General features: G+C 40.9%; 2 protein-coding genes across 5 annotated transcripts in view; both read right to left on the minus strand.

The window, feature by feature from the left end:
• Window positions 1-41190: 41190 nt before the first annotated feature.
• On the minus strand, window positions 41191-99658 carry Cenpi (centromere protein I). 4 transcript variants are annotated; one of them, XM_042269053.2, is made up of 23 exons: window positions 99548-99658; window positions 98920-99029; window positions 97375-97606; window positions 95372-95509; window positions 92879-92997; window positions 92484-92591; window positions 83845-83893; window positions 83510-83556; window positions 80494-80583; window positions 79922-80050; window positions 79411-79572; window positions 79061-79181; window positions 77944-78035; window positions 76423-76540; window positions 75955-76019; window positions 72496-72590; window positions 65442-65577; window positions 63368-63492; window positions 61016-61064; window positions 60668-60886; window positions 43014-43073; window positions 42881-42922; window positions 41445-42241 (listed from the first exon to the last, which is right to left on the minus strand). In XM_042269053.2, the coding sequence occupies exons 3-23, from the start codon at window positions 97601-97603 to the stop codon at window positions 42092-42094; spliced, it is 2343 nt and encodes a 780-aa protein (XP_042124987.1). In that variant the 5' UTR covers window positions 97604-97606; window positions 98920-99029; window positions 99548-99658; the 3' UTR covers window positions 41445-42091. The 4 variants fall into 4 exon arrangements, with proteins under 4 accessions (XP_006986488.1, XP_042124987.1, XP_042124986.1 ...); XM_042269052.2 differs by having other exon boundaries at window positions 99480-99619; XM_006986426.4 differs by lacking the exon at window positions 43014-43073 and having other exon boundaries at window positions 41191-42241.
• A 2861-nt stretch (window positions 99659-102519) lies between these two features.
• Window positions 102520-115218, minus strand: part of Tmem35a (transmembrane protein 35A) — a 12735-nt gene continuing 36 nt past the window's right edge. The window contains exons 1-2 of the mRNA XM_006986424.4: window positions 114890-115218; window positions 102520-104218 (exon numbers count right to left, since the gene is read on the minus strand). The exon at window positions 114890-115218 is cut by the window's right edge and continues 36 nt beyond it. Coding sequence (XP_006986486.1) covers window positions 103835-104218; window positions 114890-115009 — 504 coding nt within the window. The 5' untranslated portion in view covers window positions 115010-115218 and the 3' untranslated portion in view covers window positions 102520-103834. The remainder of the gene's footprint in view (window positions 104219-114889) is intronic.

The raw sequence follows: 115218 nt of genomic DNA on the forward strand, positions 1-115218 counted from the left end.
TAGTAATTGCGCATGTTCAGTGGGGTGTAATTTGATGTCTTAATCTATATTTACGTTGTGGAGCCACTCGAGCTAATTAATATAGCACCTTCTCACCAACTTAGCGTCTTCTCTTGGTGAAAATGCTATAGCCTTTTAGCAATTTGGGAAGAAGCCCATATTATCTGTGGTCACATGGTGCAATATTATCATTATGAACATTCTCAATATAATCATTATTCAAGAGCCTCTGTTAGGAAAAACTGTGTGTGTGTGTGTGTGTGTGTGTGTGTGTGTGTGTGTGTGTGTGTGTGTTTCAGGATGAGATTTAAAAAGCTGAAGTCGTTGGCTTCAGCAAATGGCTAGAAATAAGGCCTGATCTCCTTGAAGCAAACAAAATGGGAACTAACTGCCCTTCCCAGAAGCTTTTTAAAATTTATTATTTATTTATTTATTTATAATTTATGTGTGTGAGTAGTTGGCTTATATATAGTAATGTGCACCATTTGCATGTTTGGTATCCGTCGAGAAGGGTGTCAGACTCCCTGGAATTGGAGTTGTTAGGGACCCTTATAGGCTACCATGTGGGCACTGGGAAACTGAACCTGGGCCCTCTGCAAGAGCAGTAAGTGCTCTTAACCACGGAGACATCAGGCCCCAGCCAGGTGCAAGAAAGGATGACTTGATTGGTAGAATGCTCACAAATGTGAGGACCAGAGTTGGATTCCCAAACACCGTGTAAAAAAGGAGGTAAATGCAGTGCTGGTAAGGTGGGCAGCAGAGACAGTCGGAATCCTAGAGCTTGCCGACCAGCTAACCTGCCCACTTGGTCAAGTTCCAAGACAACGACAGACCCTTAAGGTTGTCCTTTAACTTCCACACCAAGACCCATCCCTACCTCCTGCCCCAAACACAAACATGCATGGGGACGCCACACCAACACTGTGCTGGTTAGTTTTGGTTGTTGGCTGGTTAGTTTGGTTTTTATCAACCTGGCACAAGCTAGATGGATCTGAGAAGGGAGAGCATCAGTCAGTTAAGGAATTGCTTCCATCAGATTGGCCTGTTGGTGAGTCTGTGGGACATTTTCTCAATGAATGGTTGATGTGGGAGAGCACAGCCCATTGTGGGCAATGCCATCTCTAGAAAGGAGAACCCAGATTTTATTTATATATATATATATATATATATATATATATATATATATATATATATATATATGCAAGCTGAGTGAGCTGTGGAGAGTAAGCCAATAAGCATTCGTCTCCAGTCTCTGCTTTAGTTCCTGCCTTAGGTTCCAGCCTTGGCTTCTCTGATGGACTGTAATCTGCAAATCCAATAAACCCTCCTCTTCCCAAGCTGCTTTGGGATGTGATCTTTTACCACAGCAGTAGAAAGCAAACTAAGACAAAAACTACCACCAACAAAAGAAATGAGTGGCTGGTCTCTGGAGGAGCTTTTGAGAACATGTCCACTTTCTCCATGTGTATATCTTCAACAGAACTTTGACTAAGTAACCAGTACCACCCAGGCCTGATGGTGCGCTTGGTCCTAGATTTACCACTACATCCCAACCCGGAGCCTCAGTAGTCCTTTACAACTGACTGGGAATGACTCTGAAGAGGTGATAATTAGAAAGAAGACCAGAGGGAACGTTCTGAGAATGCGTTTGGGCATAGAATAAAAGTGCAGATGCCTTGTAAACCCAGGGAGCCTGACTCACTCCTGACCCTCGGCACCACCTCCCTAGCACACCCCACAACCCACAGCGAAGGTCTAAAAGGAGGAAGATGAGGGAGCCTGATGGGGTACATGCTCTTCACTTTGATGGCACTTGGACTTGCTCAGGTCACAAGAAGCATTCGTAATAATCCTTTCCATTTCTCTTTCCTGTTTCTAGAGCAGGCATTCAGACTGCAGCTACAAGAATACAGTGCTAGTCTCAGTGAAAATAAACCCCTAGAGTTTATCTCGAGGGGTGCAACAAATTGCCTCTCAAAATTTCTTTCTCACAGACTAGGATAGCAAAAAGGATCTTTCTTCCCTGCTCTTTAGATGAAGGCTTCTGAGGGTCCCTATGAGACAGAAACCATTAAGACATCAGCTACTGTCTTGCTTTTCTCACTGCTGTAACAGAATACTTGACAGAAGCAACTAAGGAAAGAAGGGGGCTGGGGAGATGGCTCAGCAGGTAAAGGTGCTTGCAGCCAAGCTTAACAAGTTCAATTCCGTCGGGGGACCCTGTTGTATAACGGTTTCCTCCAAGAGTGACACTTTCCAGCCTGCAGGGAACCTCCTTAAAGGTAAACAACTCAAAATAGCTCCAGGAAGTCCCTGAAACTGAACAGATTGACTAGACCCTTCCCTGCCAGAGTGAGCAGAGCCAAGCTGCAAAGACGAATCGCAGATCAGCTGAGCTGTCAAGAAGACAAGCTGAGCTGCAAAGGAGACTGAGAGCAGACCAGATGCCTGGAAGCAGCAGAAACCAGCTGAGCTGTCTGGAAGAGGTTTAGACCAACTGAGGCGACACTCTTCAACCTGTTGAGCCGCCTGCAGGCCGTGTGGTCTAGTTTTCCCAGCTTTGTGAACCATCACTCGTTCTGGTGTGGGCTTTGCTGATGCAGCTGTCTTTGGATCTTTTCTGCTCCCGAAAGTGACCCTTCACCCATACCCCTGTAAGTAACCCCAGTAAAATGTATTGGTTCAAGTTGGACTTTGGTGCTATCTGTTCTTTGGTCTGTCCCGTACTTCCTGTCTGGGGTGAGTAGATGTGCGTGTTGCATCTCCTCAGGAAAAGTTCTGTCACACAACAGATGCACACGGTAGAAAGGGAGAACTGACTCCCTCAAATTGTCCTCTGACCTCCACACATGTGCTGGAGCTTGTGTGTACCCCTTTACACAAAATAAATACATAAATGTAATAAAGGAAGGGAGAGTTTGTTGTGGCTCACAGTTTACGAATGTAGTCTATCATGGCAGGGAATATGAAGCAGTGGATCCTATTGTATGCACAGTCCATGAAATGGCACCATCTACATGTAAGATTGATCTTCCCACTCAGTTAACCCCATTTAGAAACTCCTTCAAAGACACGTCCAGAGTTTCGTCCCTTAGGTGATTCTCAATTCTGTTGGCAATACTACCATCACAGCTGGGAACACCTAAGATGTAACTATACAACAGTAATTATTATCATAATAAGCATTATTATTACTTTTATTGTTATACATTTACTATGAGCTACGTACAGCTCATAGCATTACTTTGTTGTTAATCTTCACAGCAAATAGCTTTTATTAATACTTCCATTTTACAGTACAAGTATTATGACACAGTGGCATTAAACAATAACCCAGGCAAGCCCAAGGTCACATAACTAAAACATTATGAATCTAAGGCTTAACTTAGACCCCACTGGTCAATGCCTATATGATTAACCATGATGTTTATGTTCTTTTATTTCCCTAGCCAAGGCCTAATCCAGTGTCAGGCCGAGTAAGTCACTGAGACCAATGTGGCAAGGGCAGATAAATTCCCAAGATAGCTTCTCTGTCTTTCATGCTTTCCCTCAAGCTATTTTACCTGCTCAAAATGTCTTTCTTTTGTAAAAGGGACCTTAGGAATCATTCTTAGGAGTTGAGGAGTGCCAAGTTGAGACTACCCGACAAACACTTGGTGTATACTGTGATTGGAGTATGAAAGGGGAAATATTATAAGTGCCTTTTATATGAGGTAGAGCTTCCCAGGTTGCCATGGTCCCCAGCTGACCCACTGTTCTCACCTTCTCCCTGTACTTCATGCTTAGCTCTGGGCTGTGGAGAATATGTTGTCTCCCAGCACACTGAAGGCTCATGTTTTTGCTGCTGTTGTTCTTTTGGGATGTTTGAAGGAGGGTTATTTGGTTTGATTTTTTTCCAGGGGAGAGACACCTTGTTTACTTACCATCACATCGCAATTGGACAGCAAGTTTACTTTGCCATTTGAATGCCAAGAAAACTTGCTTTACTCGATAAAAGTGTGGAGCAAGCAGAACAAGCATACAGGCTGGTGGACTGTATGTCTAAGGCAAACAGACAGCAGAGGACATGTCCGGCCATAAGCTTTGACTTTACCCAACATCAGTAACTACAAGAGAATTGTGATGCCCACTCTAGTATCACCGGGGCACACTTTACAGGGTGGACTAGGACGTGTGTGTGTGTGTGTGTGTGTGTGTGTGTGTGTGTGTGTGTGTGTGGTGGCATTTCAGGTAGAGAGAAAGTAGGTATGGGAACACAAAGGCCAGAGAGCATGATTTGCTAAGGGACGGACTGTAGGTGCTTGCTAAGTGTGTAAGTTTAAGCTAGAGCTGCAGATGGGAAAGGGGAGAAGGTCCCAGCAGGAGCTGAAGCTATGGAGACGCTCAGAGCAGGCTATAGAAGGGATGGGAGCTTCTGCTAAAAAGGAATTACGCATTTTAAGCAGGAAGGTAATATGGTCAGGGTTTGTCTTTAGCAGTATCGCTTCCAGGGGCTTTTGTTCACAGACCCGTGACCGAGGAGCTCCATACCCTGCTTTCTGCGCTGCACCACAGGGCCCCACAAAACAATTCTGAAATGACTTTCGGGTGGTTCACAGGCCAATAACTGAGATAGCTAATGAGACATAAACACCATGGAGCGGTGAGAACACTGAAGGTCGGCCGGACCAAAAGAGAGGAAGGTCAAAAGCTTGGGGTGTGGTTGTAGTGTCCATCTGTTGAGGGCAGGAAGCAAGGCAGCGGGGCTGAGGCTGGGAAAATGGGCACTTAGCACCATCATGGACAATGTGTCTTATTCCCCCAATGGATCGTCCTGTCCTCATATTACTTTTTTCTCTTACCATCTCTTCCTAGCCTGGTTATTTGCTAAGTGTCTGAAGGAGAAATAAACTTTTAGTAGTTTTTTGTTTGTTTGTTTGTTTGTTTGTTTTTGTCCTTTGGCCATGGGAGAGTTGGTGTGGTTAATTTTCATTCCCTTCAGCTCTCCTATGACCTTGTTCATTGGCTCCATGACCAGCTTTACCAAAAGTACTACTTCAAATCACTTCTATTCTTCCTACATAGCCAACAGCAGGCACTTGTACCAGCAAGTAACTGCTTTTCTTTACTGAACAGGTCTACGGTCCCTCGGCAAACTTCTCTTCCTCATAATTTCTTAGTCTTCTGCATCATCTCCAGGTAAACCAAACTTCATTTTTTCCTTGAGATCAATGTCCATGACTTCGCAGCATTTTATTCTCGATGCCTATGACGTCACGCACCCTCTCTGCGTCCCCTCTGAATACTGCTCTCCTGCTCCCTCCTCTGTCTCCATCTCTTTTTATTAGCTTCAATACCTTCATGGCCTCTAACTCTTTCCTTGTTGCCTGAAAAGAAGAGAGGGGAGAAGTCTGCTGACTGCTGAGATCTGGGAAGTGGAAAGCATAACCGCTCACTGGAGAAAGTCCCCTGGCACATCCCACACACTTCACACACACAGCCAGGTTAAGACTGTGTCACTGACAAGCTCGAAAAGGTTTAGAGGGAAGAAACATCATCAGAGAAGAGAACTCCCAGGTTTCAGATAAGCCAGGAGAGTGAAAGGTAGAATAAAACGGTATCAGACAAAAATAATTGTAAATCATCATTTATTATCTGCAAAATGTCTCCTAACATATTTTATTCATACAGAAGGAACTCTTTCCAAGGAATGGAAAGTCCATGCAGTAAAAATCAAATTGGCTAACAGAAAAACAGACCTATGGAATACACCTTGGGCCAGTCTAGATGACTAGGAATTGAAAGGGGACAAGGCGTGAGGCCCACAGGAGAGAGGGCTGTCATCAAGTGTGTACAGCACAGATGAAGAAAGCAACCAGTCAGGAGATAGGTCATCATTTCAGGAAGACAGTGTCACCAGGCTGAGAGGGCTCACTTGTCACTGCAGTCGATAAGGAACAATGCAAAGCCATAATACATGAAAGGGTGGAGAACTAATGTTCCAGCCAGTCGCCCGAGCACTCCGTTGGGGTTTGCTGAACATCTCAAGATGCCGAACTCATTTTACACACTTGGCTACCTCCCACCCGCTTCTCCTGTTCTTCAAGCTTCTGCTAAACCAGACCCAGCAGCTGGGGTGTTACATAACCAAATAGTATGTTCTATTTATGCTCTCAAATATATTCTGTTTAGACCCAAACCACTCAATATGCAGTTAAAATGGTAGAAAGAACATTGAATTAGGAGTCGAAGGAGAAAGGTTCTAACCCCAATTTTATTACAAAATTACTGCTAATCTTTTCGAGCCGTGGGATTTTTTGATCCTTCACCAAAAAGTAGGTAATAGCTGCCCTGTTTATTTCACTTCATTAGGTAGACAACCCAATAGAAGAGTAGGTGTGAATATATCGTGCATATATTGAAATCATAAAGTGCTCTTCAAATGTAAGAGGTTATTATGCCCATTGTTTCAAGGTCCTGGTGTTTTCCCTCTCTAAAGAGGACACCAAGACCCACAGTAGATTATAGCAGCCGAGAAAGCATGCCAGGAATGTATTTAGCTCCCTGTTTCTATCATGGGTCAGATACTACAGTTCTTCAACTACACTGCTAAGCATTCTGCTTCAGACCATCCTTCATAGTATCCACCTCCAGCCCAGACTGTTAGACCTATGCACATCCCCCAACAACCTTTCCCATGTGAGCATCTAGGATAAGGTGTACAATTCAGTAAGAGCTACAAGCTCTCTGGGCTAGACAGAACTGCTATTGATTTGCACTTTCATAGTGCTCAGGTTGATGAGGCAAGGCAGGCACCTGCACTGAGAGGGGAAGGGGATTAATATTTTAGAGGATTACATCTTGTGCCAAGCACAGCATACAGCACTTGATATCTGTTACCTTTCATAATGCTTACAGCACTCCAGTGAGGTAAGGATTGTTATCACCAATTTTACACAGAAGGCAACTGCAATCTAAGAGGTTATATGAAATGCAAGCTTGGATTCCATCCCAAATCCACCTAACTTCAAAGCGGATGTTCTTTCTCACTTCTCTCCCATTTCCAGGCACGCTCATAATGTTAAACGGGGGGGGGGGGGGTGTCCTAAGACTTACCACTTCATCAGTTTTGGCACACTTGATTGCATGCATTGCCATGACATCTGGCAAATAGCTTGGTTACCAACTGGTAAAGGACTCTTTCCAGGATGCCTTTAAAACCTGACATTGGGGGTTGGAGATTTTAGCTCAGTGGTAGAGCACTTGCCTAGCAAGTGCAAGGCCCTGGGTTCGATCCTCAGCTCCGAAAAAGAAAAAAACAACAAAAACAACTGACATTGCCTTGAAATATAAAGCAAGCCTTCTTATATTCTAGAAGACAAGAGTTGTCTTTTACATGTAGTAGTGAACTCTTTTTTACATGTAGTAAAATGTCTTTTACATGTAGTAAAATGTCTTTTACATGTCTTTTACATGTAGTAAAATGTCTTTTACATGTAGTAGTGAGTTTGGTTGGTTACTGGCAAGGATGTGTGGAACATCCTTTTATTACCGACAGTTTTTCAGGTTGAAACTGTCACTTTGTCTACATCTAAACTCAGAGCTACCACATTGACCCCTTCTTAAGTTCAACCTTAGATTCGTGTTATAGGAGTGGGCTGTCAGTACCTTACCTCCTTAGTATAATTTGAGGAAGGCTGACTCATCAGAATTACTTCCACCACTGGCCCCGCAGCTCCCTATTAATCACTGCCTTCCAGTTAAGGCATCTGTCAAAATGTAAGTGCTACCTTCCGTCTACACACACCACACACATTAGTTTCTCACCTTCCTTGTAATCACCAGACTTGAGACCCAGAGCAAATGATTTCAAAAGGGAAGCGTCAATGTGATATGCACTGACATATGGACAGCAGCATTAGGTCAAAATATTTAGACATCCCAAGCACCAGTGAGATAGTGGTGCAAAGCCTACACACCCATGTAGTGTTCAAATGAATCTAATACTAATCTGTAAAAAAAGCCTACGAGAGTTCAACAAAATCTGATTCTTTCCATAATTAACACTGCAATCCTTTCTTGTCGTCATACAGTTCAATGGCTTTCGGTGTGTTTAGGGTTGTGCAATCATCACTACAATCAAACTTTTTGTTTGGAATTTTTAAATGAAACTTTCAATCCAGTGGCCACACAAACCAAACTGTGGATAAAAACAAAACATCTTCATAAATTGATAACTATTAGTAAGTGGGAAAGAGCTCCAGGTTACAGAAAAGGAGATTCACCTTCATCAGTCCTTCCATCTCTCTCTCTCTCTCTCTCTCTCTCTCTCTCTCTCTCTCTCTCTCTCTCTCTCTCTCTCTCTCCCTCTCTCTCTCTCTCTCTCTCCCTCCCCTATCTCCCTCTTCCACCCTCCCTCTTGCCTATCTCGCTCATTCTTTTGAGACAGGGTCTCACCCTGTAGTCCACAGCAGCCTGGAATGTAGAGCAAGCTGACTATAAACTTGCAGCCGTCCCCTGGATGACCCTCCTGAGTGCATCCAGATGGCTGGGCAGTCTTTCCATAAGGGCTCATGTGCCACTTAACACAGCAGAAACCAGGATCAAAATTATAATGAGGTATACTTCATACAAATGAGTAATGGTACTAAGTCTGAGTATAAAATAAGATTTTCTTTAAAAATACATTTGGTACTTTTTTTTAAAAAAGCATGTGTTAGGAAAATTTTATTTTAAGTCAGTACTGTGTTTTTATATATTATACTAAATTCTGCATATCCCACTGAGAAACACTTCTTTTGCTCTAGTTTGCACAATTTTTGAATACTTTATCCATCACCCTCTCCAAAATCTCCAAACCCAGTATCAGTCATTTTCCCATTTCCTCCACAACCCTTGGAGCTCTGGGCAACCACTATTTCAATTTATGTCTCAGTAGAGTATCCCATTCCAGACATTTTACATACATGGAATCATATATATACTGTGATCATTTCTGTCTGGATTCTTTCACTTAACATAATGTTGCTAACATTCTTCCATGTTGTACCAGGGTATTAGTATTTATTCCTTTTATGGCTGAATAATATTCCATTGTATGGGCATGTCACATTTTTTTCTTTATTTTTATTCTTTGACAGTCTCATAAACATATGAAATGAACTTAACTCTTTTCACCCTCTGTTACTTTGTCTTATTTCCCTCCATATCCCACTGAAACCTTTCTTCTTTCCAACAAGTCCTCCCCTTTCATATCTTTTTCTTCTGTGTGACCCACTGTGTTTAAATAGGGTTGCCTGCATGAGTATGTTGGGGAGATCATTGACAGGCGCTTGGGCAACTTACCAGTGGCTACATCACTGAAAAAAGTGACACCCCTTAGCCTTGCCACCATTAACTGCCAGGAATCTAAATGAGCTCTCCCTCCTTCCTTGATGAATGTTGACTAGCCTGATCTTGTTCATTTACCAACAGCCGTAGTACTTTCTTGAGTCCATTGGCCAGGTCATGACCAGCAGACACTGTTTTGTAGGATTCCTCCCCATCTTCTGGTTCTTACATTCTTCCTGCCCCCTCTTTCTTGGGTTTTGGAAGAATGATTTAAATACAAAAACAAGTATGGAGTGGGGGGCTTGGGGGTGCTGGGACGATGACTCATCAGGGAAAGGTAGTTGCTACCAAGCCTGATGACCTGAATTTGAGCCCCAGAATACACATGGATGAAGGAGAGAACTGCCTGCCTCAAGTTGTCCTGTGACCTCTACACACACACCATGGCATGTTTCCTGTCCGCCTCCCGACCAAGTAATAAAAGTAAAAGTTTAAAATTATAAGTAATTAGAAGGCAGTTTGACATCATGTCTAATTATCAGAAAATAGTGTAAGTTCTCACCTAGAGCCTATGACCTTTTCTGCCATGAGTTCTTGGCCAGATTTATAGTATTAATCATAAGTCCTCTACTGTGAATCAAGCCTTAAATACTCAGAAAGCTGTTGGTTGTCCCTACATTTGTGCCACAATTATATCTATGGGTATATCTCGCTAGGCTGGTTGTTATTGTAGTTCACAGGGGATAAGACTTTTGGTTACTTTTCTCCCCCTGCATCCTACAGTACTAGGAAAACTAGCCAGCAGGGAGGAAACCTCCAGGTCAGTACAGCTCGACCTCTCCACGTCCTGTAACCAAACTGAGCACTATTTTCAGCAACAGGGTCTTACTATTAATTTCTGGTGGGCAACCAACACCAATAGCTATGGCCTGAGTAGATGACATTTTATTCATCTGTTCATCAGTTATAGATATTTGGGTTACTTCTAGTTTTCATTACTATGAATATGACAAACATCCATGTACAAGTTTTTGTGTGGACACATGTGATGATATATTATGTCCCCCCAATATATTGTGCATCCTAATAAAATTATTTGGAGTCAGAGGACAGAACAGTCACTAGATAGACATAGAGGCCAGAAGATGGTGGCACACACACCTTTAATCCTAGCATTCTGGAGGCAGAGATCCATCCGGATGGATCTCTGTGAGTTCAAAGCCACACTGCAAACAGCCAGGCATGGTGATGGCTTTAATCCCAGGAAGTGATGGCAGGTAGCAGAAACGTATATAAGGCGTGAGGACCAGGAACTAGAGTCTTTTTAAGCTTTTAGGCTTTTGAGCAGCAGTTCAGCTGAGATACATTTGGATGAGAACTCAGAGGCTTCCAGATTGAGGAAACAAGATCAGCTGAGGAACTGGCGAGGTGAGGTTAGCTGTGGCTGGTTCTGTTTCTCTGATCTTTCAGCGTTCACCCCAATACCAGGCTCTGAGGGTTTTTGTTTTGTTTTGTTTTGTTTTTGTGTGTTTTTTTTTTATTAATAAGACCCTCTAACAATTCATGTTACAGACATGTTTTCACTTTTTTGTTAACAGGGCTGTTCTATGTAAACTAGGTTGGCCTTGAACTCAACCATCTTCCTGCTTCAACCCCCTAAGTGCTGAGAATATTGTTTTCACTTTTTTCAAGTATATACATAAGAAAAGAATTTCAGAATGATCAATTAGCTGATCATGGTGGTGCACACTGTTAACCCCAGCAGAGCAGGCAGACGGATCTCTGTGAGTTTGAGGCCAGCCTGGTTTACACAGCCAGTTCCAAACCCGCCAGAGCTACACAGTGAGACCCTGCCTTATAAAAACAAAAAGATCAGATGAGGGCTAGAGATGTAGCTCAGTGGTAGAGCAACTGTCTATCAGGTGTGAAGCCCTAGGTCCCATCAGTAGCCCTTAAAAAGGAAAAGAAGAAAAAAAGAAAGAAAAGAATTTCTGAGTTATATGGTAACTCTGTGTTCAACATGTTGAGAACTACTAGGCTATTTAGCAAAGTGTTTGTACCATTTTATATTCTCACCAGCAAGTACAAGGATTCTAGTTTTTCTATAATCAATATACACCCTTTTTTGAGATATCAAATAACAATTCTTTTTTTTTTGAGGGGGTAATCTTTAATGACAGTACATAGGTGGATTCCTGGACATGCTGGTGGAGGAGATCCGAAGAGGACATCTGATCCTTTAGAACTGGAGTTACAGACAGTTGTGGTTGCTGGGAATCGAACCTGGGTCCTCTATAAGCTTCACTGATAAGCCATCTGCACAGCCCCACCAAACCAAAATTCAAAGATGGCTAATACAGTCCCTGACTAACAGGGAAAGAAGAACTGTATTGTAGGGCAGACAACTGCAGTGCACAGGAGAATGCAAACAGTACTGTAGGAAGGCCCGGCAGAACCGAGGAGTGTTGGGGTGAAGCTGACACAGCTCAGGAGTACACCGCAAAGCAGCCCCCAAATGTCGGAAAACAGGTTTTCATGAAACCAAGGTCTTCTGGAAAATAGCTAGAAGAGCAGGAAATGAGGCACTTAGAAAAATACTGTCCTGGGCTACAAGGTTTATTTGTCGTTTTCTCATTTCAGTGACTATCTATACTTTCTACTCACTGGCTGGCTCTTTCCAGCCTGGTCTCATTACTTTTAAGTCCATGTCAATTTGTACAGCCGCACTGAAAATTGGCTACAGAGTGCCTTGTAATTTTAAAGTACATTATAACTAATAAACCTGCAATGCGACCTTCTTACCAAAAAACAAGCAAACCTTGCTTTAGCAGATCCTCAATGGCCCCTTTCTAACCTATTTTACCCGAATCAGTCCCATTACACCTCTTTGCATCAATGTACCCTAGCAAATGGAGATAATGCGGACAATCGGGTATGCCTCCAGAGAACCTTTACAATCTTATAACCTCTTTGCTTCAGTATTTTGCTTTGAAAATAAAAAGCAGATCAGGGAGGTTGCTTCTGTGTGAGTCAGCTTCACATTACTGTAACAAATTGCCTGAGATAGTTAACTTATAAAGAGAAAAATGTTATTTGGACTCATAGTTTTTAATGTTTTGATTAGAATACATTAATTACACATAATAACCAGTTTCATCATGCCATTTTCACTTGTGGATAGGATGCATTTCAGTCACATCACACACCTCTGTTACCCTTGTGCCCTCTCCTCCTTTGCCACTCCCTTCCCTCTTCCAACTAACCCCCTTCTACTTTCACATCCGTCTTGTGTGTCTATGAGACCAGTGAGTTTCATTCGGGTTGCTTGCAGTAGCATGAGGGAGGGGATGTTTACAGAAGCAATGGATCCTTACCAGTGGCTACAACACTGAAGAAATACTCTCTCCTCCCCATTAGCCATTGGCAGCATCTAGATCCTTAGAGACGTGGGGCCCCATGAGCCCTACACTCCATGAGAGGATGATGACCAGCTTAATCTTGTGCAGATCTCATGCAAATAATTACAGATGCTGTGAGTTCAATAATACAACAGTCATGCCATGAGCAGAAATCAGTCATCTGCACTTCTCCACACCTGCTTCCTCGGGCTTTTTCTGCTCTTTCTTCCATCATGCTCCCTGAGCCTTGGCAAGGGACAGGAAGTTGATAATAGATGTCGCAGTTGTGCCTGGGTGTTCAACAGTCAGTTATGTGTAGCACTTGGACCAGTTATAAGTTGCTGTAGTTATTACTTACCTATTCAAAAAGAACCCACTCTATCCAAAAATGAGAGCAACCACCATTCTATAGGCATAAATATAGTTATTTAGAAGGCAACTTGATGGGTACAACATTGGACTTGTGGTTTTGGAGGCTTCAGGCCATTATGAATTGGCCCAATTTCTTTGGGATTGTAGTGAGGTAGGACATCCCGGTGGAAGCACATGGTGAAGTTAACCACCTACTGTACAGACAGGAAGCAAAAGATGGGAGAAAGAGACTAGGGTCTCATAGTCACTTTCGAGGGCACACCTCCAATGAATAAGGCCCCCCCCACTAGGACCTGCCTCTCAAGAGTTCCACCACCTCCCAGTACACTACTCTAGATACTTTTAACATGTGAACCTTTAAGGGATAGTCAAGACCCAAAGTATAACAGATCTATAAACAGACACTGGGAAACATACAGATTAATGATTCAATACTTTAAAGGAAACAGCACTGCCAGATTACATTTCTATGTGCTCTTCCTATCTTACTTCTCACAGGAGAAAACGGGAGTTATTAAAGTTATGTTTTTAAGCTGGGTGTGGTGGCACACACCCACAATCCTAGCACTCAAGAGGCTGAGGCAGGAGAATCACAAAGTTGAGGCCAGCCTAGGCTGTACAGTGAGTTTCTATCTCAACAGAACCACAACCAAAAGAGCTAGGGGTGTAGTTGATTGGTTGGGTGCTTGCCTACAATATGCAAGGCCTGCCTAGGTTGGACCTTCAACACTGTAAAAAAAAAAAAAAAAGGAAAGCAACTATGAATAAATAGAAAACTACAGGTTCAGGGTACTTATTCCTCAGTCCTAAGCCATTCTTCAAAGAGTGAACGGCCTAGTAGAGTACAGCTAACTTGTATTCAACAGGCTGGAGCAGGTAACTTCATTTTTGATCTGCTTCCTGAAGTGAGGCTCAATTATTCTTGAAAACTGTCAAGTACAACCTAATGGCCCTCAACCAGCTGTCCAACGTCTCCTCAAAGCAATGGGCCCCAAATGTGTGGCTCTCCTAGACAGAGCCTTGAGGAAGCCTTTGGAAATTAGAGACATCTTGTTCAAATATTTGTTGAGCTCTTCCTAACTTTAATATTGCAGAGTGGTACTAGCTTTGTGATTATCAGCATAAGCTCTGAAGGCTACTGCCTACTCACTGATTTTAGTTCCTTCTTGGGAAAATGAGAAGACTAAAGTTATTCACAGAAGAGTGTAGCTGTGAGGATAAAATGACATCCATGTGTGATTTATCTAGCACATTGACGGGCACATGATAAACATTCAATAAATGTTAGCTACTAATGTAACTCAGGCTGAATTGGAGCAAGTCTGTCATGGATCACTGGGCAATGGACAGCAGTTGGTGGAATAAAATTCAGCAGCTCTTTATGGGGCTCCATGGACCCAATGACTACGCAAAGTGCTTTGGGGAAGAAGCACGTTTAGAGAAAAGGAGTGGCGAAGGTGTCATGACTGGTGACAATTAGGGCGAAATACCACTCAAATGTCAGAGAATGACTTGTTTAGCTACTGAAGTTTCAGAAGAACATCAACACCCCAGAGGACGTTATTGAACACCCACAAATCCTTCTGTAGGCTAAACGATCCTGTCAGCACAGCCTAGGGCTCAGCCTCCCTGCTATCTCAGGACAAAGAGTGCAGTGCATTTTTTCTTTTTTCCTTCTTTTAGTTTTTGAAATGAAAATATAACCATGTCATTTCCCCTCTTCCCTTTCCTCCCTCTAACCACTCTCCTGCCCCTCCTTGCTCCTTCTCCACTTCGTGGTCTCTTTTTTGTTTCAACATTTATTGTTTCACACACACGGGGGTGGGAGCACACAGGCAGACAGACACTCAAGCACAGAAATACATAGATACAACCTGCTCAGTCCGTTTAGTGATAGTTACATGTATATGGTCTCAGGGCAGACCACTTGATACTGGATAACCAATTAGGGGGATTATCTTTGGGGGAGACTATTTTTCCTGCTCCCAGCACTTCCTAGTTCCCTTTGTTTAGGGAGAGGGCCCATGAGATTTCCCCTTCTGTGTTAGCATATCTAATGGTGTTGTTATTGTTCAGGTTCATTTAAGCAACCATTTCGTCATCGAGACTTCATGGGTGAAGTATCCTTGTCGTTTCTAGGAGACGCGGTCTCACAGCAGACTTCCTGGTCCTCTGGCTTTGACAATCCTTCACCTTCTCTTCTGAAATGTTTCCTGGTTGGATTTAAGACTTACTCAACAGGAAACAAAACATGCCTGGTACTGGAAACCGACCCAACATCCTGAGGCTAGTGAGGTCATGGTCTTAGAAAGCCTTCTAGCAAACAAATACACTTGCTAACTGCATTCTAAGTACTTCACCTTATACCCACAGGTAAGTATCGCTCTCACCCTTCATCAAAGAAAATTCTCTTTGCAGTAGACAAAGACCGTTACAGAAAACTGCAACTGTTCAAAATGCAATTGACGATGGGGTAGCCAGCCCCAACAGATACATCCACTGGACAGTGCAGTTTACAGGCAATGGTTCATAGATGCAAAGGCCATAACTTAACACACGGGGTCGATTTTCCCGAGCAACACTTTATGTGGAATTAGACTGACAGCAAGAAAAGTGAAATGAGTGCTAGAGAGAAAGACCACTTAGTGACCAGGCTTGCTGACCAGGGAAGACTGACTTAGGACTACCTCAAGGTTATGCCTCCCTTTTACTGGGATAGGAAGTTCAAAGGAATCCAAGTCTGTTTGGATCCCACTGCTGGCAGTCACGCAGGACTCTTTAACCCCATTTCTGGCTTTTGTGTGTATGAGTGTCTCCTCTGCTCACAGTACTGGCAAGTATTGCAGGGGACACAAAAGAAGCCGCAAATGAGCTCCCCGCCTCCCAACTGCGATTAAATTGAAGTGGGAAACATAGTCTGCGTTTTGTGCCTGTGCCTTAACTCCAGATTGGAGCCGACAATAGCAACAGCTGCACTAATTGCTTTTCTTTTCCATCCAGTGCTTAGAGTCGGGGCCTCTTGAACTCGGTTCACAGGCTGACATAGAAGCATGTGCATGGGCACTTCTGTTTGTTATAGGATTGCAGCCAGAACTGCACAGAATTCTCTGTTTATGCTCCCGGTTGCAGCAGTCCTTCATTGAGCTGGCACTCCAGTGTGTAAACAGTAACCGATGTGGGTCAGCATCACAGAGCCCTGCCCGGACAGCTCTGCTCTTCCTTACAGGTCACTTGCTTGTCATCTGGAGACTCTGTTTCGGTTTTCCACTCCCCACAGGTTACTCCAGAAACAGCAGGCTGAGGAGCCAACCCTTTGTGAGCGATCTGTGCAGGAGCCAGGGCAATGACAGACTTAGCAGAATGAACCTTAAGCACCAGGGAGCTACCAACCCCCTCATCGCTACAATCTTGCTACATTCGTCCAGATTCCTTGGTCAGAGGTCCTTGTATTTCCTATGTAAGGTAAGGAGAGTCATGGTGAGGGGGAGGTAGGCAGAAGCAAACAATGTGCTATGATTATCTTCCCCCTTCGCAACACAAGCTCCCAAAGGTCTCCATCACTCGTCTGGAGTGAGTTAGGTGCAGTTCTGCCTGAAAGGAAGAACCAGCCTCTTCCAGCCATGTGCATCTCTAGTTACATGTACATCCTGATTTTCTCAGAGATGAGCCAGGTTTACACCTACGCTGTCTAGGCTTTATTTAATCTGTTTCAACCCACTAGTGCCCAAGCTTGACAGAAGATCTCTGTAGAACGCTTGGAGCTACCACCATAACTACATTTTAACACCATTCCTTGCTTTGGGGCAGTTCTGCTTGATGGCACATGGATGGAGACATTTATTGTGACCTCAGAGATAGCATCTGTGAGACTTCTCTAAGAGGGGCTGATATTTCAATTGGGCACCTGGTAGAGACAGGCATTTCTGCAGAGCAAGTAGCAAAGATACGTAGGTATTCAAAGGTATTGTTCACACATTCAGAGGTATGACAAGCTCGGGGGTATAGTTGAGGCTGCCAGAGCAAGGAATAAAATAAGGTGTGGCAGATTCTGAAGGGCATTGAATGCCATGTTGAGGTGGTGAAAGTGCGTCTCTAAGGCTCAGGGCCTTCTAAGCAGATGAAACCAAATTCAATGGACATTTACAAAGAGAACTGTAGCAGGAGTATGAAGGCTCGATTCGCAGAAGTAAGGAAACCATTTAGGAGGTTCTAGCAAATGCTTAGATAAGAAGCAACAACAAAATGAAGAGCTGGTCAGTAAGACAGCTTAGCAGGTAAATGTACTTAGACCAGTTTGTGACTGGAGTCTGATCCCCAGGACCTACATGGTGGAATGAGAGAACTGACTCCAGAAAGAAGTTGTTCTCTGCCCTACACACACACACACACACACACACCACAGGGACCTACATGGTGGAATGAGAGAACTGACTCCAGAAAGTTCTTCTCTGCCCTACACACACACACACACACACACACACACACACACACACACACACACACACACACTTTATATATATTAAACCTGAAGGGTTGGGATGTAGCTCAGTATGGAACTGTTTGTATAGCACACATGCAGCCCTAGATTTGATCCCCAGCACCGCATAACAAGCCATGGTGGCACATGTCTCTAATCCCAACACTTGGAAAGTTGAGGCAGGAGGATCAGGATTTCAAGGCCAACCTTGGCCACATAGGGAGTTAGAGACCAGCGCAGGATACAGGAAACATTGCTGGAAGGAAGGGAGGGAGGGAGGGAGGGAGGGAGGGAGGGAGGGAGGGAGGGTGGGTGTGGGGGAGACACACTTAAGGCCATAGTAGCAAGAACTAGAAATACAGCAGATCTGAACAAGAAGAAACAGTGGGATGTTGGTGACCAGCTGGATCTCTAGAGAGAAAAAAGACTAATTTCTATGGTATCGATACTTATGCTCATGGGTGATTTCAAGCTACCAATTGGATATTGCTTGAGGTAGAGTTGGGAAGACACGCTCAACTTTTTCAAGTCAGTCTGAGCAAGCTGCAGCACAGCACCATGAAATGACCAATTAGACGTGGAGAGATGCAGCTAATTTGGAAGAGTGCTTAGATATTAAGTTAGTAGTAAGAGGGAACTCAGGTGGAAGAATAGATGGGGTGAGAGAGGAGTAAGAGGTAAGAAGCCTAGCATACTACCTGGATTCTAGACATGCCAAGTCATTAACGCTAGCCATAGAATTGAACATTCAGTGAGGCTGTGCCTTGTGAAAACTAGTAACATTAATGGAATGCTTATGTTGGGCTGAGTCCATTTCATATATTTAGATCTTGTAGCTTTTCAATCCTGTGGGTTAAGCAAATAAATGCATAAATAGGGTGTTCAATAAATATCTATTAAATTAATGAATGAGTTTAATGGACATAATATAAATAGCAACACTGCTGTTTTCTTTGTTTTATAAATAAGGGAAATGGGGCAAAAACTGGACAAAGAAAAGGACTGTGGCTCTAACTGAAGCCTGTATGATTCCAAAACCACCACATTGTACTATAAATGTGTGCTGTGGAGACAAAACACGGCAGGGGATTGTTCTTTCTCTGCCAGCCTAGCCCTACTGGAGCAGAGTACCTACATACAGTGCTGTGCTGAAGGCCTAACATCCAATGTGACCATATTTGAAGAGAGGGCCTTTATGGAGTGATTCGAGCTAGATGAGGTCATTAGGGGAAGTGCCCTAATCTATTGGGATTAATATCTTTGTGAGAAGAAGCAATCAGAGTACTCTATCTCCACTTAGAAAGAAAAGCAAGTACCCACGAAGTCAGTAAAGCTGTTATGATAAGACAGGAAAAGAGACCTCACCAGGAACCAGGGGCAGGCATCTTGATCTTGGAAGGTCTTCTCAGCCTCCAGAACTCTGAGGTAAATTTTATTTGTTCCTTAAACCACTTAGTCTATGGTATTTTGTTATAGCACCCCAAACACATTAATATATGTAGTATAGTATCATAACACATTTGTTGGACAAATGAGGATAAGTCCTAATGTTTATACTGGAATTACTATTTTTAGGGGTAAGACCTAAAGGATAAATAGGAATAAAAGGGAGACCTCTATTAGAAGACTTTTCTTTGGTGCAGTCTTTTCTCTGTGAGGCTGTTTCCAGCTAGGGGTTATAGTAATATGACTAAGCAAGCTTCCTAAATACTTTTCTTGTGACTAACATTCTGCTTCTCCCATTATTGATTTGCCTATAAAATCAGGAGTGTAATAAGGGAGTTAGAAAACTATTTACTAATGTAATAAATATGTACTAGCTGATCTGCTACATAGCCATTAGCTTATTGTACGGCTACTGTATGCATGTGTGCATGTTTGTGTGTGTAAATGTGTGTGTACATGAATGTGTGTAGTAGGCCAGAGACCTCTTTCTCTAATGCTCTCCACCGATTTTCTGAGGGATCACTCAGTGAACCTGGAGCTTACCAGTCTGCTAGACTGACCGGCCAGAAATTCACAGGCATTCTTATGTCTCCATCTTGGTGATGTGTAGCATGAATCTTAGAAGGTCTTATTAATAAAATCAAACCTGGGCCAGGTATTGGGGTGAATGCTGGAAGATCAGAGAAGCAGAACAAGCCACAGCTACCTCACCTGGCCAACTTCTCAGCTGATCCTGTTTCCTCAGACTAGAAGCCTCTGTGTCCTCATCCAGAATGAATCTCAGCTGAACTGTGCTGCTCAAAACCTAAAAGCTTAACCAGCCAAATGCTTCTAGTTTCTGGTCTTCATGCCTTATCTACCTTTCTGCTTTCTACCACCACTCCCTGGGATTAAAGGCTCGCTCTCTGGAATTAAAGGCGTGAGTCGCCGTGCTTAGCTGTATCCTTGAACAAATGGATTTCTGCCTCTGGAATGCTAGGATTAAAGGCGTGTGCTACCACTGCCTATCCTAAGTATCTAGTGGCTGTTCTGTTCCCTGACCCCAGGTAAGTTTATTAGGGTACACAATATTTTGGGGACCAGAATACCACCACAGTGATGTGAATTCAGGCCCACATGTTTGTAGAGCAAGCACTTCTCTGGAAGAACCATCTCCCCAGCCCCATGTTTTAAAAATTTTACCACAATCCCAGTTTTGTTGTTTATGTTATTTCCATTTTTCACATGAAGTTGAGCATATTCATCTTTTAATTTGTGCGAGAGAAGGTGCCCTATATCCCAGGCTGGCCTCAGACTCACCAGGTAAACAAGGGTAACTTTGAAGTCTTTATCCTACTGCCTGTACCTCCTGAGAGCTGGGGTTAGAGGTATGTGCCAACAAGCCCATGGAGCGTGGTGCTGAGGATTGCACTCAGGGCTTTGTGCTTACTAGGCAAGCAGTCTGCCAACCGAGCTACATCCCTAGCTCCAAGAGGCTATTTATCCTGTAGGTGATATTACAAATTGGATGTCTGTCTTTTAAATAATCCATGTAAAAATAAAATCAAACAAACATCCCCCTTTCACCCCCACCAACCAGCAGGGTGCACCCTTTGCTCAGCAGATCATTTCTGTCTGGCATTGGCTTATTTCCATATGACAGTATCAGGCTGAATAGTTTATACAGATTTCCTTTTTTTATTCTCATCACAGCTAGGAATCTAATGTATTGTCTAGCACATAATATTCACTAACCGTGTTTGAAAAAATGACTATCATTTAGTAGTCAATGGGTTAACACCCATTCTAAACTAATTAAATGCATTAACTCGTTTAATTTGTACAATGCAATGAGAGTGACTCTTAAAAATATTTTTATCTGCCGGGCGGTGGTGGCGCACGCCTTTAATCCCAGCACTCGGGAGGCAGAGCCAGGCGGATCTCGGTGAGTTCAAGGCCAGCCTGGGCTACCAAGTGAGCTCCAGGAAAGGCGCAAAGCTACGCAGAGAAACCCTGTCTCGAAAAAACAAAAAAACAACAAAAAAATTTTTTTATCATACCTTATCTTTGAAATATATTTGAATTTGTAAAATTTCATACATGTATATATATAATGACATATGATCATATCTACTCCTCATTTCCCCCTCCAATTCTCCACATATGCCTCCAGGACACCCACCCTCACTCCATATCTCTTTTTATAACGCACTATGTCCAGTTAGCGCTGCCTTTATATCTGTATGTGCATGGATATAGTGTCATCCACTGGATTGTGGGAAACCTACCAATGACCAGATGCTCAATAAAGAATGATTTCCCCCATTCTAGCAACTATCCACTGTCAAGAGGTCCTCAGTATGAGGTGGGGCCTGGAAATCATCTACCCTGTCTATGCTGGGATTTTGACTGGCTTCATCTTGTGTAGGTATTATTCAGGTAAAGATTCTTCCTAAGGTTAAATCTGGGAGTGTTTCACAGGCATCTCAAACTGAATGTGATTAAAGTTGGGTTCCTGAAATCCTGCACATCTTTCTCCAGGATCTAGTCAGGTGAACCCTTCTGATCCTCCCCTCCACATCCCCTTCTCAACAACCTAGGTATAGCACGGGTCCCACATCCAGTGCCCCAACCTAGTCTGGCCACCTTGCTTGCAATACAATAAACCTCTAGGCTTCCACCAGAACCTGTGCTACCTGCCCCTGAGCCACAGGACCTCCCAAACCACATCCAACCTCTTCACCCAGTCTGCACATCCTTCTCCAGAGCCTAGCAAGGTGAGCCTGTCTTATCTTCCCCTCCACATATCTACCCCCAGACTCTAGGCCTGGCCCACGGCACACATCCTACATACTAGTCCAGTCCTGTGTCTACCTGACTTCATTCCACCTAAGCCATATCCAACCTCTAGGTCCAACTTGACCCACACACTGTCTCTTCTGCCCCAACCTGCTCTGTTCATATTAGCCATAAAGTTGACAAAAGAAGTCCATATGCCCAGATCTCATTGCTTGGTGTTGGTTTGGTTACATGGCCTATGGCTCTTGGGGGAGCAGTGTCAGCCCAGACGGAACATTTCCATTTAAACTGTATATTTACAATTATATATACAGACTTATGTGTATTACAGGTGTCTTAGGTAGTTAATAATTCTTTATGACTTTCTCAGATATCTCATTGCAAAAAATATAAACAATATGAAAGATCAAGGCAGTCTCTTCTCTCCAAATCCCCCCAATCCTTTAGGAGTGTTTGCCAATGAGAATTACTTAGATGAACCCCAGGACACAGAATTTAAAAAGAACAATCATAAATTCATTTAAAAATTCAAAAAGTTAAAAGAAGACATGAAGGAACAGCTCAATGAAATCAGGTGAAAGAACTTAAGGGGAATAAACACCTAAGTGATGCTCAAGAAAACACAACTATAAGGCTGACAGAAATGACTTATTATTATTTCTAGTGAAATTATCGATCACAGTACCTCCAGCTCTCTGCCACAATAGTGGGTATGTGCTCCAAGCAGGTAGGATTCTCTTTCCCAAGGAATCTGAATCTCAAGGGCATATGAAGATAAAGTTTGATTAGGATGTGGTTATCTAATTACACCATCCTACAGAGACATCTCCATTTTTCCTGCTGCAGAAAACCCCACTATTCTATTCCTACTCTTTCTAAATTCTGGGAACTCACTCTCATTTCGGGTATGATATATTTCATGTCCTTTCAGTGAATTTCACTTAGGTCAGACTCATTTAGAGTCTTTTTAACTGCTTGCAGACAATGGAGTCTAACTAATTAAATCAAACTCAGTGATGCTACCATTTTCTTTACCAGTGGCTTAGGATAAACACTGAACCCTATATGCTTCTATGTGTTCAGTCAGGAAGTTCAACATGGCTTCAGCTTCCTAAATCTTTCTACACTGTCTCCCTATTCTTACTGTTGCTGTCTTGATTCAGGGCCTCATCTCACCTTAATTATAGCAAACTCCCAAATCAATCTTATTATCTCTAGTGTAATCCCTTCCAACACACACCCTGCTGAATCTACACTCCATCCTTCCTGAAAACCACATCTGACCATGTGATTCCACTATGCAATACCCTTCAGTGGCTCCAGTTACCAATTAAGATGGGATTGAATCCTTCAATCTAGCTAGCACAAAAGGAAATTTATAACGAAATCTCCATCTGCCATTCTTTGACATAAGTGCAAAATAAAATCCCAGTATGAAGGCCTATGCCTGTAAAGCTATCAGTTCTAAATGTGTTACTATCAAATTCTGGTGGGCAGCCAAGGGCAACAGCAGGAGTTTGTATTGTTTAGGGGACCTCTGGGGGCCTTCATGACCCACCACTCAGAAGGACTATCACACCTGGCTCTGAGATTTTCTTTTTATCATCCATGGCTTTTAGGATTGCCATTATCCAGCCCGTGTAGAGGACTTCCATTCAAAACATTTTTCTTTTTGGATTTTTGAGACAGTGTTCCTCAGTGTAACAGCTCTGGCTGTCCAGGAACTCGCTTTGTAGACCAAGCCAGCCTTGAACTCAGAGATCCGCCTGCCTCTGCCTCCCCAGGGCTGGGATTAAAGGTGTGTGCCACCATGCACAGTTCAAAATATTTTTCTTCAAAGATATTTTATTTTCATTTGTGTAGAGATGGGTGGGGTGTGGGGTGTGGGTGGCTAAGGGTGGGAGTGGGTGGCTGCAGAAGCCAGAAGAGGGTTTCAGTTTCCTGGAGCTGAAGTTACAGGTGGTTGTGAGCAACCTAACATGGATGCAGGGAACCAAATTAGGGCCCTCTTGGGAGAGTTCCAACAGCTCTTTACTGCTGAGCCATCTCTCCATCCCTCAAACTCTTCTTTAAAAAATATTTTTAAGTAGCTTTTAGAATAGGTTTCCGTGTCTTTTTTTTTTTTTTTTTTGAGATAGGGTTTCACTGTGTAGCCCTGGTAGTCCTGGAACTGTAGACTGAGCTGGCCTCTAACTCAGAGATCCACCTGCCTCTGTCTCCCAAGTGCTGGGATTCAAGGTGTGCACCACCACCACCACCACCACCACCACCACCACCACCACCACCACCACCACCACCTAGTTCCATCTGTCTTCTTACATATTTAGTTTTGGTTAGTCTCCACTCTTCTTCCCTATCCCCACCCACCTCCTTGTTTAAACTTTATCACTCAGTATTTTTCCCATCTACTCACATTTTACATGAGTTCTATTATCTACTCCCCCTTCAGACACCCCTTCTTCACTCTGGCTTCTTTCTAGCTTCCTGGTCTCTACAGACATTATAAGTTAAATACAAAAATAATTTTGAAGCTAAGATCCACATGTAAGAAATAGCATGAGTCATTTTTCTTTGTGTGGCTGTTATCTCATTGAATATAACTTTTTCCAGTTCCTTCTATTTCCCTCCAAATTCCGTAATTTCATTTTTCTTCAGTGCTAAAAAGAATTCATATTTTCACTATCTCTTTTGGCTTTTAACCTTGAATTTGCTATGCACTCCATGCAGGCCTTGATCTTGCCATTCTCCTGCCGCAGTCTCTCGAGTGCTAGGATTACAGTTGTACACCACCACACCAAACCTGATCATTACATTCTAAGAGGGCAAGCTAGCAATTTACCCATCACCCCTCAGCTCTGCCTCTCACCTTCTGTCCTTTGATGTGTCCATGTCCTAGGCTACCTTGCCAACTGCACTTCCTGTTAAGGTCTGCCAGTAAGAAGCACTGGCAGGAGCTGAGCAGGCAGGAGAAAGCTGGGCTGTGTTTGGCTGACAGCATGGTGGGTCCCAGAAAGATCTGTAATGCAGCAAGAGTAGTTTCCTGCCATTGTCAGTGGGGTGCTTACTACTGCAAGTCCATGTCTGACTGTAGTGATGTCTCTAACCGAGCACCAGCAGGCACAAGCCTGTCTGCTGTACCCCAGGAATATTAATTCCCAGTCTCTAAGTATCATCTCTTCTTCCTTCTGCCTCCTTCCCTCTCCCTTCTGCTCTACGGTTCCTTCCGAATTCTTTGTAACTATTTCCACTCAATTCCCTATTTGAAACACAAAGAGTAATTTCTCTTGGTGTCCTGGGTAGTTTTTCTGCCAGCTTAATACAAGCTACAATCATTTGAGAGGAGAGAACCTCAAGTGAGAAAATGCCTCCACAGGATCGGACTGTAGGCAAGCCTGTAGGGCATTTTCTTTTTTTTTTTAATTTATTTTATAATTTGATTTAATTTTACATATCAGCCACGGATTCCCCTGTCCTCCCTCCTCCAGCCCCCCCTCCCTCCAACCCACCCCCCATTCCCATCTTCTCCAGGGCAAGGACTCCCCTGGAGATTCAGCTCAGCCTGGTAGATACAATTGAGGCAGGTATTTTCTTAATTAGTGATTGACATGGGTGCCCCCGTCCATGGTTGGTGGGGTCACCCCTGGGCTGGTGGTCCTGGGTTCTATAAGAAAGTAGGCTGAGCAAGCCATGAGGAGCAAGCCAGTAAGCAGCTCCCCTCTGTGGCCTCTGCATCAACTACTGCCTTCAGGTTCTCATCTAGGGTAAGTTCCTGCCTTGGCTTCCTTCAGAGGACTGTGATGCAGGATATGTAAGCCAAATAAACCCTTTTCTCCCCAAGTTTGCTTTTGGTCATGATGTTTCGTCACAGCAATGGTAACCCTAATTAAGACACTTGGCTAGACCCTCACTAATTCCAAAGAATTTAGGATAAGATTACTCAATCCCCATGGATGATCTTTCAGAAAAAAATGAAGGGATAGCATCAGAGATCTGAAAACATGAAAACATCGCACTTAAAAAAAAACTAGAGCCAGGGTGGTGGTGCATACTTTTTATCCCAGCCCTCCAGAGGCAGAGGCAGGAGAATCTGAGGGTCTGAAAGTTTCCAGCCACTCAAGGATACATAGTGAGACCCTGTCTCAACACACCAACAAATAAACACAAACCCTTGAGGCTAGGGCTGTACCTCAGTTAGTAAAGTACTTGCATAGCACCTAATAAACTGAGCACGAAGGCACACACTTACCACCTAAGCATATATCCCTAAATGGTACTGGCTTGGTCCTGATGGGCTTTGAACTTTGCATACACATGTAAGCAAACAAGGTGTATTCTTTTGTATGTGGCTTCTTTTTTTTTTTTTCCAAAAATTCTAGTTCTGAAATTGATTCAGTGTGATGCCCGGAACGGTAATTCACAATTTTATTTCTGTGTAATCAATATTCAGTCATATAGACAAACATGGTTGGTCAGTCAGGGCTGTATTAATAAAGTAGGTAAGATTAGGTAAAAATACTGGTGAACTATATGGCATGTTGAAAATGACCAGGACAGTAAAAGTGTAGTTACACACACTGCAAATATAAAAGCTTGAGGCAAAGAAAAACAGTCATAGCTGCTTTAACTAAAAAACAAAACTGGTTCAATTGCCAGCACCTTCATGGCAGTTCATGACTGGCTGTTAACTCTAGTCCCAGAAGATCCAAAGCACTCTACCAGCCTTTGTGGGCACTGGAAACACACACGGTACAGACATACATGCAAGCAAAACACACACATAAAATAAAAATAAATAAACAAATTAAACTTATTCTCTGACCTTCCAAAAGCAAAAAAAATTGGCCCTATCGGTAGATGGCATAAATAACTTTTTGTGGTTGATATATTGTGCACTCCAATAAACTTAACTGGGGGTCAGAGAACAGAAGAGCCACTTCATTAAACATAGGTTTAGGCAGTGGTACATGCCTTTAATCCTAGCATTCAGGAGGCAGAGATCCGTGTGGATCTCTGTGACTTCAAAGCTACAGTGGCAACAGCCAGGCATGGTGATGGCTTTAATCCCAGGAAGTGATGGCAGGAAGCAGAAAGGTATATAAGGCATGAGGACCAAGAACTAGAACCTTTTTAAGCTTTTAGCAGCAGTTCAGCTGACATCCATTCTGATGAGGACTCAGAGGCTTTCAGTCTGAGGAAACAGGATCAGCTGAGGATTTGGCAAGGTGAGGTTGGCTGTGGCTTGTCTGTTTCTTTGATTTTTCAGCATTCACCCCAATACCTGGCTTCAGCTTTGTTCTTATTAATAAGGCCTTTTAAGATTCGTGGTACAACTCTGGTTACTATACTATTGTCTGTATCATTCTATAAGTTTCCTTGAGATAATTTGAACAGGTAGCCAGACTACAGTAGCACTACATACATATAAACTAAAATTACCTTCATGGCTATTTGCCTGAACCCAAACTTTCCAAATTCAATAAATAATTCTAGAAATAATCCTTAGGATTCTCTGAAAGCTTACATACATGTGTACACAGGGCAGGGAGGTGGGAAGAGGAGGGAGAGAAGGAGGAAAGGAGGAAAGGAGAGAGAGTGTGTTGGGGCAACATAGGTAAGTCAACAGAATAGGCTGGGTACCCAGCAGATACTGGCCCACTGTGTATGAATACATGAATAACGAGGACTGTGTAAGATCGAGTCCTCTGAATTAGAAAAATAGGATGCCATTTAAGTTTTATACTAATTTGAAAAATACGTTCTTGTCATAGATCATGCCGTGAACCTTTTGAAGAAACATGTGACCCTGAGTATATGAAGTTAACAGATAAGACAGCCCAAACTTCTGAGAGCCTGTGCGTGCGTGGGTGCAAGGAGTTTGTGCACACATGCTGTTGTCTGGTGACTATAAAGTTCAAACAAGGTAAGGACAATGTGGACACTTCGGACCCCCAAGGCACATTACACTAGAAGGTGAATGGGGCAAGTACAGGCTCCCAGAGAACCTGAGGAGACTTACCTTGAATTTCAACCAGTGCTTCCTTAGGTGGCATGATTTTTATTTTATTTTATTCATGTGTATCGGTGTTTTGCCTGCATATGCCTGTGCACATGTGTGCAGTGCCTGCGGAGGCCAGAAGAGGGCATCCAGTCCTCTGGAACTGGAGTTCCAGACACTCGTGAGCCTCCATGCTGGGAATTGAACCCAGGTGCTCCACAAAAGCAACAAGTACTCTTAACTGCTGAATCAATCTTCCTAGCCACCAGGCAGAACAATTTTTAAGAAATAAAGTTCTGAAAAATTTACTGATGAAATTCTTGAGCAGAATTAAAGACAAAAGAAAAATTTACATCTGATGAATCTGGAGGTTTTGTTTTGGTCTTGTTTTTTTGAGACAGGGTTTTTCTGTATAGTTTTTGGTGTCTGTCCTGGATCTTGCTCTGTAGACCAGGCTGGCCTCGAACTCACATAGAGATCCACCTGGCTCTGCCTCCCAAGTCCTGGGATTAAAGGTGTGTATCACCACCACCCCTCATATCTGAACTTAATTTTATGAATAATGAACAAACCTAAGAAAAAAGTATACTGGTAGATTTTAGATCCTCAGGTCAAATTTTTGCTATGAAAATGCCTTTTCTAGTTTTAAACCTCTTCGAGTGTGTTGCCAGAGGTTTGCCTTTCCCAAGCTTGCCAACACACTAAAGAGCTTGCATGAGTGCTAACTGCAGAGATGATTGATAATCAAAATTGGCTTTACTAAAATTTCTAAGCACAGCCAGGAAAGAGGTCTGAATCTCATATTAACAGTAAATGGTGGGATTAAGAAGGTCTACTAGAGCCACCAAACTCCACCTTACCATTTTGGTGATGAGTTTGTAATGTGTAAGGATTTTAATTCTACCTTCCTCAATCTACTATTAGACATAGTACAATGGCACAGTACTTCTGTGGGAGGTAGAGACAGAAATAACACCATATTTAAGAAAAAAAATCTCGTTTATCAAAAAATAGCTGCGGTGAGATTTTTTTTGAGACTAGAGGGAATGAAGATTGTATAGAATTTTGTAATGTTCTTTTAAAGCTGTAGAAGAAAAATATTGATGCAGGTTTAAAATCTAAACAATGCACGAATATGTTCATTGGCTAGAAAATTCATGTAAGATGTTAATTTTATCCAAACTGATCTATAGATTCACCACAATCTCAATAGAAAATGGCAGGTTTGTTTTTGAGATCAACAAGATGGTTTGTTTACTTTAATCATTCTACATTTCATACACATTATCAAATGTCACATATATATCCTATAAACACAAAATCATGATTTTTCTGATGAAAAACATTACTTTTAAATACACACAGAAATGCAATTTTAAAATGACACAGAGCAGGAGGGTTTGCAGTATCAGAGGCTTTCCCTAACGCTACAGCAATTGAAGTAGTATAGTGTTTGTGCCAGCATCATCCAAAGGACCAGTGAAGCAGGATAGAGAGCGCAGAAACAGAATGACCTCTATCTGCTCATCAGGTGGCAAAGAAGGTGCCATAAAACTCAGTGCAAAAGGTCAGCCTTGCAATAAATAATGGAGCGCCCACTGGACAGTTATATAGAAAAAAAACGAATTATCTCAACACACACAAAATTAATTTGAAATAGATCGCAGATCCTTAAATAATGTAGTACAGCTGTCTGCAAGAATTTTGTGTGGAGGGCCAGAGAGTAAATATTTTGAGCTTTGTGGGCAATACTGTCTCTGTGATACTACACTGCCATAGTGTGAAAGCAGCCCTAGATAATATGGAAATGAAGAGTCACAGCTGCATTCCAACAAAACATCATGTGGGCCAGCTGTGTCTTTCGGATTGTAATGTATGACTCTACTATAGTTGTTCTACAGACCCACATAGGAACACACCTTCTTGTTCATAGGAATAGGCAAGTATTTCTTCATGTAGGAAACCAAGAGCATTAACCTCATAAAATGGATGAATTAGACATCATTAAAATTAAGAATTTCTTAGCTGGGCGGCGGTGGTGCATGCCTTTAATCCCAGCACTTGGGAGGCAGAGGCAGGCAGATCTCTGTGAGTTAGAGGCCAGCCTGGTCTACAGAGCAAGATCCAGGACAGGCACCAAAACTACAAAAGAGAAACCCTGTCTTGAACCCCTCCCCCCACATAAGAATTTCTTGCCAGGTTTGGTAGTTCACGCTTCTTGTCCCAATAATCAGGAGACTGAAAAAGGAAAACTGCCATACATGTGAGGCCAGCCTGGGCTATAGAGTAACATGCTGTCTCCAAAAAACAAAAATAAAAATATAATTTAAAACTTCTAAACAAAAGCTCCTATTAAAAAATGAAAACAACATGGTCACTCATGTCTTTAATCCGAGCACTTGGGGTGGAGGTGGGCGGTGGGGGGTGGGAGGCAGAGGCGGGTGGTTATCAGTGAGTTCCAGGTCAGTTAGGTCTACAAAGACCCTGTCTCAAAAAAGAAAAGCAAGGGGGGGGGGGGGCGGGGCGGGACGGGGCGGGGCGGGACGGGGCGGGGCGGGGCGGGGCAGGGCAGGGCAGGGCAGGGCAGGGCAGGGCAGGGCAGGGCAGGGCAGGGCAGGGCAGGGCGCGCCTTTAATCCCAGCACTCGGGAGGCAGAGGCAGGAGGATCTTTGTGAGTTCGAGGGCAGCCTGGGCTACCAAGTGAGTTCCAGGAAAGGCGGAAAGCTACACAGAGAAACCCTGTCTCGAAAAAACAAAAAAAAAAAAAAAAGAAAAAGAAAAAGAAAAGAAAAGAAAAGCAAGGTGGAGAATGAAGAAGACTCAAGACATGGACTTTTTCTTCCACTTGCATGCATACATACATGTGCATGCACCCCTTACACACACATGTGCACACATAGACACTTATAAAAGTCTCTCCTGTTTGATTGGTCTTTTGAATGATGCTAGCACAAAGACCACACTAGCTTAATTGCTGTCATGTTAAGAAAAGCCTCTGGTAGTGCAAGCCCTCCTGTTTTGGTATCATTTTAAGATCTATTTGGCTCTTCCAGGAACTTTGCTGAAGAACACAGAGTTATTAAGGTGGTATACTTTTAGGCATATAAATTTCTATAGTTCAGGAGCTTTTACTAATGCTAAACATACTATCTATTATACAACAGGAAACCCCACCCTGTGTGTTGACTTAATATGTCCCCTGAAAGATACAAGGTTTTCACAGCATTTTTTTTTTGTTCATGGCTCAGAAAACAGAGAGCCAAATGTTCTTCTCCTCTAGAATGGATAAACCAATTGTGGTAAATTCACACAACCAGATCAGTACATAGCTTCAAAAAACAAAACAACCAGAACTAACTAGAAACATGTACAGGACAGAGTTAGATCACATAAGTATAATGTTGAGCAAATCTTAAATACACAAGTTTACAGTTTGATTTCACTAAAGACAGGCACATTAAAATATCCGTGTTGGGGGCTGGAGATGACTCATCATCTAAGCACTGGCTGCTCTTCCCAGAACCAACACAGCACCTCACAACTGTTGGGAAATCCAGTTCCAGGAGATCTGACCTGATTCTGACCACTGTAGGTGCTGCATGTACGTGGTGCACTTACATACACCAGGCACACACATATGACATAAAATTAAAAATATTAATAAAATATCTGTGCTGGTAGATCTTAAAATGGTGCCCCCTTTAGATTACTGATTGGGAAGGGTAACTAACTCTTCTGATGTTCTAGGAATGCCTTGTATCTTGATCTGTGTGGTAAATGATTGTGCACATGTATGTCTTTGCCTGTGCACATGTATTAGCATGGATGTAAATTGTGTCCTATACTTACAATCTGTGAACTTTAATGTCTAAAAGAAAAATATTTTAGAAAGAGAAAAGATGTTATCAATTTAGAGGATATATTACCATACCAGGATTTAATAAGTAAATTATTGCTTCTCCCTCTAATTGACAGCTGCAAAAAGAGCAAATATCTATTATTTTTTCTTAACAGATCATTCTATTTTTCTTTAGCTTATTATTACAAGTATCAGCTTTGAATGGGGTATCTAAGTACAATACAGTGAGAATTTTGTTCCTATTTCTGAATTTTATTATTAGGTCATACACTCATGACTTTATTCAGAGTACTTTCTGGGGCAGAATTCAGTATTCTGCAGTTTTGGCAAATTATCAGTGTGAAAATGTTTCCCTCTCTCCATTCACCTAGAGGTACTCAGATCCAGTGGGCCTTTGAGTAGCCGATATAATCACAATAAAAGTGATTAGGCAAGAAAAGTCCTGAGGTGCTCAAAGGAACCAATGTCCCTTTTTCTTAGTGATGAGTGAAGATATCTTTATAGGTAATAAAATTATAACCCTGACTTGGCATGGTGGCACACACCGTTAGTCCTAGTGCAGCCAGATCTCTGTGAGTTCCAGGCCAGGCTGGTCTATACAAGTAAGTTCTGGGCCAGCCAAGGCTACATAAAGTCTGTCTCCAAACCCCCAAAAGAAATTATAATCCTAACATCCTCCCTTTATTCACTAGTAGTATTTGGCCGTGATGTTTTTCCTGGAGCATATAACTCACAGGTGAGGGGAGAAGCACACGATGCCTAGAGCATCAGTAACAAAAGTAGTCGTTAGTTTCTGCTCCAATAAGAGTGTTTTGTATCCTTTATCACTAACAGAATCAGGTTGTGTTTGTGCATGCATACTCTGGCGTGCACATACATGTGTTTGTGTGACTGTGGAGGGCAGGGGGCAACCTCAGGTGTCACCCTCAGGAACAGCATCCATGTCTTTTGAGATAAAGTCTCTCATAGGCCTAGAGCTCACCCATTGGCTGGCCAGCAAGCCAGGGATCTTCTTGTCCTCATCTCCCCAGGCCTGAGAAGACAACTGTCAGTCTTCACATGGCACTTTTCCATAGGTCCTTGTGCTTAAAGAAAAGTGTTTTATCTACTAAGTCATGCCCCTCAGCCTAGGAATCAGCTTTCTGTTGCGGGAGGTCCCCGCAGGCTTTACAGCTGCCCTTTACACTCTTTGCCCAGTTTTTAAATGTATTTTTCTTTGAAGGAAGTTTTGGTGTGTTTTTATTGTTTTCCACCAGGGCTTAACACAGGGCTACAATTCAAAATGTTTAAATTATGTATAGTGCTCAGTTTTAATTTTCCATGTGAGCAAGTGGTAACTGGAGATGACATTCACTTAGTAATAGTGTTAAATAGAGAAGAAATTCAATTTTCTTTACACTTCTATGGTTTATTATGGCATGGCTCATACTTACAATATGTATTTCTCCGATTACAGGATTAGTTTTTTATGATACTACTAGTCTTTGAAAGGAGGTATTTTTCGGAAGAAAATGCACAGAGTAGTTTGCAGTGCCATATGGTTTTATTCTGAACAAGGTATAATAAAAAGTAGAGAATCTGTGTCAGCAGATGTGAAAAGGCTAGACTTGACTCCATTATGAATGACTGTGAGAATTACTTAATCTTTCAAAGCTTACCATTTCTTCACCTGTGAAATGAGACTATTAGCATAATGGCTGCCATACTGAAGAAATGAAATCAGCCATATAATATCTTAAACTATGAAATGGATATGGCACTATTCTTTAAATTACAGTAAAATTAGAGATTACAAAGATTTAGATTCTGGTTTCAAAGAATACTGCAGTCAAAAGCTCATTATAAAAATTTCCATAATGGTGGTAATAGAAATGTGTATTTTAATGGGAAAAAGGTACTTTCAAGTTCCGTGGAATAAAATACTTCATTACTGGGTAGATAGGTATGAATCAGTTTTGGAAGAAAGGAATTCATAGAAGTAAGGGATTATCATTATACCTTTATGCTGAAGGCATTTATAAAAGCCTAAGTCAGGAACCAAAAGCTATTCTTCCATTATAAAGACTATGAGAAGTAAACAACATCATAGCTGAAATACTCTTGCCAAAAGATTCAATTGCCTTTAATTAAGACTGAAAGGGGGCAGCAGAACATGTTAAATAATACCATAGAAACTGAATCAGAAAATCTAGACTGTGGGAAACTCAAGAGGAGAAACAACCGGTTTCTTCAACAAATGAATTGCAGAATAGGAAAAGGAGCAAATGGGGACTGTGGGTGTAACTCAGTTGGTAGGGGCTTGCCTAAAATGCACGAAGCCCTGAGTTCCATCTGCAGTACCACACAAACTGGTATGCTGTTGCATGACTGTAAGCCCAGCATCTGGGAGGTACAGGTGGGGTGACCCAAAGTTCAAGGTCTTATCTAGCTCCATAATTACAATGCATTGTGTATATGCATGAAGATGTCAAAACAAGAATAATGAAATTTTAATGTCATTTTATTGTCTTCTACTTCTGTTTTCCTCTCTTCGACTACGGGAAAGTCTTAAAAAATTACAGGCCACATTTGTGAAGGAAAGCATCAGTGTGGTAGACACATGAAGAGGAAGAATGGGGCTGGCACTCTCTCAAGCCTCAAACCCAGACAACTGTCACTGTTGCTTATGTCAAGATGGTTCCCTGGATGACACTACTTAAAAGGCTGAGAGAGATGTACCTGACCTGATACAGGCCTAATGCAGTGCAAAATGCATCCTCTAGGGGGAGGCTTTGTCAAAACCAAATACAGGCAACTGTTCAGCTTTTTAGCTGAGGCAAAGGAAGTTAAGACACACAACAAAGGTGTGGGGTGGGGCAGGGTTGAAGAGAGCCACAAGCTCTTTAAAAAAGGTTTTGAAGCCCAGAATGGTGGTGCACACCTTTAATTTCAACACTTGGGAGGAGAGGCAGGCAGATCTCTAGGTGTTCAAAGCCTGCATGATCTGGGGTGACACCCTGTCTTAAAAACAACAAAAACAAAAGAGCCCCACATATTCCAGGGAATCCAGAAGGGCAAATGCACGAAGGTGACTTTGGGTCTACCCAAGAAATACCCGAGAAGTCCCCTCTACTTTTATCTGTCTGATACTGAGCTTCTACACGAGAAGTGTAGGCTAAGGCAGCGTTGTCAGGGGTAGGGCTAGGTACCGAAAATGTACTTCAACACTTCTCCACCCATAGTAGATTTACTGATTCCAGGCATTTAAGAAACATTGTCCAATCATGAGATGACACCCAAAACTAACCAACTAGACCACCCAGTGGCCACACATGACAAAAAATACAAACGTTAAAATAGAATCCCGAAACATCACTAAACAAACTACAGTCAGAATCAGCAGAAACAACATACTGGGTAAGGATATGATTTCTAGAGCTGCCAAATCAGATTATTCAACATGTCTACCCTCTGCTGTAGCTCAGCGATGGAGTCCTTGCCTAGCATGTGCAATGCCCTGGGTTCCATCCCCAGCACTAAAAAACAAAACACAACAAAATGCTGGGTGTAATAGGCCTACAATCACAGTCTTAGGAGGGTTATGAGTTTCCAAGGCAGCCCGAGTTACTGGGCAAGTTGCAAAACCAGCCTGAGCTACAAAGTAAGACCTTCTCTCAAAAACAAAAAAAAAGTCCACTTTTTAACCAAAACAATGATGAGTGAGGCAAATAAACAAGAAAGTATAATCTACACCTGGGACAAAAAGAATAAAAACTGTCTTCAAAACTAACTCAAAAGCTTCTTCCTCGAGGAATAGCTCTTAAGGTGCCAGAAGGCACCTATGTAGGCTTCCAAAGGAGGGAAGCAAACCAACAGTCCTGCCCAGCTATGATGCCTATGCACCACATCAACTAGCAGCATGGCACAATAACCATAACACATACATTAGTGGTAACCAGCAGCTCTCTAATTGACTTGAGAACCTCAACCAGTATCTAACTGCATTTAAGGACCACTCCATGAGATGGAACCCATCCCTGACACTGCTCAAGTGGCCAAGAACCTGAGACTAGATAGACCATGGACCTAGGGTAAAACCAGATACTCTTGGTTTACTAAGGGGACTAATGACATTCTGCTACACTCACAGACCAGTGTCTTGCTCAGCCATCATCAGAGAAGCTTCCTCCTGCAGAAGATGGGAACAAATACAGAGACCCACAGTCAGACAGAGAGAGAGAGTTGGAAGAGGGGAAACCATTATCACAATATATTTAGGAAAAAAATCTATTTTCAATAAAAAGGCAAGTGAAATTCATATAAGATCCTATGTGCAATAAAGCTATTATTTTCATATTAGAACATGAAATCAATTTTAAAAGCAATTGGAAAATAAATTAAATATAGACTTCCAGTCTTTATTAATACAAGATTAACTTTCAAAGACTGAAAGTGATTTAGTAAACATAAATCTATTTTAACCCTGAAAAAAATTACTCTGTAAAATAATGGTATATAGTAATAAATAAATGGCCACTTAAGATTGGCATTTTTATTCAATGCAAATGAAATATCTGAAATTCAATTCAAGCAGTACTAAGTTTTTCAATTTATCACCATACATTTATAAAATATAATTATTCCAATTTATTTACACGAATACTTTATTTCTAAATTTCAGGAATCACACATAAGCTTAAATTCAAAAAATAGTGACTTTCCTTACCCTTAAGTAAAACTTACATCGCTGGGGTATTTCTTTTCTTCAAATACCCTAACCTAGGCAGACTCTCACACTCTCATTTCTTTTTCCCTATATGCATCACAAAGAGCCAGAAAGACATGAGGAAATGCTCACATCATCTGTCATTAAGTAAACAAGAAGGAAGACCACAATGAAATACCATTTCATGCCCTCTGACTCTTAAATTTATACCTACTATGTAGATGCTAAGGAGGTAGAGAGGACTCTAATGCCCCCTCAAAGACTAAATTGATTCCCCTCAGTGTGCTCAGAACTACTTCTCAAGGCCAAATCCACAAACCCTGGAATGCTTGTGGGAGACTTGGCAGAAGTGCTGAAGAACAGTCAGAGGCTGTCTATGAAAATCAGCCAGCCATCGTTAAAATGCGGAAGTACAAGGAGAGTCCTCCTCACTGTCAGTCCAAGCAAGAGTGTGGAGACAAAAAGGATTCCACTGTTACCCCAGAAAGTTAGAAGAGGAAGAGGAGAAGGCAGACAGAGGAGTTTAAAAACTTCAAAGTCCATGGAGGGCAAGGAAAATGCTTCCGTTTCTAGGCTAGGGGCTGGGCGTGGAGCTCACTTGATCAACAGCTTACCTGGCTAACATGCAAGGCCAGGCTTTCCATCGCCAGCACCTCCGACACTGTGCATGGTGGTGCACACCTGTAATCCTAGCACTGTAGGTGGGGGCAGGAGGATCCGAATTTTAAGGTCATCCCCGGCTACACAGTGAGTTCGAGGCCACCCTGGGATACAGGTGATCCTGTCTAAAAGAATGAGATACCATAGTTATTATCCAATAAGGCTTTTCTTATATAAAGTGGCTTACAGAATCACGGTGTTCTACAAGAGTAGTAGGTCTTAGGCTCAGCTACTGCCTGGGGTAGCTTTGTCCTCACTGTGACAAAATACCTTAGGAAAGCTCCTAAATGGAGAGAGAGCTTGAGTACAATTCTAATTTCTCGCTCTTCCTGAATCCAGACTAATTTCCTTGGGTTTGGAAATGAATTGAGATGACAGGGCTTAAGGATCATGGCCTGTAGCTTAGGTTAAGAGTCAGGCAGTGCTTGAAACTGAATATGAAACTTCTGGCCCCCTCCAGCTCATGTGTGGACTAGCTGGTGCTCAGTGGGTACTGCTCCCTTGAGATAGTGGACACTTCAGGAGGTGGGGGAGGACGCTGGTCACCGAGATCACAGCACTGAAGGGTATACCATGTCCCCTTCTCTGCTTCTCATACAAGAGGTGCATAGCCATTGTTTTATGTTCCTTCCTGCAAGTTCTGCCTCACCGTGTGCCCAAAATCAAAGGAGCCCAGGACTATGGGCTGAAACCCTGAGACAAGACCACCTTCTACAAACTCTTACTATATACTTACACCCCTCTTGGAAATGGCTTTTCAGAACCTTGCTCCACTTTGCATTTTTTAAAACCAGAGTTGTGATAGTTCTTACATATATCTTGAATAAAAGATTACCAAGTAATTTCCAAGTATTTCCCATTTTGTATTTTCACTTCAGTTTTTTTTTAAATATGGGATCTTGCTATTAATTCTAGGCCTAGCTTAATTTCACTTCCATAATGGTGTCATTAGAAGCATGAAAATTTTTTTTTGTTTTTGTTTTGTTTTTTGAGACAGTGTTGCTCTGTGTAGCTCTGCGCCTTTCCTGGAACTCACTTTGTAGACCAGGCTAGCCTCGAACTCAGAGATCCGCCTGCCTCTGCCTCCCGAGTGCTGGGATTAAAGGCATGTGCCACCACCGCCCAGCTTTTTTGTTTTTTTGAGACAGGGTCTCTCTGTGTAGCCCTAGCAGGCCTGGAATCCATTCTGTAGACCAGGCTGGCCTCAAACTAACTCAGAGATCTGCCCGTCAATACATCTCAAGTACTGGGATTAAAGGTGTGTGCCACTACATCCATCCCAAAGCATGGAAATTCTTAATTTTGATATTCATTTTTCATTTGTTGTGTGCCTGGTTCCATAGCTAAAAACAAATCACTGCCTAATGTAAGACCATAAAGATTTACCCTTGTGTTTTGTCTAGAAATCCAACAGTTTAAGACCTTCCATTCAGGTTTGTTTATTTTGTGCTAATTTTTGCATATAGAGTGTTACAGAAATCAAACCAGAATCTTTTGCATTGGGATATCAGTTATTGCAGCATCACTTGTTGAAAAGACTATGATTCAACCCTCTGGATTTTCTTGGCCATCATGCCTCAAGTCAAATGACCCCAAATGTATGTATTTCTGAATTCTCAGATCTACTTCGTTGATCTACGTCTATTCTTTGTGTGTGTGCACATGTGAATTTGAATGCTTTCAGAGGTCAGAAGAGGGTGTCAGATACTATGGAACTGGAGGTACAAGCAGTTGTGAGGTTGATGGCATTGGGAACCAAGCCAGTTCCTCTGCAAGAGCATCAAGTTCTCTTAACTGCTGAGCCACTTCTCCATCCCTAATCTATAATCTATTCTCACAACACTCACACCACACTGTGGTTTTAACAGGCGCCCAGACTGTAGTAGGCCCCCAGATCTTAGCACAAATGGCTCCATAATGGAAGTACCATTCAGGCCATAAAACTCCATTCAGCACATCAAAACACTTAACCCATCAAAGTGCATAATTCTGGTAAAGTCTCTAAATGTACTAACCTTGCTTTTTGGCTTCTGTAGTTCTATGTCAACCCAGGATATTGTTTTTGTGCTTAAAATCTCACCCTGAGGAAGGCCCAGGGCTACACTGGAATCCCAAAACACCCAGTGTAGTTGCCATTATTAGCTTAAACCAGTGTCCTAGTTGTCTTCTCCAGTGGACATCCCACATGATTAGTGTACCTTTGTAGTAAGCTTTGAAGTCAAGAAGTGTGAGAGTCCTCTCATGGTTTCTAGTTGTTTTGTATGTCAACACTATTCTAGTAATTCAGTCCTTTAGATGTCTATCTGAAGAAAGCTTTATTATCTTACAAATAAGTAGATTTCATTATGGCATTTTTTAAAAATATTTACTTCTCTCCTTGTCTTCTTCCCATGGTCCCCTTATGTCCTCCTACCTGCTCTGACTTCCTTACATACTCACTTTACATGTGACCTCTTGTCCCCCTCCCTCAACCCTTCATATTTGAATTTTAAAATCAACTTGTTGGTTTCTGTAAATGTCAGCTGGGATTTTAACAAGGATTGCATTAAACTGTAGAAGAGCATGGTGAATACTGCCTTAACTATATTCAGTCTTCTAGATGAATATGGAGTATCTCTGCACTTATTAGATTGTCTTTACTTTTTAAAAGAACATTTTGACATGACATATTAACTGATTTTGCAATGTTAAATGAACCTGGCATCCCTGGGGTGAGTCCCAGTTTGTCACGGAATATAATTAATCCTTTTTTATACAGTATATTACTAGATTTGATTTGCTAATATTTTTGAGCTTCTTGGATGTAGATATGTATCAAGCTTAGGGCACTACTAGCCATAATTTAAAATATTTTCTTCTTTCCTTTTCTGTCCTCTTTTAAAAAGTATTTATTTATATGTGGATGAGTGTTTTTCCTGCATGTATGTATGTATGTACACAACATGCATGCCTGGTAACCAAGGAGGATAGAAGAGGACATTGGATCCCCTTTAACTGAAGTTACAGATAACTGTGATCCTCTGTGTAAGTGCTGAGAACAGAACTTGATGCATGTGGTGGCTATTCTTGGTTGTCAACTCGACTATTTCTGCAATTAACTAAAAACCCAAGCCATTGGGTACACCTATGAGGGATTTTTAGTTAATTGGGTCATTTAAGGTAGGAAGACTCACCATAAATGTGGGCGACACCTTCTCGTGGAAGCCTATATAAAGGACAAGGGAGAAATGAAGTTTTGCAAGTTTATTTCTTCACCAGTATTAGAGGCTACTTCTTCAGGATCCTGGTATATACTGAAGATCAGCTGAGATACCCAGCATGGTGGACTGAACAACTGCTGGATTCTTGGCCTTTCTGTTGAGAGACAGCCTTTGTTGTACTAGTCAGACCATAACCTGTAAGACACTCTAATAAATCCCCTATTTGTCTGTCTGTCTACCTCTCTATCTAGGGGACTTTCATATTATATGTATACACACATATATGCATGCATACACACACACACACACACACATTCTGTTTCTCTACAGAACCCTAACTAATACAGTGCATAAATGTTTAGAATTGTAATATCCTCTTGGATGAGTAGCTAGTGTCTTTCCTTATCTCCTCTGATTAGTTTTGTTTAAAGTATGTTTGCTTCTTGGATCCACTTGCTTGAAATACTCTTTTTCCATTCTTGTTTTTATTTTTTTAAGATTTATTTATTTATTTACTTATTTATTATATAGTGTTCTGCCTGCATGTTTGCCTGCAGGCCAGAAGAGGGCACCAGATCTCATTCTAGATGGTTGTGAGCCACCATGTGGTTGCTAGGAATTGAACTCAGGACCTGTGGAAGAGCAGCCAGTGCTCTTAACCTCTGAGCCATCTCTCCAGCCCACCCCATTCTTTTACCCTAAGGTGATGTCTGTCATAGGTGGTGAGGTGTATTTTTTGGTTTTTTAATCCAGTCTGTTGATCTATGTCATTTTATTGGGGAACTGAGACCATTAATATTGAATTATTAATGAGAAGTGCTGATTACTTCCCTTTATTTTTGTCGAGGTGGTGTGGGAATGGTGTGGGAATCCCCACCCCGCCCCTCATTGTGACTGTTTTAGGATTCCTTGTGTCTCTTGGGTGTACTCTTCTCTTCAGACGAAGTTTTGCTTCTAGTGCATTCTATAAAGCTAGACTGGTAAACAGAAATTATTTAAATTTGTTTTTATTGTGGAATGTTTTTCTTTCTCTGGAGAATGGAATTGATAAGTTTTGCTGGGTATAGTAGTCTGTGCTGACATCTGCGGTCTCTTGGAGCTTGTAAAACATCTGTCCAGTCCCTTCTGGCTTTCAGAGTCTCCATTAAAAAGTCAGATGTTATTCTCAATGTGAATGTACTAAATGGAAGTTGTTCAGTAGTAGTGAAACAAAATTTACAATGAATTCTCAGCAAAAAATAAATCTCTCTGTTATGGATTTTTTTTTAAAATCTTCAGAATTACTCCTGAAGGTAAAGCTTAAGTTAGTTTATTTAGGCCTGGAAATTTAAATCTGAATATATACATAAATACATACATACACATATACACTCAAATAATATGATGGTTTCAGGAAATAACACCAATAAAATCAGAAATTTCTTCATCCTCTACCCTTCCTTCCTACATACATTACCTCCAGTGCAGGCCCAGACAGTTATCAGCTTCTTGGAATGTGTTACACCCATGTAGCACCCTATTGTAAGTAACTTGGTGCTGCTGCTGGTGTTCACATAAGAAAAACAGAAATGTCCCCAGGATTCCAGACACTGCAGAGTATTCTGCATAACAATGTCTGCAGAGTAACTTTATATTACTCATTACCTTCTACTAACATAGCAGATAAACATTCCCACTAGAAAGCAGATGAAGAGATTATTTTTCATTAGTAAATTAAAAATCTGAATACTAAAAACTAAGTTAGTCACAAGGTTCTCCTGAGCCATGGACAGAAGGCCAGTCTAAGTACTCCTTGAAGACAGCAGTTGGCTTGTGAAATGGGTATGAAAACTCACATTGAGCTACATGGCCTCTCTAGCAATGAGGAGTTTAGTTTAGCATGCCCAGTTTGTTTATGTCAACATTCTTCTAATGTTTACCATTGAGGTTTTGATCTCTGATTGGGATAGAGAAGAATGGTGAATACTACTTTTTATGAAAAGTTTCAAGCCTTGAAAACCTTCTGAAAATAAATAGTCCAAATACCAGTTCCATTTCTTCCCCTGCAGGTACAAAAAAGAAAAAATTACCTATTGAACATGAATACTTGTTTCCTGCCTCCTTATCTTTCCCCAGAAAAGTTTACAACATCTTGAATGCATATTGCAAATATCAGCTTAGAAGGGCTACGTTCATTATTAGAGCTAAGTCACTAAATTAATCCAAGGGATCTAAATATTGCTTTAATAATATTGGCAAAACATTCATCAGACCAAGTACTGTGAAATGGATAAGTGCCACCATTCTCATGCTCTAGAAACTTAGTCTCTAAAATAGATGACACAAAAGATATTATGTCACAGTCTATGCTGTGTACACAGGAGGATTTTCTAGGATAATGAGAACACTGTTCACAGTGTTCTTACATCAGGTTCACTTTAGATACACACAACTGTACTATTACATGAGACAATGGATGATCAGAACAGCAACAGTCAAATTATGAAGTTATATCCTAAGACAATGAAAGTCTGTGCCAATAAATCTGGATGAAAGTTATTTGAGAGTATTATGAAGGCAAACATTTCATTTTCACTTTTTGCAGCCAGTAGAACTAAGACTAAGAAAGAAGAAAAGGCATACAAAATCTCTTGATTAAGCTACATGAAATCCATATCCGTGATGAAAGTAAATGTATTTACCTGAATAGAGCTCAGTTCTACTGTCCTTTCTTCAGGGCTTTCCTTTAAAATGAACACATTAGGTTAGCAAAATCATCAGAGAGTAACTACGGTTCTTCACACTCTGATTCATCTTGCTAAGTTCTATTCCTACCATCGCTCTGGGATTCCTTTTGAATAAACAGTCACGATAACCGCCTGTATTTCCTTCTCCCTAAAAGCACAAATAGGGAAACAATAAAAGCATAGTGTACAAGTGAGTACCTAAGTTTAGCTAACCTATGACCTTCTCTTTGTATTTCGTACTTAACTGTTAAAAGTAGTGATGGAGGGTGTTAAAGACTTTTTCCCTAAGAAATGTGCTGTTTGAATTGTACCTTAAAGGGCAAAGACATACATTTTCTACATTGATCGGTCCCCTTGACCCTTCCTGGATTTCACCATGGCTCATCTCTGATTTTACTAATTTCAGCCTTTTTTTTTTTAGTTAGGCTAGGGCTGTGTCAATTATGTTTACCAGTTTAGAGAACCAGTTTTTTTGTTTCATTGATTCTATATGTTGTTCTTTTAGTTTCTATTTCATTTATTTCTACCTGAATCTTTATTATTTCTTGCCATTTACTGTGTTTCTAGAAACTTGTGGTGTACCATTAGTTTATTTGAGACCACTGTTTTTTAAAAAGTTGTGTTTTCTTTTTGTTGGTTTTTTATGTATATCGGTGTTTTGCCTGCATGTATACAAAAATACCACATGCATGTCTCTGCTCACAGAGGCCAGAAGAGGGCATTGAGTCCCCGAGAACTGGAGTTACAGATGGTTTTAAGACACTATGTGGCTGCTGGGAGCAGAAGCTGGGTTCTCTGCAAAATCACATACTCTTAAAGCACTGAATCATCTCACCAGACTCTACTAGGAATTTTTGAATAAGAACTTACAGCTATAAGCTTGCCCTCCAGAAATGCTTATAGCTGTATTCCAGAAGTTGTTGTAGATTGTGTTATGATTTCATTTGATTCTAAGAACTGAAAAAATTCCTTCCTGATTTCCTCAATACATTCAAAAATGTATTTTTCAGTCTCCAGGTATCTGTACAGTTTTTCTTCCTGTTGGTTTCTAGTCTTGTTTTAATATACTGTAAGGGATTACTTGAATTTTTGGTATTCATTAACGGCTGCTTTGAAAACTGCATTTACACATGCAGAAGAATAAAATCAGATCTGTATCCCTCACCCACCTCAAAAATAAATCCAAAATGAACCACAGACCTCAATGTTATAAATGAAATTCTGCAATTGCTAGAGAGAAAACACTTCAAGATATAAGCACAGGCAAAATCTTTCTGACAGGGCTTCCAATAGTACAGGCAATAATCCCAAGAACTGACCAATGGGATTACATGAATTTCAAAAGCATTTGCACAGAAATAGAAACTACCTGCAGACAATCTACAGAATCAGAGAAAATCTCTGCCAGCTAAATTTCAGGTAGGGAGTTAATATCTAAAGGACTGCAAAAATTAAACATCACAAAAACAAATTATCCAATCAACCAATAAGGTAACAAGCTGAATAGAAAGTTCTCAAAAGAAGAAATACAAATGGCTAATAACCATTTTATAAAGTGTTGACATCCCAATTTTCTAAGAAAGCGCCATATTGATTTTCAAAGTTGGTTGTACAAGCTTGCATTCCCACCGGCAATGGAGGAGAGTTCCCTTAGTTCCACATCCTCTCTAGCATAAGCTGTGTTCAGTGTTTTTGTTTGATCTTAGCCATTCTGACAGGTGTAAGGTGGTGTCTCAGAGTCGTTTTGATTTGCATTTCCGATGATTAGGGAGGCTGAGCAATTCCTTAAATGTCTTTCAGCCATTTGAGCTTCCTCTGTTGAGAATTCTGTTTAGTTCTATAGCCCATTTCTTATTGGACTATTGAGCATTTTGATGTCTAATTTCTTGAGTTCTTTATATATGACCTACTCTGGTGATAGGATGGCCAAACACCCTAATTGTCGTGCTAGAAACCTCATCCAGTGACTGAGAGAACCGGATGCAGAGATCCACAGCCAGGCCCCAGGCGGAGCTCCAGGAGTCCAATTGGCGAGAAAGAGGGTTTGTATGAGTGAGAATTGTTAAGACCAAGGTTGGAAAAAGCACAGGGACAAATAGCCAAACAAATGGAAACACATTAACTATGAACCAATAGTTGAGGAGCCCTCAACTGGATCAGGCCCTCTGGATAAGTGAGACAGTTGATTAGCTTGATCTGTTTGGGAGGCATCCAGGCAGTGGGACCGGAAACCTGTCCTCAGTGCATGAGCTGGCTGTTTGGAACCTGGGGCTTATACAGGGACACTTGGCTCAGCCTGGGAGGAGGGGACTGGACCTGCCTCAACTGAATCTACCAGGTTGATCTCAGTCCTCAGGGGAGTCTTTTCCCTGGAGGAGATGGGAATGGGGGGTGTTGTGGAGAAGGTGGGGGGGGGGAGAGGGGGGCAGAGGAGGGAGGACAGGGGAATCCGTGGCTGATATGTAAAATTAAATTAATTTATAAAATTAAAAAAAGTTGACATCCTTAGCCATCAGGAAAATGAAAATTAAAACTGCTTTGATATTTCATCTCACCCAAGTCACAATGGCCATCATTACAAAAACACGGGGCTAGAGATGGCTCAGCACTTAAGAGCACATGCTGCTCTTGCACAGGACTCAGCACACACCTGGTGGCTTACAACCCTTTGTAATTCCAGTTGCAGGGAATCTGACCTCCTTTTATGACCTCTGGGGTACCTCTCATGTGGTACACATACATACATGCAGGCAAAACATCCATACACATAAGATAAAAATAAATCATAAATAAAGAAAAAAAGCGATGACAGCAAATGCTGGAGAGGATGCGGGAGAAGAGGACCCCTTATTAACTGCTTAGTGGAGAGTAAACTGCTGTAGCCACTATGGGAATAAGTATGAGAACACTTGAACATCTGTGTCTATTACTGCACTATTCATAACAGTCAGGAAACAGAAACACCCTTTATATCTGTCCACTGATTAATGGCTAAAAAATGTGGTACATTCACACAACTGAACTTATTCAGCCATAAAAGAAAAATGAAATCATGACACATGCAGGAAAACAGATGGAAATCTTAAATTAGCATATTGAGCAAAATAATCCAGACTCAGAAAGACAAATACTGTATGTCTTCTCTCCTATGTGGATCCTAGATTTTGTGTATACTTGTGTGCATATGTTCATGTGCACATATGTGAAGACCAGTGGAGAACCTCTGGTGTGGTTCCTTCAGCACCCTGTTTTCGAGACAGCATCTCTTCAGTGGCCTGGGGCTTGTCGATTAGAGTAGGCTGGCTGGTCATCCAGCGCCAGTGATGCACCTGCCTCCCCAGCACTGGCATTACAAGTACACATGTGGCATTTTTACGATGTGGGCTCTGAGGATGAAACTCAGGTTCTTCTGAGCCATGTGCCTAACCCCCAAATCCTAGATTTTCATTTGTGTCTATGTATAGATGTGTGCAGGAGGGTATACAACTAGAGAGGGGAGCGTGAGGAAATGGGAGTGTTAAGGAAGGAGGGAGGGAAGGAAAAGAGAGTAACAGAATACATGTGACATGAAGTGGATGGGGGGAAGAGATGTGAGGGAACAGGGGAGTTGGAAAGCAGACTGGGGGTGGAAATCAACAAAAAAGTAGGAAAATGCAATGATGAAGCCTAATACTCTGAATGCTAAGTTTAAAAAAAGTAAAAAATAAAGGAATCTGGTGAAGTAAGCTGTATGTACAGTAGATTCTATGAAACTCTAAATCTTCACTTGGCTTTAGCTATCCCCATATTCCCAGACAGAATACTTTTCACTATCCCTAACAGGAAGCTCTGCATATTAACCTTGTACAATGCAATACCTTTGCTATATAGTTTTTGTTTTGTTCTTGAAGTGCTGGGGATCAAATCCAGGGCCCTGTACATGCTAGGCAGGTGCTCTGCCACAGAGTTACATCTTCACCTCAATGATGCTTTTTCATACTTAGCATTTTATTTTGTAATCCTGAATCAGTTCTTTCAGATGTAGGCATATTCTTACCATATAACATTTTTATAAACACATGTTAGTAAGTATTCGCAAACTGGCAAAAGCGTGTGTGTGTGTGTGTGTGTGTGTGTGTGTGTGTGTGTGTGTGTGTGTGTATGTGTGTGTGTCATAGCGCTGGTAACAAAGCATTTAAAAGATCTAAAAGCTATTGATGACAGCATCCCAATTATGTAAAGGTAATGATTACCGACCTGTCATAGCTACATATTCTACACCTATGGATAATCAACCTAGAATCAAAACTATTTGGGGAAAACAGAAACTTTCAAAAGTGACAACCTGAATGTGCTGTGTGTTGAGCGGTCTGCTGAGTCCCATCGAATGGAATGACATGCTGGTATGCCCTGCTGTAGCTCCCCACAGCACTGCTTGTTTAGTGTTGTTCATCTAGCATTTGTGTACTGTTAAAAAGCACAATGGCACTGTGTGTTCTAAACACATACAGACTGTTTTTCTTATCATTTTCCCCTAAACTAGTGTAACAACTCTTTACACAGAATTTACTCTCTACTGGATATTTAATAAGTAATTAAGGAACAGTTAGTTAAGTAATTACAATAAAAGTATAACATAAGTATACTCTAAAGCATAAGCAATTTAGAGATGACTTAAACTACAGTTTCTAACTTAATGATGGTTCAACTTAAGGTATTCCAGCTTTATCATGAACACAATGGGACAAAATCTCACCCTAAGTCAAGGAGCATCTGTATAGAAGAGGAGGTGCATAAGTTATATGCATATACTACATCTCTTGATGAGACATCAGCATCTATGGATCTTGTCACCTGAAAGGGTTTCCTAGAGCCATTCCCCTGACAATATCAAGGGTCAAACAGATTTTTGGTTCCTACTTCAGGCAAATTCAGAATGTGTATGTTTTGCTGTTTCTCATCTTCTCGATTTTGTTTTTGAGGATTAAAACAGCATCTCCAGAAAATTTTTGTCAAGCTACTGTGATCATCAAGTGTGATGGTAGCCTACCTGTTGTGGAATATTAGTTGAAGATGTGTTACATTTGTTTATGCTGTGGAACATTTGTTTAATGATGCAAAGATGTGTTGTATTCTTTTATGTTGCATTTGTTTAACTCTGTGAAGTTGTGTTACTTGTCTGTCTAAAACACCTGATTGGTCTAATAAAGAGCTGAATTGCCAATAGCTAGGCAGGATAAAGGATAGGTGGGGCTGGCAGACAGAAAGAATAAATAAGAGGAGAAATCTGGGACGAGAAGATAAAGGAACTAGAAAAGAAGAGGAGGACATCAGGGGCCAGCCACCCAGCTACACAGCAAGCCATGGAGTAAGAAGTAAAGAAAGGTATACAGAAATAAAAAAAGGTAAAAGCCCAGAGGCAAAAGGTAGATGCTATAATTTAAGAAAAGCTGACTAGAAACAAGCCAAGCTAAGGCCAGGCATTTGTAAGAAAGAATAAGCCTTCATGTGTGATTTACTTGGGAGCTGGGTGGCAGGCCCCTCAAACAGTAAGAGTAAATAAAACCAACTATACCTCTTTGTGCATGCTCTAACAGCAAAGAACAATTACTTCATAGTTACCTGGCTGTAAATGATCACAAGCTGCATCCTGGTTTCTGATATACATGGAAGTGATCAAAAGTGGTTTAGGAAATGATGAAATATAGAACATGCTGATTAACTCCATATTATATTTATTTCTCTAATTACCAACCTTTCTTCCTATGCTCCAAGCCCCATTTCAAACTGTCTTCCTACAATTTTGGTCCTGAGGGTCTATAGTCACCTCAAAATTAAGTAAGGTCAGAACGCAGTCTCAACTTGCCCTCCCCCATAAACAAGACAACACCTTCAGGTCTTTCATAAGAATTCCTCTTACTAATAAATGGAATCGCATCACCTCAAACAAAAGTCCTTTTCTCATTCCTACCATCAAACTATCATCAGCAGTCCTGCCTTCTCTAAACACATCAAAGCAGTCCAGGTCTACTAGTCTCTGTTGCAACCACCTGTACAAAAATCACTATCAGGATCTCGTCTAGACTTCAGCAATGCTCTGGTTGCTGTCCCTACTTCTATTCAGCCCTCCTCTTCTAAACAGCCCTCCACAAAGAAACCAGGCATCACCATTAAACACTGACTCAGACTTTATTACAACCATGCTGGAGATCCTTCCCACTCCTATTGCACTCTTGAGCAGACCTGTATGACAAATGTCACCTGTTTCTCTTCATATTTTTTAAGGCCCTGTCTCAAAAACAACGTTTTTTTTTTTTTAATTTTCTATACATTCAAAATATATCCAAGACAGTCCAGCAAGATGGCTTAACGGTTAAAAGTGCTTCCTACTAAGCGTGATGACTTCAGTTCAATTCCTGGAACCCACAGAATGAAAGGAGAGAATTGACTGCTACAATTTGTCCTCTGACCTCCACATGAATGTCATGGCATATGTGAACGCCCCCCCCCGCATAAATAAATGTAAAATTTTTAATAAAAATATTAACAAGGGCTAAGACTTTCAATGCTGAGAATCTCATTGATTTAAGGCTCTTATAACTGAATATATCAATAAGAAAATTTTAGAATTAAATCATACCAATGATTTATACAATGGCAAACACCAAAAAGAATAAAACAGACTTTTATGTACTAATGTGGAACAAAAGCCATGTTGGAGATAGACAGAATATCAAAACACTTTAAAATAGACTATTAGGGACCAAAAATTGTCTTGAGGGAATATCCTCTGCACCAGTATGTTTAACTGCATCTCTGGTCCCAGCCACTAGATGTCAGTATGCCTACTCTCCAGTTGGCGAAACCAAAATTGCTCCTCAGACTCTCTCTATAAACCCAGTTGAGGAGGGTCTTTGGCCCTGAACTATTGCTTTCAAGTACTGAGAAGCAATGACTCCAATGAAAAGTTCTCGAAATATCCCTGAATTACGATGCATATTAATCAATACACAATAATAAACACTACTATCTGAGCAATTACTATATGCCAAACATACTGAGATTCACATACGTCATGAAATGTACTGTTTACAACATAATTAGGTAAATATTATCATTCCTATTTAACAGGTAAGGGGAGCTGGTATAGCAGTACTTATCCTTAATTCCAGAACTCAGGAGACTGATGTAAGAGGGTTAAGAGTTTGAGGCTAGACCGGGATATTCAAGGAAAACCTGCCTCAAAACAAAACAAAACAAAACAAAATCTAGACATGGTAATTGAAGCCCATAAACTTAAAAAAAACTGTCCAAGATTGAAGTTATTAAACAAAGGCACAGAATTTGAGCCATGTAATGATTTTCAATGTTTTGAGGCAGGGTCTCAACATTTATTCAGAAATATCTATTATGTGGACACAATGGTGCACACCTGTAATCTCAGTACCTGGGAGGCTGAGGCAGGAGAATTCTGTTTAGGCCCACATAGGACTACATAGGAAGTCTCTAAAATAAACAAACAAATAAATGAATGAATGAATGAATAAATAAATAAATAAAAACTAAAACCTTAACAAACAAATAACCAAAGAATTAAATAACCAAAGAAATTTTATTAAACCTCAATTAGAACGGCAAAGACCCATGACCTGGTCCTTCCCGGATAGCACGGGTAAGGGTTCGAGGCTTCCATTCTCCACCAAGATCTCAGGCAAAGCAGAAAGGCTACATTCCAGCTGTAACCATCTAAGAATACCAGAATGCTCACTTCTGTCCCAGCATGTTCGTTAGGCAGACATTCCATGCCTGCTGGGGTATACCAAAACCTAGAAGGTTCTACCTTGCCCCATGCCTAATATAGTGGCTCAGAGAGAGTTTTCTATGGAAGTAAGCAGTTATAGAGAGCTATATATACACTAGAGTTTTATTCATCCATACAGAATGAAATTATATTATTTGCAAGAAAATGGATGGAATCAGAGATCACCATGTTAAACAAGCCAGATTCAGAAAGACTAATAATACATTTTCTCTCATATGGAGAATATATATTTTAAAACTTTTATATAGCCAATGTGACAGTGTAGACTTATAATCTGGAAGTTGGGGACATGAGGATAAGGATTCCAAGATCATAGTAATATATATATATATTGGTTTGGTTGCTTGGGGTTTTTTTTTGGGGGGGTAGGGGGTCCTTCTTTTATTCTCCCTTCATACATTACATCTGAACTGCAGTTTCCCCTTCCTCCCCAACACCTCCCCTCTCCCCCAGATCCCCTCCTCCTCAGTTTCCCTTCAGAAAAGAGCAGGCCTCCCAGAGATATCAACCGAACATGGCATAACAAGTTAAAAATTATTGGGCTTGTAAAATTAGCTGTTCTTGCAAGATAGGTCATCAGACTATCTGCTATTTCTGCTTGTATAATCAAACTTGATTACTCTGCTCAAAAAGATGACTAGGTCAACTGCAAGACATATATTAAAATAAGACCCTGCCCACACATAGACAGAATACATGTAATCTCGTGGATTTTGCCTTTATAAGGCTACCAACTCCTGCTTCAGTAGATGCTCTTCAACACATGGACTTATAGACGGCACTAAGTAGATTCAGTGATTTAAGAAAACAGAACTCATGATGTTAGGACAGAAAAGGAATAAGAAGGATGATGGAGGAAATAGGAGATAGGTTTGTTTGAAACAATACATTATATATATATGTATGAAATTCCCAAATAATAAAAAAAGAATATATGCATTTCCAAATGATAATTTTTTTTTCTTTTTTGTTTTGTTTCTTTTTAGTTTTCAAGACAGGATTTCTCTGTGTAGCCCTGGATGTCCTGGAACTCGTCCTGTAGATCAGGCTAGCCTTAAACTCTCGAACTAGGCCTGCCTCTGCCTCCCTAGTGCTGGGTTTAAAGGTGTGCCCCACCACCTCCCGGCTATATTTTCATTTTTAAAAGCAGCAACATAAAACTAAATTCTTACTTGTATATTAATTAAACTCATACATAAACATTAATAATATAGTAAATAATATCCAAAGAACAGAATTATAGGAAATAAGTTTGCAATGAAAAAGAATTTCAGAACATATATGCACATATCCTGTATATATTTGTAATCAACTGAGAAGTGAATTTTCCAATATTTTTCTATTAGCAAATGCATAATTTTTATTGCTGTTGTTTTGGAACATGATTTTTCTATGTAACCCTGGTTGTCCAGGAACCCACTATGTAGACTAGGCTAGCCTTGAACTCAGTGATGCACCATCTGCTTCTGCCTGCTAAGTGCTGGTTCACCATGCCTGGCAAATACACAATTTTTAAAACATCATGTATAGACCTAAGGAAAGAATTTCATTTGGATCAGTGTCTAATTTGATGAGATCCATCTCAAAAGAACTTTTAAACTTCAGATTTATTAAATATCTCCTTTAATAATTAAAATGAAGTAAAAATTCAGCAAATTTGGGGCTGGAGAGATGGCTCAGTGGTTATGAGCACTGGCTGCTCTTCCAAAAGACCCAGATTCAATTCCTAGCACTGCTCACATAGTAGTTCATAACTGTCTGTAACCCCAGTCCCAAGGGATTCAACTCCCTCTTCTAGTCTCTTAGGGCATCAGTCATGCATGCAGATATACATTCAGGCAAAACACTCATACACACAAACATAAATTAAATTTAAAAAATATATTTAAAATGGACCCAATTTTAAGCAATGGGACATTATGTTGATAGACTTTTCCATTAAAGAAGTATGACTTAGAGCCAAGCGGTGGTGGCACGCACCTTTAATCCCAGCACTCAGGAGGCAGAAGCAGGCAGATCTCTGTGAGTTCGAGGCCAGCCTGGTCTACAGAGCGAGTTCCAGGACAGCCAGGACTGTTACACAAAGAAACTCTGTCTCAAAAAAAAGAAAAAAAAAGTATGACTTAATATCAGAAAATTTTTTTCAATGAGGAGAGACCCCAATCACAAAGTCAGGAAATAAATTCATATAGAACATACTAGATACAGCCCAGAGTTAAAGGAAATGTTAATTTGTTTGTTTGTTTAATGAGTTTTAATTTCTAAACTATATATTTACTCTATTATATAAATTATTTATGTAAATCAATCTGTTTTTAACTTAATAATTAACCTCTTCCCTTTTGGGCAACATAACTTTTTAAAAGAACAAATGAATTTACAAACGCCCATAACAAGATGACTTCACTACCAACTATGTAAAGACTACCAACGTTTCGAGTTTTTCAAAAATATGAAAGGAAAGAACATTTGCAAGCTTATTCTCTGAGCTCAGTATTTCCCTGAAATTGAAACCAGACAATGATACCACAAGGAAAAACCAACATACCTTATAAATATACACACAAAACTACATATATTACTAGCAAAGTCTGGCAACACATAGGGCTTGTTCTCCATGACAGAGGAAATTTTTCTGGGCATGCACACTTAAACATCAACTAATGTAATATACCATAATAATACAACAGAGGAGTGGCTGGACTGTTTACTCTGTTGTTTAGAGCCCAGGCTGCTCTTTTAGAGGACCCAGGCATGATTCCCAATACTCACATGGTGGCTCACAACTGTCTGTAACTCCAGGCTCCCCTCTCTTGGGGTGTCTGACACCCTCTTCTGACCTCTATACATACTACACAAATGTGGTTCACAGATATACACACAAGCAAAACACCAATACACATAAAAATAGCTAAAGTTCAAAAAATACAACAGAAAACAAAAGAAAGCCATATGATCATGTTTATAGACATGAGAGAAAAAAATTACACAAAACCCAACACTCATTCATTCAACAAGCATTCCACATTCAACAAAGTAGAAATAGAAGGGAGGTACCTCAGTCTGAAAGGGACCCACATACAAACCTAACCATCCTATCCTGCTATAAATGAAATGTTCCGGTTCTCATCAAGTAGCCACTGTTTTTCTCCCACACTGTTTCTAAAGTTCTGTGGCAATCAAACTGGGGAAGACAAAGGCATCCAGATAACAAAGAGAAAAGGGAGGGAGGGAGGGAAGAAGGAATGAAAGAAGAAACCTACTTTTGATTCAGTTGGCACAAATTTATATAGAGAATGTCCTATGGGATCCATTAAAAGGAATGTCTAATGAACAATCTCAACAAGGCTGTAGAATATATAAAATCAATATATATATATAAATCAACTTCATTTCAATTGCATTTCTATTTAGTAGTAATGAATAATCTGAAGATAAATGCCATTTACCATAACATCAGAAAAATAACTTATAGATAAACTTAGCAAAAGATGTAGAAAACTTTTACTTTAAAAACTTTAAACCAGGCATAATGGCACATTCCTGTAATCCCAGCATTTAGGGGGCAGAGGCTGGATGATTGGCTCAAGTTTGACAAAAGTCAGGCCGTGTACACAGTGAGCTCTGAGCCACATATACAGCAAGACTGTCTCAACGAAACAAAACAAAGCTTACAAAACATCGCAGAATAAACTAAAGGAGACCTGAAGAAATGGAAAGGCATATGACAGTCTTAATACATACGTTATGGTCACAATACCACTCAAATTGATCTACAAAATCAAAGTATTACCTACCAAAATCCAAGTAGGATTATTTATAGACACTGAAAATAGCATGGCAGGTGATACATGACTTTAAGCCTAGCACCTGGGAGGCAGAAGCAAGTGAGTTTGAGACAGCCTGATCTACATGGTGAGTTCTAGGCTAGCCAGAACTATATGGCAAGACTGTTTACAAAGAAAAGAAGTAAAGAAAAGAAACTGACAAACTGAAATTCATACAGAATTTCAAGAAACTCATAACAACAGACAATGAGGAAATCCAGAGAATCATCAGGTCATACTTCAAAAACCTGTACTCCACAAAATTGGAAAATCTGAAAGAAATGGACAATTTTCTGGATAGGTACCCCATACCAAAGCTAAATCAAGACCAGATAAACTATTTAAATAGACCAATAACCCCTAAGGAAATAAAAGTCTCCCAAACAAAAAAAGCCCAGGACCAGATGGTTTCGGCGCAGAATTCTACCAGATCTTCAAAGAAGAGCTAATACCAATACTCTTCAAATTGTTCCACAAAACAGAACAGAGGGAACATTACCAAATTCTTTTTATGAGGCTACAGTTACCCTGATACCCAAACCACACAAAGATGCAACAAAGAAAGAGAATTACAAACCAATCTTCCTCATGAACATTGATGCAAAAATATTCAATAAAATACTGGCTAACCGAATCCAGGAACACATCAAAAAAATTATCCACCATGACCAAGTAGGCTTTATCCCAGAGATGCAAGGGTGGTTCAACATATGAAAATCTGTCAATGTAATACACCATATAAACAAACTGAAAGAAAAAAAAAACCACATGACCATCTCATTGAGTGCTGAAAAAGCCTTTGAGAAATTCCAACACCCCTTCATGATAAAGGTTCTAGAAAGATCAGGAATACAAGGAACATACCTAAACATAATAAAGGCAATTTACAGCAAGCGGACAGCCAACATCAAATTAAATGGAGAGAAACTCAAAGTGATTCCACTAAAATCAGGAACAAGACAAGGCTGTCCACTCTCCCCATACTTATTCAATATAGTACTTGAAGTTCTAGCCAGAGCAATAAGACAACATAAGGAGATCAAGGGGATACAAATTGGAAAGGAAGAAGTCAAACTTTCATTATTTGCAGATGATATGATAGTATATATAAGTGACCCCAAAAATTCTACTAGGGAACTCCTACAGCTGATAAACTCCTTCAGTAATGTGGCAGGATACAAGATTAACTCAAAAAAATCAGTAGCCCTCCTATATACAAATGAAAAAGGGGCTGAGAAAGAAATGAGAAACATCACCCTTTATAATAGCCACAAATAATATAAAATACCTTGGGGTAACTCTAACTAAGCAAGTAAAAGACCTGTATGATAAGAACTTTAAGTCTCTGAAGAAAGAAACTGAAGAAGATAACGGAAAGAAAATGGAAAGATCTCCCATGCTCATGGATAGGTAGAATCAACATAGTAAAAATGGCAATCTTACCAAAAGCAATCTACAGATTCAATGCAATCCCCATCAAAATCCCAACACAATTCTTCACAGACTTGGAAAGAACAATACTTAACTTTATATGGAAAAACAAAAAAACTAGGATAGCTAAAAGAATCCTGTATAATAAAGCAACCTCTGGAGGCATCATGATCCCTGACCTCAAGCTCTACTATAGAGCTACAGTAATAAAAACAGCTTGGTACTGGCATAAAAACCGACATGTGGACCAATGGAATTGAATTGAAGACCCTGACATTAATCCACACATCTATGAACATAAGATTTTCGACAAAGAAGCCAAAACTGTACCATGGAAAAAAGAAAGCATCTTCAACAAATGGTGCTTTTGTTAACTGGATGTCAACATGCAGAAGATTGCAAATAGATCCATATCTGTTGCCATGCACAAAACTCAAGCCCAAGTGGATCAAAGACCTCAACATAAATCCAGTTACACTGAACTTGATAGAAGAGAAAGTAGGAAGTAGTCTGGAATTAATTGGCACAGGAGACCACTTCCTAAATATAACACCAGTAGCACAGACACTGAAAGCAACAATTAATAAATGGGACCTCCTGAAAGTGAGAAGCTTTTGTAGAGCAAAGGACATGGTCAATAAGACCAAATGACAGCCTACAGAATGGGAAAAGATCTTCACCAACCCCACATCTGACAGAGGGCTGATCTCCAAAATATATAAAGAACTCAAAAAACTACACATCAATATACTGAACAATCCAATTAATAAATGGGCTACAGAGCTTAACAGAGAATTCTCAACAGAAGAATCTCAAATGGCTGAAAGGCATTTAAGGAATTGTTCAACATCCTTAGTCATCAGGGAAATGCAAATCAAAACAACTCTGAGATAACATCTTACACATGTCAGAATGGCTAAGATCAAAAACACTGAAGACAGCTTATATTGGAGAGGATGTGGAGCAAAGGGAACACTCCTCCATTGTTGGTGGGAATGCAAACTTGTACAACCACTCTGGAAATCAGTATGGCAGTTTCTCAGAAAATTGGGAATAAGTTTTCCTCAAGACCCAGTTATACCACTCTTGGGCATATCCCCAAGGAATGTTTAATCTTGCCACAAGGACACATGCTCAACTATGTTCATAGCAGCATTATTTGTAATAGCAAGAACCTGGAAACAACCTAGATGCCCCTCAACTGAAGAATGGATAAAGAAAATATGGCACATATACACAATGGAGTACTACTCAGCAGTAAAAAACAATATCATGAAATTTGCAGGCAAATGGATGGAACTAGAAAATATCATCTTAAGTGAGGTAACCCAGACTCAGAAGGACAAACATAGTATGTACTCACTCATAAGTGGATACTAAATGTGAGGGAAGGGATGGCCAGACTGCAACCCACAACTCCAGAGAGGCTAGCTAACAGGGAAAGACCCTAGGAGGGACACATGGATGACCCTGTGAAGGAGAAGTGGATGAGATCTACATGAGCTGACTGGATGTGTGGGGGTGTGGCAGAGGGCGAGGAGTGGGAGATGATAACATAGGGAAAGGGGAGGGTCAAACTGGAACAGGGACAGAGTGGGAGGGCAGGGAAGAAGATACCATGATAGATGATGACATCATGGGAATAGGAAGAGGCAGGGTGCTGGGGAGGCTCTCAGGAACCCACAAGTTTGACCCCACCTTGGTCTGCTGGCAGTGGTCCAGAGGGTGCCTGGACTGGTCTGTCTACTCTTCCAGCCTAGCAAATAACCTAGCTGTCATCACAGAGCCTTTGTCCAGTGACTGATGAAGGCAGATACAGAGATCCATGGCCAGGCACCAGGCTGAGCTCCAGGAATCCAACTGATGAGAGAGAGGAGAGATACTGCAGGCAAGGGACATAGAGATCATGATGGGAGGACACACAGAGATGACTGGCCACACTTAATGGAAGCCCATGAACTGTGGACTGGTGGCTGTGGAGCCCCCATGGGACTGGACTAGACCCTCTGGATATGGAAGACAGTTGTTTGGCTCAAACTGTTTGGGGGGCACCCAGGCAGGGGGATTGGGATCTATCCCTGCTCTATGGGCAGGCTTCTGGAAACCGGTGCCTGTGGTGTGACACCTTGCACAGCCTTGGCGCAGTGGGAAGGGGCTTGGACCTGCCTAGGCTCAGTGTGCTGGGCTCTGCTGACTCCCCATGGGAGACCTCGGTTTGGGAGATGTGGGGATGCGGGGTGGCTTGGGAAAGAGGGCTGGGGGGTGGGAGGAGGGAGGAAGGAGAAGGGGGAATCTGTGGATAGTATGTGGAGTAGAAAATTTCTTAATAAGGAAAAAAAGAGAAAAAAACAAAAAACAAAAACAAAAAAACAAATATATAAACATGTGCAATATTAATTTTCAAATAAGTAAATAAATAAATAAGAAAAATACCCATATAGAACAAAACAAAACAAAGAATTTCAAGAAACTGAAACATGTCCTTTGATTAGGCAGTAAATTCTTAACTTTGATAATAAAAGCATAAATAATAGAAGAAAAATTACATTCTGTATGGGTCTTAAAGGAATATTAAAAAATAATGTTCATACACACACACACACACACACACACACACACACACACACACACACACACACACACACACACAAACTGGCTTCAAAATTAAAAAGTGGTGTACTTTAAAAGACACTAACAAAACAGGACAGGACCAGAAAATTGACTCAGTGGTAAAAACATATGTCCCAAATCTTGATGACCTGAGTTCAATCCTTAGAACTCACATGATAGAAATAACTGATTCCTGTAAATTGTCCTCTGACCTCCATACACATGCCCTGGCACACGTGCCTCCCTGCTCTGACAAAACATACAATGAATAAATAAATATGAAAAGTAAAAGGCAATCTAAAGACTAGGAGAAAACTTTTGGCAATCATATAGTTAGATAAAGGACATATATCTAGAATATAGAAAGAACTACTACAACTCAATAATAAAAAAGCAAATATTCCACTTTAAAATGAGCAAAGAAAAGCAAATAAATAAACAAGAAATGGAAAAAAATGAGCAAAGGTACTAGTGTGGTGACCCACACCTGTAATCCCAGACTCTGGAGGCTAAAGCAGGAGAGTCATGGCAACATGAGACGTCAGCCTGAGCTACCTCGTGAGTTCTAATCAAACTAGAGCAGTATAGTGAGACTCTGTCTCAAGACAAACGATAGAAAAAGGGCTGGGGGTGCAACTCAGTTGGTAGAGTACTTGCCTAGCATGCATGAAGCCCTGGGTTTGATTCCCTTGACCGTATAATTCAGACATGGTGGCACATGCATGTAATCCCAGCACTTGGGAGGTAGAGGCAGGAAGATCAGAAGTTCAAGATCACCTTCAGCTACCTGACAGGTCTGAGGTTAGCCAGAGATACCTAAGATTCACTTCTCACACATAAAAAAGAACAAAAGGTCTGAATATTTTTTACAAAAAAATATAGAGGTAGCCAGTAAGTGTGAAAAATGGCAAACATCCAGGTCTCATGGCAATGCAAATCAGTATCACAATTCAATATTATCTCATACCCTTTAGTATAGCCAAAAATAAAAGTACAGATAATAAACATCGAGAAATATGTGAAGAAGATGGAATCTCATATTGTCTCTTCCTTCCTTCCTTCCTTCCTTCCTTCCTTCCTTCCTTCCTTCCTTCCTTCCTTCCTTCCTTCCTCCCTCCCTCCCTCCCTCCCTCCCTCCCTCCCTCCCTTCCTTCTTTCCACAGCATCTCACTGTGTGTACCAGGCTATTCTTAAATTTATAATTTTCCTAACCCCTAACCTTGACCTCCCATGTGCACTAAACCAAGCCTGTTTGGGGTTTTGGTTTTGAGTAAAACCAGCTTGGAACTCTTGATCTTCCTGCCTCAGCCATGAACATCCTTGTTTATGCTAAGCTGTTTATTGATAGCCTCCCAACTACACACTGAACTCTAAGAGCAACATCCAGATGAGTCTTGATCATTACACATGTATTTGAGATATCTAGTCAATGACTACTTCTCTAACTGTGCTGTTTTCACTGTTTGAGTTTTCAATGTTCTATCTTAAGAGACTTGTGAATCCAAATTCTTTGTAATTTCTGTAATTCTAACACTGTATCATCAATGCATGTGATATACACACTTTATGAATGGCCCCCAAGTCACTAATAAGGTTAAAAATGGTAACTTGTCAATGACCTAAGAAGACATACACACCTCTGCCACGCCCACATATCAGTATATTGAACCAGCAGGCTTCATTGAAGAGTCAAAAGCCAACATTGCCTAGCTTTCACTTTCAATCTTAGGAGGGATATGCAGGAACTTCTACCTCTATGAAGCCTTTCCTTACCTGGCACCACGTCACCTCAAGCAGAACTGAATTATTCATCTAACTTTCTTACAATTGTACCTTCCCTCACTTCACTGCACCATATCATAGTAATTTGTTAACAATTCTGTCTCTGTAACAAGGCCAAGCTCTCTTAGAGATTAGAGATACTTTAATTAAGTTCCTTAAAGCCTAGAACAATCATCAAAATTTTGTTAGCACTAAAAAATCCAAACATGCCTTGCAATTCAGATACAACAGTTCCTATTTTCACAGTCAGTGTTACCACGTGAAATCTAAAGACGCTTTAAACACACTTACCTGTAGCAAAAAGGAAGCTGCATAGCTCAACAGGGCAGGATGGTGGACTAAATTTAAGTTGTTTTTATACTCAGTTTCTCCAGTGTTTTCTAAGGTTTGGGGATCAATGTACACTCCTTTTTCAAATGGTTTGGACATCCATAAGCAATGAACCATAACTGTCAAATAGTAATTAAATTCTTGACAGATCTTGCTGCTGAGATTGAACTCTGATTTTGCCTAATGGGAAAGAAATAAAATAGTCATTAACATCTATTATTCCTTTCCCTTTTATTCTTAACAGGTCCCATATATCTATACTCGGTTATTTATAAAAATGGTGATTTAACACAGACTTGGCCTTCATACCTTCTTTAAAAAGTTGTTTTTCTTTGCAGCTGTCAAATTATTGCGATACCTAATAATAAAAGCAAACATAATAAAGTATTTAAAATGTCACTGGATGTAATGCTTCTGAAAGTAAAATAAAAATTTTAAAATAGACGTTTTAGGGCTGGAGAGATGGTTCCACTGGTAAAATACCTGGCACAGAAGCACAAGTCCCTGACAGTGCATCTAACACTTCCGGAAAAACCAGGTTTGTTTGCGTGTGTCCCTGACCCTAGGCTATGGGGCTTGGGAAGAATAAACAGACACAGGCAGGTCTCTGGAGCTCTCCAGCTAGCCACTGTAGGCAGTAAGTGAGCGCTTGGTTCGGTCAGAAAACTTGTCTCAAAAAATAAAGAGCAAAGCAATAGTGGAAGACACCTGACATTGACCTCTGACCTCCACATCAATATTCATGAAAGTATACACACACACAATCATGCATACATACACAAGTCCAATTTAAAGTTAATAAATGCAAATGTGTGCAAATACAAATATCTAGTTATCTAGTTAAGGATTTTATACTTTTATGGTACATTTTCCAGAAAGATTTTTTAAAGTTAGGGTTTACAGGTAGAGTTCAGTATTAGACTTCTTGTGTAGCATGCATGAGGCCTTGAATTCAATACTGAGTGCTACAAAAAATAAATAGATAAAAATAAAATCAATAGTTGGAGGATGACAAGATATCTCAGTGGGCAAAGTGCTTGCCATGAAGTCTGACCACCTGAGTTTGATCCCCAGACCCACATATGAGTATAAGGAAAGAACTGACTATAGAAAGTAGTCTCTGACCTCCACATACACACTGTGTACATGCACACACACACACACACACACACACTATTGACCAATTTTTAAAGACTGAATCAGAAATTTCAGATGTGTTCTTACTGTAAACATAGCTCAACAGAAAAAAAACAAACAATGAAAGTCATTCTTTTAGTGTTCCATTATTAAAGAAAGCAGTCGATCACTGATACAGAACACATTTTCTTTATGTAAAACAAGGGACAGCAGGCCAGTGAGACAACTGAGCAGGCAAAGACTCTTGATATCAAGCCTGATGACCTGACCTTGATGCCTGGATCCCACATGGTAGGAGGAGAGAAATGACTCAGGAGCTGTCCTGTGACTCCACATGTATTGTTTTACACACACACACACACACACACACACACACACACACACACACACACACACCCCACAACCACTAACAACAACAAAAAGTAAATGTAAAAATGCTAAAAGGTACAAAAGAACAATGAAATCCAGAAATGTAATTTGTTTCTTATCTGAGAACTATCATCTAACTCATTTTTACATATTTTTACATTGACAAAGCTCTACAAATTATGCTGAAAAGGTCTATACTTATGAATTAAAAATAATCTCAGCCCACAAGTAAAAGAACAGAGCTAGAAATAACACTTAGAGGGTCACATAAATGGCAATAAATAGTTCCTATTGCCTCCCAGAAAATGTCTCTCTTACCAGAGAAACTACATACACTTCAACAGATATCAAAAAAATGATTAATTTTTCTTTAACACATAGAAATTTTAATTAACAAAGCTGAGTGCAACAGTGCCATTATGTAACAAACCAATCCGAAGCAAAGACTTTTAATTCCATATGCCCTACAGGGGGGATTTAAAAATAGCACAGCTCCAGTTTTAGTGTTCTAAGGTACCTCCATAATGCAGCCTGAAATCACTTTGAAAGCAAAATATGCCAGACTCAGAAAGATAAATACCATGTTTTCTCTCATTTGTGGATCCAATATTTTATATAGACAGAAAACATCATTTATATATACACACGATATGAAAGCAGAAGCAAGTCTGGAGAAAGGAAGTGGACTAGCAGGATAGGGAAAAGGAGCAAATACAGCCAAAGAACATGATACACTGCAATGAACATGTCTTTAGAAACACCAGCACTATGTGCAATAAGGATACTATAATAAAATTTTTATATCATAACCTGGGCAGTGGTGGCGCACATCTTTAATCCCAGCACTTGGGAGGCACAGGCAGGCGGATCTCTGTGAGCTCAGGCCAGCCTGGTCTACAGAGTGAGTCCCAGGACATTCAAGGCTATACAGAGAAACCCTGTCTCAAAAAAAGAAAAGAATTAAATAATAAAAATAATAACATAGCTATTAGAGCTTCATATTAGAAGGTCATATACCCCAAAGCCATGTTTCCTATTTCCATAGACCCTAGCAGAAAATTGATAGGAATTTTAATTTTATTATAGTTAAATGGTGAAGACAGAATTATGATATAGTAATTCATAAAATGAATAAAGGGAGAGGAGGGCTTGTACCTGTATATAATGTAACAAAGTTGGTTCAAGATACTGGCATCCAGGCTTAGGAGTGCAGAATGGAAGATCATAGGAGGAAACAGCACCACTAATGGAAGGTCATAATTTATATATATGTCACACACCTTTTGGAAAGAATGTTAATATCAATATAGAGGTTATCTTCCATAAATCAATGAAGTTTACTCAAAGAATCATCAATGTAAGAGAAGCAATAATATATCATTACATTTGAACCTGTATAATTTCTAAATAAAAAGGATAGCTATAAGTCTGTTTAAAATACAACTCATCAAACATCAACCTTAACTCAGAAAACTATTTCTATAAGACCATTATTAAAATATTTCATTTAGGTAGGCCAGGTGGTGTATGCCTTTAATCTCAGCACTCAGGAGGCAGAGGCAGGTAATTCTGACTTCAAGTCCAGCCAAGGATACACAGTGAGATCCTGTCTCATAATAATTAATTATTAATAAATATTATTAATTAATAATACAACATATTATTATTTGGGGGCTGGGAAATGGCTCAGTAGTTAAGAGCATTGTCTGCTCTTCCAGAAGACCCACACCCACATGGTGGCTCACAACCATCTCTAACTTCAGTTCCAAGGGATCCAATGTCCTCTACTGGCCTCTGTGGCACCAAATATGCATGTGGTGCACAGACATACATGCAGGTAAAGCACCCATACAAATAAAAATAAAAATAAAAATAAATAAATCTTTAAATTTTTTTCACTTCATCTTAGAACTGGAAAAACATGTTACAGTAAAGGAACATTTCTTTCTAAGTCTCCCAAATATTTATCAGTTAACTGGCAACATGGACAACAAATGAGCACGTTCTTTTAAATACGTAACATAGGCTGGCGATAAGTGCCAGTAGGCACAATGTTTGTCTAGCACAAACAAGGCCCTAGTTTCAATCCCCGGCACCACATCAACTAGGAGTAGTGATACAGCCTTTACTCCCAGAACTCCAGGAGAGGATGAGGGGATCTTCAGTGTGCCGGCTAGTTTTATGTCAACCTGATATAAGCTAGAGTCATTTGGGAATAGGAAAGGAACCGCAATTGAGAAAAGGCCCCACCAGACTGGACTACAGACAACCCTGTGGTGCATGTTCTTGATTGATGATTGATGTGGAAGGGCCCAGCTCACTGTGGATGGTGCCACCTCCAGGCTGGTGCTCCTGAATGCCATGTTTATGGCATTTTTTAAAGCAGGCTGAGCAAGTCATGAGGAGCAAGGCAGTAAGCAGTGATCCTCCATGGCCTCTGCATATTAGCTCCTGCCTCCAGGTTCCTGCCCTCAATTCCCTTCGTGATGGACTGTGACTAGAAAATGTAAACTGAAATAAACCAATTGCTCCCCAAGTTGGTTTGGTCATGGTGTTTTATCAAAGCAACAGAAACCCTAACTAAGACACCTGGCTACACATCAAATTTGTGGCCACCCTGGACTACAAGAGACCTACCTCAAAACCAACCAACAAATAAACAAAAAACAAACTAGGTATTAGTGAATGAAGAGAGAAAACTGGGGAAAGGACGATGATAATGGGTCCTTTGTGGTGGTGACAGTATTAGCCATGTTAAATCCTATAAAACAGTAAAAGGACTAGAATTAAAAGGTACTAACTAGGGACCAGGAAAAAATTAAGTACTTGAAAAGCCCAGAATAGAAATCTGAAAAAGCAATATAGCATTTTCTTTTGTTCTGCCAGGGGATGGGGATAAACAATAGATGAACAACAACAAAATGATGCTAGATAGAGACTACTGCCTAGGACCAGCCTTTTAATAGGTCAATATATTATAAAACAGTATCTGAACTAAAAACCAACCAGATTTTATTTTACAATTGTTTTACGAAAGTCAGTTACTCAAATGAAACTACATTTGTTTGATTAAAGTCAGTTACTCAGGTGAAAATAAACCATTAATTTCAAAACATGGTTATTCTAGCTACGTAGTAAGACCATAACTTACCTTCATGATTATACCTGAAATTTAAATCACAGGCCAATAAAGTGACTACCTATCATAAACTTGCGATTTGTATACTACCTTCTCATAGAAGTCTAAAATAAAGTGCAACAACAAAGTACTGTTGCTCTCCAAGCGCACTGCAACCATGGACAGCCAGCCTACGTAGTCAATCAACTGAGCCACAGAGTCCATGGATCCACCCAAAGTTGTCTCTCTGTAACAAGAAATTGCAACACTCAGATATACACCAGCAAATTGCTCAGTTTCCAAGCTAAAGGCAGGCAATATAAAGCAATAAATGGATAGGGAATTAAAAAACTATCAGTTCTCCAATGTACAATTTACTTTCTTTTAAAAATAAAAGCACAGTGATTAACCATTGTATTGTGGTTAATCCACCAACCTAGATGTCCCTCAACTGAAGAATGGATCAAGAAAATGTGGTGCATTTACACAATGGAGTATCACTCAGTTGTTAAAAACAATGACATGATGAAATTTTCAGGCAAATGGATGGAACTAGAAAGATCATCCTGAGTGAGGTAACGCAGACTCAGAAGGACAAACATGGTATATCCTCACTCATAAGTGGATATTAGAGGTTAAGTAAAGGACAATCAAGCTACAATCCACAGACCCAGAGAGGGCTCAAGGGGGCACACATGGATCTCCCGGAGAAGGGGAAATAGAAGAGATTTTGAGGGTGGACTTGGGGTGGGTGGGGATGGGAACAGGAGGAAGGAGGGAGAAAGTACTGGAAGAGACAACTGGAACTGGGGGCATTCGCGGGAGATGTAGAAACCTAGTGCAGTGGAAACACCCTGGAATCTAGGACAGTGACCCTAGATTGTGAAGGTTAGTAACTGGGGATGTGGAGCCCAAACTGGCCATCTGCTATAACCAGGCAATACACCTCACAGTGGGACTAGGACACCAACCCAGCCACAAAACCTTCAACCTACGATCTGTCCTGCCTCCAAGATGTGCTAGGGCAGTGGTGGCACAGAGCTTGTGGGAGTGGCCAGCCCAGGACTGGTCCAACTTGAGGCCCATGCCACAAGAGGAAGCCAATGCCTGACACTGCCTGGATGGCCAGGAACCAGAGGCCAGACAGCCTAGAGACCCAGGATAGAACCAAACATGATTGCAAAAAAAAGTTAATGAAATTATTCCTAATGGTATTCTGCTATACTTATGGATCGGTACCTAGCCCAATTGTTATCAGAGGGGTTTTATCCAGCAACCGACGGGAGCAGATACAGAGACCCACAGCCAAACACTAGGTGGGGACAGGGGAACCCCACAGAAGAAGATTACAGGAGCCAGAGGGGACTAGGACATCATGAGAACACGGCCCACAGGATCAACCAAGCCAAGCTCATAGGGGATCATAGAGACTGAAACAACAAACAGATCCTGTATGGGTCTGAGCTAGGTCCTCTGCATATACCTTATGGTTGTTCTTGTGGGACTCCCAACAATGGGAGTAGGAGGTGTCTCTGACTCTTTTGCCTATGCTTCGGACTCTTCCTCCTACTGGGTTGCCACATCCAGCCATGCTATGAGGGTTTGTGCCCAGTCTTATTGTATCTTGTATGTTCAGTCACTATCCCAAGGAGACCTGCTCTTTTTTTTGAAGGGAAACAGAGAAGGAGCTGATCTAGGGGAAAGAGGACGTGGTGGGAGGGACAGGTAGGAGCAGAGGGAGGGAAGACTGCAGTCAAGATGTAATGGATGAAAGAAGAATAAAAGCTAAAAATAAATTTAAAATACAGTGATTACTCTTGGTCTTTTAAAAAAATTGAGACAGGGCTTCACTATGCAGCCCTGGCTATCCTGGAACTCACTACTACAGACCAGGCTGGCCTTGAATTCAGAGATCCGCCTGCCTTTGCCTCCCAAGTCCTGGTATTAAAGGCGTGTGCCACCAATGCCCAGCACTCTTGTATTCTAAGGAACCATTTTAAGATAAACTCATAAATAGCCAGGCATGGTAGTGCACATCTTTAATGCCAGCACTTGGGAGGCAGAGGCAGGCAGGTTTCTATGAGTTTGAGGCCAGCATGTTCTACAAAGTGAGTTCCAGGACAGCCAGGGCTGTTACAGAGAAACCCTGTCACCAAAACACCATAAAAACAAAACAAAACAAAAAAGATAACTCATAGAACATTTTCAGCAACCAGATTTGAGAAGAAAAGAAACAGATTAAATTTCAAACAAATTCTGGATAATGTTACAATACTGAAAAACAATTAGAGTCAATATATTTGTCTCTAGTAAATGATTAGTACTGAATTCTAACACTCCTCAATTATGGAAATCCCTTAGTGAAAAATAAACAAAAATCACTAATAATGGGTACTCATTAACTCAGAGAAAAGGAGTTCATGACAAAGTGACACCAAACATTTAGAAAAATTAAAAATGAACAAAATAATAAGTAGGAAATTGATGCTATTTATCCCACATAGCACAAATGGTTCAAAAGTATAAACATTCAAATGACAGTAGGAATCATTTCCTACGCACCAGTAACATGACAGCACACTGAATGAATGTTTCATTCAATGAATGAAACCCATTGTACAGTATTCAATATCCACTTCTGCCTACTCCTCAGTAAATATTTCTCCAGAATTCAATCTAATCCTAAAACTGAATAAGCAGAATGTTAGCATAGTTCAATCTTCTAGTTAAAGCCATATCTGGGGGTTGGAGAGATTGCCCAAAAGTTAAGACCAGCTGTTGCTTTTACAGAGGACCCTGAGTTTAGTTCTCAGCAGCAGCAACATGGTAGCTCACAACTGTCTGTAACTCCAGTTCTAGAGGATCTGATGCCCTCTTCTGGTCACCATGTTCTACACAGACATAAATGCAAGTAAAACACCTATACACATATAAAATCACTTCTGGATTTATTGTCTTCTCTCCTAAATCAATAAATATAATCTCTTTAAATGATACAATATATAAAATGAGTAGTTCAATCTATCCATTTCTCATATGTATCTTTCAATCCATACTCAAAAAGATTTAGAAAAGATCTACAAATGTGAACGCACAGTTTGACCCTCCTATCTAGGTAGGTAGTTGAGAGCGGTTCTGCACTGAAAAAAGGATAATGTACAATAATGTACAGTCTGTGATAGCGCATAGTCTCAGAGTTTAGGAGATGACTCTCCCACTACTCACTACCATGATGGTTCAACGACAGAAGCAGGGAAATACTGAGACCATTTAACAAAGCATACAATAACCTCCTTACTTGTAAAACTGATATAGCCATACTTTTGCTTTTCAGGATTTCAAACATGTCACAAATAACTGCAAACAATGATGACTGCTCCCAGCAACCTTTTCTTTTTTAATGTGGTACTGGATATATAATCCAAGTCCTACTGCATGCTAGGCAAGTACCCTGCCACTGACCTACATTCTCAGCCCCAGAAGAGACTTCTTGGTGAGTGCTTCTTTATAAATCACTGGCATTCTAAATAAAACCATCCATGGTTCAGAACTGCCTCACATTCCTACCTCCACCCCCTGCAGTATGGTCAGCATTCTCAGGTGCCACCTGTCAAATGATAACAGCACCCATCTCTCTAGTCATTGCTACAGCCAGAAATGTCCCTGGAAAAAGATAGTGACATGGCCTTCTATCCTTCTCTTCTAAGGACCTATCACTACAACTTACTCTCTTCTGGTCACCTATATGACAAATGGTCATATAATAGAAATAAAACATACTAATTTTTCCAAAATGAATTAATGAAGACTTATGAGCTATACTGAACTTTTGTGTTTGTTTTATTAATTATCATATGTGTATGCATGCACAGGCATACAGGTCACAATGCACATGTGAGGTCGGAAGACAGCTCTTAGAAGTCTATTCTCTCCTGCTATCTTGTGGGATCTTGGATTTGAACTCAGGTTGCAAGGCCTACTATACTCAAGCACCTGCTAAGCCATCTCACTGGCACACGGGCAATATTATTTAATCCCAAATATTATGACAAGGCTATCTAGACATATGCCCATTTATCTGCTTAAATAGCACTGTTCCTTTTTAGATCGCCTCCCTAAATTTACGACAGAATATGAAAAATCTGGGCTAAGAATTTAGCTCAGTGGCAAAGCATTTGCTTAGCTTGTATGAGGCCTGAGTTTCATTCCCAGCATCACACAAAAGAAAAAGGAGAAGAAGGATTTGTGGAAAGACACTACAGAAACTGTAAGGTACTTATTTCAGGGGTGTATCTACTGCAAGTTAGTCAAAGGTTACATAAGTAAAAACACTGTTCTGGTAGTATTTCTTTATAATAGTGGTTCATAAACTAAAGTTTGCACTAGAATTGTGGAAATAGTAATACAAATTACTGGGTCACCTGTAGGGCTTAACTCAGTAGAACAAGAGCAGGGCCTAACAATTTTAATATCTGAGAAGTTCCCAAGTGGTATTGACACTAATCACACACTTTTTTAAAGAATCAGAGCTTCATAAGATTTCTTCACTAGCTGAGCATGGTGGTACACATTTTTAATCCCAGCACTCAGAAGGCAGAGGCAGGCAGACCTCTGTGAGTTTGAGGCCAGTCTCATCTACAAAGCATGTACCAGGCCAGCCAAGGCTATATACAGTAAGATGCTATCTTTAAAAAAAAAAGATGTCTTCACTACCCACTAATGCTCCATGTTCCATTTGTTTCTAAAAGTGGTCATAAGCATATAGAGAAACACTATAATAATGAATAGGAGGAGGGCTGGAGAGATGATGGCTCAGAGGTTAAGAGCACTGGCTGCTTTTTTAAAGGTTCTGAGTTCAATTCCCAGCAACCACATGGTGGCTCACTACCCTCTGTAATGAGAGCTGGTGCCCTCTTCTGGCCTGCAGGGATACATGCAGGCAGAACACTGCATACGTAATAAATAAATAAATCTAAAAAAAAATGAATAGGAGGAATTAAAAAACAAATTTCCAAGCTACCTACGTCTAACTCTCCATTCCCATACCCAAACTATAACTCACTCTAGGGATAAAACAGAAAACAAAGCTGAGCTAAATGTTCGGACATTAGTTCACTTTGCAATTAACTGCTATTTGTGAAAGTTAGGTATGCAGTTCAGTTGGTACACTGCTTCTCCGGTGTGAATAAACACTGGAATTGATTCCTAGCACCACACACACTGGATATAGTGATGTACACCTACAATCCTAGCACTTGGAAAGCACTTAAGGGAGATCAATAGTTAAAAGCCAGCCTCATCTACACAGTAAGTTTGAGGGCCACTTGGATACATGAGACCCTGTCTCCAAAAAATAAAATAAAATGAAAAGGATATATGTTGGGCTGGGTGGGGAGATGGCTAAGAAGGCAAAGCATTTGACATATAAACTTGACAACCTAAATTAAATCCTCAGAACCATGTAGAGTGGAAGGAGCAAATCAACTCCACAACATTGTCCTTTGACCCTTCCACACACTGTGGCATGCATGTGTACATATGGGCCTACATATATAAACACACAGATTAATAACAAATACTACAAAATTTTGTAAACTCTTAGCTTTAGGTTTCATAGCAGAACCATTTTAACAGCTGAGATGGCATCTGGGTTTCACTAAAGAATAATCTAAGGGCCAGGCAGTGGTGGCGCACACCTTTAATCCCAGCACTCGGGAGGCAGAGGGCAGGCGGATCTCTTTGAGTTCAAGGCCAATCTGGTCTACAAAGTGAGTTCCAGGACAGTCTCCAATTTTAGTATATGTGCTGCCAAAGTGAGCACCCACGACAGGCTCCAAAGCTACACAGAGAACCCATCTCAAAAAACCAAAACCAAAACTAAAAAAAAAAAAAGGAAAGTAATGTACTAGGGGTTGCTAACATTGTGCTGGTGCTGTGTGTGTGTGTGTGTGTGTGTATCTTTGGAATTTATTTATTTATTTATTTATTTCTAATTTTATAATTAATTTAATTTTACATATCAGCCACAGATTCCCCTGTCCTCCCTCCTTCCACCTCCCACCTCCGCCCTCCCCCCAATCCACCCCTCATTTATGCTAGGAATTTGTTTTTATTATCTATTTTTTAAAGTATTTATTCATTCCTTGGGAATTTCAGACAATGTATTTTGATCATATTCCCTAACTCCTCTCTTTAACTCCTACCTCCCTGTGCCCCCTCAACTTCATATCCTCTTTTTTTTTTTAATTTAATAAGCCATCAACTCCAATTTGTGCTGCCCAGATACTTCTGACAATAGGGTCATTTGCTGGGTCACAGTCAGCCTACCAGGAGCTACACTCTTAAAGAAATTAAATGTATCCCTGAAGCTGCACTGCCCTTAGCTCCTCAGGGTGGAGGCTCCATGCTAGCATACTGACTGGCTTGCTCCTGTGCAGGCAGCCACAGCCACTGTGAGTTCATGGATGCAGTGGTCCTGGCACGTCCAGAAGTCTCTGCTTCATTCTAGTCAACCTAGACCTAACTCTATTTAGAATCTCCCCACCCCTCTTCCATGATGGCCTCTTATAAAAAGTCTGTATTATAGAAAATTGTAAGCATAATCAAACTTTTTAAAGCACTAAAGAATCATGTGGCTGACAGGACATAAGAGAATCCAAACAGGCAGAAAGAATCAAAACAACCTGATTACGCAGTTCCTTGAAATTTGGTGTTTCACTTTGGGGGTAAAGCATACATTTAATGGAAATTCAAATTCATTTTTAACTCCAACGCCAAGATAAATTAATGCATGTAACCTAAATACATGTCATGAACAAAACCCATCATTAAAACTGGCTCAGTATATAAAATGCATTGTATAATGTGAATTAAAGTAAATGGAAGTCAAAGCTGCATTGTAATTTTGGCTTTCCAGCCTTTTTTACCATATTACCTAGTGCCAAATCATTCAAAAGGATTTGCTTTTTGGTTTACCTAAATAGTAACTTAGGAAATATACTTTTCTTTCAGGATTGTGGGAATAAAATGTGAGGAGTAACTAAAACATTTCCAGAAAAGTTCTATGAACTATTTACATGAAATAACTAAGTCTCCTGCCATCTTAGATTCCATATGCAAATATTTTCTATCGATCATCTCTGTGGAAGACCACAAAATAACTCACAGAGGACTGTTTGTCACCGGTTGCACGTGGGCATCCGTAGAAAGCCACAACAGCCAATTCTGCAGCAGTTCTTTCAGACTTTGAAGAACACTACACTGAGGGGGAAACAAAACAAAAGAAAATCATCAAAAGCAAACAGTATTTAGACCTAACAGAGGCTAGAAATGGAAGGGACCTTGGAGATGGCCATACCCCCACTTAGAACTCAAATAGTTGCTACTCCAATGAGTTCAGTCTACAAAGGACAGATGAATACAAGCACAAATTTATGTTATCATTTTTTCTAGAAGAAACATACCTCAACAAGACTTCCAGCTTAGCCCAGGAACAGAGTTTTCTCTAAATCACATTCCTTTATAACACATATTACATCATCAAATAAACCATCACCCTCGGCCATGCATGGTGGGACAAATCTATAATGCCAGCTTTAGGAGGTAGACTTAGGGAGATAAAGAGTTCAAAACCAGTGTTATCTACGTATCAATTTTGATGCCAGCCTGGCCTGCATGAGACTATCTCAGAAACAAAATCATCCTTATTGTCTGTCCCCTCAGAGATCATTTGAAGTTGCTACAAGTAAGACTTCTCTACCCTTTTACTTTTACCCTTTTGTGGTCTTTGAGTACAAGCTACTTCCTTCCTGATGGAAAAATGAGTCTTCTGTAACTCTGGAGAACAAACATTTCTAATCTTTATGTTCTCAGACGTTACCCTGCCTTCCCAGGGCCTCATTCACAATTCCTTAACTATCTTTACTCAGTCTCGTTTTGGGCCTGAAAGTTAAATACTGTTCTCTATTCTTTTTTTGTTTTTTTTGAGACAGGGTTTCTCTGTGTAGCTTTGGAGCCTTTCCTGGAACTCACTCTGTAGCTCAGGCTGGCCTCGAACTCAGAGATCCACCTGACTCTGCCTCCCAAGGGCTGGGATTAAAGGCGTGCGCCACCACTGCCCAGTCTGTTTTCTATTCTTGATGTATTTTCTGTTCCCTTTACTCCTTTCCTCCCTCCTTATCCCCATCCCCCACTCTCAAACATAAACAGATGTATGGACAAATGAATGTGTGCATGCCTAGTAGGTAAAATCATAAACAACTGCTAATTATCAACCACCCTTACCTACAAACGTGACAACTGCCTATGGTTCAACCAAACGTTCATAGCTAAGCAGCTTTTTAGACTGGTGGGATGAGTGAAGAAATTAAAAAGAACTCAACTAGAAGATTAGGAGAGAACTGCAAAAAAAAATTTTTTTAAATAGTCTCAAACTTTTTCAGCTAGGATAGCTAGGATTTTCATTTGAATGACAGTAGTTATAAAGTAGTAAGTTACAATATAAAATTAGCAAATTCAAGCTAATGTGACAGGCAATAAAGTGATATGCAACAAATACTAACCAGAACAACTTATTTCCTATAATGTGTCCAATAGTGAGTCATTTAAGGTGTAAAATGTCAGTAAAAGAAATAGCCTATCGTCGCTGCTTTCGAAGAGGAATGGACATTCGATAGGAAGGGGGTTCAAGGAGTTTTGTCACGACTGCTCTCTCACAGTGTGAACAAGAGTTAGAGCAGAGCGTCTGGCTCACGTCCCTAATCCTAGTGCCTAGAGAGCTCAGGCAAGAAGACAGATGCAGGTGGAAGGTCATCCTGAGTTCCAGGAAAACCTGGGCTACATGGTTAGACCACACGTGTCTCAACTTCACATCCCCACATCCCAGAAACCCTCCAAAAAGGGTAATTAGTATATTTATGAAATAAATAAGCATTATGTTCAAATGTCTGGCAATGCATTATGATAAAACTAGCCTTTCATTCTAGGAGACTGGAACTTTGGCTGAACCTCACAGCCTGAGTTAATAATACACCTTGAGGTCACTTAAAACTTAAAGACTGCTAGCCTACTGTATATCCGGCTTGTCTGTTTATTCTGCCTGTATGAAAACAATGTAACAATCAACCTTACTTGTCTTGGACTTCCCACCTCATCAGATTTTATAACCTAAGCTAGAGCATAACTGTAACCTTACGTTATGTACTTTTCCATGCCCCCCAACCCAGAACAGTGTATGTAGTTTTTAGTTTTGGTTTTTTGCTTTTTTGCTGAAAGCAGCAAATACAGAGATTGAAAGCCACCTTCTAAAATGAATATCCACCATAAATGTTGAACACAACACTTACAGATTAAACAATGATATTTGTAGTTCTGTTTATTTTCTGGATCAGTTGGAACCAGTGGCTTAATCCCTTGTTAAACTCTGTTAAAGATTTCAGGAAAGTATCAAATTCTTGCTCTTGGTTAAATGACTCCAAGGGGAAGGATTTTATTTCTTTAATGTGATACTGATGCAGTGTCAGTGGCTCGGAGTTAATAACAATGCATTCCATCCACACACAAAAGCATAAAGTTCAAAACTCCAAGTATGGTTGAGTATTTTCCCAGTTGGTTTGTTTTTACATTCATGTTAATATGCTTTTGACACGTTTTTCATGATCTTATGTGCTGCTTACTAGTGTAAAAAGTTCAGGAAAAATGTGTGACAAAGCTTTCAAACCAGAAAGTTCTATGCACTTGAACTTTATATTCCATAATACAGTACAGTTACAAAATCAATGCAGAGGCTAGGTGTGGTGAGACATACTGTACTGTCAACACTGGGAAACAAGGGCCAGGAGAAATGCTGCCCAGCCTTGTCTATATAACAAATTCCAGGCAGGCCTAGGCTACAATAACTAGCAAACCCTAATATCCAAAGAAAGGGGGTTCCAAGGAAGGGAGAGATGGAGAGAGGGAAGGAAGGAGGAAGGAAGGGAGGAAGGAAGGAAGTCACTGCTGGAGGACTAGAGGTGCATTTCAGTTGGTAGAATGCTTGCCTAGCATGCATGAAAGCCTGGGTTTGACCCCATCATCACAGAAACCGGACATGGAAGTACATGACTATAATCCCAGCACTCAGGAGGTAGGGCAGGAGGATCAGAAGTTCAAGGCCATCTACATCTACACAGAAAACTTATTGCATTGGACCCAGACTGGGCTACATGAGACTCTATCTCAAAAAAAAAAGAAAAAAGAAAAAAGAAAAAAGAAAAGAAAAGAAGAAAAAGGAAAGAAAGAAAAAGAGAAAAGAAAAGGAGGGCAGGTAAAATGACCCAATTGGTAAAGGAACTTGCTGCCCAGCCTGATGACCTCAGTTCTAGCCCCATGACCCATATGATGGGAGAAAACCACAAGATGACCTCCAAAATTCCATGTCATGGCACATGCATTGGGGTATACACACACACACACACACACACACACACACACACACACACACACACACAAAATGTTACAAAATTTCAAAAGAGAAGAAAGAAAATCACTGCTAGAATTCCAGTTTGGAATTATTTAACACCAGTTAATAGAAGTATGTTTTTTCCTCAGTATAAGATGCATTTAGTTTTTGTTTTTGGATTTTTACCTTGAAATAAATGGTTGATGTAAAGAAGAGAGGTGCTAGATGATCAAAAAGAAGTGGCTTCACCTCTAAAAAATAGAAAATAAGAGTTCAAAATTCTTTTAATTTATATTACATTGAATTAAATGAGTTCAAGTTGTGGTTTAAATGAGAATGTCCCCATAAGCTCAGGCGGTTTGAAAACCTGGACCCCAGTTGGGGGCACTATTCAAGTAGGTTTAGGAATCTCGGCCTTGCTGAAGGAAGTATGTCACTGGAGGTGGGCTTTAAGGTTTCAGAGCCTAGTACCTTCCCAGTCCACTCTCTGCTTCCTGCTTGTGGTTTAAGATTTCTGGTCTCACCTCCATGCCTTTGGTAAACTGTCATGGATTCTAACCTTCCAGAACCATAAGCCAAAATAAACTCTTGGTTGCCTTGGTAATGGTGTTTAATCACAGTAAAAGAAAAATAATAAGTTTTCATGGTACATACCAGAGAAGCTACTGAATGGAATCCAGGCCATAAGCTGAAGGAACTGTGACCGACAGGAGAAGCCATCCCAGAGAGGCAGGCTCTTAAACAGGAACACTTCAGAGGAGTAAAACCCCTCCTGAAACACAAGGTGATTGCAAAATCTCATATAGAATCATGAATATTCTTAGCCAGGTAGTGGCAGCACATGCCTTTAATCCCAATATTAAGGAGGCAGAGGCAGACAGATCTCTGAGTTTGAGGCCAGCCTGGTTCCAGGATAGCAGGGCTACACTGAGAAACCCTGTCTCAAAAACAAACAAACAAAAATATTTACTGAGTTCGAGACAAGGTTGGTCTACAAAGCAAGTTCTAGGACAGTCACGAATAAGCAAAATCAAACAAACAAACCAAACAACCATTTATTAGCCAGGCAGTGGTGGCACATGCCTTTAACCCCAGCACTCAGGGGGCAGAGGCAGGTGGGGTTCAAGGCCAGCCTGGTCTACAAAGAGAGTTCTAGGACAGCTAAGGACTACACAGAGAAACCGTGTCTCAAAATAAAAATCGCAAATACTCTTTAACAACCACTTTATTTCAGTTGCATGAGAGTATCTAGACAGTGCCAATACATGAGTTTCAGCTTCAACTGCAACTCTGAGATATCCAGGACAAATAATCCAAATGCTAAGATATATCTAACACTCCAAAACACTTGTAGCTATTAAAAACATAAGTCATGTGCTGGAGCTGGAGCTCAGTCAGAGTGCTTGCCTAATTCCAGAACCACCTAAACTGGATATGGTCACACACACCTCTAATCCCAGCATTCAAGGGGTAGAGGTAGGATGATCTAATTAGGAGTTCAGAGTCATTTTCAGCCAAATACTAAATTTAAGGCCAGCCTGGGCTAATGAGGCCCTGTTAAAGAATTAATTAATTAAAAAAGAACACAAGTCATGGGTTGAGGATGTGGATCAGTGATATATAAGTGCTCACCTAGTATGTATAAGGCTCTAGATTTGATTGCCAGCCCTTGCTCCAACCTCCCCAAAAAGGAACACAAGTAGTAACCCTATAAGATTTATATTCCTGGCTAATTCAATTAATTGAATGCATTAAATCATTTATTTTCTTTAAATTATAGAACTTACTACTCTGTTTAAAATTTTAAACTTATTCTTTCTTCAAACATAATAGTGCAAAAATAAACATCAGTGCCACTTGGCTCTATGAATTTCAAATTGTGCAATAGTATTTTTTGAAAAAGCCAAGAATAAGGGAAACAAATAAGTAAAAATAAAAATCAATGACATCAGGTACTAGGGGTACATCAGGTACTATGACTCAATTGGTAGACTGCTTGCCTAGTATGCATAAGGACTTTAGTTTGATTCCCCAATACTGCAAACAATCAGGTGTGGTGACACATGAAACCCTATCTCCCAAACCGAAAATGTCAGCTACTAAAGAAATACTACAATGGACATCCAGATAAATCTTAAGAATGACGACATCTATAGGAAACAAATGGAATCTTACTTGTAAGAAGCACTGCACCCTGATGACAATGTCCAGGACGTTTATAAATTCTTTTTCTTCTTCATAATTATTCATATTATACCACATACATTCTAGAGCAGAAATATTAAAATAAGCACCTGGTTATGCAATAATAAAACAATACAAAATATATCACTACTCTGAAGTGACAAAGAAATGACAGATTAAAGAAGTTATAAGATTCAAATATGCTGACTCAGTGACACTGCAGATTATAACAGGGATTTGGAAGTGACAGTCAGCAAACATGATAACATAGGGGAAAGCTTATAGTAAAAACACTGGAGACGTTCACTTACAATGAATGAGATCAGCTTCAAGTCACAGTAATCCAAGTGACTATAAATGCACAGCTGAATATAGGTAGGGTGAGTTGAGTATAAGCAACAAGTGGTGAGAACTTACGAAGTGAAAATCTAATTAATTGTATCACATATCCCATAAAGAAAGATTCTAAGTCAAAGGAGCAAGAGCCTATAATGACTAAAGCTGACTTCAAAGATGTGAATAGTCAGGTATTACATATCCAAGAAATAAGTAGTCTTGATAGCCAACAAAATTACTAGGGCAAAATGTCTCTGTGGATGAATGAAGTGGTCGGGCTTCACTATGGCCCGCATGGAGGACTCCCCACTGTCACTTCCTTTAATTCTACAATTAAGAAAATTTCTAATGACCAATGTGTCATTAGAGGAGGTAGACTACTTGGCACATGAGCATTTTGGTCACCAGGAAGAATCACTTCTATTATAAAATAATAAGTTGATATTCTGTCTTACAAATTGATTTTCTCTGAGTTGGCTTAATATTAATGATTCTTGCATGATCCCAGAAATACAAAGAACTCTGAGATTGAGACTAGCTATCTGAAAACTTTTGATAACCATTTGCCAGTGTTCACCTAACACCACTCCTTTTTGATTGTCTTAAAATGACAACACCACAAGTATTCACGTTCAAGATAGTTGGTTACCAGGTGATTATAGTATATGAAGGCTCCTCTGGTCCAAAATTTCTAATCCAGAATAAGAAATCTATTTACAAACGATCTTCTTCCACTCTCATTTATCCAGTGCTTTGCACCATCAATTCTTACCTTCTTGTAATGTTTGACTCAACCAGTAATAGAGCCTCAGTAAGATGGACTCATCTTTGACACAGTTAATATAGTGAAGCAGCAGCGAGTTGTTTAGCGCTGAGCTCATCTGAGAAGGCAGCTGTAAAGATGGAACAATCATCAACAGTAAGTACATGAAATGTAGGTCACAGCAATAAGTAAACATTGCATAGGAAACATACAACGAAACCAGAGGCTATGGGGCCTGAGATAAGGCTCAGTGGAGAGTATTTCGCTAGCATGTGTAAGCCTCAATCTCAAGTACTGAAAAAAAGAGGCTATCCAGATCAAACAGAAAATTCTAGTCAGTACCTGCTGCAGTCACATACCTCTAAGCAATGAATGTTCTGTAAAAGTTGAGGGAAACTCCGAAGCTCTTCTAGTGGAAGTGATCTATCGCTGCTGAGATAATCAGAAAGACTCATCTTCTTTTGCCCACATTCTTTGTTGGCAGAATTTAGTGCTGGAATAACTGAGTGAGAACTCCATTTCTAAAGGAGAAAGATAATACAATAATCTATCAGTGCACTAAAAAGACAATCTAAAAAAAAAATCAAAGCAAGTCAGATGTGGTGGTACACTCTTTTAATGGTACTCAGAGACACAGGCCAAGCCTAGTCAACATATCAAGTTTTGGGCCATCTGAGGCTACATTTTAGAAAAATACTCTCAAAAATAAATAAATAAATAAAGTTGTTAAGATGTTTCACTTAATGGGAGTCTGAATGTGGTTTGCATAGAATACAAGATTATCAAAGTCTATTTAAATACCTATAATCCCCACCATTTGAATGGTTACTATTTTTAAAGCCACAAGTCCTTTTGCTTTACATTACTTACTCTTTTTAGAGAAGAGCCTTTAGTTGGACCTAATGTTAGCTTTGGAGGTTCTGGAAAAGCAACTTGGTTTCTTAGCTTCACAGCAAGGAGAGCTGAAGTCCACAGATTCTTTGAATTATTAAAATAGATCTACAAATTTATGTGTAAAGTACAGAAGATTAGGTACTTATGAGTCAGAGCAACATAGTAAGAGTCTCAAACTATTAACTGATTGCATATTAATTATGAAATATTTACACTCGTATAAATCCATTTAATGTTTTTTTCTCTAATCAGGAATCTATTATAATGCATCAAAGGGATCAACACAAAGGGCCAATCTCTAATACAACTTCTCCCAAGAGAACTGAGAAAGATTTTAGCCCAAATCTGTAAATTAACTTAATGAAAAATAATGCACTTTGCTAGGGGTTGTGGTGAACACCTGTAATCCCAGCATTTGGGAAGCCAAGGAAGGAGATGACTTGGAGGCTAGCCCGAGCCACCATACCACAACTCTCTCTCTCAAACAAAACAAAGGGAACAAAAATGTATTCAATCTCAGTAGGAGTTCTCTCTCAGTAATCTCTTACCTTCCTCCTTGCAGGCAAAGATACAGAAATCAAAGTAGGAGCAAAGAACTTATACAGCGATAACAAAGCCTGGAGATGATGCTGCATTCCCTGAAATAAAGTAAGAATTTTCCATTTTTCAGTTCAGCGATCAAATACAAACTAAGAGCTAATACTAAACAAAAGGTGATAAAAAACTAAGTCTAAACCTTTAGACTCTAATTTTACAATTTGTCAGAACAATAAAAAGCTATAGAAAGTATAGAAATGAGTAACCATCTGGATGTGGAAGCACACACCTTCAATCCCAACAACCAGGAAGCACAAGTAGAAACAAATGGAACCCGATATCAGTTTAGGACTAGCCTGGTCTACATATACAGTACCAGGCCAGCTAGGGCTAAATAGTGAGAAACTGTCTGTGCTGGCTAGTTTTTATGTCAGTGTGACACAAGGGAGGGTCATTTGGGAACAAAGAATCTTTTCTGAGAAAATACCTCCATAGGATTGTCCTGTAGAACTGTCAATTGATATTGATAACTGATATTTGAGGGCCCAACCCACTTTGAGTGGGGCCACCCCTGGGCAGGTGGTCTTAGGGTGCATAAGAAAATAGGCTGAGCAAGATGAAATAAACTCTTTCCTCCCCAAGGAATTTTTAGTGACAGCAATAGAAACCCTAACTAAGACATTGTCTCAAAAAAAAAAGTAGAAAACGAACAACCAGATAATTCATATCAACAATCTTAAATTTCTCCAATGAATAATCTTCTATTTTATGACTGTAACCTTATTTACTTCTTCCATGTATTTTCTTGATTCTTCTGCCTGTATTTTAGTCCTAGAACTCATACTTGCTAATACAGCATGGGTTTATTTAGAAGGGCAATTTACTCAAGCTTCAGTGTTTATTACTCCTTTTTTTTCCTTCTTTTTTTTTTCCCGAGACAGGGTTTCTCTGTGTAGCTTTGGCACCTGTCCTGGAACTCACTTTTTAGACCAGGCTGGCCTCAAACTCCCAGAGATCCACCTGCCTCTGCCTCCCGAGTCCTGAGATTAAAGGCGTGCTCCACTACCGCCCCGCCTGTTTATTACTTTTTAGGGCTAGAGAGATAGCTGTTCAGATCACCAGATACTCTTGCAAAGGACCCAGGCTCCATTCTCAGCACCTACATGGCAGATCACAGTATTTATAACTCCACTTCCATGAGTTCTGACACCCTCTTCTGGACCATTCAGGCACTATACACATGTGATGCATACACATACATGCAGGCAAAATACCCATAAATATAAAACAAATCTTTAAAAAATAAAAATAGCAGCCGGGGTGTGGTGGCACATGACTTTAATCACAGCACTCGGGAAGGGGAAGCAGAGGAAGGCACATCTCTGTGAGCTGGAAGCCAGCATGGTCTACATAGCAAGTTCGAGGACAGCCAGGCCTACATAGTCTCAAAAAAAGTAAATGAATAAAGTATACTCATCTTGAATTAAATATCAAGGAGTTAAGACCAAGAATGGAGTCAAGAAAACAGAAAAGAGGAAATGTTAATTTAACAGGAACACTTAGTCATCCTAAATCCTGCAAAATTCATTAGGAAGGCCAATGAAGCTTGTGATATGCACTGTAAGCCATTTTTCATATACTTGCTGTCGCTGATTGTTCCATCTTCACAGCTGCCCTCTCTAGGGGTATACAACAGTCAAGCAGCTGGACACAACCAAAGTAAGTCTTCAAAATACCAACTTAGAACTGAGCAAACAGCTGTCAACAGAGTACATGCCTGGCCAGCATGGAGGCCTGAGTTCCATCCCCAGAACCCAAGTTTTTAAAAGTCATGTGTGGTGTTACATGTTTGCGGGTGTATTTGTTAGAGAGGCAGAGACAGCTGGATCCCGGGGTTCACTTGCCATTCACTTGCCTAGTGTACTTGGCAAGCTTCAGACTAGTGAGAGGCCCTGTCTCAAAACAAAAGGTGCATAGGGACTGATAAAATGGCTCAAGAGGTAAAGACAACTATAGCCAATCTTAATGACACGAGTTCACTCCTTTAGACCTGAATGGTGGAAAGAGAAAACCAACTTTGGCAAGTTGTCCTGATCCCCATAAGCACACCATGGCACATGCTCACCCATACATCTATAAAACACACACACACACAGAGAGAGAGAGAGAGAGAGAGAGAGAGAGAGAGAGAGAGAGAGAGAGAGAGAGAGAGAGAGAGAGAGAGAGAGAGATTGAGATTCATACACACACGGTAGATAGATAGACAGACAGACAGATAGATAGATAGACACAGACAGACAGACAGATACATAGATAATGCGGTGGATAGCTCCTGAGGAATGACATTCAAGACTGTTCTCTGGTCTCCCTGTATACTCATATACACATGTGCACCCTTGTAAACAAGTGCATACACATAAATCCTAACTTTGGAGTCTGGGGATTGTCTCAGTGGTAGAGTTCTTCCCTAGCATGTGTAAAGCATGGGTTCAGTTTGTAGCAACACACACACACACACACACACACACACACACAGTGACATGTACATAACGATTTTTTTTAAACAACACATATTATTGCAGACACCTTTAGGACTTATTGTATGGCTGACAACTTATCTTTTGGTTAAAAATGAATATATTGGGCCAGGCAGCAGTGGTGCATGCCTTTAAACCCAGTACTCAGCAGGCAGAGCCAGGTGGATCTCTGTGAGTTCGAGGCCAGCCTGGTCTACAGCACAAGAGTCAGGACAGGCACCAAAACTACACGGAGAAACCCTGTCTTGGAAAACTTAAAAAAAAAATGAACATCTTGTACTGGAGACTGAACCAAGGCCTCATGCATAATAGGCAAGTACTCAACCACTAATCTATACCTTCAGCAGCTTTGTTTTTCTGTTTTGTTGACTGAGTTCTCAGAAAGTACGTTCCTTTAAGCTAAGACTCACTTAGCTTTGTATCTCCAAAGCCTAGCTCAACACCTAGCTCAAAGTGCAACTGGATATGCTAAGGTATTTTCTACACTCACCATTTTGGCCTGAAGATCAAGCAATTTTCTCACGCGAAATGGTTTGACTAGAAAACAAAAAAGAGAGGTTCTAGGCATTTGCTTCCACAAAAGAAGTCAGTTATACTTAACGGCCATGTAATTCATATGATTTCTTCTCCCAACACATTAAAAATAGAAAGAGCTCCTTACTTAAGCCACTATGCAGATGCTCTTAGATAAAAGTACCAAAAAACAATTTTTAGAAAGCGAGAGTGGTCATATAAATAATGCTAACAGTTATTTAAGTTTATAAAGGACCAGAGGAGCGCTGATTCTACAGAGTATAAGTAACAGGACTGGAACGAAATACTTACCATTCTCTTTTTTAGTCAGTAAATATAACAAATGGCAAACATGGGGGCACTGTTCAAATATAAAAAAGAAGAAAAATGACAGTGTTATTTAACCAAAATATACTCAATGTTATCTGAACAAAATAACACCACACCTTCCTCAAACGGCAATCATATGCTACGTAAAACAACTTTAGGGCTTTACTGAACAACAGTTTTACAAAGCATTCTCTTATTACACGATAGGCTGAGTATTCCTTATCAAAAATCCTGGCCACCAGAAGTGACTATTCCACCTGAGCTATTTCCATGTGCTTAATGAAAAAGTTAAAGGATGATACCTGACATGAAATTCACTGGTGATTTACACACACCTGATACAGACAGTTTGGAGGTAAATTTACACAATGATTTTAATGTGTCTGTGTTTTGACTATGGCTTGTTTCATAAAGCAAGGAATTTTCCACTTTTTGTCTTTGTGAGGTCTATGCTCACATATGTGTACAAGTACCTGCATCCTTGCATGTGCACACTTGTGAGACCAGATTTTGAATTGTTGAATGCTTTCAATTTCAGATTTTCAGACTAGGCATGCTTAAACCTGTATGTGACAGTAATGTTTTAGAAAAGAGCTTCAATTGACAACAAGATGAGTAAAAATTTGTTTGCCCTTTATTTAATTTTTGAAGATCTATGTTTAATATATATGACTGCTTGCGTACATGTATGTATATACACCACATGCCCACCTGGTGCCCATGGAGGCCAGAAGAGGGCACTGGATCCTCTGGAACCGGAGTTATAGATAGCTGTGAGCCATCTTGAGAGTACTGGGAACTAAATCTAGGTCCTCCACAAGAGCAACAAATGCTCTTAACTGCTGAGTCATCCCTCCAGCCCAATAGTTTTGTTTTAAAATATAAAAACAACATGGACAATTTTGAACAAAATCTTGACAAAAATTTCCTTGGAAAAAGAAAATGTGGTATTTATACACAATGGAATTTTTCAGTCATAAAGGAAAATAGCATCATACTACTTGCAGGAAAATAGATGGAACAGGAAATATTTGAGAGAATTAAGCCAGTCTTGGAAAGATGAATATTATGTTTTCTCTCAAGTGTGGTTCATAGACTTTTACATAGATACATAAAATCATATATATATATGACTTAAAAGTAGAAGCAAAAATGTCTAGAGGAACCAAAGCAAATTGATTAATGAGAGGGAGGGTGAGTAAAAGGCAAGGTAGGAAAGTATGGGGAACATTTTCAATATGTAATATATATTTGTAATATTTATGTAATATCTATATGTAATTAATATATATTAATAAATATGCATGTGTAATAGATGTAAAATATATGTAATAAATATATATGTAATATATATTTATGTGACACAGCACCATGTACAATACACAGATACAATGAAAATTTTCAAAAAAACTTGTTTAATTATGTCCCTTTTAGTACTAGAGTTCATATTTACTAAGATACAAAATTAAAACTTTTATCCTCGGGGCTGGAGATATGGCTCAGAGGCTAAGAGCATCTGTTCTTCCAAAGGACAGCAGTTTTGATTCCAAGCACACAACAGAGTGGCTCCCAATCATCTGTCCCTTCAGTTCCAGGGCATCCAATGCCTACTCTGACTTCCTTGGGCTCCTGTATGCACACAGTGCACATATATACAACCAGGTGCACACAAATACACAGTTCCCCACTTTAAAGCATTTTATTCTACTGCTTATTATTCAAAATATCATTTTCAGTGATATCTCATTTTCCATTGCGTAGATATAATTTTTTATGCACAGGACTCTACACATGTTGAGTAAATGCTCTGTCTCTGAGTTCAAACTCCTGCCAAATATACCATAATTTAAGTAATGACTCAGTCTACAGTCTAGCAAATAGGACCCACTCAATAAATTTTTATTAAATTATTGAGACCAATCTTCTTCATTTTTAGTGTCCATCTGCTGAAGATGTAGTTCACTTGGTAAAGGGTTTGCCTAGCATGCACAAAGCCCTGGTTTTAAATACAGATTTGGTGGTCTAGATCTGTAATCCCAGCACTCTGGTGGTAGAAATAGGAGGATCAGAATTTTAAGTTCTTCTTCAGCTACAAGTAGGAGGCCAGCCTGAGATACATGAGACCTTGTCTCGGATGGATGGATGGATGGATGGATGGATGGATGGATGGATGGATGGATAGATGGTGTATGGATGCATGCAGGCCACTCCCATTCACTTATGTATTGTCTACAGCTACTTTGAAACTATACCAGCTGTGATTGAGATAGTATGGCCCTCATATGTAAAACAGTTACTTCTGGGCCTTTAAGGAAAGTTTTTCCACACTTGCTCTCAATGATCAAAAATGAAAAAGCCAATTATAGCCAAGCATGGTGGCTTACGACTTTAATTTCAGCACTTGGGAGGCAGAGGCAGGCAGATCTCTGTGAGTTCAAGGCCAGCCTGGTCTACAGAGTGAGATCCAGGACTGCCAGAGCTACATAATGAGATCCTGTCTCAAAAAAGAAAAAAGTCAACTATTTAATGGAAATAGAGAAGCAACAGAGCTGGCAAAAAGGCCTAGCAGATAAAAGCTCATGCTGTGCAAACCTGATGGCCTGAGTTTGATCCCTGGAAGTAGAAGGTAAGAACCAATTCCCAGTCCCCCAATCTTTATATGTTCGCTGTGGTAAGTGCACATCCACACTCACACACATAAATCATACTCACCCATATGCATGCACATACACACATATGCATACAAGTAATAAATACATGAATTTCTTTAAAAAGCAACACAATGATACTCTTTAAACAAATTGGCATATTAGTAGTCATTACTCTATAGTCTGAAGTATAGCAAATTCTATACTGCTTTTTCTGCACTTAGAAATGGATTCAGATAGACTCTAAGTATAATTTTAAGATGAAAGAATCTAGATTTCAGTACAAATTCATTACCTCACACCCCTAGGATATGAACCATTAGCAACACTATTCATCATGTTGAATACAAAATGTGCACCACACAATTGCTGGCCTGAGGCTCCAGCCAGTATTATGGGGAATCTGACATTCTCCTTTAATCACATCTAGAAAGGAAAACTCCATATGCAGCTCAAACATTAGAGCTGCACTGAAGGCAAATATTTAACTGTCACATCTGAGTCAGAATCCCATCAAATTCTATGAAAACGACTTTTTAAAAATATTACTTTTAAATGCTAAGTCCTGTTGCTAGCGATGGTGACTCACACCTATAAGTACTGAGAAGGCAGAAAGATAGCAAATTCAAGGTTATCCTGTACTATACAGGATACTCTGTCTCAAACAAACAAACAAAAAACAGAAAATGGGGCCAGTGAGAGGGTCAGCAGGTGAAAAAGCGTTTGTTGCTCAAGCCTGATGACCTGATTTTCATCTCTGGAACCACAGTGGAAGGAGAAAACCAAGTCCTGAAAGTTGTTCTCTGACATTCAGCGGCTCACCAGGTTAGGTACACACCCACACTCACACATATGCGTAATAAACCCAATATAATTTTCTAAACAAGAAAAAAACCTTAGCACCTTTCCCATTTGTTGAGCTGGGTGATATTTACACAAATGTAATTACTTGGGGAAAAAAAAAAACTTAGGGACTGGAGAGATGGCTCAGAGGTTAAGAGCAGTGGCTGTTCTTCCAGAGGTCCTGAGTTCAATTCCCAGCAACCACATGATGGCTCACAACCATCTATAATGAAATCTGGTGCCCTCTTCTGACCTGTAAGAATACATGCAGGCAGAACACTGTATACATAATAAATAAATAAATAAATAAATAAATAAATAAATAAATAAATAAATAAATAAATAAATAAATCTTTAAAAAAGGAGAAAAAAGGAAAAAACTTAAGCGGGGCTGGGGAGTTGCCTCAGTAGTTAAGACTGCTTGTTGCTCTTGCAGACGACCTGAGTTTGATTTCTACCACCCACATGGCAATTTACAACTGTTTATAACTCCAGGACCAGGAGACCTAAGGCCCTCTTCTGACCTCCAAGGGCACTAGGTACATGTATGATGCATATACATAAGTGCAGACAAAACACTCATACACATAAAATAATTAAATAAATCTTTAAAAAAAAAACATAGAAACATTGCACTCATTTTAAGAAGCCAGTCATGGTCAAGCAAAACAGCTCAGCAGGTGAAGGTAGCTGTTGCCAAGCCTGACAAGAAGAGTGCAGGCCCCAGGAGCCACACAAGAAGTAGTCAATCAACTCCCTCAAGTTGTCCTCTAATTTCCACATGTCTACACACACTAAACAAAACTGTAGCTTTTAAAATAATAAGATAAAACACTTCATTATAAAGGAGGCTGAAGAAGTTGGGCGGTGGTGGCACACGCCTTTAATCTTAGCACTCGGGAGGCAGAGGCAGGCGGATCTCTGTGAGTTCGAGGCCAGCCTGGGCTACAGAGTGAGTTCCAGGATACCCACGGTTGTTACACAAAGAAACCCTGTTTTTTTTTGGGGCGGTGGGGGGGAGGCTGGAAAAACGGCTCAGTGGTTCAAGGCACTCCTCGCTCTTCCAGAGGACCCAAGTTCAAGTCTCAGCATCCATACCAAGCCGCTCACACTTTCTATAACTGCACCCCAGGAGAGCCAACACCCTGTTCTGGCCTTTGAAGGCTTCCATACATACATTTTATTCATTCACACAGACACACACATAAATAAAAATGACAAAATAAATCTTTTTTTTTTTTTTTTGGTTTTTTTCGAGACAGGGTTTCTCTGTGTAGCTTTGCGCCTTTCCTGGAGCTCACTTGGTAGCCCAGGCTGGCCTCGAACTCACAGAGATCTGCCTGCCTCTGCCTCCCAAGTGCTGGGATTAAAGGCGTGCGCCACCACACCCGGCTCAGACAAAATAAATCTTAATAAAATAAAAACAAGCCAGTTACAAAGACCACATATTATATGGTTCCTTTAACTTTAACAGAAAATTAAGTAATGAACATGTTCTAAAATTGACTATGCTGATGAATGCATTTATCTACGACTACACAAAAAAACGAGTTATATGCATTATCTTGCATGTTCTGAGTATTTTTAAAACATGTTTTTGTTAGCTGTCTTAATTTCTTGTTGTTGTGATAAGACACCATGACCAAGGCAACTTATAGAAGGAAGTGTTTATTTAAGGCTCACGGTTCCAGAGGGTTAGCCATGACCATGATGGCAGGGAGCATGGCAAGAGGCATGGCACTGGAGCAGTTGAGACCTCAGATCTTGAGCCAGAACCATGAGGCAGAGAGAGCTAATTAGCAATGGCATGGGCCTTTGAAGTCTCAAAGCCCACCCCAGTGACAATCTCCTAATGCTTCCCAAACAATTCCACCAACTGGGAGCCAAGTATTTAAATATATGAGCCTATGAGGGCCATTCTCATGCAAACCACCACACTGGCCTCAAATTCACAACCCCCCTGTCTTAACCCTAAGGACAGAGAATACAGGCATATGCCATCATACCATGCTTGAATTGTATAAATAAGTGAACTGCATGGTATTATTTATCAATAAAACTGTGAATTTTTTAAAGCAGCCAGAAGAGGTAAGGTGTATGACTCAGTAGAGCACTTACCTAGCATGGAAGGGGTGTAAAGCTCTGAGTTTGACCCCAGCACTGAAAAAAAGGAACAAACTAACAAAGTTCAGGGTAAAACACCAGAAGAAAAAGAAAATAAATTACAATTGGACCAATTCAATAACACAAGCAATGAGCCAGAAGAATACTGTGGTATCATGAGATTTTAGCTTCATAATACATGTAGAAAAATCAATTTTCAAGAACCAGATCCAGAAAAAGACCTTTTCAAAGAGTTTCTCCCAAAAGATTTTAACCTCAAGAATGGTCTGAAGGTATATTTTTAGCAGAAGGAAAATGAATTGATATCAAAGGTGTAAGATGCAAAAACAAATATGAGCAAAAATACTAAGAATCATGTGGGCAAAGCTAAACACACATGAACTATAGAGACCGTAATAACTACATGCTAGAAATCCCAAAAACAGGATGCTAAGGCAGGAGGATCATGTGTCTGAAGCCAGTCTGGGCTAGCTATACAGAAAATCTTTATTTCAAAAAAAGCAAAAGCTAAAGCAAAACCAGAACAAGATATGCTAGATAGTTTTATGTTAAGTTGACACCAGCTAAAGTCATCTGAGAGGAGGGAACCTTAATTAAGAGATTGCTTCCATGAGATCAAGCTGTAGGCAAGCTCAATACTCTATGGGGCATTTTCTTAATTAGTGATTGATGGGGGAGGGCCCAGCCCATTGTGAGTGGTGCCATCCCTGGGTTGGTGGTCCTGGGTTCTAGAAGAAAGCAGACTGAGAAAGATTCCTCCATGGTCTCTTCATCAGTTCCTGCCTCCAGATTCTTGCCCTGTTTGAGTTCCTATCCTGACTTCCTCCAATAATGAGCAGTAATATGGAAGTGTAAGCCAAATAAACCTTTTACTCTACAAGTTGCTTTTTGGTCATGATATTTCGTTGCAGCAACAGAAACCCTAACTAAAACACAAGATAAGAATAATACCTGATTTCTGTGTATGTGAAAGCTAGAGAAGGAGCATGTGGCGGTATGAATGGGAATGACTCCCATAGGCTCATATATTTGAATGCTTGGTCCCAGTTGTTGGGACTGTTTAGGAAAGATTAGAAGGTATGATCTTGTTGGAAGAGGTGTGTCACTGGGTTTCATCCTGCCTCTAGTCTTTCTCCTAAATCATACTAGTTGGCACTACTAGATACAACCCCGATAGAGCTGCTTTCAACATATTGGGTTTAAAACGTTTCAGTGATATCTTACTGAATAAATAAAGTTCAGGCTGGGTGTAGTGGAGCACACCTTAATCCTACTGTTCCCAACACAGAAGCAGGTAAAAGTTCTAGGATAACCTGTTCCACATAGAGCTCCAGGCCTGCCAAAGCTACATAGTAAGACCCTGTCTCAAAATAAATAATTTCAACTTCTAATCAAATAAATAACCTCTACAATCTACCCTCAACCCATGTTTCTCAGTCTTACCAACTACTTTCACCTAATACCAACTTCAATTAAGTCAGGCTGGTCTGTATGTAACGTCTCCTAAAAAACAATTTATACATCTCAAACCTTCGCCTCATAACAAATATTATTTCCTCCTGTCAAATCCCTGAATCACAGAGCACGGTGGCACGCCAGTACTAGGCAGGTAGAAGCAGGCAGCTCTCTAAATTCAAAACCAGCCTGATCTACATAGCAAGTTCCAAGCCAGCCAGAGCTTCATAGTGAGACTGGCTCAAAGACAAAACCAAACCAAACAAAATCCCAAATCCAATTCCTCCTCCCAAGGCCCAGCTCAATGCTTACATCTTTTATAATGATTTTACTAATCACTCTGATTTGCAGGGTTTCAGTCTAAAATACAGCAGAGTAGTTACAATGTTTATGTTATTATTTTGCTGTCTTTAATAACTGAACTCATTTTTTTAAATGTGTAGGATGTTCTGTCTACATTGTATGTTTATGTAGCACATGTGTGCAGTGCCCTGCAGAGGCCAGAAGAGAGCATATGATCCCTTGAAACTGGTTACAGTGATCAAAACTGACAGTTTTGATCCACTGTCTAACTGAATCCACGCCCCCTGAAAGAGCAGCCACTGCTCTTAGCCACTGAGCCATCTCTCTATCCTCATAATTCAATTCTTGAGTTGTTACCTTCATGTGATTTCTTTAATTCCCTTGCTACATTTTTACATTACTGAACTACAGAAAGCTAAATTTTTAGCCTAGGGGTTGGAGAGATGGCTCTGTGGTTAAGACCACTTGTTGCTCTTGCAGAGGACACAGGTTCAATTCCCAGTACCCACATGGCAGCTCACAACTGTCTATTAACCCTAGTTCCAGGGGATCCAAAACACTCTTCTGAACACTATGGGCACCAAGCCTACAAGCAGAACACAGACATACATGTGAGCGAAACATTCATACATATTTAATAAAAATAAATTCATTCCTACCTAGTACAAGGCAAGAAAGAGGATGCAGCATGAACTTTAATAAGTAAAATCAATGCATGAATTCCATTCCCAAAGCCAAGAGGAATTCGGTTAGGTATGTGCCTTACATGGCCTATAAACTGTCCTTGAAAATCTTCTAGGTGGCTAGTAGATTGACTTCTTGGGATTACTGATGTTTTTAATAGGAATAATTATGCTATTTAATCAAAAATCAGTCCATTTGCAACTAGTGAAATGTTATGTTCTCCTTCTCGTGGGTTCTGATGTAGTTTTTGCAATGTCAAGAAAATTCAGAGTAAGTCACCCAAAGGCCTAAGCTGACATGGTTTAAAAGGGAAAATGGCAATCACTGAGCTCAATCAACAAAACTCTTTCTGTACCATTATTTCTTTAAAAGGAGATATAGAGCAAATACCACAGATTGGTTAATCTGTGAGACAGCACAGCAAAGATCTCTGCTGTGTAATTCTTTCTACTTTCTGTATTCTTGGTACATCTTAAAATAAGTATGGAACACACATTGGGGGCACAGCAATAAACAGAAAAATAGTATTTGACTGAAGCTCAATGCTGTTCAGGGTTTACTTACCAGAGCATCATCTTGCAACGAAGCAAAAAAGAAGCCATAGAGCAAATTAATTTGCTTCTTATGATCAATAAAGTCAAACATTGCAACCAACCATCGATAAAAAAGTACCTGTTGACAGAGAAAATACTGCCTTTAGAGAAGGTAACTAATTGTTGCAGAAGAGCTTTAATCTCTCCTCAGTGCTACTTTAAAAGCTTCTAGCACCAAGTAGGATAATAGATTTTTATTTCTTAGTAAAAGTTTCTGTTTGAACAGGGTCCTTTTATCAAGCTACATTGTTCTGAAACCACAGGTTATACACAAAAGGCCACTGCCATTACTCCAGAAGTGGCTCTCTGCTAGCCCTTAAGTGGGTTCTGAAGGACTTATCATCGAAGTATCTAAAAGAAGATTACCTTGATATTACTAGAACACTTGCCAACACAGAGCCAGGATACCGCCTTAACCACAGAATCTTCTGATATGAGAGTTTCTGGAATCATGCACTTTAATATCCGTGTGTTTATAGCATTCCCTGGAAAGCAGACCAACTCTAAATTAAACTGAACTTCAATGTCTCAATTGTTCCTTTACTATGGTCATAACTCTCTAAAACAAACTAAAAAGCAAATTACTTTGTGTGTGTACATGTCCATGTGATTGTAGATGTGTACATGAAATATGTATCTGTGTAGAGGCCATAGTTGGATGTTAAGTGTCTTCCTTAATTGTTCTCCACCTTACTTTTTAAAAATTATTTTTATGTTATTATTTTATATGTATGGGTATTTTGCCTGCATATATGTCTGTGTACCATATGCATGCAAGGTCCACTGAGGTTAGAATAGGGCACTGGATACCCTGGAACTGGAGTTAGAAACAGTTGTGAGCTGCCACTGAGTGCTAGGAATCAAACCTGGGTCCTCTGGAAGAGTAGCAAGTGGCCTTAACCACTGACCCATCTCTCTAGCCCCATCCACCTTAATTTTATTTATTTTATGTACATTGGTGTTTTGCCTGCATGTATGTCTGTGTGAGGACGCCAGATCCCCTAGAACTGGAGTTACAGACAGTTGCAAACTGCCATGTGGGTTCTGGGAATTAAACCCAGGTCCTTTGGAAAAGTGGCCAGGGGTCTTAACCACTGAGCCATCACTCCAGCACCACTTACTTTTTGAGACACAGTCTGTCAATGAAGCTGAAGCTCACAGATTCAGCTAGATTAATCCTATGGATCCTCTGGTCTCCATCTCCTCAATGCTAGGATTACAGGTACATGCCTCTGTCCCTGGCTTGCTGCTTTCTTTCTATCTATGCATGGGTATTTTGTTTGCATAAATGTGAATGCATCACATGTGTATCTGAGGCAGAAGAATGTGTTAGATCCCTAGGACTAGAGTTACAGAAGGCTGTGAGGTGCCATGCAGGTACTAGGAATTGAACCCAGGTCCTCTGGAATGCAGCTAGTGCTCTTAACCACTAAGTCATCTGTCTAGGCCCTTGCCCTTGGCTTTTAAGTGAGTAATGGAAATTCAAACTCAGGTTCTCATTCTTGCATGGCAAGTACTTTGCCAACTGAGCCATCTCCCCAGCTCCTAAATCAAATTATTTGACCCAAGTACATCTATTATAAAAAGGAGGTTAAGGGACTGGATCTGGTGGCACACGCCATTAATCCCAGCACTTAGAGGAGGCAGAGGCGGGTGATTTCTGTGAGTTCGAGGCCAGTCTGGTGTATAGAGCTGGTTCCCGGACAGCTGAAGATACACAGAGAAACTCTGCCTCAAATTTTTTTTTTTCAGGCTAGGGAGATGGCTCAGAGGGGTAAGAGCACTGGTTGCTCTTCCAGAGGACCCGGGTTCAATTCCCAGCACCCACATGGCAGCTCACAACTGTCTGTGGCTCCAGTTCCAGTGGGTCTGGCACCCTCACACAGACATACACCAATGCACATAAAATAAAAAAATATTTAAAATTTTTTTTTTCTTAAAGGGCTGGGCATGGTGACTCATGCCACTATTCCCAGAACTTGGGAGGCAGAGGCAGGTGGATCTCTAAGTGTGGAGGTCAGAGCACAACTAGTGGGAGAGTGGGAACTGGCTCTCTCCTTCCACTGTGTGGGATCCAGGGACTGAACTCAAGTCCTCAGGCTTGCAGGCAGGTCTGAGGAGTCAGCTTGCTAGCCCATACACATGAAAATGAAGATAAGCTATCCTGAATGTCTGGACACGGATGAGAAAAAGCTACAAGCAAAAAGAACACTGATCAGGTGGTATTTCTCAGCCTCTCTCCTACCTCTAACCCTAACCAATGAAGTTAGGACAGGAAACGCAAAAGAGAAAAGCTTCTTGACTGCCAGGATCAGAGATACTGGAATGAAGACAGTATAAATAGGAACTTGTCAGATACACACATGCAAGCAAAAACACTCCTACACATAAAGCTAAGTAAATAAATAAATCTTTTAAAAAAAAAAAAAGCCTGAGTGTGGTGGTCCACATCTGTATTCCCAGGAGGATCAAAGCCGATTCAAGACCAACCTACTCTACTTGGCAAATTCCAAGTCAACTTCAACTATCTTACTGTGTCTCTGCGTGTGTATGTGTTTCTTGTGTTTTTTCTTTGGGTTTCTCTCTTTGCCTGTATGTTTTGTTCTATTCTGGCTTGTTTATTTGTCTGTTTTCTAAAGAGAGAGAAAAAGGTGTGGAGTGGGATGGGTGGGGAGATGGGGATGAAAGATGAAGGAGGGGAAATCATGGTCAGAATATACTGTATAAAGATTATTTTCAGTAAAAAAAGACACAGTACATTTCCTTTGGAAAGAAAAAGACAAAACAAATAAAAACAAAAAACTGCCCCAAAGGCAAAACTACTAGGAAACTGATGACAAATGCATCAGCTCAACATACCAAACTTGCCACTGAGTGCCACATTTAATAAAATGTCAATTGCTTCTGGAGCTAAGCCATTTTTCCAAGCCACATTTTCCACAGTTTTCAAGTGTTTTTCCAAGACCTTATCTTTATTCAGTGAAGCTTTCTTGGGACCTAGAAAAAGAAACAATATTAAACAATGAGACTGTGGAAATTCTTTCAGTGTTCATCCTCAACAATTACAACCCAGGGACTTATGAAAGGAATGGATTTATGCAATAAATGTCTCCCTTTTATAAAACAAAAAATAAAACAAACAAAACACCTTCATAGCCTTTATTACTCAATACTTAGCAACAATAGAATCTTCAGTGAAGAAAACTTCCATCATGCCCTGACAAGTATATGTACACACACACACACATACACATATATAAAACATTGAACTTAAATTAAAACTTCTTTCAATATTAGGACAATTCCCAAACTCTAAAGTGCAATGAATTACCTAGAAACCTTTGTGTATATACATGAGTGTATGTGTGCACCTATTCCTGAGCCATGTATAAGTATGTGTTGGGGGACAGAGGTTTGGAAGACAGAGGTTGACGCTAGGGATATTCCTCTATCACTCACCACTTTATTTATTTATTTATTTTTAGACAAAGCTGCTCACTGAACTTGGAGCTCACCAATTTGGCTAGACTATCTGGCCAGTAAGCTACAAGGAGTCTCCTATCTCTGCCATCTGCATACTGGTAATTTGAACTCAGGACCTTATACTTGCAAAGGAAGTACTTCTTCAACTGGGCCATCTCCTCAGCCTACCTAGAAGCCATTAAAGTCACACTGCCGGTATGGAGCAATGGCTCAGAGGTTAAGAGCACTGACTGCTCTTCCAGAGGTCCTGAGTTCAATTCCCAGCAACCACATGGTGGCTCACAACCATCTGTAATGAGATCTGGTGCCCTCTTCTGGCCTGCAGTCATACATGCTGTATACATAATACATAAATAAACCTTAAAAAAAAGATATTTAAAAAAAAGTCACACTGCCACGTTACACCCCATACCAACAAAATTTGCTGTCTAAGATTAGATGAGAAGTATTAGTATGTTTTAAAAGATTCTGAGGCAATCAGAGTGTCTGCCAATCACCATGCTGGGAAGATGTTTTGTCTATAGTATATAATATATTGTCATATGGTAAATTCTCAATAAATGATAAATGACTATTAGATAAAAATTTGAATAAACCAAAACATCTTTCCTTTAAAAACATCTTAAGGCTGGACATGGTGTTGTACACCTTTAATCCCAGCACTTAGGAGGAAGAGGCCGGTGAATCTCTGCGAGTCTAAGGCCAACCTGGTCTACAAAGTGAGTTCCAGGACAGCCAGGGTAATACAGTGAGACCCTATCTCAAAAAAAGTCTTAAGAAAAAAGACAAGAATTATTTTTGGACAGGTTCCCACTATATAGCCCAATCTAGCCTTGAATTTAGGTTCATCTTACCTCAGCCTTGCCCCCAGTGTTGGGATTACAGGTGTGTCTGCCACTACATCCAGCAATTAAGACTAAAATATTTTTAGAGAGAAATAGGACTTTTGGGGCTGAAATTGTAGCTCAGATTTGAGAGTGCTGGGTTCTATCACCAGCTCCACATAAACCAGGCATAGTAATGCATAACTGTAACCTCAGCAATCAGGAGTTAGAGACAGCCGGGCGGTGATTGTGCATGCCTTTAATCCCGGCACTCGGGAGGCAGAGCCAGGCGGATCTCTGTGAGTTGGAAGCCAGCCTGGTCTACAGAGCGAGATCCAGGAAAGGCGCAAAGCTACACAGAGAAACCCTGTCTCGAAAAACCAGAGTTTGAGAGACAGTCAGACTGGGAGTTCAAGGTCACTCTCAACTACATAGTAAGTTCAAGGCCAGCCTGGCTGGGATACATAGAGTACCAGTCTCAATAAAAAAGTAAAAAAAAAAAAACAAAAGAACAAAAAACCCTACACTTTCATAAGGAAACCAAACTGCCTTTACCTTTCTGAAAGTATCCTACTGCAATTTGCAGATCATCTTCAGCTTGATCATCGGTGTGTTCAGACTCTTTCACGGAATTGCTTTCTTTCAAGACACTCTTCGAGTTGCCTGATTTCTCTTTTACCTTCCAGGCTAAGAGATTAGTCTGAAAACTATTACTACCTTGAGAAATTCTGTTTCGTAGCTGGGAGCTTCTAGTATTCCTTTGAGTTGCCATCACTGTATACATGTTCTAGACAGAAACAAGTACCAAGTTACTATTAATCAGCCAGAGACAATGACCATATTTGCCTAAATTCCCACATGCAACTAGTATTCAATGACAAAGAACCTAGGAGATATAGCCCATAGGCTTTTTTAGAAAGCCCTTGACCTGAACAGAAATAGATTAATAACTTGCCAATGTAATATATATCAGCTAAACTGGCCCTTTTAAAATGACTACATTTTGTAAGTACAAAACCATCCCATCTCATAATTGATATCTTTTTCTACTCCTATTTTATCTACCCCTCCTTGATTTTGCTTTCAATCTTTACACTCTTCTTTTTTGTTATGTTAAAACTGCACAGTTAAAAAAGCTAACTAGTGCCCAGGGTAGTTAACATTATCCATTTATTAAGTCACACATTCAATAAGTAATTACTGTGTATCACTTTATGCCAGACATAAGTCTAGTTACCAGGGCTGTAAAAATAAAACAGCATCATACCAGAATTCATGAACCCTACACTGGGGGACGAGGGTTATAAGCCAATGAATCAGTAAGTCACTAGTGCAGTGAAGTGACAGAAACAGGGTGGAGTAAGAATCTAATTTTGAGTAGGTATTCAGAGAAAGCCTCATGAATGAGAATGCCCCCCAGTAGGCCCATATATTTGAATACTTGATCCCCAGTAGATGGAACTGTTTGGGAAGGATTAGGAGGTGTGGCCTTGGAGGAAGATGTATCACTGGGGGTGGACTTTGGGGTTTCAAAACTCCACACCATTACCACGTAGCTGTCTGCCTTGTGCCTGTGGATAGGATATAAGCTCTCAGCTACTCAGCTACTGCTCCAGTGCCATGTCTGCCTGCCACAATGATGGTCGTGGACTCTACTACCCCCTGGAATAGTGAGTCTCAAATTACATGCTTTCTTTTATAAGTTGCCTTGGTCATGGTGTCTCTTCACCAAGAAAGAAAAGTAATTAAGACATCCCTCTAACGTGACCTTTAAGGTAAGATCTAAGTGCCAAGAAGGAATGTACCATTTGAAAGTGTGGTGGAAGAGTATTTTATGAGAAGAAAAAAGGAAAGCATCCAAGCAAGAAAGAACTTTGTGTATTAAAGAAAACACAACAACACCAGTGTGAACAGTGTGGAGAGAAAAAGGTAAAGTGAGAAAAGTCAGGATGGTAACAAAGGAGATCATACTGGGTCTTGTAGACAAAGAGTAAAGACTCTGACTTTTCAGTATCAAGGGAAACTACAGGAGAAGGAAAACATAAGACCATTTTTTTCTGTAGGTAGAAACTAGTTCATGAATGTTGAGAAAACACTTACCAGGCTTTGCCAAAGAAAGCAGATGACTGGCCTGCAGTCGGCCTAAGTTGTGTAAAAAAGACTCATGTGTCCTGAGATGCTCGATTCAGCAGCATATATACTTGGGTAGACTGTTAAAAAGAAAAAACAACAGCAACCAAGAATTAGACACAGGTATGAGGGAAACCAAGAATGACTAATAAGAAACCAAGACTGGCTTCTAAGTTTTTATCTTCAAGTGGGAAAATCTATGGGAACAGGTAGAATGACATTCAATCTCTTTCCCCTAGAAAAGATGAGACCAGAGCCAGAGAGCCTGTAAGTTCCAGTCTAAAGGAGGGGGAGGTCCAGTGACAAGAGCGTCCTACATAAGGGCCAGGGAGCAGATTATGACCCCATTGGGAAAACTGTTCCAGCGCCTCTTGTGGTTCAAGTCACAGCCCGCCCGCTCCTCCCACCCCCATCCCCACCCCCGCGCCGCACCTAACAGCGAAAATGGCAAACAACTCCCCTACTAGGCCGATTCCTGGGACCACAAAGGAAAATCTGATCCCAGCTACCCATTTCATGGTAAGTCTCACCCTCACGCGCTGCGGTATTCCCGAAGATCTCTGTGCCTCCACCCCAGTCCAGTCGCGCAACCCCTCACCTTGAGAACCTCGGTGACCACTCGGCCTCCAGAGCCCAAAAGCCGCCTCTGCGATTCAAAGGCGCCGGCCCCGCCCCGCGCATGCGCTTCGGAGGAGGCCGGGACTACGGAGGAGCGAAAACTAATTGGTTTGAGTGCAGCTCTAAGGCGGGAGGTGGCGCGCGCGCGAGCGGCAAATGACGCGGCTCGATGACGCAAGCGGCTGGCCCCGCCCACGGAGGCCTGGGGCGCGCCCCAGCCGGCAGTTGCTTTTGAAGTCAGTTGATTGATTGGCTGCTTTCTCCGTGTTCTGAGAAGGTTTGCATCAGTCATTCTGAGTGAAACAGTGCTAAGTGGCTGGGTGTTGAATTTAAAGTGGTTAAGTGTGGTATTCATTTTGCCCACATTGCTCCCAAATGCCAGGGCTTTGAATCTGCAGAAAAAAGTGAAACTGAAAACTTGACAATAAAGGCGGCTTTTCCCCCCATGCTGTGACTTAAAGGGTCTGTCGCTTTCCCGAGTTTGCGGGAGGGCGGGGGCTGGAGGGGAAGGAATGAACGGTAAGAGGAAACCAAGAGATCTGCCCCCTTTTGACAGACGATGGATACAAGTAACTTAAATTTACTAAGAACCGTCGGGTGGTGGTGGCAGCGGCCCACGCCTTTAATCCCAGCACTCAGGAGCCAGAGGCAGGTGGATGTCTGTGAGTTCGAGGCCAGCCTGGTCTACAGAGCGAGATCCAGGACAGGCATCAAAACTACACAGAGAAACCCTGTCTTGAAAAACCAAAAACAAATAAACAAACAAAAAAGAAAGAAAAGAGAGAGAAAAAATTAGGAGTAAAAGAGGAAATGTGTAAATGTAATGCCTCTCAGCAATCTGAGGCCATAAGATTGTTACAAACTTTATGCAAAATTATACAGGAAAAATTTGCTATCTCAGGAAGGCATAAATAATCAAGGATTAAGTTGAAGTATTTAAGATAGACATCTAACCCATTTATGACCAGCCGTAGTTCATGAAGGACTGGGCTCCGTAGAACCATGTCTGCAGGATTGCCATGACTCAGAGCATCGGCAGAATATCCAAGAGGAGTTTCGGTGAGGGTCCTGTATTGATGGCGTACCAGAAACCAGAGGCCTTGAACCAGACCAAAAATTCATTGCAATGAACATTTGCAAGTAAAGTTGATTGGAGAAAAGGGTGTATACTGCGTGATACACTGCAGCTCCCAATGCCATTAAGATGAAATGAAGAGGTGTTGGAAAGGTACGAAAGATGGAGGAGCAAAGTGGGGGTTTTTTGTTTGTTTTGTTTTTAATTAATATTTTTTACATTTTCATTGGGGGATGCTACAGGGATGAGGGGCACATATGGAAGGACTGGGAAATGAGTGGGATCAGAGTGCATGATATAAAATTCCCAAAGAATCAATTAAAAAATGTTAAAAGAACAAAAGGAAACTGGGCGGTGGTGGCTCATGCCTTTAGTCCCAGCCCTCAGGAGGCAGAAGGCAGGCAGATCTCTATGAGTTCGAGGCCAGCCTGGGCTACAGTGAAAGGCACAAAGCTACACGGAGAAACCCTATCTTGAAAAGCCAAAAAAGAAAGAAAAGAAAAACGGAAAGGGAAAAAAACTAGGAATAAAAGAAGAAATGTATAAATGTAATGCCTGTCAGCGACTTGAGGCCATAAGATTATTATGAACTTTATGCGAAATTATACAGGAAAAATTTGCCATCTCAGGCAAGCATAAATAATTGAGGATGAAGTTGAAGTATCTGAGATAGACTACAGCAGAAACGACTACCACATCTAACATGGTTTTCAGAGTAGTTTGACAAACTCATTTACACATGCATAAAAATTGAGGCTGTCCATTTTTTCTGATAACTGCTCTTTAGCAAAATTGAAATTTGTATTGAGCCATTTGTCATGCTTTTAATGATTTCATACACTCAAAGAAGTGTAAACTGGACAGGATTGAAGACTTCGCCCTCCTTTTCCTCCATGAAATGGTACCCTAAGTGATGAAATAACTTACTTAACATGGCAAATTTGTGGCAGTGCAACTTGTAGTAAAAGACACTGCTTCGTATTTATTTAATGAACCTTTGGTTTTTTTTCTTTTTCTTTTTCTTTTTTTTTTTTTTTTTTTTTTTTTTTTGAGACAAGGATTCTCTGTGTAGCTTTGCGCCTTTCCTGGAATTAACTCACTTTGGAGACCAGGCTGGTCTCGAACTCACAGAGATCCCCCTGCCTCTGCCTCCCAAGTGCTGGGATTAAAGGCATGTGCCACCACTGCCCGTGGTTTTTTTCTGAAATAATTTTTCATCTTTTCCTTTGACTCACTCAATAAAGACCTTCCTAATCCTGGATACGATATTGGGATGCTAAGGTGTATTTCTAAATGGTCTTAGCACAAATAAAATATCACCACGCTAAGGCTTTATCCTAAGACTCTAAGGCTTTTGCTCTTACATAGTAACATCAAAAAAAGCATGAAGGAACTTAAAAGGATGAGCAAGTTAGCAGCCTCATTTTTATACTGAGACTACTATACCCTTCTTCTCTCCTTCTTCATCTAAACTTGTGTTTGTTTGCTTGTTTGTTTGTTTGTTTAAGAGCCTGGAGATAGGTGTGGTGGCACATACCTTTAATCCAGCACTCTGAAGGAAGAAGCAGATGGATCTTTCTGAGTTCCAGGCCAGCCAGGGTTACATAGTAAGACCTTGTTTCAGAGACGGGGAGAGAGAGAGCAGGTTCCTGGGCTGGGTATAGTGGGTGACACAGGCCTGGCTGCCCAGTATTTGTGAACTAAAGAAAGAGAATCTCTACTGTGAGGCCAGTTCAGGCTACACAGTGAGACCTCGCCTTAAAACAAACAAATACCACCACCAACAAACTCAAGAAATTCACACAGACTGAAGAGCCTAAGTCCCTTGATATAGGAACTTTTCTTTCCAGATTTTCAGTCCATAATCCACACTATGTCCTCCAAATTTCAAAAACCTTTATTTTGAAAGAATGAGCGAAAGAAGACAGTTATCAATTACCAAGAACAATGACACTGAAGAAAATACAGTAAGTACTCTCCCCACACACAACCCCCGCCCCCTTTCCCATCCCTGGCACAATATTAAAACCAAAGCACATTTAACAAAGAGAAACAGCAGTATGTAACTACGAAAGCTAATTTCCATACTGCTCAATCCAACTAACCCATGTCAAACGTCCTTCCCCTAGTCAAACTCCACCCACCGGAATGCTGAAGAGGTGTAAAATAGACATTTCTGGGTGTATTTTGGACTTTGTTAACATTAGCAAAGTTCAGTGACAAATCAATACGAGTAGAGGACTCATCTGATAGATAAACACTGGCTATAGCTTCTCTATTCAATTTCAGGTTTCAGAAAACCGCTAGGGCTGGAGATTCGAACTTGTAACAGGACCAGTGACTGGTCCCTCAGTGGAAACTGTGGGAAAGCTGTCAGATCCTGGTTGGCTACTGAGAATAGTGAAAGTGAGGCAGCTTTGGTCTTAAAACCAATTTTGACTGTGGCTAGGAAAAGCTTGTTAATTAAATTTCCAACTGCTAGCCAGAGCTCAGTAGGCTGGGCTCAGACAAGGCAAGGAGAAACCTCCTACTGCATCACTTGAAGAACCAGACTAGTGGCTGCATCTGTCCCTTGTTTGAACTGAACTTGATGTTGAGTGTTTCAAACTTGAAAGTTGAACTAGAGGCTGATTAAATTGAAGAAACTCTTCTCATAAAATGGTAAGTTGTTTACAGCTTAACGCAGAAAGGGACTTCCACCCCACCTGGAAATAGGTTCTTTGTTTTCTACCAGAATAGGATTCTCTTGACAGGAGGGTTCCTTTATTCTACCTTTGCTGGCATCAATTTATAAAGGGAAGGATACCTGTGCAGGATTAGTTCAAGATCAGAGCCTCCCCTACACATGTGTGTGTACTCACACACATGGCAGTTAAATACATTCCCCCACACATAATCTCACAGTCACATGCTTGCTGGAGTCCACCTCACGAATACACCTCAATAGTAGCCATATACATGAACATGCAGCAAGATGTGAGCATTGCTCCAGAGTGATTAAAGGTGGTGCACGAATGTCAATATGGGGAGGTCATTTTAGGGTATAGATGTACACAAGCCAACTAACTTGCAGTTTGTATTTTTCTCTTTTCCCCCAAGATAAATAAATCAAATGAAAAACACACACTGATATCTTCTTGGGTGTCAAAGAGACAACTGCCTAGAAGGTCCTAATTTTGCACTTTCAATTTCTTATGACACCTTCACTTTGCCCTGCGGGGCCTTCTCATATAAGGAGGGTTGCTCCTCTGCACTCTCAGGCAAGGCCTTCTTCTCAGAAGACCGGTCTTCAGGCTTGCGGGCAATCAACAGGCGGCAGGTAAGCAGGATCCCGAACACCAGAGCATGCGCATAACGTTTGAGAGGATCACCGACCAGCTGGTGGAAGAAAAGCACAGCCAACACCAGCAGGAGCAGGAAGAAGTTGGCCACATCTTTGGGACGTCCGGGAACCAGGGTCATGACGATGCCACAGGCCACTTCAAGAGCGCCAATACTTTTTCGAAGGAGAATGGAATTGATGCCCATTTTCTTCAGCAGAGGAAGGGCTCGGACATAGCTCTTGTAAGCACGTTTCTAGAGTGGAGATATCATAAGGAAACCAATGCGTTAACCACAATTTTAACATCAGAATGAAGAAAACAGCAGCAAGGGTCTTCTCCTCCCTACCATCACCTTTTCACACCAACTGAAAGTATTCCATTTTTCACCCTGTCCCTTAAATAAAACCTTGTGAGTAGGGTAAGAAAAGAGGAGACAATCTGTTTGGGATCTCTGTGATTAAAAATGTAAAAAGTGTGGGGCTGGAGAGATGGCTCAGCAGTTAAGAGCACTGGCTGTGTTAGGCATGGTGGCACATACCTTTAGTCTCAGCACTTGATGGGGGCAAAGGCAGGCTGATCTCTGAGTTCAAGGCCAGCCTGGTCCATATATTGAGTTCCAGGACAACCAGAACTGCATAGTTTAGAGACCCTGGCTCCAAACAACCACAACAACTAAAAGAGCACTGGGTACTCTTGCAGGGGACCGGGGTTGGATTCCCAGCACCTACATGGTGGCCCATAACCTTTTCTAACTCCACTTCCATGGGGACCTGTATCTTCTGTAGCGCTGCACAAATGTGGTGCACAGACACACATACAGAAGAAAAACACTCATACACATAAAACAATTAGATGGAGCCATTAAACCACAAAGAAGGCCCTCAGCTGACCCAAACCTGCTAGCACTTTGACCTTGGATTTAGCTTCCTGAACTGTAAAAAAATAAACATGTTGTTCACAAATTGCCAATGTGTAACATTTTGTTATGACAATCTGAATGGACTCAGACAGGCATCAAGAGTAATAATGCAGCAAATCTGGTCTCCTAGTACTTTTAAAAGTTGCTGTCTGTATATCACTAAGAAACTAGAAGAAATTCATCAAACCCATAAAACTGGTCCATGCCACCCGTATCCACACTTTCTAGTACTTGCTTTGGCCAAACCCAAATGCAAGACCATGCATGGGAAAGCCTCACAAATTTGGACTTCCTTCATTGGAATGTATGGTAGGTTTTTAAAAAGCAGAGCTAAAGTCTACATTTTAGACTCTACCAAAAATGCTGATCAAATTAAAAATATACTGGGGCTACCGTTGACAGAGTTGTTGCCTAGCAGGCATGAGGCCCAGACTGCATGAATCAGGCATGTTGGCACTTGCCTGTAGGCCCAGCACTCCAGTGGTGAAAGCAAGAGAATGAGAAGTTGAAAGTCATCCTCAGCTACATAGAGGTCAGACTGATACAAATGAGACCCCTGTCCCAAAGAACAAACAAATCCCAGGTCCATTCACTGACTCAATATTTATTCTTTCCATATGCTAGGCACTGTATTCTGAATGCAAATATAAATCTTTCACAAAGAAAGCCTTATCTTCGTTTTAATTAATTAATTAATTCTTCTCATGTTTTGCATCCCAACCACAGTTTTGCCTCCCTCCTCTCCTCCCAGTCCCTCCCCATGCCTCGCCTCCCCTCTTTCCCAGATCCACTCCTCCTCTTTTCCCTTCAGAAAAGGGCAGCCCTCCTAGGGATATCAACCAAACATGGCATATTAAGTTACAATAAGACTAGGCACAAACCCTCATATCAAGACTGGACTAGGCAACCCAGTAGAAGGAAAAGGGTCCCAAGAGCAGGCAAAAGAGTCAGAGAGATTCCCCCACTCCCATTGTTAGGAGTCCCACAAGAACACCAAGCTACACGATCATAAGGTAATATGCAGAGGACCTAGCTCAAACCCATACAGGCTCCCTGTTACTCCAGTCTCCGTGAGCACCTGTGAGCCCTGCTTAGTTGATTCTATGAGGCCTTACCTTCTTGAAGCTTGAAGTTTAAAAGGGAAAGAATAGACACTGAAATGTGTAAGTGTGTTAAAGTGTTGAGTGTCTTATAAAATAATGTAATGGGTATAGTCATAAAATAATGTGATGGTTATAGTGGAGACACACCAAATCTCCTCAGCTGGTGATAGTGAGAGTGAAATCTGAAAAGAAAAGCTGGTGTTTACAAGAACAGCAGGGGCTTGGCAAATGGAGGAAAATGAATGGGGTTAAAAAGGCCCTAAAGTATAGAACAGATAAATGTGTTGTGAACACTACCTCACTTTGGTGTGGACTGGAGCAGGGAAGGGAGGGGAAATAATGAAATAGAGGAAAAACATATGGACTGCATGGTGGAAAACTTAATTGTGCTATGAAGCTTTGCACTTTGTCCTATAAGACAGTGAAAGCAACATAATCTGATTTTAAGGGATGTCTTTTTAGAAACCATGAGGATGTATTTCAACAGGTATACTTGCAAACAAGGAGATTGAGTGAGATGCTTAAACTAGCAATAACACACACACACATACACACACACACACACACACACACACACACACACACACACACACACTCAAAAACCCCAAACAAGTAAAACAAGTAAAAAAATATAAAAACAGTTCAAAGACTGAAGATGCAGCTCGGTTGGTAGAGTGCTAGCCTAGTATGCAGGAGGCTGAATGAATTGGGCATGTTGGCACATACCTATTAATCCTAGCTTGGGAAGAAGAGGCAGGAGGATCTAAAGGTCAAGGTCATCCTCAGCTACAAACTGAGTTGGAAGGCAGACTGTGATACGTGAAATCCTGTCTAAAAAAAAAAATAGAGAAAGGAAAAAGAATTCTAGAACCCACAAATAAGAGAGAAAATAGGTGAATTTGTCTTTATGTATCTGATTTCACTTAATATGATTTCCAGTTGCATCCATTTTCCAGCAAATAATTCCATTCTCCTTTATTGCTCAATAAAACTCCATACTGTAGCCGGGCGGTGGTGGCCCACGCCTTTAATCCCAGCACTGGGGAGGCAGAGCCATGCAGATCTCTGTGAGTTCAAGGCCAGCCTGGTGTACAGAGCAAGATCCAGGAAAGGCACAAAGCTACACAGAGAAACCCTGTCTCAGAAACAAAACAAAACAAAACAAAAACAAACAAACAAAAAAAACCCAAAAACAAAAAACCTCCATACTGTAAGAGGAGACTTCTGCCCAGGAGGAGAGAAGAGAGGGAGATCTGTGATTGGTATGTAAAATGAAAAAAAAAATTCCTTAATAAAAAATTTAAAAAATGGACCATGTAAATTTGTGCATTAAAAAAATGAGACTTCTCGGGGATGGAGAAAAGGCTCAGCAGTTAAGAGCATATACTGCTCTTCCAGAAAACCCAAGTTCAATCCCCAGCATCCATGTGGGGTGGCTCACAACCACCTGTGACTACAGCTCCAGAAGATTCAAGGCCTCCGACCTCCATAGGCACCTACAGTCATGAGATCAGTTGCTTGGTAGTAGTTCAATCCCAAATACGTACAACAACAACAACAACAGCACACACACACACACACACACACAGTTTTCAAAGGCACCAAATGAAGGACTAGTAAGGTCAGGTCTCACTTTGTACAACTGTAGAATGAAGAAAAATTAGACCTTTTTCACTATTCCTTACTTAGCATTCATTTGCTAGGTATTATAAATAATCTATAGATGGGAATATGTACATAAATAATGTAAATACTAGATCATTTTAAGTGAGACTTGAGCATCCAAGGATTTGGGTATCACTCCACTCTTGTCCCTACCCTGCTCCTGAGCATGTGAAAAAATGTTAGTCATAGTTCTTCCTCCCTCTTCTCACCTTAGATTAGAGCAAGGAATTTTTGAAGTGAAATTGAAAGAGAGATTTTCCAGGTACAGTAAATTCTAGGTCCAAGGAAGCCAGAGCCACATGGAGCAGAACTCAGCTCAGAGTTAAAGATGTTGCTGAGAAGTCTGCCCCTTTCCTCCATGGTTAACCTGCATGCACACCACTTGCCTCCACCCCCACCTCCACCTCTTTATCCTGGTGATAGATTCAAGGGCTTCTTTAACGTTTATGAGGACCATTTTCTCTCCATTTCTTTTCAAGACAGTTTCATGTAGCCCAGGTTGGCCTCAATATGTAGCTAAGGGTGGTCTTGTACTCCTGGTCCTTCTCTCTCTCTCTCTCTCTCTCTCTCTCTCTCTCTCTCTCTCTCTCTCTCTCTCTCTCTCTCTCTCTCTCTCTCCAGGGTCTCTTGTAACCTAGGCTAGCCTCAATAAGTAGCTGAGGATGCCTTTGAATTCCTGTTCCTCATGCTGGTACCTCCCAAGTGCTAAGATTACTACAGTGAATCACAAAGCCCACCGCGTTCATTTTCAAAAGGACCGCTCTTAATTAACACTATGGTTTTCAAGGAAGAATTCCTAAATCCTCAAGTGTGAGCTTCTGGAGGATGCACAGAGAGGAGAAGATAAGTTTCTTGGAGATTCTACAGTCCCTTCAGGTTCCAGAACTTCCAGATATGCTCTGAGTAGCTTCTCCAAATGTCACCCCTCCAGCATGAATCACTTAACATTCAAGAATAGATTCTTATCAACGGTGTTGTGGAATCTCGAAGCAGCCATCCTCCTGTCCCTGTAACCACTCCCAGAAGAAACCTTATTTTCAGCATTGGGAATCAAACCCAGGGCCTCACACACGAAGCTAGATAAATGTTCCACCATTGAACCCTTGTTGCTTCTTTCTTTCCTCTTCTTTGGCAGGAGAAAACTGGGTAAGGCATTTCATCACATCTTTAGTCCTACGCTGAGCAGACACACATGGGACCTATTATCCATGACTCCAAATGGAAACTGTACAGGTCATTAGAAATGTGATGGTAGTGACATTATAGGGAGCCTAGTGTTCTTTCTGCTGCAGAGTAGAAGAGAGACATCAAAAGACTCCTACCATTGCCAGCCCCTTTCTTAATGTTTGGGGCAGGCCACCTCACTCCTAACAACAGAAGTGTCCCGTGTCATGAATCTGTAGTAATGAGATCCCTAAAGGCATTAGTGGTACTGATGGTAAAAAGTGACTGACTCGCCGGGCGGTGGTGGCGCACGCCTTTAATCCCAGCACTCGGGAGGCAGAGCCAGGCGGATCTCTGTGAGTTCAAGGCTGGCCTGGACTACCAAGTGAGTTCCAGGAAAGGCGCAAAGCTACACAGAGAAACCCTGTCTCGAAAAACCAAAAAAAAAAAAAAAAGTGACTGACTCACTTTCCCAAAAAGCTGTCACAATTCACTTAAAAAAAAAAAAAGATTTATTTATGTATTATGTATACAGTGTTCTGCCTGCATGCATCCCTGCCGGCCAGAAGAGGGCACCAGATCTCATTACAGATGGTTCTGAGCCACCATGTTGTTGCTGGGAATTGAACCTTTGGAAGAGCAGCCAGTGCTCTTAACTTCTGAGCCACCTCTCCAGCCCACAATTCACTTTTTTATATCTGCTTTTATTTTTCCATTCAAATGAAGCAGACCCTGAAACCATAGTTTCCTGAAGAGGCCAAGCAGTGGGAAACAGAAGTGTTGAGTCAAATGTTTCAAATCTCTTCAAAGACAATCATGCAGCAGTTTCCTCGGACCTGTATTTGTTTTGTTGCTTGGATAAAATTACAGGTATCTTATTGCCTCAGTTTCCCCTTTTATAAATTAGATGATTGTTTTGGAAATGTAATCGAAAATTTACAGTACCATAGCTTCCAGTGAGAGTCACACACACACACACACACACACACACACACACACACACACACTGTTAGAACTCAGGAGAGTGAAGTCACCCTTGGAAGGGCAGTGACAGAAAAGGGCCTAGGATGTGATGGAGCACTAGTCATCTTCTTCTAGTGGGTACCTACTTACATGGGGATATTCTGAAATTTTCTGGAACTGTACAATTATGTGTCATCTGTATGTTATACTCCAATAAAATTTACGGGGAGAATTATATGAGAGTGAAAGAGTGCGCTTACAAAAATATATTTTGCCTGAGAGTCTCAGCCTAGTTACTATCTTAGACCACAAAAACCTACACAAGTGCTGCAAAATTTGCTGACTCACGTATGACTGTCAGGAATTTTCGTAGGAAAAAAAAGCCACCTGTGAATCATGGAGCATTATTTGAATGTAATAAAAAGCTCATCACGTTAAATTGCCAACTACTCATATGAATGATAAGCACCTTCTCAGTGCTTTCCACTTTCCATTGTCATTTATACTTACCTAAAGAGGACTCGAACAAACCTGGTCCCATTAAGCAAAGGGAATCCTGTCTGCATTGCTTCTTAGAGCAGGCGAATCTGTCCTCTACTGTTAAGTCAAAACCACTCTGAAGCAAAGTCAGATGTTGGCCAAACTGAGAGTCTACAAGATTCCTGACACAGCTTTGATGTAATGTGTATCGTTCAGCTTGTGTGACTAGCTGTGGGAACTAAGCAAGCCATGTCACATCTCAGGGTCTATTTTCTCTCTAAGGGAATAGATATACTGCAACACTTCCAAGAAGTCTAAGGATCGGTGAATTACTACCCTATTACCTAGTTGGAAAGCAATTAATGGCACTGATTGGAAGCATAAAAGATTGCCTATGGACATTAAATAAACTGCACAAACATATTGGGAATGTCTTATTAGGGTTACACAAACAGGGGAACATTTAACTAACTACAGATAACCAAATTAACAGAATCAACAAATCGTTTCTGTGAGAGGATGCAACGAATCGGAGACTTACCCCATGGTCCCCAGGGTCCAAATCCTTTGGCCTCTTTGTGACAGAATTTTGGTGTTTTCTTACTAATACATATGTGGTCTCCTGTGCTCACAGGCTAGAACCACCACTAAAAAAAGCTGAGTACAAATTGCATGCAAGTTAGCCATTCATATACCCCCAGTCCCTGCACAGGAAACTGCTTAGCAGCATCTGTAAGCACTGTCTCTCAATTCAAGTGAACTAATGAGGCATTCAGTCAAGGGCGTCTCCGATCATGCAGGATTCACTTGGGATATAGAAGACTGTATAATAACACTTCCTTAGTCTGGGGGAGGTATGAGACAACACATACCAATTCAGAGATGCATATGCTTATTCTGTAGGAGACTCACACTGTGCATTACACTGCAGCACGTGGATTCTTCAATATTATCTGATTGCATAAAGGCCTGTTCACAAGAGCACAGGAAAGTACACTTTGTTCTTCTATGCACTCGATTCTAGCCCTTTAAATGACCATTCAAATTAGTTAGCAAACCACTGCATAAAATAGAGTCAATTATCAGCATCACCTACCCAAAGGTTTCCTTGAACACCTACTGTAGCAAGCACTGTCCCAGACATTATAAACATGCTGTCTTAGCTAAGGTTTACAACCTTTTGAGGTAGGAATTCTTACTCCCATGTTACAGATAAGGAAACCAAGAGTGCCAGAATTCTATCTCTGGCTTGAATGAATCCAAGCCCTGTATTCTCCAGTCGAGCCAGGAGAAAAGTTCATAGTCTTTTTTTTTTAAAAGCTCTTTCTTCAGTTATTCTTCATAGAGGGAATGATATCTAAGATAACATAATAGCTTTTATTATTTTCTTATTGAGACAGGGTCTCTCTATGTAGCCCAGGCTGGCCTCAAATTTATAGAGATTCACCTGCCTCTGCTTTTCAAATACTGGGATTAAAAGTGTGCTCCACATGTCTAGCATATAAAGGCTTTAAAATAGAGATAAAAATAGACAGAAGAGAAATGTATAAGTCTAAATTTTGAAAAATTGGTTCAGAAATAAAACAACCTCCCAAAATATAGATTGGGAAATTGAACTCATACAAAGAAGGAAGATGAATGTTGGGTATTTTTAAGAGTCAGTTGTAGGTTTTATCAACCAAAAAAATTCAATGATCCCTTATACACATGGTTTCCAATCTCTTCTCTAACAACAGCGTTCCCTATGATCTTGGATGAATCATTAAACCCGGTGTGCTTCAATTATCCATTAGTAAAACAGAAAGCTCTAAGAAAATGAATCTACCACACAGAGATGTTCTAAACAAATAACATAACTACACCAGCACCACCCATCACCACCTTGAAATCTTATGAGAAATACCACTGCAATCAATATATGAGGAACCCCACTAGTGCAGTGAAGTCACTCCGAAAAATGGGAAATAATCATTCCATCTTTCCCAAGCTTGGTGTTCTGAAGGACTAGTGACCCCCCTCTCAGAAACAAGCAATTGTTCCTGAACTGCACAATCAAGAGTAAACCAGAAAAGACTGAAGGATGGTGATGAGGCAATGCTACAGTGACTCATTTGAATCATTCATTCACCCATCCATCCCACAAATATATATGTATATATAATATATTCTTTTTTGAGAATACGTATTATTTTGAATATATATATGCTTTTGGAGACAGTGTCTTGCTATGTAGCCCAGGCTAACCTGGAACTTCGGAACTTCCAAGTTTTTTTGCCTTAGCATGCTGAGTGCTGTCCACAAATGTATACTGAGCACATTCTGTTCAAGAACTACCTCCCTTTCATATGGGCTCAAGATTAATGCTGGGACAAGCCAGAGCACTATGCAGCGGGTCCTATGTCAGAAAGCCATCAGCAGTCACACAGCCTGACACTCAGTGCAGGAGGAGACCCTGGGGAAGAGCAGTCTGACAATCCTCTATAAGCTTCAGACCACTGCGACATCCACCTTCCAGTGAGATAGATTTCCACCCCTCCAAAAGCCCCATAGTACAGAAACACAGAAGTGAGCACACACACACACACACACACACACACACACACACACACACACACACACACACAAACACACACACACACACACACAATTGTTTCCTACTGCTCTGTCAGAGTATACCAATTTAAATATTTTTCTGTATATGCCAGGAGATCTTCAGGCTGTTTTCTCTGGCTTTCATTAGGCTGCAATAGACAGCTCCACTCCCTAGGAAGAAGCTCACTCTAAACCCATTTGTGGCTAGTACTCCTCATGAGCTCCTGCCAAGCTGGTAGGAAGCTTCCCGGTGGTGACTCCATCTTAGCCGGATTGCCTGCAGAGCTTAACACTGTTCTTAGGGTGCAGCTTGGGGGTCCTCTAAGGCAGCTGGGCCAGGTTCAGAGTACAGGAAGCATAGTGAAGAAAGCTATGTCCCTAAAGAAAGGGAAAGCTTAAAATACCTCTGGTGCACACGCAGAAATGTATAAATAAACGTACATATGAAAAGTAAAGCAAGAACACATTCGTGCGTTTAAAATCAAACCCTAAACTAGTCCAGCCAAGACAAAAGCATAAAAGCATCCCCCTCCACTGCTTCCCTGTCTTCCAACCTCTTCAAGCCCTTTGGTGGCTTCTGCCACCTCACCCTACCCCCTTCCCCAATGCAGGCAGCCTTGGCTACTTATTTTGACCTGCTTTCAATTCCATCTGGTCTAACACACTGGGAGGAGGGGAGATGAGAGAAGCATATTAGGATTTGCCACTGGGGCTAGACCTAAGCCCCCTTCCCCCACCCAAGAGTAATCCCGTGGTAAGGAAGAAACAAAAAGCTCAAGCCAGAGCTGTGTGCAAGTATTTTCTGAACATTTACAATCTGCCAGACTTCATCCATTTGCAGCTCATGTTGAGGGGCCTTGGAAAGCTCTGCAGTGAGCTCTAGGAGAGCAATTAATCCCTCTCAGTGTATGAGGCTATTCCTTCCCACCTTAGCCCTAAAGGAGAGACCTTCTTGCCTCTTTTCTCTCTTTCTTCTGTTCTTCCCTAAGCTCATTTCCATCTTGACCTTGAGAGCCTGGTAATGTGCTTACTCCCATTACTGGCGCTCTGGCCAAGGCTTCTAGAAGCAGGTTCCCTCCAACCGGGGCGGGGAATCGAATAGGCAAAGTGACAGGGGCGGAGGTGAGAGACCGAAAGTGCTGGAAACATCTCTTGCTGTCTCCTAGTACTCCACTACGTAAGTCCTCCTCGCACCTAACTGGGAAAGGCGGCCCAGCCCCCAGTTTGCAGAGCTGTTTTGGCCAGTCACCTTCGGGCATTCCAACTCTGCAGAGAGGAAACCTGCGGAGGGCCTGGCTCAGGGCAGCCACCGGAGGAGGCATGGTGGGGATTACAGACGGTTCTGCAGCAGAGTCCGGACAGACTTGATCAATTTTGTAGATTAGCCTTCACACCAAATACAATAAAACAAAACATCCAGCTCTCCCCTCCGGGGAAGGGGCAGAAGCAGAAGCAGCTCAGTGACCTTTATTTGGGGCAAGACTGCTTTGTCTCCAACATCCAGCTCGTACCCAGGCGCCTAAAGGAATACTGTCAGCTCTGCACACGGGATGTGTGCTAGCTTTAGGAACCCGTCTTCTCACCCCACCCCCAGCTTTTCTTCTCTTTCCCCTTTGTTCCTCCCTAAAATATATAAACTCTGGCCAGCTAAACTCTTTGCTTAGAGGGAAAGACTCAGACTTGCAGACTGGCTGTGGCTGGGACTTTGGGTGTGTGCAGGGAAGAGGGACGGGCTCGTTGATGACAGGTGCTACGCAGGTCTCAGTCCCCTGCTTGACTTAAAATTGGGGGTCCTCGCTGGGCAGCCCCTCCCCCAACTGGCATGCAGTGGCACCAAAACAGTTGCTCCCAGCACAGCCCACAATGAAATCGCTCTTGTCCAGCTGTCCCTTCCGAGCTGTAAAGTTGTTAGGGAGAAGGGAGGGTCCGGGGCTGAAGGAGAGGTTAAGAGAAAGGCACCGGAGCGGAGAAAGAAAGGAGGAGAGGTAGTCACAATCCCATAGGGGTGCGCTCCTCATTGCTCCTATACATCACTTACCATCTCATTGTAGGCATCCTTGCTGAGTCTGGGGGTCAACTTGATGGTCCCCATGAAAACAAAGAAGAGTCCCAGGGCCACTGAAAGGGCCACGATAGTTACGGTTCGTGGGGATGCCATGGGGTCTCCAAGGCAAGTCCCAACTAATCCTTCTGCTTTGCGCAGCCGGGGCTGTCAAGGCGCAGGCAGTTAGCACAGGGAGAGCTAGAGGCACGCTGCGGAGGCAGCAGGCAGAGAGAATGACAAAGGGAGAGGAGGGAGCTGGAGAGAAAAATTGAGAGATCGAGATTCAACCACTCTCACTACAACAATCGCTGGGTCCTAATGCC

This window comes from Peromyscus maniculatus, chromosome X, assembly GCF_049852395.1.
Source record: "Peromyscus maniculatus bairdii isolate BWxNUB_F1_BW_parent chromosome X, HU_Pman_BW_mat_3.1, whole genome shotgun sequence".
In the NCBI taxonomy this organism is placed as follows: Eukaryota; Metazoa; Chordata; class Mammalia; order Rodentia; family Cricetidae; genus Peromyscus; species Peromyscus maniculatus.

Bases quoted from the DNA above. Each gene is read 5' to 3' on its own strand.
- Cenpi (XM_042269053.2), bottom strand. From the start codon at position 97,603: ATGTATACAGTGATGGCAACTCAAAGGAATACTAGAAGCTCCCAGCTA. The intron at 80,584-83,509 runs GTGAGTGTAGAA...ACTTTATTTCAG, and splicing joins TTGATCTTCAGGCCAAAATG to GGAATGCAGCATCATCTCCA. The intron at 79,573-79,921 runs GTAAGTAATGTA...TTTCTCCTTTAG, and splicing joins AAGGCTCTTCTCTAAAAAGA to AAATGGAGTTCTCACTCAGT.